Below are 144179 nucleotides of genomic sequence, written 5' to 3'. Positions count from 1 at the left end.
AGAAAGTCATTACAAAAAAAAATCTAAAGAAAATTGTCGAAAAACGTGAAATCGTCGTTTTTAAAGGTCAATCTAACATTCTAACAACGTTTGTGTACATATATAAATAACCCCTTGCATTGTTTGTGTTTTGTGTGTGCACGATTTTATGTGATCTGATTTTTGTTTTCTTCTTTCTTTATTATGCTTGTCCAAAGTACGAAAGCGGAGGAGCCAAGGATATTAATAATAATAAAAAATATAGCTTAGAGATTCTAGACGTAAGAAATAAATTAGGATAAAAATATTAAAATATACAAGAAAAAAAATAATATAAATGCGATAGCAGTATCGTGAATCGGTATTAAAAAAAATGTTGTATGTATCGAATTGTTAAACGCAGATAAGACAACTCGCTAGCGGCATATGTATAGACTCGCCAGGAAAACCGGAAGACCTTCACCAGGCCGTGGGTTTATATCCTTGTCACCGTCAGGGCGGCAATCAGGTACACGAATCTGGGCACGTCGCGATACGAGTTGGGGAAAACGAATAACATCGAATTAGTATTTCGGGGCACGCGGTGTCTTACTTACTAACTTATAGGATTAAAGTGTGTGTTTTGGGATTTAGGCTCGGATATGTGTGATCGATTGTGCTCTTTCTGTTTGTGTTTTTTTTTAATTATTATTTTTATTAAGGTGACGGTGTTTTTTAGAAAATCGCTTTTTTATCACCAATTTATCATCAACAACGACAACAACGAACAAAAGCACAAAAATACGCGAGTAAATTAAAAGATTAGAAAAAAATGGATCTCTAATTTGTTTTTTTTTTTCAATTGAATTATTATAATATATATATATATATATATGTATATGTAATTAGATGATAAGAATCTAGAAAGAATATGAATGAAGATGAATAAAGATGAGAAGAACACACGCGGTTAGATCGTCGTTAATCTTGGCTCGTTTAACGTAATTAGTAACGTCGCTAATCTGGTACGGGTGCTCATCAATCGTCGTACCTCCTGTCGGTGCGACGATCTATAACAACATTCTCTGTTGGCGTAGTTATCCATTTCCTGTCGTCGTTTATAATTTCTGAACGATCGATGTAAAGGATAATTCTCGTTGTAATTTCGAATGGCTTCTACGACGACGACGCGAGTAACGTTTCCGTCTTGAATGATTTTGAAAGAGAAATAACTAACATAAGAAGGAGAAAAGAAAACCACAAGAATACAAAACAAAACAAAAAAAGATAAAAAAGAATAGAAAAAACAGGAGAAAGCTTTTGAAAAAAATCTTGATATCTTCATCTCTTATTGTTAGTCCAGTAATGTATCAGCTTTTTCATAATCTTTGTAAAAGGGGTAGCCGTGTTATACCCCAGAACATTTTCTTTTTCTCTTTTTGTTTTCTTTCATTCATTCCTATTGTTGGTTCTATGGTAACGAGAGTGGATGACAAATTTTTTCCTCGTGATAATCGTAAAATAGCAAAACAATTTCGTTCGTACGCCTACGATAATTTTCGTAAATTAACGAGAGGAGTTACCTTTGTTAATAATTTTTTGTTTGAATTTTATATTTCATTTTTTATTTTTATTATTTTACTTCTTCTCTTTTTTTTCTCACCTTTTCTTTTCTTCGTTTTTCTTTTTTACGAGCAATTTTTCCCCTTTTAATTCCGCAACGCTTTCTTTATCGTTCAACGTTCGCGTGTTTTTGCTTTTTCGTCAAGCCACCAATTTTTTATTAAACGACGACCGTATAAAATCTCTCTCCCCCTCCTCCCTCTATAACATTCTGTAATCTTTTTTCCACAGAGAAAATTTTTGCTTCGCGTTTAACAATACTAACGAAAATGGCCTCGCTATACAATCGTTGAAACAATTAATCGTCGTTCACAGTGTGGAATACGATATCCGTACAATTTAACGTTTTCCTCTTTTCGTAACAAACATCCAACGCTTAAAACCGCGTACTTAATATTTTAACGAATTTGATCCAATTAGGATTACGAGACCCCGTTGATAACGTTTCATTACAATTGAAAACTGTTTATAAATTCAAGAAATTCAATATCCATTTGATTCTTTTAACTTTCCCAACGAGAAAATAAAAAAGTGTTAGGGGAAAAAGAAAAGAAAACATAGGATCGAAAAACCATTCCGTTTGATTGTTTATTTTTTTTTTCGTACAACACGTTGTTTACTTTTTTGTTCCTATTTTTTTTTTCTCTTTTTTTGTTTGTAACAACAACCGAAAACGATTTCTACATACGAAAGCGTTTATTAATTAATAACCGTACGACGAACGGCTCGTCGACGATCAAATGTGCAATCTCGTTAGCGAAATTATATTGTCGCGCACGCATAATGATATTTGCCAACACATTTCCTTTCTATTCACGAAGCATAATGAGTGTGACGCATGGCTAATAACATCTCGGTATAATGCATGCTTGCCACGATTCCTTGCTTCTCATTATCCTAAAGTTACTCTAAATTCTAATTGTTTCTATTGTAACCTTTTATCTCTTTTCATTTTTTTTTCTTTACTTTATTTCTTTATCTCTCATTGTCTTTATCTATCCTTGTTTCATGTATATACTGTACATACATTAAAATGATTCTGACAGCGATATGAAAGATCAATTATGGTTTTCCCCATTCGTAACTTGCAAATGCAATAATTATTCCTATGAAACTATCGGTTATATAAAAGAAAAAAAATATATATCAAACGCGTGATTAACGAACGCAACGATAACGAATCTTTTCTAGATAAACGTAAAAAAGGAACAATTTTTATACTCAAATTGGAAATTATTTTTAATGGATAATAATTAGTTTACTTGTATCGCGTTATTACAATTAAATACGTTAATATCGTTAATTAGATATTTTCTATCGGATAAAAGAAAACAAAATTCCTGAAAGCAAAACCTTGTAATACTTTAAACCATATAATTCCGGCTTTCAAGAAGAACTTTGAATTTCTGGGAATTTGTAAGCTCGTTCGTTTTACCAAAGTTAGATTCTGATCGGTTGGAATTGCACAAACGGAAACAGAACGTTAGGGGGCTTGTGTAAATCGATGCAATTTCGAGGATCATTGGATTCGATTATCGACGATCGGTACTGATTAGTAACGCTTTGACGTCGTGCAGCGTAATCCGACTTCATACGGAAGAAAGAAGAAAATTGACGAGGGAGAAAGGAATACTACCCGCATACTAGTTAACTATACTAAACCTATTCCTCGTCGTGTTAATTTGCAAAGTTAGTTTTGCAAAGAGGATTTATCATTTCTTTGAAAAATTGACAATCAAACTTCATTCACACACACACACACACACACACACACACGAGTTATATATATATATTTTATAATTATATATATTATATTATATATTTAATCAGATTAATCAACGTTCACCGATTAAATAGAAAACTTTCTTATACGCTGTCAGAATGATCATTTTTTTTTATCGTTTTCTCAAACGCTAACACACATTTGTTTAGTTTGCTATTTTTAATGAATTCTTTTGAATCTTCAAACTAACGTCAAATCATTTGTCGCAGTACTGGATGTTGAGCAAGATCGGTGAAATCCGTAGAGACGAATCTTGCCTGGACTACAGTGGCCAGGATGTTATTCTTTATCCTTGTCACGGTAGCAAAGGAAATCAACAATGGATTTATAATCCTCAGGTAAACCTTTTTTCAGTTTTATATTGATTTAAAAAAAAAAAGAAAAATAGATAAAAAAAACCTTAAAATAAAAAGCAATAAAATTAATAGTTTACTTTTCTAATAGGATACGTAACTTAAGATTGATTCCGATCTATTTACGTTTCAGACGAAACAGATAAGGCACGGAAGTAGCGACAAATGTTTAGCAATCACCGAAAGCAAGCAACGATTGCTGATGGAAGAATGTTCTTCGTCCGAATCAAGACAAAGGTGGTCCTTCGAGAATTACGATCCCTCAAAGCTGTGATATCGCGCTTATTCTCGTCGTCGATCAAACATTCCACTTGAAATACAAAAGAAACAAGTTCTACCATTCTTCCCAGGACAGAAATTTTCTATCGGCAAAACTCGTTTCGGAAGATAGGCACATTTCAAATGCTGTGACGAACAATATCACAATTTATGAATCGAAATTAACCGTTTTTATCGATTTTAACACGAACCGTCGTTTGGTACAGTTTTTCCTTTCTTTTTTTTTTTCTTTTCTTCTATTTCGTTTTTATTTCTTATTAGTGATTATAGATATATATTCGTCTTCGAATTTCTTCATTCCTTATATGTTAACTTTTCTTCATTATTTCTTTTTTTTTCTTCTATTTTTAAGACGTCGTATCGCGAATCATGGAGAATCATTTTCGAATGAGAATTGTTTTATTTCCTAAGCGTATTTGATGACGATTCTCGATGATTCTCGATTGAACGAAGAATTAACGTTAAGATGTGTGTACGTATGTGTGTGTGTTTTAAATTACGACGATTACGAACGTTAAAAGGAAAGAAAGAAAGAAAAAAAAAATATATACCTCTACGATATTTTACAAGAACGACGACGACGACGACAACCTCCTCGAAAAAAAAAACAAATTTCGTTTTTGCCTTGAACGACTCCGCGTATACGAATAATGTTGAAGAGTGTGACGGGGACACGTAGAAATGTCGTTAGAATTCTTCTTGTATTTTATTCGACTCTAATGAGAGACGAGTCGTCACGTATGTCGGTATGTTTCATTTATACGTCGATAATCGACGAGTAAATTCATCGATCGTTCATATCGAGGTATAGACGTAAAGATAACAAATAAATTATATGCAAAAATATAACAAACATTCCAATTGCGAAGCATGCGAGAAATACGTGTTTTAACTTTAACAATTGTTTTTTCTTTGTTCTCTTTCTTTTTTTTCCTCGCATAACTTTTCCAATGTTATAAAATATGCACGTGTGCCGCGTGCACGCATATGTGTATGCGAATTGTTAGTTTGTGGTTCTTATTTTCTTCTTTTTTTTTTTTGTTATTCCATTATTATTATTATTATTATAATTATTATTATTATTATTACTATTATTATTTACATTTTAATCTTCCTAAAGATTAGAACGAAAGATATTATTCTCTGCGTGGTGCAATAGTTAGAAGAATAATAAAAATATTACGTATGAATAAGAATAATGAGAAAGGCACGAGCGATTTCTGTACATTTATTGTAAAATAATATTTCTATCTTCGATAATGCCAGCTCGGATTAGTTTGTCATCTAATTTAATTATAAGAAACAATTATTACGTACGCGTAACGACGGCGAACATTTGAAAATGATTTCTTCGACGTTTAGGGTTACACGTACGTTTGATATTACGATAAACAAGGCGTGCCTCCCCCCTTTCCCCCTTTCTCCCTTTTCCCCTTTTTCCTTTCCCTTCGCCTTTATCCGTTTAAACGAGAAAATTATATTGAAATTCCATTTGCGATGCGATTCGCAAATACTTTGCGTGCCAACGAAATCGTGAATACCGTTTACCCCTCCGTCGATTACAATACGTTCTCGAATAGATCATTTTTAAAGTAAACGGTACTACTGTTACAGCCATAATACGAGAAACGATTGTCCGTGATCGATTGTTTTTTTTTGTTTTTGTAAATGAAACGAATCGTCTAAATAAAATCGTGTTTAGTTTTGTTAGATAAATCAACTATTACACGGACCGAATCACATATCCTCGCGATCTCGTTAACATATTCTATCAGTAATTGAGAAAAGAATAGTAGAAAACGATATCATTCCCCGTACATATCGATTATTAACAAAAATAATCTCAAAATGAACGAACATTTAACAAGGAAAATATGAAAAAAAAGAAAAAAAAAAATAGGAGGAAAATGATAAAATAAAGCAAACAGACAGACAACACTTTATACATTTTTTCAACGTTCTTTCAAATATCTTTATAATTATATTACGATGTTCTTGTTCGAGAGATAATAATATTTTAAGATTTCGATCGTGGATAACTTTCGAAAGAAAGCTAATCGTATTTACGATTTCGAAGATTATCGGTCGTAATACTTAGCGATACGAGTATGTATGCGTATATTATACGATTGTATGTATGTGTATGTATATGCGTATAAAAGAAATGATTTAAGGAAACAGGTCAAGCAAATACATTTACATGAATAATAGTATAAAAATAATGTAAGTGAGTATAAAGAAAGAATGAATGATAGAAAGAGAATGAGAATGAGAGAGAGAGACAGAGAGAGAGCGTATGTGTGTGAGTGAGTATGTGAGTGAGTATCGCCCGTGTTCGTCCGATTTTATGGCGAGTGCTTAATTATTATCTAAGTAAATTAGTAATTTCTCAATTGTTAGTCGTGACGAAAAAATTGTTTCATTAGTCTCCTCATCAAGTAGAAAGAAGAAAAAAAAAACGAAAGAGGAAAACACAATTCCTCCCCCCCTCCCGAAAAAACAAATATCAGAAGATTGTTGTTTTCCGTTATTGCGACAGATCATTCGAAGGTTTATCAATTAGCTTGGAAATATGAAAAAAAGAAATAATAAAAATAGGAATGTTTACTTCTTTTCTATGGAAAAAACAAAAAAAAAAAGAAAGAAAAGTAACAACAACAAAAAATAAGGGCCGAAATTGTAAATGGGTGCGTGTAATAATTCGAAAGACATTTATATAGATAGATATAATATATATTATATATTACTATATATATAGATATATAGTATAATATATATAATAGATATATAATATATATTATAAATAGATCATTTTTTACATTTGGTAAGGATGTTGCATATCTCGCGTTAGATGAAGAAGTTAAATGAAGAAAAAAAAGAGAAAAAAAGAAAGAAAGAAAATACGAGAAGATATAGATATGATATTTGAACGTTGCGACGAAGCTCGTCTTCCTTCGATACGATCTACGTCACGCGAATATAAATATTAAATATCGAACGTGCCTTATTTCGTGTATATATAAATATGAATATTGAATTAATATTATTATTATTATTACTATTATTATTATTATTATTATTATCATTATTATTATTATTATTATCATTATTATTATTATTATCATTATTATTATTATTATTATTATTATTATTATTATTATTATTATTATTATTATTATTAATAATAATAATTATTATTATTATTCATCTCTCTACGAAACGTCTATCACATAATTCTCTTGCAAGATACTTGTGTTGAATAAAGTCGACGTGTTGTGTTTTATATTATTACTAACGTATATCGATCAATATTTTCATCGTCATCATCATGATCATCTACATCACTATCATCGTAATAATAATCATCATAATCATTCTTATTGTCATTATCGTCATCATTATTGTCTCAATGTTATCGTGTCAATCATCATCGCACACCAACCCTCGTCGTCTTCTTTGTTCGCTAATACGAGGGATTATTATTAAAAAGACCGATGCATTTAATCGATCATTTTAACATAACAACATATCTACTTGCGTGTAAACGGTGTGCATGAAGAAAGAAAGAAAGAAAGTGAGCGAGAGAGAAAGAGAGAGAGAGAGAGATAGCATGCGACGAAAGAAAAGAAAACAAAAAAAAAATAATAACGATTAAATGTAAATTACGACGATTTTTTTCTTATAGTTAAGAAGTGATCTAATTGTCCTTAAAATGATTAGAATACATGCGTATTCCTCACATTGTCCACAAAATATCGATCATATCGACGATCATTTGTTTAAAAAAAAATATCTAACGAAGAGGAAGAGTTAAAGTGTATATATATACAGATTTGAAGATAAAAAAAAAGAAAAAAGGAAAAATCATTTTCCGAATACAATTTTGGAATTTGTTTGTTCTTATGCTAGTTGCGTTGTAATTCGAACGGAGTCCACCTATCGAGGGAATTTTTGTCGCTTATCGAAGGTGACTGCTACGGAAACGAGGATGAAATCGTTCGTTATTCTCGCGCAGGCGTTTTATCGTCCCAGCGACGTAGTCGTCGTCGTCGTCGTCGCCGTCGACGATGTTCTACCTCGACCGTATATAATCTAAGGTGGTTTAACATTCAATGGATTCTATACATTATTGCAAACTCCCCCATAATACCATTTTTTTCTTATTCTTATTCTTCTTCTTATTCTTTCTACAAAACTATTTCTGAAATACTAAATACTATCGTCTATGTTCAACCAAAAATTATTAACCAACAATTATATGCTAATATAAGTTGTTGTGACTCGTCGCATAAAAATTTAGTTATTGATAAACTCAGGTTTTGTAATAGTATCATACGTATTTGTTATATTATAATACTATCACGTCGTAATACCTATCGATGCTTTTTATTCCTGAAATAATTGTTTAAAGTTAAATAGATTATATGTAAATTTTTCTCGTATGAAAATAACGAAAATGTGATAAGTGAATTCTTGTTTTTAAGCAAACTACATTTATTATCTTATTTGTGATTGACCTAAATTTTGTTATGACAAAATACGATATATCGTTTCTTTGCAATATTATTTCGATCTTTTCAATATCATTAACTCGATTCGTTTATTCAATTTATTCTCGTTCAATTGTTCTCATCTATAGAGAGAAATATTTGTTTCTGATTCCGATTGTATCGTTTTATTTTTAATATTATTGTATAATAGAATGGATCTTTGGGGTTTGGTTTTGTTTTGTTTCAGGAGATAAATATATACGATAAATAATTAGAAGGTTAGGCTTTTGATATTATAATCAATTATTTGATTATGGACGCTCGAGGAATATGTTATACTACTTGTTGCGGACTCGAGCTTGCGTTCTTGCTATTGATTACCAGAGAAGGAGGATAGGAGGTCGAAGTGAGACGACGTGTTTTCTACAATGTACGTGAATGGCTGCGATCCACACCGTTGCGGATTTTGAGCTTGACCCGGATTCGTCAGCATCGAGTTCACGTTTACCTTCACTTTCGTTGACTATCGCGTCATAGTCAAATATCAATCGGCGAAAGATTCATTCGTGGACTAATGCTAATGAATCTTATTTCATTTAATTCTATCGTTATTTTTTAATTAAAAAAAAAAATATAACATCCGTTACAACCTTTTTTTTTATCGCAACGTTTGTACTGCCTGTAAAAAGAAAAACTGCAAAAATATCTGATTGTAAGAAGAAAATATATTTAACAAAAAAAAAAGAACAAGAAAATAGCGCACAGATATTAGCAACCACGTATTACATATTATAATTTGCCCTACCTTTTATTTTCATTTTCCATGTTTAACAAATTTCAGGTATAAAAGATCGCATTGACGGAAAGAAGAAAAAAAAAAGAAATAATAAAATAATTGACACAAGAATATATATTTATCTTTAAATGTCAATGGTGATTTATCAATGCACCGAATTATTTAAATAAATCGTTGTAATGATAATAAATGTTTTGCTCGTTTTTATGATAAATTTCAAAGAATGGGACGATAACCAATCAATCGATAAATGGTAATACAAAAGTGAAGAAATAAATGAAAAGAAGAAATGAAAAAGAAAGATAGGAAAGGAAAAGAAAGGAGAAGAAGAAGAAAAAAAATGATAAAAAGAAAAAATTAGAGTAAAAGGACCTCCAAAAGCGAGGGGATGGATCTCCTTCTCCCTCTGTCCTTCGTCCTACCGATACGCCGACGCGAAACTGTTTGCGTTTATTGCGGCTGCGCGTTTAGGTGCTTTTGAGCTTCGGAAGGGTAGCACTAGAGAAAGATAGAGAAAGACAAGCAGAGGTTGGTTCTTCGTAGTCGAAGCGTACACAGCACCACGAAAACACTCTCTCTTTCTTATTTCTTTGTTCACTCGGTACGGTTTTTATTTGCGTATCCAAAACGAGTACTGACTAACGGAATTCTCAGCGTCGGAAGAAAAAGGTTATCGTTGAAACAAAACTTAACGTTTCAGTTCTTTTTGCGTTATCGCTAAATCTTCTTTGTTAGGAAATATATCAATCGTAGGTATCGTATCTATCTATATATCTTTCTCTCTCTTTCTCGTTTATATTTCTCTCTCGAGATATTTCCATATTCTCCGTCGTTGTTAAAAGAAAATCCTTCGAAACTTCGAATCGAAAATAAGTTTCTTATGTTTTCTGCCTTCGTTCGAACGAGCACTGGAATATAAAAGGTTTAGTCTGGTGAAAGAAGAAGAGCTGCTGCTGCTGCTGCTGCTACTGCTACTATTGGAAGAGTTCATTTGTAGAAGAGCTAGCTCGTGCGTGTATAGGTGGAGCGTGTGTGTATATGCGAGAAAAAGAGAGAGAGAGATAGATAGAGAGAGAGAGAGAGAGAGAGAGAGAGGGGTTATCGAACGCTGCTGAGTTTTAAGCTATTTTTTCTTTTCATCCCTTACCCAAACCAACCCCCTGCCCCGACCCCGCTTCCTCGCCCCCATTTATTTCGATGGACTTTCTTCTTTAATCGTATTCATCTTTATCCAACGATCACTGGTCTTTAACTTTAATTTTAACCGTGCGATAACAAAAGGATGCTTTTCCGTGAGGGTTGAACCGTGGCAGAAAGCGTCGAGGAACATGAACAACACAGTGGAGTGTGCGTGAACCGAGAGACAAAAGAAAGCTGGGTAAAAGTGTTTTTACGGGGCAAAAGTAGCCCGGCGAGCGAGCGGGCTCCGGGACTCGAGCAACAGGTAATTTCCTATACTTTCTTCTTTGGGCCACTACTTTTACTTGACTTCTTGGCGTTCCACTTTTCGAGAGGGTGGTGGTAATAGGGAAGGGGGTTGCTGAATCGAGCGTGTCCTTGGATTTTCCGTTTATAGTGTCCACTCGAGTTTAATCAGACACAATGTTATTCATACGTTTTATCTATCGGATTTGATTATTTATTTTTTAATATAAGTTTCGAGTAATATTCAAAATTTACAAACAATTTTCTTTGATTTATTTTATTACATCGTTAAAAGATTCAGATCTTTCTTATTCGTTCATTTTAGTTGATCCAAATCATTGATTATTTGTCTAATAATTGTTTCTTAATTACAGTTTCTAATAAAAATCTTAAGAAGTATTTTTGTTTTATTTTACAATTAAGAACAGTTCCTCGATTTATTTTTTAATATCGTTAAAAAAAAAGAAAAATCCTCAAAGCGATCTTGATAAATTATAGATAAACCATAATGTATTGTTCGAAAGGGGGATGTCTTAATGTTCTTAACTCACGCTATGATAATTTAAAGCTTTTTACACAAACATGAAAGAAAGTTATATGAAAAAGGGAGGGGGGAAGATTTCTATGGTTAAAATAGGTTAATTCAGTTTGATGAATGATAGATAAGAAAATATATTGCTACAAGGGGAAGTCATTTTACCTCGTAATGAACTTCGGAAAAGAAAAAAAGAAATGAATAAGAAATAGAGATAAGTTTTCTTTTTGTGTTGAAGTGAGGGGCAGAGATATAAGAATTTATTGATGAATTTATTCCTACTAGGGGATTATTTTTCTTCTATTCGTTCTAACTTCGAACGAATATTGTTATTGCCATCGAGTTGGGAATTTCTTTTTTTCAATTTAATTAAATTACATTAAAATTCTATTGTTGTTTTCTGTTTCTTTTTTTTTTTTTTTTAGGAAAGCACAAGCCCGATGCCGGAAGCTTCGGGATCGCGGGTGGTCGACGAGTCGGATTTTTCGACCTTCGAAAATAAAACGGGTCTCGCCGAAGACATGAAGTTCCTGGCAAGCATGCCAGAACTTTGCGATGTCACTTTTCTCGTCGGTGATACCAAAGAGCCTGTTTGCGCCGTCAAGGCTGTCCTCGCTGCTAGAAGTAGGTTAGTATCGCTTATATATGCCAACATTTATTGCATCTTTACGATATATCTATAACATATTATCTTCTTGAGTGATAGCAAAACTAGAAGAAGAAGAAGAAGAAGAAGACAAAAAAAAAAGAAAGAGAAAAAAGTAAACGTCTATTTTTATCTTTTAATTTACAGAGTTTTTCATAAAATGTTATACCAAGCGCCGAGTCCGCAACGAAAAAAAGAACCTCCAACGAGAGAAAACAAGATACGACTATTTTTAAAGAGAAGCTCCGAACCTCTGTTAAATTTACAAAACGCGGCACAGCAGGTAATTAATCGATTTGTTTTCTACGTTGGAATCCTTACGGTCAATCCTTCGTTGAATTCCTCATATACAGAACGTACGTTAATACGTATACAAGGTGTCCTTGAATAAATGGAAAATATCTTTCTGATTAATTCTGGTATATTAAAACAAAAATATTTCATTAGAAATATTTGTATATAAATCTTATTTAATATGCCGAAGTCATCATTCATAACATTCAAATCATTCTGGGACATCCTGTAAATACACGTACAAATATGGAACTTGTGTGTTAGATATTTGAGAAATAATTTAAATAAATATGCAAAACGAGGATGAGATGCTGTTATTTAGAATTCATAGAAATATAATTTTTTCTACGAGAGTAAAGAAACGTTTCGATATACTTTTCAATATTTTAAAACATTTTTTTTTCTCTTGTTTATTCTTTATTAACAATTAATAATAATGGCGTGATAGTAAGCGTGCATTTGTTATGTGTCAAACAGCGATCAGGGTTTACGCAGCAGCTGGCACCTATACAAGAGGTACTTCTTAAAAAATCGCATTTCGATTTTTCAATAGAAATACTTATCGCACAGCACTGACTATCGATTCCATCTTCTTGCAATTAGAGTGATTTTCATTTACAAATAAACCTTTCAATACACACGAGTAGATGAAACTTGTAAAGATCTATTAGTGAATGATTAGTGAATCATGCTCCATCTTCTTTTATTCGTAGTCATTGCTATTGATTTATCGTGAATGTGTGTTACGTATTTTATACATTCGTTAGGAAGGATTCGGTTTTATAGAACCTATTAGTTTCTATTCAAATCGATTCGATACTGCATGCGATATTCCTACATCTTCTCTGATATTTCCGATTTTTGTTTTTATTTTTTTATTTTTCATTGCCATTTATTCGCCATATTCGAAAATTTGCACGCTTCTCTTTATTTCACGAAGCTCTACGAAATATTGATATCGATATAGGTTTATAAGATTTTCAAGTATGTAGTAAAAAAAAAATAATACTCGGATACGGTACAAAATTTTCAACGATTCCACTGTATTTTTCTGTTTGATTTTTATCTTTCTTTGTTTTTGTATCGTGTATATAATTTAGTATAGAAAATTAATCAGGCATAATTCTAATGCACGGTAGATTTTGATTTGGATCAATTATCATCGTTGCATCATTCGTCAATTCATATCTTAATATCAGAACGATCCGAATGATCGAAAAACTTGAATGATTTTCACTTTTACCCATTAAAACTCTTGATCTGCTTAACTTCGTTAGAAGACCAAACAAATAAGTGTAATTTTAATAACATGTTAGAGTCAATTAATATATTACAAATGAATATATATCGTTGAGCCAATGGGTAAAAAAAAAATAACAAAAACAAAACAAAACAAAACAAAAAATAAAGAAAAACAAATGCACCTAAGTTGAAAGAAATAGCTTAAGCATGATTATTAATAATCGCAATAAATATCATTCATTTCAACGTTAATGAAGAAACGTTAAATTCCCGTGCTCGTAGCCGCAATCGAATCAACATCATACTCTCATCATTGAGGAGTTCGAGCCGGATGTTTTTCGTCAACTCATCGAGTATATTCATACCGGTTGCGTCACTCTACAACCAAGAACCTTGTTAGGTAATTAAAAAATATTCTTTCCTTTGATTCAATCAAAAAACAATATTGATAGCTTATCGAAGAAACATCAATTATCCATGTTGCGACATCATAATCATAATATAATAATTGTTTTTTGTTTCTATTTTTTTTTGTTTTTTTTTTTGGAGTAGTATTTTAACATAAGATAAGGAAAGATAATAAATTATTATTATTTGTTTATACTATGAATTATTATTTTCATTCGAGTAGAATTGATCGATCCATAGATCTTTTAAGTTTATTATCGTCGCAGATGTGTACGCGAATTCTAATCGATAGCCGATAAATTACCGTACGGTAAACATTTCGTTGAAAGCAAACACGAGCATGTGTTTGTTCCACCCTGACTATCACGGATAATCAATACTTTATGCGTTACCGAGTCCAACCAATCGACTTTTTTTAATTATGCAGGTGTTATGAATGCCGCTGATTATTATGGATTGGATGAACTTAGAAAAGCTTGTGCTGGATTCGTTCAATGTTGCATAACCGTCGATACTGTGTGTGCGTTATTAGCATCGGCTGAACGTTATATACAATACAAATGCACCAAATCTTTAGTTCAAAAGGTAAACAAAATAATAATCGTTTTTTTCTTTTTGCCTTATCATCGTTATAACAATTTTTTGTTGTCGGTTTCCTTATTTATAAATAGTTGAAACAATTATTTTCGATGAAATTAGTTTCCAAACTATTAGTTCCAGCAGATAAAATAAATCTTCGATAAGATACAGATGAGAATATAAAAAAGTTATACATAATAATAGCGTATCTTTTAATTTAGTAAATTTACTCATTTATTTTCTATTCAAAAGGTATTAGAGTTCGTAGACGAACATGGCAACGAAGTGTTAAATTTAGGATCTTTTACTTTACTGCCTCAACACGTTGTTCGTTTGATCTTAGCAAGAGAAGAATTACGTGCTGACGAATTTACCAAATTTCAAGTGAGTTAAAGAAAGAAACAAAAAATATATTTGATAAAGTGATACGGCATGTAACTTCAATTTATACGGATTTTATTATTACCTTGTATTTTCAGGCAGCCTTGATGTGGAGCAAGAAATATTATGACAGCAATCAAGATATTCCATTGAAGGACATAATCGGAAATTTCCTTGAATATATTCAATTCCACAAGATTCCAACAAACGCTTTGGTAAACGAGGTTCATCCATTAGGGTTGGTACCTGACAGTATCATTATGAATGCTTTAGCATATCAGGTGCGTTTAGTTTATCCCACATATCTATTTATTCATTTATTCATATATTTATATGTATATGTATATAGAAAAAAGAAAAAATAGAAAGAATAAATAGAAAGAAAAAAATAGTAAATCAGAATTTGGGAAGTCACTTGACCCAGAGATTGTTGCAGGCAGACCCAACCAGTGTCGAGCCCGGGAAACTCTCCCCCCCCAAAGTGAGAAAACAAGGCCGTAGTATGTCGGTCCAATCTTCGTTGGAACCATATGGTAGCAATACAACTTTGAGCTCGAGCGGTTCTGACACTGGTTTCGAGCGTAAACAACACTCTGGTAGCAACTAACCTCAGGCCACGGCCGCACTGACAGCGGCCGTTTCGGATGAGCCTCGACGCGAGGATATAATCACCAATGGCGAGAACGAAAGAGGTTTCTACGAGCAACAAAGAAACGGTAATGTTGCTCCGACCGATGATGAGATTGAAGAATGGGAGAGGAAGAAATTCCAACGAGAAGAACAACAACGACAGCAGCAACAGCAACAGCAGGAAGAGGAACAACAAAGACAGAAAGAACAAGAACAACAGCAACGAGAAGAAGATGAACAACAACAGCAACAACAAGAACAACAGCTTCGATTAAAGCAAGAAAAAGAAAAGATAGAACAACAGCAATTCGAGGAGCAAGAAAGACAAATACAACTACAGCAACAGCAACAGCAACAGCAACAACAAGAGCAAAAACAAGATCAAGAACAACAGCAACAACAACAACAACAGCAACAAAATGTCAACCCAGTGGAAGGAGTAGGTGGTGGTCTCTACATACGATTAGTTCTCAGACGAGAAGGCAGGACGGACTTGGTTTGGCTATACAAAACGCACAAGTTTTAAATTGAAATCTTAGATCTGATATTCTCTCCTATCTGATATTCATTCTCAGCCGTTGTTTGTAGTGTAGAGGCATTGTAAATCGAGTTGGATAGAGTTTAAACGAAATGGTTATGGTAATTGCTTTGTCGTGTTTGTTTTTTTTATTATTTAATTTTGTAATATCATCGTTTTGTATATTTTCGTTTTATCGATCGATAAAATGTTCTTTTAATAGTGTTAAGAAATTTTATAAATAGATATATATATATACATACATACATGGAGAATACACACACGACACATATATTACACGCACGCAGCACGTGCGAAAAGGAAAAAATGATTAATAGATACAAATGTTTAACATACGTTGCCGTTTGGATTTGTTGAAATTTTAAATTAGACGGTTTTTCCCCTGAATTAACCGTGTGGTTATATCATACATAAAATACATATTACATAGATATATATCATCGTAATTGTGCACCCAATTAAGAAGGCTTATAATTGGAACGCTTCCTTCGAATTCGATTTTGTGATACATACTCGATTGCTTTAACAAAGCACGATAAGCACAATTACGCGCCTTATCAGAGGAAAACTAATAGAAAAAAAAATTAAAAATATTCATTTGAGCAATGTTAACATCGATTGTTAAATATGCTGTGTGAACATAACATATTTAAATAATATATAGATAGATACCGTATGTATGTGCGTTGTCAAATGTGTATCATGATTACAAAACCTTTGTAGTTTCTCGTTAATTATATCAGCTAATTTCCGTTGAAATCATCGGGACATAGTTTTTTTTTTATTTCCAGAACGAAACGTAGTATTTTAAGAGCAGCAATAGTGTGTTGCTTCCTTCCTTAATTAATTTTTTATTTGATAAATATTTATACATATGGTATATATATAATAAGCTATTTTATTTTACTTATTGCACATTGGATAAAAGAACAAGCATATATTATATCGTTAGTTGACTCATAGTTATCATACATATACACGCATATATATATCCCGTTAATCTTGAATTGAAAATGATCATTCGCGTATTTCATTTAACGCTAAATGATTGATCAATATATATCGTCATGCATATTAGTTAATCATTAGACAAATCATTCACGATGTTATTGTTGAATATTGTACTTGATCTACGACATATCCATCGATTATGATAATGTCAGAGAACTACAAAGACTTATTACTAAATAATATATAAAATATATATATATATATATATACATACATACATATATTACACATACATACATATATATTTGATACAACATTAAAGTTGCAGAATATATTATTATCAATTATCAAATGTGAGAATAGTTAGAGACCGACCGGTCGCAGATGATTTCACACATAAACACACATACGTAATATAATATTATATAATGATTCGACAATTTCATTTGATATCTTTTCATTATTGTTAGATTTATCTTTGATATTATATTAATTAATCCGATAAGAAATCTTATTCTTAAAAAAAAAAAAACTAAATGAAAAATCGCTTATAATAAATAATTTCACAAGTGGAAGTCTAAGATCTGTTTAAAAAAAAGAATAATTTGGAAAATGCTACGTCTAAACTGCCACTTTCGATTAGAAAAAAAAAGAAAAAAAAAGAAAAAAAAGAAAAAAAAGAAAAGAAAAGAAAAGAAAAGTCAAGAGAAGATGATGAAGAAAAAAACAAGGAGAAAACAAAGACATTGAATTAAAATCAACGATCGTAAGTTATATTATTATTCAAACACGTCCCAAACTAATGATTAGATTTTGTTATTTTTTTTCCAGTCAAACGATTTTCGTCTTCCACTGCGCGCACAAAAAGAAAGAAAACAAAAAGAAATAAAGTTTGCAAAATTTGAAAATGAACGAAATATCTCGGTGAGACATACGAATCATCGTTTTGAATGACGTTAAATAACTGATTTGACTATTTCTACGTTTGAGTTTGAGTGTTTATCAAAGTTGTTGTGTGATAAGAGATACAAACTAAATACACGTCGTCGTTGATCGAGATTAACAATTATTAAAGAAGATAAAAAAATTAGCGACGAAATTTGATTGATCTCAAAAAAAGTTGACTTTTAACGACTTTTATCTGTTTCCTGTTTGATGATGGAAAACTCTCGTCGTCTCGAGTTGGTTGCTACCGATTCTAATCTATCTCCCGATTATTATTATCGAGGAAGTATAAAAGTATAATGAAAAATAATTTCATTACTATTAACATCTGTGTAATAGAATCGTTATATTGTATAATATGAATCGACGTTAATATGTGTGCGTAAAAAATGTTCTAATTTTTTTTTTTAACTCATCTATTATCGCGAGAGAAAAAACGTGTTAGTATTTTTATTTATTTATTATAAATTATTTCAATTTTTTTTACGTTTTATTTATTGTAAACTAAATCATCGAATCTTTCATGAGCATACGTCAAGTAAAAAAAGAAAACAAAATATAAGAATATTAATTTTGTCGAGAAAACGAAATTTTTTATCTACGAATATTTTAATATGTTTTTTTTACGAGGCAAATATTATTCTCTTTATCTTGCCCTACTTTTTTTTTCAATTTACTCTTAACTGTAACATATTTATACATATATATCTCATACACCTGTAAATTGACTAATGAAATATTTTCTCGTAGCATTTAATCACTTTGCTGTATTAGCAATAATCTTCCATCTGTTATCCTTTCACATTTTCTGGTTCGTTGACAGTTTATCGAAATTCAACGGTTTCGTGATAACCCATGATAATTATTCAAAGTTACTCATATCAAGTAACACGATGACGTGTTAAATAATTACGAAAGAAATAATACTTACCAAAATCGCTCGTGTGTTAATTAATCGTGAAAATGAAACGCTACTACTGTCACTATCATATTTATTTCTTTCTCTCTCTTTCTCTCTCTCTCTCTCTCTCTCTCTCTCTTTCTATCTTTCTCAAATTTCTCTCTGCATCTTTCTGTTTTCATGGTTCAATGTAATTTATTATTATTCGTCGTCGTGTGCTGCGAGTAGCTCTCGATTGCATAAGTGTCAAGGGTATATTGATGAATGTGAAATGTAAATTTACTCGTCTATATGCTCTCACATCTGTCCGTGCGCATTGATATTTTTATTGTTTTGTACTATCATAAGATATCCGTCAAGATAATGCTAATGATGATAATATTAATAATAACAATAAGAAGAAGAAAAAGAAGAAAAAGAAAAAGAACAGTAATATTAACAATAATAAGAACAAAAAAAGAAAAGAAAGAAAAATAGTAAGAATAATAATGATAACAATAAATAATATCGTTAAGCAGCCTAATCGCACCAATGTTCCACTTCATACGCTCATACGTAACAAATAATTTCATTTTTTTCGGTTAATTATTTTCCCAACGAATCGCATAAACAAAACAAAACGAAAAAGAAAATAATTAAAATATAATTAATGAAGAAAATAGAAGTAAAAAAACCATAATTATTCTTACTATCGTCACATTAATTTGTCTCTATCGTCGTGTTTTTTATCCATTGACTTATTCTTTCTCACGTTCGTACATGTGGAATGTGCGCGCATATAGAATTGTGTTAGCAAGATATGTAAGCGTTTAAAAAAAAAAGAAAAAAGATAAAAAAAACCATCAATATTAAAAAAAAGAAGGAAACGAAAAAAACAAAAAAATGAAAAAAGAAAAGTATGTGTAAAAATAAAGAAGAAAAAAGTAAAAAAAAAAGAGAAAAACGTATGAAGTTCGCCGGCCGATTGGCATAAGTTCTAACTAAAGTTCGATCTGTATAATGTTGTGATATACTGTAGTAAAATCAGACACGTATAAAAAAAATAAAAATGAAGAAAGGCGCGAATGCACCTAAAGTATCTTCTCAACAATCGTTTTCATTCATTTCTTTCTTTTTTTTCTTTGTTTCTTTTTTTCTTTTTTTTTTTAATCGAGCTCTGAAATACGAAACTGATTTATTTCATCCAACTTTAATGTGTTGGCAAATTTAATCATCTTTTAAGTTATCATTCGTTAGATATCTGCTATTTTGCAGAGAACTGAATATTAAAGGAGGGATAAGTGTTATGAATAAAGAGGTTTCTATTGTAGAGAATTATCGGTAAATTTGAATGACTAAGATTTTTTCAGGTACGAAGAAATGCAATAACGTGATGCAACGAATCAGATGCTTCGCCATTTAATGGGATTTATTATTATATCTTAATGAGTAATAAAAGAAGTCCCGATTACAAACGTCAACATTTTGGTGAATTTCTCGGTTATTTCATTGTATTTCATTTTATTTTCAGTTTGTCGTGATTAAATTCCGTTGGATTACTAGCATCAACAATATCGATTGAATTTTTCGTTTATTTCATTGTCTTGTATTTTATTTTTAATTTTATACGATTAAACGAGTAATAAAAGGCTGTATTTATTTTTGTAGATCAATTGACGAAAGGTTTATTTGAAAATTGATTATAAATATCCATACGATAATAATATCTGTTTTACAATTATTTGAAATAATTCGATTATCTAGATGTGTGAAATATTATATTTATCGAAAAGACGATAAATTTTCTTCAAATAAGATAAATAAATAAAACAATTTGTTTTTATTTATATAACAGAGAATTTGTCTACGTTCGATGAAAAAAAATTTTTCTATTACATTTCCATTTTATTTGATATTCTTGCAATAAATTTTTATATCAAACATTAATATGTTTATATTGAATCTTATATTTGACGTTTTACAAATAACAAATAATTAAACTTTCAATAATGATTTAATAAATGAACAAAGTTCTTTCTTGTTTCTAACAAGTTGCACTATTTATACAGATGTTGTTAAAAGAATAATATCAATCCTATATAATAAATGTCATATGTCCCAGATTACGTCTGCACACAGACAATATAATTGCGATACTATATCTTTAAATGGGAGGTCGCTCGATAGCAGTGGCGTAATCAGAGCGGGAACAATAACAGGCAAGATATTTTTTTGATTTATGTAGCTTTCTAACCGTTTATAAAAAATTTACTAATTTATGAATTATATATATTCTTTTCTTTTTGTATATAATATTAGCAAATTATTTATTTCATATTTGTTTTTTTTTTATAGATATATTTATATAAGCTATCAATAATATTTTTATTCTACGCTTCGTATTGGGCTGATTTTGTTCAATTTTTTCGTTCTTGTATACAACTATGACATAAAAGGATACGCTACCAATATACAAACGTAATAAACTAATAAAAACATAAATTAGAAACATAAATATGTACAGGTGGTGTGGCAGACATTATTGCATTTGAAATAACTGAAATATACAATAATATATAATATATACACGAGAAAACATTTATCTTAACTATTTGTTTCCTGCCAGTCTTCTGTCAACCTGCATACGCCCCATCATTTCAACGGTAACCAATAAATGGATTCTCTCGAGTAATGTTATCATTCCTAGAAATTGAACGATAGTGTATTACGATATTATCGATAACGTACGGTAAATAAAACGACCTTTGTATATGCGAGAACGATTAGACGTTTCAATGTATAAGTGTAAGTTTGCTTTTGTTCGTGTACATATGTATTTATGTATATATATATTCTTGTAAGTATATCCTGTGAAACAAGTAATTTGCGTGATCAGACATCAGAATGACGTTACTCGTGAGTGTATTGGCACTGTTATTCTCTGTGGCGGCTGCTTACAAAGATCCTCATTATGTCAACGGCCACGATACTATGGTCCATCTTTTCGAGTGGAAATTTAAGGACATCGCGGATGAGTGCGAAAGATTTTTAGGACCGATGGGTTACGGTGGCATACAGGTAATTAAATATTTCACGATTGTTTTTCTTCATTAAATTGTAAACATATTATGATGATGATTATGAGTCATTCCGTTTGTGTTTACTAATATAGAATAATGAAGGTCAGCTAATCAAAGAAAACGTTTTTATCGTTTAATATTTACTTTTTCGTTACAAAAACGACAATATGTATGAAGAAGAAGAAGAAGAAGAATAAGAAGAAGAAGAAGAAGAAGAAGAAAAATTAAATTACAAGTTAGATCGATCGATCTGTTCATTCGTGTTCATTTCTTATTAATCATGATCTATACAAATTATACGTAAATATAAGAAGATAATGAAATATATATATATATACATAGAGAGAGAGACATGATTAATGAAATAAAAATATAGCAATAGTGTAAAGCTTAAAATATAATCGTGATTGATTCTCTCTTCACCTGAATCAATTGTGGTCTTTAAAAGATTCTTAGGAGACCACGTAGAACAGATGTGAATAGATTTTGAATTTCGTCTTGCTTGAAACACGTATGACGCAATAGGAAATGGTAGTTTTCTACGCATGTAGGTATGATTAATGAAAGAAAAGAATTCGTAGCCATGTAGTAGGATAGGAGAACGAATTAAAAAAAATTAAAAAAAAAAAAGAAATAAAAAAAATATTTAATATCCAATACGTTTAACTAAAGATTGTCGTTCGTTGGACGGTTGATTCATAATGAAAGGAATTCCGCAGGAACGTTACATAAACGAATAACGAAACAATGAAAACGATTACTGATTCGTGGAATCAAGAACTTTGCGTTTCATTTTCCACTTACATTCTTACCACTGATTCTTCTTGGAATTGTCATTTGAAAATTTTTCTTCTTTTTTACTTATACGTGACGATAATTCCCAGTTCAAAGTAACGAGTCTAAATTTCACATTATTTAAGACGAACAAACGAACTGATTGAAATATCTTCAAGTTTTAATTGTTATTATCGTAATCTTAATGAACGTGCTTTAACCGACAGCGTGCTTGCCAAATTACACGAAAAATAATGATTTCCAACAGCAATGCTGTTTAAATAGTTGTTAAATAATAATAATAATAATAATAATAATAATAATAATAATAATAATAATAATAATATTCATGTATTTACGGACTTTAATTTTCTCTTTATAAAATGATTGCAGAAAAATGTAGACAAAATTGATTATTATAAGTGAAATTATGTCACGGTCATATGATCGAGAGCACGATTGTTTCTTGCTCGTAGAAAATTTTTTCCTCGTTTGACGATTCGTAGCTTCTTGATCTAAGTGTCGTACAATTTTTTGTTAGATTGCTAGTTAACTCTCAAAAATCGTTTTTATTCGAAGACTGTCATATGATAATTCAATTGCGATGATCAATGCGAATGCAGTATTACCAATGAAGAATATAAAAATGAAAAAGTAAAACTTTCCTTTAAAATTATATTCGGAAAAGGGCGATTCCTTATTGACCGTAGGTGTACCTAGTTTTTCCTACTGATGTTCAAAAGTAAATGAAACGTGGTGACCAAACTGACAAAAGAAAAGTATAGCGTTCAATAAAATATTTTAATATTTTCCTGAAAATTTTAGTAAATGTAACTTTTATGTTTACGTACATTTATTTCAATGTAAAATTTATATGTGTTATCCTTCGATTACATTTTATTAATTTTGTAATAAGTTAATAAAAGTCTCGCGATTCGATTATTTATTATATATAATAATTTTGAAGGTCTCACCGATTCAAGAGAATGTAATCATAGCATCTCGACCATGGTATGAAAGATATCAACCAATATCGTACATATGGAAAACGAGATCTGGAAATGAACAAGAATTCAAGGACATGGTAAGAAGATGTAACAATGCTAAAGTAAGAATATACGTCGATGTTGTGTTCAATCACATGACTGGGAATCACAAAGATGCTGTTGGAACTGGTGGTTCAAAAGCGGACACTGATAAACTCGAATATCCTGCGGTACCGTACACAGCTAAAGATTTTCATTCACGTTGCGATATAACGGATTACTCAAATCCAAGTAATGTTCGCAATTGTGAATTGTTGGGGCTTCACGATCTTGATCAAAGCAAAGAACACGTAAGGGAAAAAATTGTTGAGTTCTTGAACGCAGCTGTCGATGCTGGAGTAGCTGGATTTAGGTCAGTGCTCGTGTTATTTTCAATTGAGTTATTTCAAATTTAAATTAATAAATAGCGAGATATATTATTTGACTATATTTCTTTATTTAAAACAAAAAAAAGCTAAAAAAAGAAAAGATTATTTTAATTAAAATTGTTTGCATACCAATAGATGTCTACAAAAATTCTTTTATAAAATTAAAATAAATTTTCATTAATATATTAACAAACCGATTGACAAATATGCCTTTGTGAAATGTGGTGTATTTTTTCTGCAGGGTAGATGCAGCAAAGCACATGTGGCCGGAGGATTTACAAGTAATCTATTCGAGAATTAAAAATCTAAGCACGAAACATGGTTTTAAACCTAATTCCCGACCATACATTTTCCAAGAAGTTATAGATAACGGTGGTGAGGCGATTAAGAAGTCAGAATACGAATTCGCAGCAGTTACGGAATTCCAATACGGTCGCGAATTGGGCAATGCTTTATTTGGGAAAAATGATCTGAAGTGGTTTAACAGTTGGGGTGAAGCTTGGGGTCTCATGCCCTCGAGTGATGCTTTGGTATTCATTGACAATCATGATACTCAACGTTCCCTTGGTACACTTACCTACAAATACTCTAAATTGTATAAGGTAATTCAAATTGTAATATCCTAAAATATAAATCATTTGCATTTTATGTAGATTTCATAGAAAGCACATACCACAAATTTTTACGTAAATTCTAATTTTTTTAATGTTTTATGGTCAATTGTTGTAACCAGTAAAGCATAATGAATATTTGAATAATAAACTTTTGCAATAAATAAACAAAGAATTAACGAATTTTGAGAAATATTAAATAACGATCTAATGAATTAAATGTCAATTCGTTTTAGATGGCTGTAGCGTTCATGTTGGCTCATCCTTATGGTACACCACGTGTCATGAGTTCTTATTTTTTTAATAACTTTAACGATAGTCCACCCTCTGATTCCGATGGAAATCTTCTCTCACCTAGTATCAATAAAGACGATACTTGTGGAAACGGTTGGGTTTGTGAACATCGTTGGAGACAGATATATAATATGGTGCGTTTCCGTGTAACAGTTAACGGTACTAAGTTAGATAACTGGTGGGACAACGGTAGCAATCAGATCGCATTCTGCCGTGGCAATCGTGGATTCATCGCGATCAATAACAACAGTTGGGACTTGAAAGAAACTTTCGACAGTTGCTTGCCTCCTGGCAAATATTGCGACGTCATTTCTGGAAATCTCAAGAACGGCAGATGTACGGGTAAAGTGGTTGAAGTTACTGCCGATAGAAAAGCCCACGTTGAGATACTCCCGAACGAAGAGGACGGAGTTATTGCTATTCATGTAAACGTAAGTGTATATTCATATTCAACAGTTGTTAGAATTAATCAATTAAATTAACAAGATTACATTATCGAAACTAACCGAGAATATTATTCCTTTACAGGCAAGAGAAAATTGATGAAAGTTCCATTCCATTCAAAACAGATCCGTTTAAATAATTTTCTTTTTTCAGGATTATTTGCGATCATATTATTTCTATCTTAATCATTAATATATATATTTATATAAATGTGTATAATCTCGTGTGATTTTCATTTTCTCTAATCAGGTCATAAATAGGAAGACCGATCCTGGTTCTACGATATATCTTTCAACAAATTTATTTTAACAGAAACAATGTACTGTTTTTTTTTCTTTCTCTTTTCACCATTAATTTCTACTATACATATTATGACAGTTAAAAATAAAATAATACACGATAGACTCGCAATGAAAGAAATTATAAAAAGAAAAAGAAAAAGATAAAGAAAAATGAGGGAAAAGTATAAGATCGAAGTCGTAAGTAAACAACTTAAAGAGGAAATGTGTGTGTGTATATGTGTGTTCTTGTGTAAAAATGAGTTAAAATATTAGGTTTTTATCACAAAATAGGTAAACCGGTCCTCTTCTTATCGCGCAGCTTCGTTTCTATCGATAGAGAACAATTTTCTGGCAATACTTATTGTTTGTTCAATCAACGATTTCAATTTTATTTAAAACAAAATATTAAAATAAAATTATTAATTTAATTGTCATTGTAAAATGAATATTTTATAATAATCGTTGGAAAATTAACTTTATTTATTAGATTTAATTTTTATTATTTATTAGTAATTTAAATAATAAAAATTATAAAAAATTGAATAATCAATCATTAATTAAATAAGTATTGCTCGACATTTTGATAACAAAAAATACGATATTATTTTTACATATATAATGTACAATATATATGTATAGTAATAACTCTCTTATAGATAGACTAATCCGCCGCACGAAAGTGTTTACTTCGTTTATAACGTTGAATAAAATATACTACGAGTCCATTTGTAAAAGCACAATATAAATAAATGCTTAAGCATTATGTACAATAATTCTTCTTTTCTCATTTAAGTAAAAGCCGCTGATTCGAGTTTTCATTAGCAACTTCAAGATTCGCATTATTCTCGTAAGAATTCATGATTCCAAAATAAAGAATTACTCTAATTTCCATTTAAAGAAAATGATTATGCTATATACGTGATATAAATAAATGAATAACAAAATGTTAATAATCATCAACGGTATATCAACGCATATTCGTATACGATAGTTGCATAAATGGAACCTGTTTTATATTAATTAATAATAAACAAATTATATCGCGAAAGATAAATGTGTAATTAAAAATAAAAAAATACGAAGGTTTTGTTTTTCTTCATTCCTTACATCATAGACACAAATCTTGAATTGCTCTCGAGTACTCGTGCATATACATATATATTTATTACACGTATAACTAGCAGTAAATTTAGGCTAGTGTAAATCTAAAAATACTGCTCGTCGTACCAACCAATCGTCGTAATTTCTATTTTCTTCATACGACGAATCCCATCATGTTCGTCGTTATTATTCTTTCATCGATGTACACAACATATCTATTATATTATATATATACCTACAGTCGTTCGATTTCTAATTATTATTATTATTGTTATTATTATTATTATTATTATTATTATTATTATTATTATTATTATTATTATTATTGTTATTGTTATTGTTATTATTATTATTATCATTATTATTACAATGAATACGATAAGGCAACGATTAATCTCTAAATAAATAAACGCTCGTAACGAACGTCGAAAAAGAAAAAAAAAGAAAATGTACAATTTTCTATACGGTTCCGCCGATCGTACTTTATACGCATATTTTTATTAATATTATTCATTCATATTCATCATTATTAACATTCCTTGTATTTATCTCCCTCTCTCTTTTCTCTATCTTCTTCTATTCTCACCCCCACCCAATTCTTTTTTTCTTCTTTTTTTTCCGTTTTTTTTTTTACCTGCAATAGAACATTAGCAAAAATATAAAATTTAGTATTTTTATCGTTAGAATCGTCGATATAAAAACGTCGTTACAATGTATACATGTAAATATATGAACATATGATACGAACGGAACAATTATCGATGCTAATATAATCTTTCATAATTCATTTCTACAATAATATAATATAAGATTATTCGTTTGTTTAAAAAAGTACGTATTTTATAGTCGGCGAAACTCGCGTATCATTTTATTGCACATGATTCTCGAATAATAGTTACATCAGATTTCTTTTATATTTTATTTTTTCTTTTCACGCGTGTATTAGGTATATGTCTACTTAATACAAATTCACGATTAATTCTTAGCACAGGTGTACGCACTTCTCGTATAATATAACTATAATATTTATTTAATCAAGGTTTCTTGCAAACCTATCGAATTGTTAAATGTATAACGCGATAACAAAATGATAGTAAATGTAAACGACACTTCTTTCTGGAAGACATTTCGAGCGTAGGCACGTGTTTTTCATTTTAAAAAAATCTTCGATTATCTCATAATTAATACGTCCTATATAATATTTCTATACATGTTTTTATTATAATATTAAGCGTTCAAGATTTAATCCTGATCTGTTATATTTTGTGTTACACTTTCTTCTTATTTTCTCTCACGCATAAAAATATATATATCTATATGTATATATATATATATCTGTTCCACGACTGTTATTAGATTTTCTAAATAGTTATTTAGAGAAAAAAAAAGTGACATTTGTTCCATGCTTATGCTCGAAAATATCTCTGAGCAGTATTCTAGGTACTCTTATACTAGGTACAAGTTATCAACATCGACTAAAGTCTCTGTTCTCTCGTTTATTCGTAATTGTGGTTGATGAATACGTTTCAATATCCATATATCTAACACACTTGTCACAGAAAATTCAAATAATTATATATATATATCCTCCCTTGTAAAAGAGAATGAAAAAAAAAGTTTTATCGAAAATTCGAACAAGGATGATACTCACACAAAAAGTTTGTCCAACTATAACGAGCTAAATATGCAGGCTTTAATGAACCAACTTATTGGACGACAAACTTAACTTCGACACTTCGCATTTTAACTACGAAAAATATATATATATATATATCATCATTCACGATTATGGTGATTCTAATGAAAAATGTTTGTCCGTTAAAAATTCGAAAGTAAAGTTTCTCCAGGTGTCACTGTTTGATCGGTTTTTTGAAGACAACCTCGGGTTTACGTATAGGCCGTGGAATACGCCTTTCTATCCTCAAGGCTCTGTTTGGATCTGTAGAGTCAATCGTAATGGCAGGCGCTCCGTCAAGGCCAAAAGAGGGAGCCCCCGCCAGTATTTGTCAGTTACCCGTACTACTCGGACGTCTACCTTGTGCCTGTTGCAATTGTTGTTGCTGCTGTTGTTGTTGTTGTTGTTGCTGCTGCTGAGACTGTTGTTGCTGTTGTTGGTGTTGCTGTTGCTGCTGCTGAGACTGTTGTTGCTGTTGTTGCGACGGTTGTTGCTGTTGCTGAACTACGACAGCAGCCGCAGCTGCCGTGCTTAGCATTGGTAGCGGTGTCTTATGGCAATGTGCACAATGAAGACAGACGGTACACGCCCCAAGCTTCCGTCCAAGCATTGCTCGAAGCTTCAAGGTTGGCCCCAGTTTCATACCTATCGTTCCTCTTAAGTGTTCCTCCGACAGTAGCGGTAACGCCGCTCCGTCTATACGGTGCTCCCGGAAATTCTGAAAATCAATGACAAAATGATATATTAGAATTCGAACGTTTTCCAATTCAATTGCAATTTTTCATGTTTCATTCGACGAGGTTAAATGGAATATAGACGATACGTTCATTTCGTTTAGATACAATAATCGCAAATTTAATCGTTTAATCTAATAGAATGTTAAATCAAATCAAATCTCATTCTCTCTTTAAATGAATTTTTTTTATTTATTCTAAACGTTAGATAATCATATATACATACATATATGCATATAACAAATAAACGATTATTAACGTCATTACGTTTGAATTTATCAAATTGTTCGATTACATAATATAGAAGGAGGAAAAAAACGACGCATCGGATTTGTTTATGAATCTTTCTTTTGCTTTTTTTTTTAATTATCACGCGTGAAGCTATATCTACAAGACAGATTCATACCTAATACCATTGTAATTACATTATAATAAGATTACACTTCGTATACTGTAGTAACGAGACATTAAGAGAAAGAAAAAAATGAAAGAGAAAGAGAGAAAAAGAGAAGAAGAGGTAGGTTGAAGCGTTTCACGGCAGCCAGCAAGCGGAATTCCGCAAAAGGGGGAAGAATTCGTCTCGGAGTGTCTTCTTCTTCTTCTTCTTCGTGGCAAGGTGCATCATCGACGTCGATGTAAAGCAGCGCAACGGCCCATTATTTCTCTGGCATGCAAAAACAACTTTGTGCCTGGCTGGATAAGGATGAATAGATAGAGAAGACACAGAGAAAGATGAAGAGAAGGAAAGAAAGAAAGAGAGAGAGAGAGAGAGAGAGAGAAGATGCGGAAGGTCGAAGAAGGGGGTAAGGACAAGCCAGGCGTTTCATTCACGGCTACGGGGGCCGACGTCGACGTAATTGCAACGGCAACGGCCTCGAGCTAGTCTCCACATATGTAGCATGTACTTGCATACATACTACATACATAGTTAGAGATACGAAGGAATAAACTTACGCGAGTACACGTGCACGTGTATATGCGCATGGATATGGCTAGCTACGATCAGCCGTGTGTTCCTTCGTGGAATACGAAGATAGCTTGGCTCGCTTATGAATGAAATATTCAACGGCGTAATGCGACTCGTGCACGCAACGCACCAGACCGGTCTTCCTCTTGTTCCTTCTCCTCCTCCTCTTCCTCCTTCTCCTCTTTCTCATCTTTTATACTTTCCTTCTTCTTCTTCTTCGTCCACCACTTTTTCCTTGTATCTCGTGTTTGTTTTATATTAGAGATTAGGATAAGGAAAATGAAATAATAATAAGAAGAAGAGTTGACCGTTCTCGTTAATTTCGACCTATCATAGCAATCGAAATTTATGGTTTATTTTGTGGAATATTTTTTGTTGTCCTTTCGAATTTAGTCATTTGTCTTTCTATTACCGTTAATTGACCGAAGTAATAGTTGTTGGTAAAGTACGTAGAAAATTTCATAAAAAATATCTAAACGTTCTCGTAATACTGTTTTATTATAGTCGCTTAAATTTAAAAACAGTCACTCTACGCACAATCGCGGAGCTTAACGACAATGCGTGGAACATTGAATTAGGTACGTTAGGAAGAACGAAAGAACGAAAGAACGAAAGAACGAAAGAACGAACGAACGAACGAACGAACGGCTTATCGGCTCAGCGATTCCGTTCCTTCCGTGAAATTACAACGTACTGAGAGAGATAGATAAAGAAAGAGAAAAAAATAGAGAGAAAGAGAGAGAGAGAGAGAGGAAGAAAGAGAGCTCGTTTCTTCACGCGCGTTTTCCTTAATGCCAAAAGACTATAATCCGAATGTGGTTGTTCGTGACGCGATAGCGTTACAAGTGATTTCCATTTTATGACGCCCCGGTAAAGAGTTTACTCGAGCGTAAGAATTTTATTTTCCTCTTGGTTGACTGAAAAAATTCACTGGACGAAAAAAGAAAAAGAAAACAGAAAATGAAGAAGAAACTGTGATCCTCGATAGCGTGGCGGTTGTTCTTCTATATTTGTTGATAAGATCTTTTGTAAGAAACCGTTCGATAAGAGAAGCTCGTAAGAGTGAGGAAGGGGAAAGAAAGATACTCTCTCGAACGAAAGTCCTGACGTTTTGCTCACATAAGTAAGAAAATAGTTTGCTATCTTCTCTCTTCGTAAATTTTTTCTTTCTCTGGGGCTTTCTTTAACGTACAAGAACAACAACAACAACAACAACAACAAGCTAACACACAGCTGCAGTTGCTGAGAATATATCATCCAGCGTGTAGCACCGCGGGCGACCGCAGACTCCAAAGGCCGAGCTACGAAGACAACCTATATTTTCTCCACCCGGTTCCAAACTCTCTCTTAAGGGCAAACGCGATACGGGACCCGCATCAATTATACCTTCCACAAACACGTTGTTAGTCCTGGAACAACATATCTACGCGCTTGTACCGATCGTGTTACGAGACGAGGTTTTAAATGTGCAAGGGAGGAGGGCTTCAAGCGAATATCGCAAGCTGCTGCTGCTGCTGCTGCTGCTGCTGGCTAGTGGATAGCCGCCCTTTCTTTCTTTCTTCCCGTTCAACTGAATACCAATTTGTACGCTTTCCGATTGTGAAGGGTTGTGAACATTTTGCAATCGAAAACTCTTCTTTTCTCTCTCTCTCTCTCTCTCTCTCTCTCCAAAGAGAGAAACTTTCAAACTATGACGCGTAAAATCGATCGAAACAACCACCGATCGTTCTGGAACTTGAGCGAGAAAAAAAAGTTCAACGGAATGATTTGAAATGGTTCTTCTTTCCTGCTGGAAAATTCATCTCGGCTGAATCGATTCAGAAGTCGGAATATGGTGGTCAGACGACTCTTACTGGAGTTCCAGTGAAACGAAATGAAATTGGCAAGTGCCATTCGAGCATGACCTGGGAATGAATCGCGAGGATCCTCCAAAAGTAACGGCTTGTTTTTTTTTATACGCCGTTTCGAATTCCTCAAGTCAAAGAATCTCGCGGTATTTTAACCTCGGTAAAAGAGACCATCCAATCGGAACATCGTCACGTTAGTTATAAGATCTGTTCGTTTTCTTCGAAGATTAATCGATCGACAAGCTTATCGATAAATCTAAATCAAAATCAAGGAAAAATGATATAACTTTGATTTCACTTGTATACTTACAATTAAATAAAAATATTTTTCATTATATATATTTCTTTTTAACGATAAATCGTACAAATCGTATCTCTTAACGAACACTCTTTACTTTTCTTTAGCACATCCAACGATCAAGATCATATTTATGACGCATAAAAGTGTTTTTTTGTTTTTTTAATTACTCCCAACGGCTTTAAATCATCGTGCAACGTGTAACGTTAAGAACGAGGAAGGAAACGAAATTCCGTTGTGTTTATTGGATCCTAAGGTGCGTGTAATAAAGTTGATTTCTGTGTATATCTCGTTTACAACATGTCACCGAGTATCATCGCACCTGCCGACGAGCCCTACTTATCATAAAAAAATACTTTACAATATAAGTATTCGAATAAATGGTTTAGTTAGTTCCTCGTGTGCTTGATCGAGTCCTTAGAAAACTGTAATCGTTATCAAAAGTATTCTTACACCTCCGAGCAAGAAGAAAAGAACCGTTATCATTCGCGATAACGTTCCAGATAACGAACAAAATAGGTATATGTAATATAAGTATTCTCGTTTTCGAAATATACCTACGTTGTTTCTCTGTGTAAATAAAAAGAAAGAAAAAATAAAAGGAAGGAATACAGATATGATAAGATGCTTGAAAAGAAAAAAAGAAATAAAGAAAGAAGAGAACAAAAATCCAATAACTACGATTATATTTTTATTTCAATCTGATGAACACCACCACCAGTTAGTTATACCTATACATATACTGACGTACATAAATACTTTCTTAAGTTGTGTGTGTGTTGCCAGTAAGATCGATCTTATCTCTAGTTTACCGTGATTCGAGCAATTACTCGGACACGCCGACACAAAACGGAGCATTGCTTATTCGCTCGTTCAACCGCTCATTCTCGGCCCCGATTCCGTCAAATGGAACGAGTTTTGTCGTTGGAATAGCAGCCGCTTGCTGTTGCTACTTGCTGTCACTATTCCCGCTACCGCCACCGTCTGTCAAAATGACCGAGTAACGAGCAAGCAACTCGCGAAAGCGCGCTCCTGACACAAAACCGTATAAGAGTTACAAGTACGATCGACTTTCCTCGTCCAACGGGTTCCCTCGTTTAATTCTCTCTCTCTGTTTCTCTTTTACTTTAGCGAGAAGGCATAGAAAACAAGATGAAAAAGTAACCGCGAATAAGTATTTGTCACGGTGTGTCTCCGCCAAGAGATCTAACCAAACGATCCCCGATAGCCAAGAATTGTCTATGAACTCCTACGACGGGGGCTTATTTTTTGCATTTTAATGAGATAAGAAAACCTTCCAAAGGAAATTCTACTCTACCGGCGCACAACTCTTACATACATGCTTTTGTTTGAATTCAACGAGAGAAAGAGAGACCTTTTTTGTCGATACAAATCTTAAGCAATATTTACCGAGTAGTTATTTGTCATCGTTCTTAATCATTCCTCCTCCTCCTACTCCTCCACCTCCTCCTCCACCTCCTTCTTCTCCTCCTCCTCCTCTTCCTCCTCCTCTTCCTCTTCCTCCTCTTCTTCCTCTTTATTTTCTCCGATCTATATCAGAGAAAACAGGGAGAAATAGAGAGAGAGAGAGTTCTATGTTAGTCTCTCTCTATGATATTATTGCGGCGTAATCTGACGTATTGTTTGCACGGAAAGGCTAACGAACCTCGTAATCTCTCTTCATGTATTTTAGTATTTGATATTTGGTAAGTAAACAAACTTTATTTGTTTTCTTTTCCCACTTTGAATGCAATGATAACGATAAAAATAATCATCGATGTCTTGAAAATAAACCTGTCAACTCATGGGAGGCATAAAATTTTACGAAAAGAACAAAATAACGAGACCTACATTTCATAGAAATTATATTCTCATAAATCTTTGACAAACTAGATTTATTTCAATTACAAAGAACATTGATATTTCTGCTACAATTTTCGAGATGATATAAAAAATAACAATCCCAATATACAGATGTAGAAAAAGAAATAAAAAGAAAAAGTCGAAGATTAAAAATTTTACAATGTTTGAAAGAACTAATTGTAAGATTAAGATAGAATTTGAAAAAATAGAAAGGTCGGGGGCCCATTGAATCGGTTGGTACGGTAATGGTTAAGAGCGAACGAGGACCGGTGACCCGCCACGCCCTGTCGAGGTCGTCGTGCGCCTCTCTCGACCAGCCGACGAGTTGCGTCGGCACCGACGGCAGCAACGTACCCAAGTGCACCAGCCTAACCAGATCAACCTACTACCTCTACCTACCTTCCTACCTTTCTTACTACCAACCAACCAACCAACCAACCAACCAACCAACCAACCAAACAACCAACCAACCAACCAACCAATAAACCAACCAACCTATCTACCTTCCTTCCTACCCTAAGCATGCACCTCGTGCTATTCTCTCGCCTACCACCCGCTTCCGTCTTTCTCTCCGAACCCTTTTCTTCCTTCTTATCGTTATGTGTGCGACCCGTGTCTCGCCTTCTAGTTATTCTGATCCGATCGAATATCGTTATGGGTTTGTTCTGCTATGGTGTTGTATATATGTATACCATACGCTATACTGGAATGCGGCACCACAGCTAGGATATCTTTCCTTCTCCTCTTTCGAAAGGGCTACTTGGGAAACAGACTTTGCGAAGAATTCCATCGATTCTATTCAATATGAATATACTCCAATTATATCATTGTTACTTCCTTTCTATTGGTACATCGTTACAACTTTCCAGTCAAATTACGCGAAGGAAACCTATATGACTGGTTATCGATACATATTATTAGAGGATGAGAGATCAAGATGAGAGACGATACTCGAGTTAATATTTTTATTATATTTTTTTTTTATGAATTCAAAACACTTTCGAACAAACACCTTTCCTCACACCTATCCTCTATATTTACAAAGAGATCGAGTTGGATCTTTTACCGCTATTCTCTGAAGTTAACAACATACGGTTTTTGTTGAATTTTTTTTTTTAACAGGTCATCCAATCATGTATTAACCGTGCTCATCGTTGTTTAACTATTACAACATTTCAACGAAGCTAGGTTTGTTGACTACTTGTATTAATATATACAAAAAATTAATATAAAGATTTAATAAGATAGGTCAAATATACAATTATGTAATATCTCAATGCAATGTTACACGATTATTTATGCGACATTATGTGATTCTAAACGATTATCTAGAATGTAAGTGATCAACTTGAACCACTTCCTAACGATATATTTCCAATCATGCATTCATAATACCAATATTTTAGATCTTGACCGTAGATTTCACACACACACACACACACACACAATTTAAATTCTCCTTATTATTTAAATAAAATATAATGATTAAGTTTATGAATTGATTACATGGGCGTGTACCAAAGATGCTCCTGTTTCCTGTTTAAATTGTCCCCTCGTTATCGTCCCCGATGCTTCTCGTTAAGTAGATCTAGTCTTACGTTTTCATTTTTTTCAATAAAACTAGAGACAACCTTCTTTCCGTTCTTCCGTTCATCTTTTTCCTTTTCATTTCTTTTTACATATTATCCTGCTTTAAATATGCAACACCACGCCCATTTCTCTTCCTTTCTTTCTCTCTCTCTCTTTCTCTTCCTATCCAGATGGTAAGAAGTTCGTACCATAGCACTAACAGCAGCACCACCAACGGCCAGCTCCAGCCATCTTTTTTGCTCTTATTTTCATATTAAAAAGGGAGAAGGAAACTGAAGGAACTGTCGTCCTCGGCATCGTCTCTCTTTCTCTTCCTTTTCATTCGCTTGAATAAGAGCGTCTTAATGAGTCTCGACGAGGAACAGACTGGTTGGGTTCTACCAAGAGATAAGCTAACTCGAGGACACCTCCTCTCTTCGTTACTTTAATTTTCCAAAGCTTTCTTTTCTATCTCCTAAGTACCATCCTATCTCTACTTATTGACCTTTAGATCGGATGATCAGCAATCATATTGATAAAATCTAGAAGATTTTTTTAATCGCGTTCAACGATCAGAGAAGTACGTAGGTACTAGTTTTTGATCAAATAAAAATCTCTTTAAAGTGCGTGCTAATTAAAGTGATAAATTAAAAAAAATAAAACGAAAAAGAAAAAGCAAATGGTAAATGGGGAAAGATTTGGAGACAAAAAGAGGATGCTCCATCTTTTTGGAAAAAAGTGTTTATCGTGTTCGTGACAGGTGGACACGTAGAATATTCTTTGACGCGGTAAAACATTCAGAGTAAAGAGCCCGAGTTCCGATAAGCTCGTAGAACGAACTCGAGATCAAGAAACGAAGAAGAGGCTGCTGGTGGTGCGTCGTCCTTGCGGACAACTCTGTGTTGTCACCGTGTAATTGAGAGACATTCGGAGTGCATTAGCACTGCCGGCCAACAGGGCAGGCAGGCGTATTAATTGCTCATCAGCGATAATGAAGGGTTTGTAAGTCGATATTAGCATAACTAACAGGTTTCCCGGTAATGAAGCCACCGCTCTTGGTCGGGCAGCCGCTTCGATGTTCGTCTTTTATGTCTCTTGGTCTCCACTTGCAAATCCCACGGAACGAACGAGCCGGAACGAGCACGAAACGAGAACGTACACCTATATACAGTATACTTCCTTTTAATGTTCAACCGTGAATCGACAAGAGACGACCTCAACAATTCGTTCTAGGATATTCATACATATATACCTACTACTAATACTAGAATAAACGTCAACCAGGATTGGAGAATTTGTTTTCTATATCGAGAAAGTATAATTCAATTTTACGGTAAATTTTTATTATACAAACTAACGTATATTATTATATTATAGCTACGTTTACGAATTCTCATCTCGGTTTACCAAGTGGGTTGTGAGTAGATCGATGGGAACGAAATTGAAAGAAAAGAAAATTAGAAAACGAATGAATAGTCCTAATGAACTTTCTTCGAGAGATACGTTCACGTTAATTACAGGCGTCCCTTAATGACGCTATGAGAAAGTATTGCTGTTAAAGCAACCGAGGGAGCTGTTGCTAGCATTGCATTAAATATCGTACCTGTACAGGTACGAAGGCGCATAAGCTCGCGTCCCACATAAACACACGCGCAAAGATCGATAAAACGACGTTGTATAAAGCACAGCAGCTATCACGATCTCGTTATCGACTCGACCTTTCCTACCTTTTTCCTGCACTCTAGCCGTCCGATACTTTCTCCGATTGTTCTACCGTGCCACGGCGATCGAGCCTCTCGTCTAACAATTTATTCCGTTCACGTGGGCTGCGAGTCTTATCTGCGATTTCTCGAACCTCTTGAAATCCTGAACGTGTCGCCAGGTAGCCAGAAACGATAACTCCGAATCTATGTATGTCGACGAGTTTTAAGAACAGTTCTTTCTTTCTTTCTTTTTTATTTTGAGCTTGACAAAAAGAGACACGAACCTGAAGACATTAACGGTTTCTGACAACAACGATTAATGAATACGATAAATGGTTTTATTCGTTCCTATGACGTTTTTGTCGTGAGAAATAACTCTCTCTCTCTCTCTTCGCTATGGGATATACTGCTGGAATAATACCTAAGATTATGAATTAGGTGTTAAAAATTATACAAAGCGAAAATAATTTGACGGTCAGATAAATTTCGAAAATATTCTAAGATCAAACGAAAGGGGAATAAGAACTTACGAGGAGGACACGTGGGTGGTTACAGTTTATTATCATGCCCGATACAAATTGCCCACTCGCTTTCTATTATCGGCTAAATCCCTGATAAATGTTCGGCCGCGTGGCCGTGCAATAACTCGCCATTAACGTTCCATCCCCGCCGCTTTTATAAAGCGGCGCGGTGTCCGATAAATCCGGTCCGATTTGCCGCGGTTGCAAATCACGCTTCTTCCGATCTTTCGACGATTCGAAATCGAGACGAGAATTCGATGAGATATACCATATACGCATACGATCTTCAATGCAACAACAACAACTACGATAATACGCTTTTCTATTCGACCATGAACTTTCCAACTCGATTTAAATTCACGAACAATATTACTAACCACGTTCGGACCTTTAATCCCGACCTCGCCTTCTTCGTTACTTCCGGTGAAAATACATCGTTTGTATTTCATATTCGCTTATATTCATGATCCAAAACGATTTTATAATAAAAACAGCTACCTCTCTCTCTCTCTCTCTCTCTCTCTCTTCTACAATCTCTGAATCCGACTTAAACTAATAGGACACGTATCGTCATCGTTTTAAACGTAGAAATATCTATACCTACATGAAAAACATAGAAAAATCTTAAACGATCGAAGTTTCTATACGGAGCAAAGCGGCTGGCTGGCCTATGGAACAGGGAAAGTGGTCTCCGGCTCGGAGATAGGCTCTGACCGAGGCGGTCGCTTGAAAAGGCAACCTTGCAATGACCTCACGTGAACCCGGGTACCAACGGCGAGGCGCATAAGATATATACGTAATGTACGCGCTTACTACTAACACATACGCAAATACGTTGGTATAGTAGTATAGAGACATACTCATGAAAGAGAGAGAGAGAGAGAGAGAGAGAGAGAGAGAGAGGGAAGCTAAGGCCACCGACGGACCTCCGTGCCTTTGAGAGTTATCTGCAGGAAATCTACTCTTGTAGGCATGCTACAAAAGAAGGAGACGCGCGGAGTGGGCCCTGAAGTGAGTGGGGTGAGCCGGGCCCACCGGTGGGTTTCCCTTTTCCTCCCTCCCCACCAGTCTCACTCGTCCACCGGTTGCTCTCGAAGCCGCCACTGGCATCCGCTGTGCAAAGCAAGGAGAGAGGCGAATGGCAGTGCCGCGCATAGAGAACACCGTGCTACCAGCAGGGGATCGTGGCCCCGATACAAGATACTGCCACGTGTTACACGCTGTTCGCCACCAGAAGGACCCTTCTCTTCACCCTCCTTCTCCTCACTAACCCTCTTCTCCAACCCTCTCTTTCTATCTTGTACGCGCACACGCTTTCCCACCCAGCCCTTCTTTTCCGGCTCCTAAAGTACCACACCACTCGCGCGACTCCCTAACATCTCTTCCTTCCTTCCTTGTTTGCACGCAAAACCCATCGTTTGTCCGATTCGTATACCCTCGGACAATGGTACAGCAATATCTTTTAGGTTTATGAGTTCTACGAGAATTCGACTACTACCCTTCTTTTCACTGTTATATCGTTAGGATACATAAATGTATACAGAATGTTATGTATAAAATGGTCGTCGTATTGATGTATAAAATAATTTACCTTATTTGTGAGATATTCAATCGTAATGCATAAAACGATAAAGAATATTTCAGAATTAATAGAATATTATTAACTGTGTGTCATGGCGTTTATTATTATTTTTTATTGAATTTGAATAACTTTTTAAATGATATTATTTACAATAGTAATCATTAGTCGGAGTATGAAAAAGCACTATTTATAGGATATTTCTGAGGTTAAAGTTAAAGTTTATATAGGATCGATGAAAGATTATTGCCATTTTTGAAATCCTTTGGCTTTCTCTTCCCATAGGCGACAAGATACCTATGTCATTATTTTGTCGCGTTAGCATCGAAATTTCCTTGCAGTCAGTTAGATAGAAAACATTCGTTCGAATTCGTCCGACGAACGAATGACTCCTGTCTCTTTTTACCTTTCTTCGATCCTCCAACGTTCCTCCGTTTCCCTCCCTCCCCGGTTCCCCCCCGTTCCTCCGTTATCGCGAAGTCATCGGAATATTCGTACGTATAAAACGCAGCGCGTGCTTCTCAGATGCCTTTTAAGATTATGCAAATGTTGCTGTCCAGTTGCGACCGGCATCGGACCGGCAGAGCATTTTAAAAGGTGCAACGGGCAAATCGAACGTGCGCGCGCCTGGAATTGAGACGTTCCGAGACTCCGAGAATACTACTTCTCTTGGTTGCTTTGAAATTTGTCTTTACCGATAAAAGTATTTTCCTTCTCTCTCTCTCTCTCTCTCTCTCTCTCCCCCTGTCCCTTTTTTTCTTTCTTTCTGTTTTCATTTTTTTTTCCTACTCGATTCCTATGCTTGACATTTTTATTCACCCTACGTATTCAATAAGATATACAAGATATTTCGTTTGGGGTAAGAATTAAAAAAGGTCATTGTTATTTTTAGAACGTTCATTTCCGTGTTTAAAAATATTACCGTAATGCAATGTTAAGTATTAAATATCTAAATACGATAAATTAATGAACGAAAAAGTAACTACCACTTGATTCATTTCCTTTTTTTCTTTTTCTTCTTCCCTTATTTAGAAAGCAATCGTTGAAATGGTCTAGAGCATAATTAATACGAGATACGTTTAGAGACGTTCCGTGTTTCGTTAAACAGCGGATTGAAAGGGAGAATGTTTCAAAGCTTGGATTACGTCGACGTAAAATCGATACGAGCGAAACACCGTCGGACATATTTCGCGCGTTGCAAGATCTTTCCTCTCTCTCTCTCTCTCTCTCTCTTTATCTATCTTTCTCTTCCTCGTTTCTCTTTCAACGATTACTCTTCGAAACTCGTTGAAAACTTCCCATACAGAAACTTTATAAGGACCTAGGTTAAAACGAACGAAACGAGAGGCATCGATCACGTTCCTTTTCATAGAGTGACATTTACTGCCGTGGGTGGTGGGCGCCACGCCATGGAAAATGTCATGGGGCAAACTCCTCGACATCGCGCCGCACCGCACCGCACCGCACCGCATGTCAGCTATATTCTATCGTTATCGTGCTCAACTGAAAATCGACTTAGTTAGATACGTGTTTCGTGTTAATTTATTATCGTATACTCTTCTCGGAGAAAACGATTTTATCTTACGTCAATATGTGTCGATTAAAATCAACCCACATCAATTCAATTTTTCTCATCTTTTTATTAATTCAGTCGTCATTTTAATATCATTTTTCTTTTTTTCGGAATTCTTAACCATGTGGAAAAATTTTTATCTTTAGTTTTTTTTTTTCTCATAATAAGACCCAGTAATCACTTTAAACGGTTATTGAAATATTTAATCTTCGTTGTATCCTCAATCGCATTTTACGAATAACAGAGTTTAGTTGGAAGTAAGGTTAACTTTCGATTAAACGGGTCAACGTTTTATACGGACATTGACAAATCGCTTTTTGATTATACTTATCCAACTACTAATAGAAAGTATACAATATTAATAATCCAACAGACATTTAAGTACACCTGACGAATAACGTTATCTCGAAAAAGAAAATAAGTCATGAATATTAATTTATAAGCTATCAATCTATCAAATTAACAAAAATATACCCATATATATTTACATATATAATTTTAACGTGTTATTTTTGATTTTTTTTTGAGAGAAAAAGAAAAATAAAGAAATATATAGTTTATAAACGTGTGTAAAAGTGTGTGTAAGACAAAAATCCGATCATTTCCTTTCGAGGTTATCGCGAAAGAAAGAGAAAAAGAGCAGTCAGGCGAGTAAGTATCGTGGGCGTATATAGCCAAGATCTTGGATAAAATCCAAAGTAGCATTTGATCTAGAAGGCCGAGAGATCGACGCGTGTAAACGCTCAAGTTCGATCTAGCGTGAACCGCCGATACCGATTGGACAGTTAATATCTCACTTCGGTAGCTTACCTTCCTTTGCACGCGCGCGCGCGTATACGTTCTCGTAGGTATTATATAGGAACACGCCACTGTAAGCCATATACACGTAGAGGATTGGAAAGGTTGAGTTTATGTATTCATTTCTACCGGGCTCTCTCTCCCTCTCTCTCTCTCTCTTTCTCTCTTGCTTGATGTTAGACATATGTGGGAGCGAATCGGTTACGTCATCTGTACTACGAGAGAGTAGCCATCACGTGAACGACTGAACGAATCTTCTATGTCACTACCACGATGTGTCTCTTATTTACTTTCTTTTATACACCTTTTTCCTCTTTTACTTTTTCTTCATTTATATTTCTTATTTGTATGATTTGTCGATAAATCGTCCCGATAATATTTTTTTTTCTGTTTTTAATAATCTTTACATGCACGATATATTGTTTTTCTTTTTCTTTTTTGAATTAGGACTTCCCAAAGTGTTAGTCGCGTAATTCTGTACGGTATTACGTAATTAAATTTCGAGGTTTGTACAAAACATTAGAATATTTGTACTGAATATTTGACTTTGACTTTAGTACATAATATAGTATAATAAAGAATTACTTTTGAATAAATATTCTTTAGCTTCGTGTGAAATTGTTTGCTCAGGTACAGAGATTCGCCAAGTTTGAGAAACCCTGTTGCTCTATTTTATACGGTAAAATAATACAAAATATCAAATATTTTGAATATAAAATTACTATTCGTATGAAAAAGAAAGATACTTTTGAGATGATCAATAAAATACAATGACTTCAATTACTATTTGAAAGTTCATTTAAATATATGCAAAATTTCAAAGCATCGTTATTTTATTCTTAGTCGTGTTTAACATACCGTAACAAATATACTTTATTCGTAGAAATAAATAATGAGATTTATTTGATTTAGATTTCAACTTAATTCTAATTTAATGTTTTGATATATACCTACATACATATGTTTAATAAAAGATTACTTTCTTTTAACAAATATTAACTTGTTATGCAAAGGTATTCAAACGTAGGAATTGATATGTTGGTATTTATTATTATCGTAATTTATATTTCATTAGGTTTATGTTGGTTGTAATAATACTTCGTAACTGATACAGGTTATACTTTCAAATAATATCTAACTAACATAATTCATTTAATAAAAGGAACATTACTTTATACTAGAAAAGCAATACGTTAAATGATAATTATAAAAAAAAAAGATTCGAGAATATCGATACTTGTTAATAAATTCTTTGAAAACCTTCTTTCGATTTTAATCGAACGAAATAACTTAAATGAATATCAGTAAAATAATAATGCACGAAGAAACGAAACATCACTATTATGCACGAAATCAAGAACCGAGATAACGTCTTTCGTATCTAACATAAGTTTGACTTTTAATCGTGATCGCGTTTAAGTTTCTACTTTAAGTTATTCAAGATTTCATCGTGTGATGGGATTTAAGACAAGATCTATCGATTTATCTCGAGATAGATCGATTCTAAGGGACACTTTCGATATTCGTAGACGAAAACGTGTCACGATGATCGTTAGAGAAATTTTTCTTTCCTTCTTTTTTTACTTTATTTTTTTTTTCTCAATACAAGCGATATATCAATCTCTCGGAGTTCTTCTCGTTTTCGAAGCACGAAATCAAAGATAGAAAGAGAAAAGAGAATGCTCTCGGTTGGCGGCATCGATCTCCAACCGTGCGAGAAACCGGCAGGCGAGCGCTAATGAGACAGCTGCCCTTTTCTCGCCAACGAGAATCGCCCATTTCGCGGATAATAAAGCCCGAAGAGCCACCGTTGGCATATTTCGCTAATGGCACCTTTTGGTCGTCATAATTTTCAAGATCGTCTATAATAATCATCGCAAGAATTTTTCTACGATCAAATTTTTACTTTACGAATTGATTAATACGTTTAACATATATCGCATCCTTTTTTATACCGTATTTTAAATTTATTTTAATACCATCAGAATATTCATTTAATTAACGATATATATATATATTTACTGTTATTGTCAACAATTTGTCACCATTTATAATAAATATTTTATAATTTTCGATTAAAATAATACTCTACTTTTTGTATGGATACGATCAGAAACGCATAATTTTTTTTAATAGTATTATTAATTCATTTTAATATCATCAGAATACTTGTTTAATTTAGTTAATTATTTAATTAACAGATATATTATATGCGTTCAGCTTTTTGTATGCATACGATCGGAGACACTGTATCGGAAAAGGAATTATGCAACTATCTCTTTCTCTCCGATAAAATTTTATTTTTATTCCACCTATACAAATTATATTCTATTTCTTTCTTTCTATTTTGTGATTGCATGGAAAAAAAATTAAATAAAAAATAAAACAAATTAAAAGACTAAGAACAAATTTTTCTTATAGTATGCAGTTAATATTCAGTTCACGAACATCATCGCCAATCGCCATCGACAACATGAAAAACCTGATTTCTCCAATGTCGATAGTTTCTGGAATCATCACCTCTTCGTTCACTTCTCTTCTTATCCCCTTGGGGGTTTTATAGAAAAAAAGAAATGATAAAAAAACAAAAAAAAAAACAGAAAATGAAATGAAAAAAGGAAAAGATAAAAAGTTGACGCGTTTCAAAGAAAAAGCGTAATAGAGGGAGAACGGGATGCAATTTTAATTAAATACTTTTTTTCCGAGAGGGCTATTATTCCGATATCATCGTTCGCGAGCGCACGCCCGTTCGTGCCGATCGGCCTCTACGTGACTTTGGATAATTCCGATAAAATCGCACGGCCGTGCTAAAGAAACGCGATAATTCCGAGCAACAGCTGGTTTTGCGAATGGAATGGAATGGAACGAAATGGAATGGAATGGTATGGAATCATACGATGAGACATAAATTTCTCTAAGAATTTCATGACGTAGGTTGAAAACTCGTCAAATATAAACTCGAACGAAATAAAATTCTATCGCAGAGATAGTAGGTGGCGAATAAAAAGAAAAATTTGATAGGGTCGAAGGTTCAGAGATCATTTGGGTTGGTCAGAAGAAAAAAGTAAGAAATAATTGATAAAGAAGAAGATGAAAGAAAGAAAGAAAGAGGAGAAAGAGATTGTGATGAAAAGATGCAAAGAGAATGAATGAGAAGGAAAGAGAGAAAGGAAAAAAGTCAATCGGAGCCCTCCTCCATTACCATACGTTATTGGCTAACTTCGGGCCGGTCAGTGTTTGCTATAACTCCAGATAAATAAACCCCAGGGGCAGATAAATCTACGTGCGCGCCACGGCGTGTATAATGCAAATGCAATCATGTCCACGATCCGGCTTGCTCGGCGCGGACCTTAAAACTTCAACGTTGGTCCCTTAAGAGCCTCCGACTCTTCCCCTTTGCCTATAAAGGGCACGCAACCAAGGGCCCTCTTCACGAATTTACAACTCAGCTCGAAAGCGAGTACGCGACCCCTACACGCGGAAGATCGTGTTTGACTATCCCTCCGCTGATAGTCTTCTTCTTCTTCTTCTTCGGGATAAATATTTCTATCCTCTTTCGTTTATCTTCTTATTATTCTTATTAACTTATCGTTTAAAATAAGAATTGATTTTACTTATTTTACAAGTAAGCCAACACTAAAATAACGAATTATATTTCTTCGAATACTCGTTCTCGATATCAGAATCTTAGGACGATAATAAATCCTGGTGCTTATCGTAACGCACGTATTTTAACGCTCGGAATATAATACTCGAAAGAATTTGAAAAAATTGTAACGTAAGTAGGGGGGCGTAAGTTAGAGCCAATGTCGATATGCGGATGAAAAAGATTGATAATCGAGTCACATTCCTATCTTAAGTTTTATTCGCGTGTCTCCTGTCATGCGATCCGGTTACAAATTCTAATATGGACCAACGGAAATATCCTAAGCAAAATAAGTAAGTGAAGTAAAGTAAAGTAAAGTAAGTAAGCAAGCAAGCAAGCATATAGCCGAGTATTTACATATCAAGAACAACATATGCAAAGATCGCGAGTTCCTGGATAAATAACAGGGCTGCACCCTCTTGTACTCTTGCGAATTCGTTGCTGTCTCGTCACGCTTGTAGAATAAACAATATTAAACTATCGACGCATATATATACTCAAACCACGACACTTGTTTTCATTGATGCAATAAACCCAGATGAGGGAACTATAAAATGTGAGATCACAGCGAGTTACCATGTAAATCTCTTTCTCTCTCTCTCTCTTTCTTTCTCTTTCTCTTTCTCTTTCGATCGATCGAACGAACGAACGAACGAACGAACGAATACACTAGACGATTTATGGCTAATTATCTACACGACAAATGCGAACGATCGACCGTTTATTCTCTCCATTACCTTACCGAACGTTGCACACATTGTGGAATTAATGGAGAGGAAAATAGAATGGTCTATGAGATTATGCGAATTAGTGTTAAAATTCATTCTTCCTTTTCTACACGTATATTTTAATAAAATCGTTATAGATAACTTCGTTCCAGGTTTTTCTTTCTTTTTTATTTCTCTCTTTTCTTTCTCTTGTTTTTTTACATTAACGATTTAGTATACCTAACTACACTATAACTTAACTTGGGAAATCTACATGAGCGTATCGTATCGATCGGATCGCACGATTACAAATCGTACAACGATTCTTCGAGTCATTCGATAGATCCTCTTAATCGTTCACGTCCTGAACAATTTAACAACAAAATCTCTGACGTTAATGTATTGGAGTCATCGTAAAAAGTTACTTTCGTTTATATATATACAGATTTATATCGGTGCACTATACTCCTATCTTTTGGCATATTAATGACGATCTGTCTCGATACCGTTACAACCAGTAACATTATGCTCACTAGTAGTAATGAAGAGAATAATGATCTTGCTAATATACATTATTATAATAGGAACGTAGAATCGATTGCCCTTAAAAGATGATAAAAATTCATTCGATTCTTCCTCAATTTTTATTTTTATTTTTTTTTAAATTTAGTTGCATATCATTTGCGAAGAAACGAAATCGATTGGGTCGTTCAAGATCAAAGATTTTACTCGTGAATGATAAGAAATTTATAATTCAAATTTAAAGAAACACATTTCAACGAATATCTTTACACGATTCTTAAGAATACCAACTTCATATTGTAATTTAAACTGAATGTAATTTTCGCATTAAGGATAAAGCAAAAAACTAATCGATTATTACAATACGTATAAAATTCTATCGAATTATTTGCGCAGTGATTAAGTTAGGAATTCAAAAGCACGTTAGAAATTCTCGAACAAATTCCTCTCGAAGGATAATGAAAGAAATCTTGGTAATATTTTAATACTAAAAGGAATTTTCCAGGATCGTCGAGTCTCTTGTTTGAATATAATTGCACACGGTGATACGATTTACGTTCGGTAATACGCAAGTATCATTCTGAGAATTCCATTGGAAAGAATGTTTTTTACGTATTAGGGAAACTCTGTGGAAAAGTCATTATCGTTCGAAATAAATCAACGTAATACTTTGCTAAGGAGATTTTCTTTCCATCTATTATGTGTTATTATTTTTAACCTATTAAAAAAAAAAAAGAAAAAAAGAGAAAGAAAGAACAAAGGATAAAAACAAAAAGGTTGCGGGTATTAAATTATTTCTATTAAGTTGAAGATACGTTACGTTTAATTTCAATTATCAAGAGAAGAAAAAGAAAAAGAAACAGATAAAGATAAAAAAGCAGAAAAAAAGAAAGAGAAAAAACTTAATGAATTTATTAAAGAGCCCGAAGGATAGTCATTGAATCCTCGAAGGATTCGTTAAAAGGATTAACGTTACACACGACTCGGTAAGAGTCATTAGTGTCGTATGAAAGCATGCTGCAGTTTTCCCAAGAAGCGCGTGTCGCCAGTGGCAGGAAACACAACGGTGCGTCAAACGTTACGCCTAATTATAATCATTAAACGACACCGCAAATTAATGTCCGTCATAGAAGGGAGTTACGGAAGAAGCGAGCTAGAAACTTTACGCGTTTTCCACGGCTGCTGAGTTGACCATTACGATCTCATGAACATGAACATTTACAGCTGCATACGTGAACGCATACAGACGCATATGCATTTAAGTAGTATGCCGAGTCGTTTAAGTTATTAAAAAAATTTTATGAGAAAGAGAGACAGAGAAAGATAGATAGATAGATAGATAGATAGAGAGAGAGAGAGAAAGAAGAGGGGGCTTCGTGGAAGGTGAATGTTTGTTTATTTTTTTTTATACAGTCAGCCAATTTTTGAATTCAGCAATAAACTGTTCATAGAATTATCGGAAGGATATTTCCTGTATTGGGAGACGTTTACAAGAAAAGGAAAAAGGAATAAGGAGGAGGAAGGAGTGCAACATTAAATCGGGATTAGCCGTCGAAGAAAAGGTCGTTTGTATCTTGAGTCCGGAGATCGTATGGCGACAAAGCTGCGCCTTTGGTACTGACATGCTTTACCGACGATGTAAGGCCCGAACAGGCTGGAAGAGAGAGAGAGAGAGAGAGAGAGAGAAAGAGAGAGAGAGAGAGAAGGATGGAGATAGGTGGTTTAAGAGGTATCGAGATTGCGCCGTGTGTGGTCTTTACAGACACTTTGAAACACGACGAAGAACGGGCTTCGATGTTAAAAAGAATCGACGAAAAGTAGTCGATACTTCCGCTTTCTCCTTATCTCTATTCCAAAAATATTTCTAAAGTTACATGCGATAGATACACGATAATAAAAAAGAACTAATAGAAACTAAACTTTCTTTCGAATCAACGCAAGAAATATTACATTTAATTTACGAACAATTTATTTATACATACCTATAGTTTATATGTAAAATAAAATGAAAAATAAAATGTAGAAAATAAAGAAGTTCGAAGAATTGGGTGATACTGCAAATCGTTTTCGATGTAAGTAGATTGCGTATGCGCCGCTAACAACAACAACAATAACAACATTTACATTAAAGTAACGTAACGATGTTACGGACTGTAAAGGCTCCTACGATATATATATATATATATATATATATATATATATAGATGATAAAAAGATAGAAAGAGATAGAAAGATAGCCCCCGGTGCGATTAATGTCGATTAAAAAGGCAAAACGTCCCGCCTCTGATCATTACAGCCGAGAGTAGCGACCCATTGGGCCCGATAGTAATTCTGTTCTCGAAGTAAGGTAGCACACTGGTGGTAACTCTCTCTCTCTCTCTCTCTCTCTCTCACATATTCATTCTTTCTTTCTTTTTTTTTCTTTTTTCCATCGCTATCCTTCGTCTTTTCATTTTATATTCAGGCCCGTTGTTGCTGTCGACTTGCCCCCTTCTCTCTTTTTCATTCTCTCTCTCTCTCTCTCTCTCTCCCTCACTTCGGGAGGCAAGTAATTGCTTCTAGTCGGGCGCTGAGCTTCGCCGGCGGTTCGATAGCCAAACTTATAATTTAATGGTTAATTATATAAGGGGTCCCCCGCGATTCGGCCGAGCCACTGGGCGGACACGATGACGTGCAGGAATGCCAGCACCTTCGATGAAAAGATCCGAGAGTATGAGTACGAGGAGGAGACGTCTCCCTTTTATAAACCCTTTCCTCCTACTCCCCCCCCAACTCCTTCTTCACTTCTTTCCTTCCTTTATTGTAAGAAGCTAGTCAGAGTCTTGTTCATCGATGATTATAGAATCTTCTATCTTCCTCTCTCTCTCTCTCTCTTTCTTTGTCAAACGTTTTATACACGAGAAACATATTGTACAGACTACTCTTACTTGTATCGATATCTCGAAGTATAGGATACAAATGATTCAGTAAAGGAAAATGATTATAATGAGCCAACGAGGACCGATCTCTATCGCTACCGCCGCTAATCTGTTTTCTTTTTTTAAAATGGCATAGAATAACTCGTCGTAACTCGAAGAAACGAAAGAAAGAGAGAGAGAGTATAAGAGATGGAGGTCAGACCGGTCAGTTTGATTATTATCGAATGGAGATTTCTTTTTCGAGACAAGAACCATCCCAAGTCTATTATCGCGATGACAAGAGATTATAATAGTAACGATTAAGCAATCGGAGAAATGTATCACGATCGGAGTCAATCATTTGAATATTTTATACATTGATATTAACTAAAAATCGTTCGAAGGTAGAACATAATTATTACGTAGTATGGCGGCATGTAATACGAAGTCGAAGGATGAATTTAGCTGGTGAATTGTAGATGGTGAAGGCCCCCGTTCGATAAATCCAATCGCTTGGTTGCTTTCTCGCGACCATAATTTGCGATCGGTTATAGCTAATTCGTATGTATAGAAGCGTGCGTCCCCATCGTCTTCGCCTTCGTCTTCGTCTTCGTCTTCGTCGTCTCGAAGTTTTCGTTATGAATATTAATACGCATGTGGATTACGTTAGGTACACACTTGATATATGTAGAGGATACTCTCGCGGCTTGTAATCTACATTCTTCGACAACGAGGGATAAAATTTCTCGTTCGAAATGAGGACAGAAAGAAGAAGAAGAAGAAGAAGAAGAAGAAGAAGAAAAAAAGGAGAAGAAAGATAAAAAAGGATCTAGTAAAAGAAGATAGCAAGGAAGGAAAGAGAGAAAGAAAGAAAGAAAGGAGGTAAAGAAGCACGGATCGATAGATGATAAATCAATCGATCGATCGCGTTTCATTGTCAATTTATGGCAGTTACAAGATTTAATGGATCTTTGAATCGTGCCTTGAGGGATGGGTTTGGTTGGCTTTGACCAAATCGATTATCTTTCGGTGTAAGTAAGTATGTATGTATGGTAACTGTAAAATAGCGAATGGGGAGAAATATAACGAAAAGTTTACGAGGAATAAGAAGAAATCAAGATGATGGTAGAGGTGGGATATATACGAACGAACGCGTTTGCCTCGATACACGGCTATTTCTTTCCCCTTACTCTCTGATTTTCTTTTTGAATTCTTTCTTACTCTCTTTTGTGCGCGCACCAGATCAAGATCATCGTGGTCAAGAGAAATGGTGTCTCTCGACAGAACGAGAGAATTCCGTGACGAACCTGTAAGTCGTTCCGCGTCCTCGCACACCAGGCGTGTCTGTCTCTCCGCTGCTTGCCGACATAGCCCGAAGGTATCATCGATCCTTACAACGGAATATCGTCCGCTTATATGTATACAGATATATCTTTTTCTCTCTTTTTTTCTCTCTCTCTCATCGATCGACACCTATGTCAACGAACAGCCGTGACCGATCGCCTTGGCCTACCGAAAAAAAAAAAAACACTTGCCGTAAGACATTCGTAAACAATCGTTAATTAAAGATACTGAACGAAAAATTTGTCCAATGATATATAATATATTTTAACGATCGATGTATGTTCGATCATTAAAAATGATGATTATAATATAAAATGAATAACGACGTGCATTTAGATAAGAAACTACTTCTACGTAAGAGATTGATCGAACGACGATCAATCGGTGGGTGGGTGGAGGGATTGGGGGGTGCGGGTTTCTCCAAACGTGAATGCAAATGAAACCTTGGGCCATTTGTCGAGAGTAGGCTATTAGAGCTACTTACGCTCTTGCTTTGTTATCCTTCTTCGGTATTCAAGAATACGATCGTAAGAAAGACGACAGCGATCGAGGACTACTACTACTACTACTACTACTACTACTACTACTACTACTACTACTACTACTACTACTACTACTACTGATCGATTGTCCTTCCGACAAAGAAATTACGAGCAAACGCATGCAGAGACTCGTGGTCCTCGTCGAAGAAAATCGAGTTCGCGTACCAGTTCTCTCTCTCTCTCTCTCTCTATCTTTACCAACCAGCAGGAACGCCGACTGTTATTTCTGCGTTATGAATAATGCATTCGCGATTGGGAGCGTTGATAGTGAACCGCGTATTGTAATTACGATCACAGAGCGGGTGCTGTGATAATTGCGAGGAACGCGTCTACAAAGATTCAGCAATTTTCAATTGGCCAACCTATTTCAATCCAACTAATATTTTCCATTCAATTATCACTCCTATATATATATTATATATAGGTACATATATTTCTTTCAATCGAGATAGATCTTATTGGAACAAATTTAATAAGACGCATTTGAGTCCAAGAGGTAAACAAAATATTTCGAGAAGACAGTTGTTGTATTGAAAAAAAAAAGAAAAAAAAAAGAAAAGAAAAAAAATACCCCAAATTTATTTTGCCCTATAGTAAGGAAGAAAAGTAAAATATCCATGTTAAATAAAGAAATAGTAGCAGCCGAAATTTAAAGGCGAATACGCGCGATAAAAGCAACAATGTAGACGCGTAGATAATCGATAAGAATCGATCGATCGATTCCATTGAGCAAGAACGCGTGTATCTTGGCCGTCTCCACTCTTGTCCGAAGGCTGAGTTCGAGAAGCGCGATAAACAATCATTTTTAAAGTCGTAAAAGAAGAAGAGAGGGTGCCGCCTCTTAAGAAGCCCGCAGGGACGACGATGGTAAGAAGATAATGAAGAAAGGCTGCGAAGCTTATCCGAATCAATCGAGGAGAGTAAAAGAGAGAGAGAAAGAGAGAGGGAAAGGGTTGAGGAAAGGAAACGAAGAAAGAAGAAAAAGAAGAAAAAAGAGGAGAAGAGAAGGAGGGGGTGAAGGGGGTAGCTATACTTCTTAAATGGGAAGCCGAAATGTTCTAATTGTCGATACGAAGGACCCCCTATTGGCTTCGCGGTACGTATAATTACAAGAGAATGACTCGGCGCGACTGACTCTCTCCGAGGTTGCTCCGGACGAACTCTTCTGGTTTTCTTATCGGTCCTCGGCCTTTACTCGGACGATCCCTACACTTGGGTTTGCTGCCCAAGTCATTTAATCCCATGACGAGGAGGACATGGGGAGAGAAGAAGAGAAAGAGAAGTTGACCTCGCGCTCCTTGCTATCTATCGAAACCACTCCGCGAATCTTTTTCTTTTGTCTCTTGGTGCTTCGTGGTTACTTAGCAAGGATCGAGTCCGTGCTCAGCGATGCTGCGTGGAAAGATAAATAGATATGAGATCGCCACTCGCAATATATTCTATCCCATATAACGTCATCTCTAACGTGATCGTGTAGCAGCCTGGCTTCTTTCTTCTTTGAACATTCGCCGAGCAAATCTTTCTTCTCTTCCCGAAGATGTGTTACCTTTAAACATGTCGATGAAAACCTCTTGAATTCCCATTTTTAAAATTTACGCGAAATATTCTAGCCTTTGAGAAATTATATTTCATCTATTATTCATGAGGATATACGCCTATTATTGTATTTATATGTATGTATGTATACATATGTTTTATATCGTAGATTTAAACGGGTAAACGTCGATTAAAGGTTTAACGACAAAATAAACGAGGTTTCTTCGCTTCTGCGATTGACGAGTTTGATTCTTTATCATTGTTCAACAATTGCATTTCGTAACACGAACTTTTGATAATAGGCTTATTGTCTTGGAAATTGTTTTAAGAATATATATATATACCATTTTAATACACGAAAAAGCAAAAACGCGAGCACAACACTCATGTTACATACCTTCCTCCCGACCGTTTCAGATCGTAAGAGGGCAGAAGCACGTAACGAAGTAGGAATTCGCTGAGAAGGTGTTTCCTATCGAGCCACCAAGTAAGAGAGAACGATAAAGAGAACGACAAGAGAGAGAGAGAGAAAGAGAGAGAGAATTTATTTACGTTTCTACGACTTTCGACCTTAAAAGCATGCCGGTGAACTCGAGCACGGATATCGTATCGTAGGAAAGGATCTCGAGCAGATTTGCGGTTTACACGCTACCGCCATTGCGAATACGCCTTTTGCTAGGATCTTGCTTGCCGATTATTTTTTATTTTTATTCTTTTACGAAAATTGATGTTGCCTTGAGCGCGCGAATAAACCTTAGGATATACATATATTTAAATTACTTCTCTTACAAAGCGATGAAAAATCGAGAGAAGTATATAACATTTTACCAAATGAAAGAATAAAGCAACTTTTAGCTAAGAGTAAGTATGCGCAAATGTAATTAAATCATGATAACTTTTAGAGTTTCGTATTGGACATTTTCTAGAAACAATGGAATGGCATGTGGGTCTGAGTTTGTTAACGTGTGCTTAGTTGTTAAAATATATCACAGAAATACTAAAGACCAAAAGTCGGGCAATGCTTTTGTTCAGTGTATCAGGGACGTTGTGTTTTATTAAATTCGCTAGAGAAAAAATTTATTTCGTGACCTTGCCCTACGAGTATCTCCGTAAATTAGAAATCAAACTACAGACAGAAAGATTTCTTCAGTTATTATTATTGCCATAAGTATAATTATTTAACTATATCGTTTACTACTATATCACATAATATTCACATAAAAAAAGAAAAAAAAAACAAATTCTAAAATATTTATTTACAATAATCTTACTTAAAAGAGTTACTCGCGAATATTATTAAAACATAAAATTTAATTTTAAATTTGATCATTCGAAAGATTACAATATTTACAACGATGCGATACATTTTATTTTTCTTTCAATCCACGTATTTTAATTGTATCAAAAAATATGATAAACGCATATTTTTAAGTTTAAAAATTATTCTTCTAAATTGAATAGAATTAAAACCAATTAAAAAACAGAGAGAGAGAGAGAGATAAAGAGAGAGAGAAAGAGAGAAAGAATAAAAGGGAAGAGTAAAAGGAAGGAAAACTGACGTGGATAGTAGTAAGAGGTGGAAAGAAGTAACCTAAGAAGGAAAGGTGGATGAAGAGGAGTAAAGAGAATCATGAGCTCCCACAGGGGCTGACCTCTTGACCCTATCAGCCGAGGCCCCACTGCGGTATTGTTTATAGCGTTGAACCGTGCTGCACCGACTACGGAACTCCTATTGTTTCTCGAAGGTCCCATTGTCTGTGGACCTTCTCCGCCTCTCTTTCTCTCATTCGATCTCTTTCTCTACTTCTTCGTGGCCGCCACCGTGCCGCCACCGTCGTAGTCCTCCTCGTCCTCGTCCCCCTCCTCCCTCTCACAACCCTACACCCCTCTTACTTATTTTCCTTCTTGCAATTTACAGAGATATATAAAGGTTTCGCCCTAATTATCGCCGCGTAATTGCTCAATCCGGACCGTCTACGACAAGACACAGATAAGATACCAACTCGATGACTCAAACTCACGCTTGAAAATATCCAGAACACGATAATTATCATGACGAAATAATATATATATATGTTGTTAACTAAAGACAAAAACACAACTCACGGTTTTGTAATTTGTTCTTTTGTTCATTTATATTCCAGATAAAATCGTTCGAGTATTAACACACGTAGAAAAAGAAAAGTTTGCACCTGCGATCGAAGCAAAACGTTCGTTCGTTCGTTCGTTCGATGTATCGGATCGGCTCGATGCAAAGTGCATTGAGTACCGATGGGGTGGGTTAGGGGGAGGATGGAATATGTCGCTAATGCGTCGACGCGTGAAATTGTCTTCGACGTAGAAAGATATAAAAAAAAGAGAAATAAAGTAGAAAAGAAAGAAAGAGAGAGAGAGAGAGAAAGAAATAAGGTAAAACGCGAACGGAAGAAGCGACGACGGTACATGAAGATGTGTTCTAGAGTGTGTTAGTGCACCGGATCGCATCGACGCGACGTAATCACTGTGATCGAAGAAGAAACTTGAAGGAAAAGTGCAAGAGAGAAGGGCTGGCGAAGGGGGAGCCCTAAGGCGACGTTATACCTTCGAGGAGAGTAAAAGGACCCTCCTACTTCGTCTCGGCTTCTTTCTTTCTTCCCTCTCTCCTCTTCCTCTTTCCTCATCGTATATATATATAAGTCCTCTCGATCCTCTTGGATCGACACGACAGCGGCAGATGGTGGATATGCACGAAGTACCAGCGGCGCGAACCGATGGTGCTGGTGGTGGTGGTATCGTATTGGCCGATTCGACGAAGCAAACTCGTCGCGGCCTACCTCTAATGACAATGTAGATGTGGATCAGGGTAATGATGATGGCTGGTCTTTTCTCTCTCTCTCTTTCCCCCTCTCTTTCTCTTTATTGAGCACGTTGCACGATTCGCCATTGCCAGCGCATCCGTGCATAAATCTTAACTCTTTTTCGAAAAACTAAAATCGTGTCGCGTCGTCTATGCTTACACGTTTCTATTGTTTTTCTATTATCAGATAGATTTTCACATATTTTGAGATTAACGTTATGTCATCGTGATGTTTTACAATACATTTTTATATACTATGTACCTCCTCCCATTTAAATGATAATAATCATATAATTCTTTTCTTTTTTTCTTCTTTTTCATTTTGTTTAGACTATTTCTTTTAGTACATTCGTTAAATAAATGGAAGAGTATATAATACAAGTTTAATTATCACATATTATTTAAAGTAGAAGAGAGGAATAGTATCCTGTCTGACAAGACGATCGGTAGTAAGTAAGAAGAAGAAGAAGAAGAAGAAGAAGAAGAAGAAGCCGATCCGATTCCGGTTCGCCACCGCGAGCGAAATTTCGCGTTCCATCGCAGCATCATCGGAGCACGACCTCATGATGCACGGAGCTATTAACCTCGGTACGAGCGAACGCAGTCGCGATAGAAATTGCGCTTTTAGTTTAATTGCGGTGAAAGTTCACCTCGGTGCATACCTACGTTTATATGTGTATATACACGTATGTGTTGTATGGGATTGTATGTGTGTTTGTGTGTAAGTGGCGTAGGTGAAGATGCAAACACATCAAACGATCAACGACAAGTACTCCACCTTCTGGTTGTGTAAGTAAGAAGCTCATTTGGAAAAAGTCAAAGGGTTAAGAAGCACGCGTCAGGGTTGTTCGATAGTTTGTGATCGGTGTGCACGAAATCGCGTTCTTGAAAAAAATGAATTGCGCACGGAAGGAAGGATGCAACGAATAAGGTGAAACGAAGAAGGTGCACGAGTGGATGGTTGACCTGAACGCACGCGCCGGGGGCAAGTAAAGGGCTCTCGCGCTCTGTAATCACTCCTCTTTCCCCTCCCCACCCACCCTCCCCAACCTATGCTCCTTTTTTCTTTTCCTTTTCTTTCTCTCTTCCTTTCTTCCTTTCTTCCTTTCTTCCTTATTTCCTTCCTTATTTCCTCCCTTTCTTGCCCTCCCTTTCTTAACTCTTCTTCGAAACTTGCACACGTGCGTGCACGCACGAGCGTGCATACCGTGCAAGGCTTGGATGCATTACTAATTCTCGACGGGAGCATAGGTTTACGTTGTGTGTCGGTGAAGGTAAAGAAAACTAAGGGACGAAGGGACGAAGGGAAAAAGGAAGGAAGAAGAATCCTTCCGAGAGGCCTCGCGTTACACGCTACGCTCGCGCGAGCACCGAGCACACATCTGCGTAATTGTCCCCGCCGGCAGCGTCCGACCAGAGTCTTCTCTTCTCTTCTCTCCTTTCCTCTCCTTTCCTCTCCTTTCCTCTCCTTTCCTCTCTTTTTTCTCCTTTTTTTTCATTTTATTTGCTTTTCTTTTCTCAGTGTTAACTCTTATTGTACGTTACTGTTACGTTCAAAATTGGATTTTACTTATAAACATATAAGTATTTCATGTGCGTTTGCTCAAACGTATATTTTGACTCTTACCAAACTAATATTCTAAATATTTAATTATTTGATAATTCCCCTTAAAATCAGAATGCAATTTATTTCGTACAAACATTTATTACGTAATCATTCTAACTTCAAAATAGTGTGTGTTTCAATGAAGACGTAAGAACAAATAATATGTCCAAGGAACGCGAGTCTTTGATCTTACTGACTTAAGTATGTAGTATTAATAGGAGGAACGAGGAAAAAACATTAACACGATTCATTCGTGATGCTGCAAAATGATTGAAAAAAATAAGAGGAAAAAGAATAAGGCAAGAAGAAGAAGAAGAAAAAAGTATAAAAAAGGAGTCATGGATATCAAATATGCAAAACGTTTCTAACCACTTGCCCTTAGGGTAAGAAGAGTCGTTGAGAGTTCTCGAAAGAACTGAGAAGATGCGTTCCCTTTTTCCTCATACGAAGTTTGTTCGTACTCTTATCTAAAGAGAACGCGAAGCCGGTCGTTTCCAAAAATAAATCACCGGGCGCCGATCGTTAAGCTTTCGTCTTCCTTTTCCTTCTCTTTTCCTCTTGGCCTCGATCGTAAAGGTCTCGCTGGTTTGCTTCGAGGGATTATGCATGGGGGCCAAGAGAACGCTCGGTAGTTACCCAACCCATCGAATACACGAATACATTGCGCGAATCCGAAACTCGTTTAAACGTACATACGTGAGTACTTACTTGATACATATGTGAGAGACTTATCTACTTATATATATATATATGTATATACATATGTAGGTATCGACACGATCGAAAAATTGGATCGTTCGAAAGTTCGAGAACACACCGGGCTTCTTCAAAGTATTTCCCTCCTCCACTACTACCATCCACTCGTTTCAACCACGTAGAAGAAGGGATAAGAGAGGATAAGAAACGGAGATCGCGATAAGCCTGCAATCTCAATTGGATGCAACATCGACCAACGTCGACTGACTCTCTTTCTCTTACGACGAAAATGCATGAACAGCGTGATCCGAGAAAGGCGAGCAACTTCTTCTTCGTCTTCGTCTTTGTCTTCTTCTTCTTCTTCTTCTTTAACCGGGCAGAAGCGCACGAGCATAACGTACCATGAAGAAACAAAGTGCACGCGAGAAAACGACTTCCTCCTCCTCCTCCTCCTCTTCCCCTTCCTTCTCTTCTTGCTCGAGTATTCTCTTTCGACGATATAGGTACTCGGTGCAAACACGTGTTACGATTTCGACACAACGACGAGTTGCAGTGCTCTCACTCTCTCTCATTCTCTCTCTCTTTCTCTTTCTCTTTCGTTTCTAAATCGCAACTCTTTCCTCTACTTCTTTCTCCTTCCCCTCCTCCTCCACCTGTTCCTTCTTTTCCAACATCGTCAACTTCTAGTCGCTGTTGCTGTCATGCTCGTCGTAGTTGTTTCGCGTGAAATACACGCTCGTACGTATTCCGAGTGCAACATCCAAAGCGTCCTCTTGATTACCTCATTGTGTTCCTACTAATGGTCTCAAAATAGCATTACCTTGTTCCACGCGTAGAGTATACACTCACCTATTGGCCTGACAGGTCTTTCTCTCTATCTTTCTATTTCTGTATCTGTCTTTCTAGTTACTCCTTCGTGCCACTCGCTATTCCAGTACGGACGCATAATAAGTCGCAGGGTAAAAGATACAAAGGAGATACCTATACATTTGTTCGATGGAAGCGTAGGTGAGAAAGAGCGAGAGAGAAAAAATGTTAAGAGCTAGAGCAGGTGAGAAAGAAACACATCGAGCAGCAGTCACCGATTGCTCATCGGTCTGGTTACGTCTCTGGGAAAGTCAGCAACTCTCGAGGTGGTAATAAATCTTTGGCACGCTCGGTGTTGAAGAAGAAAGAAAGCGAAAGAAAGAAAGAAAGATAGAAAGAAAGAGAACGAGTATCGTTCGTTTTATGACAATGTATTACTACCAAGTCTCGAACACACACGAATCGAGATTAAGTGTCTTTCCTCACATCTTGTATCGGATCCTCGAGAGACAATTGAGAGTCTCTTTATCGAGAGAACGAACCGGTGTACTCTCGAATGAGATGATGAAAGGTGCAGATCGGGCCGAGGACCAAGCCGAGTAATCGAGCACACCGTTGTGATATAAATATGGATAGGCTACATTGTTAGCCGGTCTATCTAGAGATTATTCTTTGAAGCGTTTAGCCTCGGGACCTGCTTCTCTCCTTCCAGCGAATCTAGGAAAGGTTATAATCGCTTAACCCCAGACGCAACCCGGAGAGTTCGGTGCCAAGAAGGCTCGAGGTACCTACTTTTCTTCTTCATCTTCTTCTTCTTCTTCTTCATCTTCTTTATCTTTTTATTTTTCTTCTTTAGTGGGTAGGTACCGTTCATCGAGGTCGAGTCAAGCGAGGAGAACCGGAACGGTAACGCTGCGCTAGGTGACGTTATTAATTGTTTAATGGAGAGCAGCCAACAGGACTAAGAGAAGAAAAAGAGAAAGAGTACAAGAGAGAGAGAGAGAGAGAGAGAGAGAGAGAGATTGCTCGTCCAACCTCTGGACGATCTTCGTGGTCCGCTCACGGAGAGGGAGCGGTCCCTCGTGGATTAATTATCATTACCCTCGTGTACGTGGAACAAGATTGTACTCCAAGCTAGCCTCGCCTTCGATGCGATTGGCTACTGCGCCTGGTGTCACGACCTACTTTTGTTCCTCCTCGCGTATTACACCGAACAAGAGAAAGAGAGAGAGAAGAAAGAAAGGAGATTAAGGCGGTGCACGAACGAGAGATAGAAAGAAAGAAAAGAGAGAGAGAGAGAGAGTCTACAAGCATGCCTTTTTACCGAACGATAGTTACCCCGCTGCGCGAGAATCCTTTAATCATACCTGGAACTGCAAAACGAGCGTGCCGAGGCTAATATGTGCCGGTTCTTCTTATAAGGCACGTCGAGACGTCGCGTATCGTTGACCCCGTATATTTCAACATTTTTCTGCATGTAACTAATTATCGACGAGTGGTGGTGGTTCCTTTTTCAGCCGTTAACAATTTTATTCTATTCGGTATCAAATTTCTCTTGGATTATATCGTTGTATTGGGATCTAAACAGGAATGCCGAAAGAATTTCTATTTCATCGAGAAAAGATAGAGAATATAGAGAGAAACTGGATAATGGTAAAAGAACGAGAAAGCGACGACCGGGCGATTAGCTTAGACACCCCCCTTTTAACCGAGCTTACCTAACGCAAGTCGGCAAGTTCGCCTTTAGCATCGACGTCTTCTTGTCTCGGACGGATCAGAGTTACTCTTCGAGACTCGTCCTGGCATCCTTCTGGTCTAACTCGGTGGCTTACCGCCTACCTTGTGTCTTACCACATCTCTTTTTCTCTCTCTCTCTCTTTCTGTTTCTGTTTGACTCATTCTCTTACCATCTATCGGTCTCGTTCTCTGTCTTTCTCCCTTTTATTCGAGCCGAGCAGCTAACGATGCCCATTAGAGCATGAGAGGAGTCCGAGTCTCTTTCCTGACTAATCGCAATGCCCCACGACTCCATAGCTCATGCAGATCGGCTATTCGTCTTGCGGTATCCTCCAGTTTGTCAGCCGAATCGATTCGATAAAGATACCAGCTGTCTATGACTATGTCTGCCTTTGGAAGAGTTGCCCTTTTCGAAGCCGCCAACTCGTCCTCCTCCTCCTGAACGCGACAGGGAAAAGGGATTCTCTCGTTGGTAGGTACTCCTCTCTCCCTCTCTCTCTGTCTTCTTCTGTACTATTGCTTCGTATACTCTGACTTCGCCAAGAGAGGAACATAAGAACCCCTTTAAAGGTATCGAACGTTCGTTTACCACATTTCCAACGCGTCACAGCCAACGTCGTCCTTTTCTCCTTCTCCTCTTCTTTCTGATTCTCCCTCCTCCTCCTCCTCCTCCTACTTCTTCTTCTTCTTCGTCTCTCTTCGCAGATCGATCAGCTTCTAACGAGACGATGATGGAAGTCGTAGTCCAGCAGCAGGCCGATGCCCGAGAAAGCCTCTCTCTCTTTCTTTCTTTCTTTTTGTCTATTTTTCTTTCTATCTATCATCTCTTTCTCTCTCTCTCTCTTCCTTTTGGACGAAGAAATGCTGCAAATCCGTCGTCCAAGTTCTCCGCGAACGAACAGGAAGAGGTAACGCCAGTCGATTGTGCTTGGCACCATTTAAATAATGGCGAAATCGTCATCGAAAGAACATTCTCTTCTCTTCTCTTCTCTCTTCTTCTCTTCTCTCTTTTTCTTTTCTTTTCTTTTCTTATTTGCTTTCTTTCTCTTATTTGCTTGTTGGTCGACTGGCAGAAAGAAGTCGCTGACTAACGACGACGATTTGATGGACATTATGGGGTTTCGCGTATGGCATAACGAGATGTTCTTATGTTGTTTCCTTATACGTGCGTCGATAATAGACGAGAATCCTTCATAAACGGTGAATTTAAATTGCTAATCGAGGATGCAGAAACGTGTTACGATGTTAGACGCGCGATGAAGTAACGATGATTCCATCCAAACGTCCGATTTCAGACGGACGGTGGTCTTTTAGAAAACTAAAGCTTTTAATTGGAGACCAGACGCTTTCACTTAAACTATTCGTCGTAGATAGAGAGAACTTGTCTATCACTGTCAGACAATATTTCATTCAATTAACTGTTAACAATTATTATCTAAATCTTTAATTATCCATTCCTATTTTATTTAATTATTAGTTGGATCATGGTGATTAAGAATTAATGGTTCTTTTGTTTTTTTTAATGTCGTGATCGGTGAAGATCTTCCTCGTTTTCTTGTTATATTCATTGAAACAGTTTTCATAAAAAAAAAAAACGCGAGATATAAAAATTTATAATTCCATGGAATAAGTTTATTATTGGTTTTCACTTTTTTTGGTTATTGTTGTTTTAATAAAAAACATTTTATGGTATATTTACCGATTAGATCGACGATGATTCACAACGTGTCTACGAATAAAAGGATAATAATAATAAGTCTATCGAAGAAAAACTAAACTGTGTTTACTGGTGTAAACTATCTCGATCACTCGAGTTGAAACTTTTCCGAGAATAAACGACATCGATAAAGAGCCAATCGAAGGAGAAAAATCTAAGGAGAAGATTGTGCTTGCAATAAACGCGAGCGTGCAAGATCTTTTCTTCCCGAAGGAGGAAGAGGAGAACAACGTTTCGTGCCGAGAGAAGATCTCTTTCAGTGTTGGCAAAAGAAGAAGAAGAAGAAGGAAAAAAAGAAGAAGAAGGAAAAAGAAGAAGGAGAAGAAGAAGCAGAGCGATGACGTAAGTTCTAGCAACCTAGATCTGTCAACGAGGAAGGATCACGGATGACCTCGCACACCAACAAATAACGAAAATGGAAAGAGAACGAAGTTTGAAGTTACTATATCTCTCACTATTTCCAACAAACGAATAAATTGATCTATAATAATAATTTAGAAATGAATCATATTTCAACATTTATCGCGTGTATAAAATAAGATTTACTTTCTTATTTTTATTCATTGAATTTGCCAGAAAAATTTGTATAGAATTAAAAATTTCTAAATATCAAATTATATAATTATTGTCTTTGAATATTTCTGAAAACATTGACACAACGTAATAATAATATTTGACACGTAAATAATTGAAATACAATAAGTAGTTTATCATTAACAATAAAAATCGTCTCACGATTTCCGACGAAACGAATAGATCGATCCAATCAAGAAATGAATCATATTTCTATATTTATCGTATAAAATAATAATATTATCTTTTTTCCATTTGTATGTATTGGTCTCGTTCGAAAAATTCGTACAAAATTAAAACAAAAAATATTTTAAAATATAAAAACTTAGCCTTAGAATATTTTTCAAATATCCAATCGTCAAAGCAGTTCCATAATATGACTCGCAACATATTTCTTTCAACGGCGTATAAAACTTCGTTTAGAGATATTTTCTTTTTTCGTTAGCTGTTATTTAAAACTCTGGTTTTGTCGAACTGTCGAAGCGAATCGAATTAAAGAACGAAGCACGATTTTCTCTCCCTCAGAATCGATATTCGATAGGTCGCGGAGCAGGAGAAGATTGCGCAATTAAATAGTTTCGTAATAGCTAGGATGGCAAATACAGAAGAAGAGAGTGTCTTTTACTCTATCGCAGTGACTTTTGAAAAGACGTGGTGCGAAACATCTTGAGGAAAGAGATGAAGAGAAATATATAAAGAGAAATAGAAATAGAAAGAGAAAGAGAAAGAGAGAAAGAGAGAAAGAAAAAGAAAAAGAGAGAAAAGAGAAAGACCACCGGTGCAGTTGATCGTCGCACGTCGTTTCACGATTCCAGGCCTCATCTTCGCGCAATCATCTCCTCAAAGCGGTACGTGCGCCGCGCCAGCTTTCGTAATCATCCTTAAATGATAACGAGATACGTGTGTAGAACCGGCCCGAGTGTAGTGTAACTTGTTCCGTGGAAAATAGCAAAAAGGATGCGTGTGCCGCCGCGTCATACCGATATAAGAGACAAGGAAAGAGATATTATAGAATATGATATTTGTCTCTTCTTTTGGATAAGACAGACGGAGTAAAGAGAAATATTCCAAGAAGGTTTGGTGCACCATTACCTTGACGATGGGTAAACATCGTCCTTTTAAGGATTCATTATATTTATGTTAGGAGGTATGTTCCGTATACCTCGACACGCACTTGCTAGAACGCAAACAACATTTTCTTATAATTTCTTTATCCGTGTTGAAGGAATATAATGTTTAACTATTCGATCAAATTATTTCACGGTTTTTCGCATAGCGTCTTGATTTTGTAGAACCGTTCGAGAATAATCCGTTTGTGTAAATTCGCGATGACGCGTGAGTAATCGTATCGTACATTAGAATATTGAATAAAATAGATATATATTATGTGTATGCTGGGTAATATTGTAAAAGCTTTCGCGGTGATATTCATAGCGGTTGGCACGTTGATCGTGCGTAAAATCAAACCAGTCTCGAGGTGAACCTGTTGCCGTACGAAACGTCAGGGATAGGAGAAAGAATAAGATAAATAAAATAAGAGAGAGAGAGATGAACGATAAACCCGAAAGTGGAGGTGGAATCTTGCCCGCGGTGTAATTAAGCATTGACCTATAACGAGCTATAATTAGTCATAGCCTAACGAGCACCGTATAGGATCGATATATCGAATCGCCGCAATTACGAAGACACCCACGCTGACCTTTCATTTCTAATACCGAACGACTCTAACATGGGATTTAATAAACCACGATTTAATCCGATCTTTCATGAATAAGGAATTGATTCGCATCTAGATGTACCTATCGTACTGAATAAAGACGATCTCGAAGTAAGAAGAGTCGTAAGGTTCCCTGATCGAGGACGTCCGATCGATCTATCGAATAAACTTCGAGATAAGTAAATAAAAGCGTGAGTAGTAAGACAAAACAGCGAATGAAGGAAGGACGGAAGGAAGGACGGAAGGACAGAAGGAAGGAAGGAAGGAAGGAAGGCTCGTTTCAAGAATTATCTGAATCTAACGATAAAGTCAATTCGATTACTCCAGAACATTTAGAATAAACGTGTTCAAACCGGAAGAAAGATAGAGATATATATATATCTAGACGATTGAACGACAACGAGGACGTTTCTAAAGAAGGATAACGAGAATTACTACTAAAGACGCTAAGACGGAGACGATCAAACGGATTGTAGAAAATCTTCCTCGTGGTTGTTGTGTTCGATAAAATCGTCGTTAACGTGTCCCTTCATATATGGCAGGATAGCTGGCTGGCTGGCTGGCTGGCTGGCTGGCTGGCTAGCTCGCAGTTGCTCCTTTCTTTCCTTTTCGTCACGTCACAATGTCCATGAGAGATAGTACGTATTTATATAGCGTATACAAGCGACTCCAATTGGCCTCTTCTCGACGTTAGCTTATCCACGATACAACTCGGATATATCGATGTCCGGCAAGGATCTCTACTTCGAGTACGTAGCAAATGCGACCTACGTATAAACGTACTTAAGTACGTCCCGATCGCGTTCCACGATAGTAAGAACACGAAAAGGATAAGGAAAAAACGTCAGAAACTATGACGATTAGAGAACGATACCATCGCTGAAAAGGGATCCCTACACGTTCCGTTAATAGGTACGACAAGATAACGAGCGGGATGGGGAGATGATCGTTCGATGTTTTTCCAACTACCTTCGACCCTTTCGCTAACACCAATGCCATCAAGACTACCATCACGACAACTATATAGAATACTTATACTACACACCTATGCAACTTGACACAACATATATACCTACATATGTTTGTATCTATACATACATATATACATTCGATGGAGATAGAGATCAAGTTATTTTTGAAAAAAAAAAAAAAAAGAAAGAAAAACTTGACTTCTTTATATCGTGTACCCCTCTTTCATACCTTTATAAAGGTAATATAAATACATATTGTATATATATAGGCTTCCTTAATGAATCCTCTCGCTTCGACTCGATCCTCGTTGTAGTCGTCGTCGTCGTCGTCGATCAAGCCCGCCACCACGACTGCTGATTATTTCGATTGCGAAAGAAAGTTATTTCAAAAGGTGGAACGTAAAATAAAGCGATCGGCTATCTCGAATCGCCGCGATAAATCCGTCCGTCCAATCTATCCATCTGTCTGCCGAGATAGATGTAGCCGAGGCACGCGTGTACCTATGTTAGTACTTACCTATCTAAGAACATGGGTATAGAAGTTCCGTACGAGGGAGAAAGCGTTAACCTAAGCACGTGGCCCGCGTCGGACTAATTAACGTTCCGGTGATTAGGCGGCACGCCGTTTACCACACGTGTCCGTGTCCGTTACATGTCGATCGTTCGAATCATGGGGAATCCGCGCAAACCATCTCTCTCTCTCTCTCTCTCTCTCTCTCTCTCTCTCTCTCTCTCTTTCTCTTTCATTTTTCACGCAAAGTTGTTCTTTCGACGCAGTTCCGAACGATAACACGTCGACTTTCTAACTTGTGATTTGCATGCGGGCCTGAGGCAACTCGAATCGGCTTATCGACTACTCGATAAAGACATATATATGTATGTATATGCACATATATACCAGATTAAATATTGAACGACTCTACGTGCCTTTGCAACATATTTTTTTCTTTTCTTTTTTTATTTTATTTTATTTTATTTTATTTTATTTTATCCGCGAAACATGCGGAACTCGCTTCGATCGAGCTTTACAAGCGACACGATGTAAGTAGTATTTACACGGAACAACTTCGGAATGTTTGGAACGAGATGAAATACGAATTGTATGTATTATAAAATAGTGATACGAATGAATTTATATTGGAATGTTATTTTTCTATTATTTTTTTTTGTTTAATAAGATTATATTTGTATTGTCTTAAAATATAAATAGAAAATATATATATTATATATATTGTTCAAATAAAACGATTCTTTCAATATTTACGAACAAAGAAATCTTTGCGAGAATCGAACGATTCAATTTGGCAAATTAATACGAAAATTCATGGTGACTCTAATTGGACACGATAATTACCGGCATAAAATTGTTATCGCGATACTAATTAGTCAAAGTGTAGTTAGAACGCCGATGATAAACGATTCGAGTATTTTCATAATGCGTATCGGTTTCGATCGCTCACTCAAGGTAATTACCGGGATGCGAGATCGTGCGATCAGTACGGAGACAAATATTGGGAAATCAAGAATCATCCGATATACCTAACACTATCGATGAAGAATCCTACCGAATAAGAGATCGAAATCTCGTCGAATTTCAAATTAAACTCGTGAAATCTCATAAATTATTATAACGATTACAATCAATCAGAAAAGAAAACAGAGAAAAAAAAACAAATAAGAGAGATCAAATTATTCCTAATATATTATCGATCGCAAAAATAAGAAATAAAAAATAAAGATTATACAAAACAACAACACCTTTCGCCGAATATCAAATGAAATACAATTCAAACGAATATTCGGTCGATCAAAATTACTATGTGGCAACGAAAAATTAACGTAAAGAGGAAAAAAAAAAAAAGAAAGAACCTTTGTTCTTAGAACGATTCCAGTTTTAACGGTAAACTTGTGACACATCATCGAGTCGCATAAACCTAAGCTGAAAATATTTAATTTAAAATCTTATTTTAAAACGATATTTTTTTTCTTAATATAAATATTCTTTTAAAAAAAAAATGAAAATAATTTATTAATATATCAAAGAAAAAAAGCGCGAGATAATATAGAGGCCTCCTAACGTCATCAGTTACAAATTAAAATGATAAAAATAATAAAAAACGAATAGACGTTCAATAAACAAACCGATGAAATTTAATAAAATTAAAATACAAAAAGAAAAATAAAGAAAAAAAAAAACAGAAAAACAACAACCTTTTTCTCTTCTCTTTCTCTCTTTCACTCTTGAATAAAACGATTCCGGTTCTCGTTCGCATTAGCATCGTTCGACATGGCAGACAAGACTCTCGCCTGCCATAAAACAGAGTACCGATATACTCGATGGATATTATCGCCTATTAATGATTAATTGACCGCTGCTGGCAGGCGCCTACGTGTGCACCAACTGAAAGAGAGGTGCTACACACCGCGTTAACTCCGCACCGAATGAGAGGTCATGTTCGGGGTTAGATCATGCTTTTGCGCGGCGAATCGTTAGAAAGTCTTCCTCTATATTGAACTAATGAGAGAGAAAGAGATAGAAAAAGAGAAAGATATCTAGTCTGCGTAGTAGTAAGTCGCTCGGAAAAGATCCATCCATCGACGGTGGATTGGTGGATGGTAGGTTGGTTGGTTGGTTGGGTTCGTCTAGATTACGAAGGAATCGGCTGCTTCATCCAGTTCAACTCGATCTCTTTTCTTCGAGCTCGTGAAAAGGATTTAGCTTACTCTCTCTCTCTCTCTCTTTTTCTCTCTTTCTTTCTTTCTTCGTCGTTAATTCCTTGGAAAAGTCTTACGTAAGTATAGATATCTCTCGTTGTAACCGACGTTATATCTGGTGCAATGTATAGATTAAACGTTCTTTATCCCTAACATGTCGTTCACCAAACAGGGAAAACACGGTATAATCTTTCAAATTCCTCCTACATTTCAAGTAAGATTCTCTAAAGTTCTCAACAACCTCGTCATTCCTTTTTTTTCTTCTTTTTCTTCTTCTATTTCTTTTTATTTCCCGAGTGAAAATCTCGTTTCGTGGAATTTATCGAAAGCTTCTCGAACGATGAACTCTCTCTATGACCTTTTCTCGTAAACGCGTAACTCGGAAGACTTGAAACCTATGTTACTAATCATCCGGGCGAAGAGATGGGAGAGGGGTTTCGGTAGAGATGGAATTTCTATCGTTGGGAAACAAACGGTGCAATCGTATAACTTGTATTTTATTTCTTTCTTTCTTTCTCTTTTTTTCTTTAATGGTATAGTTAACTCTAACAGTCAGTACGATTTTATTTGAAGGAACGTTTTCTCCTATCCAAGGACGTTATACTCGAGTAAATCTCGATGAAACAGATATAAAAAGAAGAAAAAGAAGAGGAAGGAAAAGAGAAGAAGAAGAAGAAGAAGGGGTAAAAATAAGAAGAGTAAGAAGAGTAAGAAGAAGAATAAGAAGAAGAAGAAGGAAGGTACGGGGTTCGATGTCGCTAAGGATTTTTCCACGATAATGTTCGAACGACGTGACGAGGGACTACGGAGGGTCGTTAAAGGCCCGTTAAAATTAGAAAGACGTTACGTATCCCTCGATCTTTTCCCTCTTGCTGCTGCTCGAGAGCTTCAGGACATTATCTACTTTACCTCTTCTTATCCTTCTCTCCTTTCCTCTCTTTTACGGGTTTCCAGTGTGACCTCTTCGACCAGTACCTACCCCGACAGAAAAAGCAAAAGAAGAAGAAGAAAAAGAAGGAAGAAGAGGAAGAGGAAGGAAGGTTTGCAAAAAGACAGGAGACAAAGTCAAAGAACAGTGATCTTTGAATAGACAAGGACGAGAAGAAAAAGACCGATAAAAGAAGGCCAAGCTAAAGAGAGAGACAAGAGGATCGAAGAAGCTTGCAAGATAGAAGGCCACGCGTGCGTGGGATGTCAGAGGACACACGAGAAGACACGAGACAGCTATCCTATCCTATCCTCTCCTGTAGTAAGCTTTGCCATCACGGAAGACCTATGTATGTTCTCCTCCAGAGACCGATCCACATTCACGACTTTCTAACGATCTGAGAGAACGTGCCACAACGATAGATATAACTATATATATATAAATGTATATAGTTAGATACTATAATAGTATACAAAAGAGATGTACACCTACATTTGTATACGTCTTTATATAGATACGATTTGCTTTTCAAATCACACCACCTTATTACTCTTTTTTTTCCCTTTTACGAAGATAAAGATAAAGATAAAGAATAAAAGAGAGAGAGAGAGAGAGAGAGAGAGAATGGAGCAGACGTGAGGTCATTTTACAGTGAATTACACCTACGCGTTTATCGTTCTCTTTTCTTCGTTTGGATTTAACTTTAAAAGAGGAAACTTTTACTTTTCGTCCGTTCGTTCGTTCGTTCATTCGTTCGTTTCTAATTGCGTCATGCAATCGTCTTAGGAATAAAACCAATGGAAAGATAGTAAAAGAAAGAAAGAAAGGAAGAAAGATAGAGAATGAGAAGGCGCGCACGCCAACGAAGCTAGCATAGAGTCGCTAGATCACCGAGAAAATGAGAAGGTATCCGGTAACCCGATGTCGGATCGATAGATTAGTTTCTCTTAAGCGGCTGTTATTAGTCTGCTAAGATTCATTCCTGTAGATAAGTATCCGCGCACATCTCGCTACTGCTCGTTCTTCTTCGAATGGAGTTAGGAAAGGTTGCCGATGATTATTAACGATCACGGCAATGTCGACGACCGAGTTCTTAACTTCCTCGTCCCTCTTATTTGCAAGGTCAAACTTATAAGGAATTCCTTTTTAAATTCTATTTTTATAATTATCATCAATCGAAATAAATCTATCCACCGATTTACGAAGGGGTTACGTTGTTTATGACAAGTAATTATAGTTTTTATAACACTTTTATAATTTACTTAAAATTAGGATTAGACTTTATTATGTTGATAGAAATGAAAAAAAAAAAGAATAAAAAAGAAAAGAAGTGACATGAAAAGTTATAAATTATATATAGAAAAGGAAAATGAAAATTTTAGATAGTTTATGTTATAGAGAAAGAGTAATTTCATTTCACGAATGAAACAATAATTAGAATTATAAGAAATAATAAAAATTCTATTAGAAAAATGTATAACAGCTAGAACTTATACGAATATGAGTACAATTACGTACGTAATAGATATCGAAATAGAAAATATGGAAAAGATAATAATGATACAAATAAAAGATCAAACTTTTAATTAAATAAATAACTAAATAAATTATAATTTGCTTCCGATTTATATGGTATTCTGAGGAGAAAGATCTTCCGTGTAAATCGGGAGGGGGGGATAAGCATATACATATGCATGAAAACTCGCTCACAGAGTGTAATAACACCAAAATTGAAAAACAAATTTTTAATCTGGTTGAAATCAAATTCCATTTTCTTTTTGTTACATTCGATGTAATCCTAAAGATCGTTACGCGATTGCAAAATGTTTAAGAAAAATGCGAATATCGTATGTGCCGCGTTAGAGACTGGAAATTGACGATTGTAACAAAAAAAAAGAAACCAATGATAACAAAAAGTAAGAGAAAAAAAAATTGTGACGAAACGAGCGTAAATTTTCTCTTGCGAAGGAATCAATTTCAGTTTCCCATCTCTCTCTCTCTCTCTCTCTCTCTCTCTCTCTCTCTCACACACACACACACACACAAACTCTTCTCTCTTTCTTTCTTTCTCTCTTCTAACGTGAAATACGGTTGCGATACTCGTAGATCTTCATTGCTCAGTAAATAAATCGTAAGGCATAATCGTTAAGCACCATTTGGCGCGTCATATCGCGCTGCGATATTAATTACCTCGGTTGCCAGCTCACGGTGAGTATTTCACGCCACGCGAGTATCGTTCGCGAAAGAGAAAAGGGCGAAGAACTATCTGCACGCGCACGTTGCAACCGTTTCTTCGATGTCTTAAAGAAGAACAAGAAGAATAAGAAGAATAAGAATAAGAAAAAGAAGAAGGAGAAGAAGAAGAAGAACCGATAAGGATCGATGCTATAATTCGAGTAAATCTACGTAAAGGATCGTGCTCTCACCGTCGTCGATTCGTTCCGCGGTATCCTTTTATGGAGATAAGGATCGGTGCCATAATTTCGAGAAGATCCGTCTCACTTTCTCTCTTTCTCTCTCTCTCTCTCTCTCTCTCACTCTTTCTCTTTCTCTATCTCTTTCTCTTTCGCGGTACCTTATTTGCCGAGGAAAAAAATTAAACTCCAGGAACTCCAGGAACTCCAGGAGTTTACTTCTTTCTGTCTCGAAAAATAAAAAGTAGAAGAAGAAGAAGAAGAAGAAAAAGAGAATTCTTAAAGGCATAAAGTACCAGTATTATAATCACATTAGGGCCCTTGTCATTGTCTGAATCGGTTCAAGGGAAAATGATCGAAATACTCGAGGACCCTCTCTCTATCCTCCTCCAATTCTCTTCTCTCTCTCTCTCTCTGTTCATCTTCGATTACGTTTCCAGTGAGCGTGTCATGAATATGCATGCCAAGTGCACTCGCGCAAAAATTCACGGCCTTGACAGTCTGACGTTTTGAAGAGCGTAACCGTAAACGAGACCTAACGATAGGCCGAGGATAATCGAATCTGACAGGATGCAAGAGAGATCGTCAGTATTTATCTCTCTCTCTCCCTCTCTTTCTATCTCTCTTTTTTTCATCTTTTATATTTTTTTGTAAGACTTGTAAAGAATCTTCTTCTACTCTAGGGTCGGTGCGTCCTTGTTAAATTATTTCTGAAAGATGGCGCATTTCGTTTATTCGCGATATCGAATATCGAATGATCCCTTTTATAAGATCAGATTCGAGCACTAAGTATTATCGCGAAAAGAAATCGTACTTTCGATTTAAACTGTTCTTTGCTAAAGAAGATAGAGAAAGAAAGAAAGAGAGAAAGGAAGAGAAAAGGAAAAGCGATTGCACTCAACGCTGGATGAATTTCACCGGTGGGTAAGAGAGTAGCGGAGCAAAGGGAGGTAAGGGAGAAAGTGTGGAGACGATGAGATAGGAAGAGGGGGAGAGGGAGGGAGAGGGAGAGGGTCGATCTACTAGCTTCGAGGGGTCATTATAGTTCTCCTTAGCTGGCACGCGGCCTCCTCTTCCCGACTGTCCGGATTGACTGATGTCGGGTCATTCGCCAGCCTTCTACAGATCTCACAGTTGCCTCACCTGACGACGTAGGAGTTAAATAGAAGAACGAAAACAGCTTCGGAGAATATTGCGCGATGCTTCGTTACGAGAGCGACTTTCAAAAGCAATTAAAACTATTCCCGGCATGCCGGGAGAGAGAAAGAAACAACAACGAAAAAAAGAAAAGAAAGAAATAGAAAGAGAATAAGTAATCTAGCATAACTTTGATCGTCGAACTCTTCTGCTCTTACTTATTCTTATTCTTATTATTCTTTTTTTTCTTCTTCTTCTCGCAAATTCTTTAATCCGTATCAAGACTCGTTAGATTGAAGGATGTTAGAAAAGGTGAAACTTACCTGAGCGTACTCCGCACAAGTGTCGATCGAGGAGACGTAATTGACGACGTCTTCAATGGTCCAACGATTAACCGCTTGTCCATCTCCGCACGGCATGTGCCCGCACAAAGAAGGACATCTGATGGGTGGCGGCGTGCTCGGACCAGGTGGGATTGCTTTCGGTTTCGGAGATATACTCCCTGATCTTCTCGTCTCTGTTTTTTGCCTTTTACGAGGTGCAAATCCTCCTGGCGTAGAGAGATCCAAAGGACTCGTCACTCCCGCGTCACGTTTATTTGCACCTGTGAGAATTTACAACGATGATAAGAGATTTTTCTTTTTTTTTTTTTTTTTATTAGAACAATGCGATAACAGATAGGATTATTATTTTTTTTTTTTCATTTGTTTCGAAAACGAAAAATTCTATATATAATTACGCGTATTATTTTATTATCACGAGACAAATAAATTTCTTAATTTTTTTTTTAATTACAATATTCGTACTCACCTTTGAGATAAGTTTCAAGTTCAGCTGCGTTCTGAGCCGCGTTAGCCGTTCGCACCATGTGCAAGAGTGCTTGCGTCGATGACATATCGAGCATTGGTGGGAACACTGGGTTCCCGAAGATGCTGTCCTGTTTCTGTTCCTTGGGATCCTTGTTAGAGAGTGGTGAGGTGGTTTGAACGGTGGTTGGTTGTGGCGCGCCAAGCGGGGCCATTAGACCGACGAACGGCGTGGCTGCGGTCTTGAATGCAGGAAACCTGGGATCTAAACCAGGAGGATAGCCGTTCCTTAGAGTACTGAAGTAACTGAGAACAACAAAAATATAAGATTACTGATAAATATTTCACGATCAAAGCTATGCCTCTCACCTTTTTTTCCTCTTATAAATATTCTAATTAGAAATAACGACAAAAAAAAAAGAATTACTCAACTTCGCATAAACATTATTTACTATCTCGTAACACATTTCTAATAAAATGAAGCTATTAATTAATATTTAACAAGTTTCGAGGTAAAAGAAAAATAAATTATTTAGGATATCTCACATATACATCTGAAGAAGAAGAAGAAGAAGAAGAAGAAGAAGAAGAAGAATTTTTAATGCAATCGACAAAATAACACGTGGACTTATTGATTAGGTGTAGATATTAATTAAGTACCATTTAAAAATAAAATACGCTAGTCCAATCATCTTGCTTATTAATAATTTTGGTTATTAATTCTCAAATGTGTTTCATAACTATTCACGTGTCGATACTTAAACGTTGTAAAATATCGGCGTTTGTATTTTATATTTAAAACAAAAGTTATAAATAAAATATAACGTATTAACGCGATGAATATTATTAATTTCTATAATTTAATATTCACCTAGTCATCATTTTCTTCCACGAAATATAATATTAATAGGAATCGCAAAACTAAATTAAAATACATTGGACATTATCGATAAATAAACTTACTCGTTAGGGTTGGCGTTGTTGTACTTGGCGGCTAGGCTTCTCATAAAATCGCTGCAATTTCGTCCCATCATCTGCTCCATGTGCTTGAGATGATGCGGCGGTTGTGGTGGCCCTTCGGGTCCACCGAGGGAAGTTGCATTTGGCGGCGTGCCTGGATGACTCGACGAAGACGGCGTTACGCTTCTAGACGAGGTCGAATTATTGTCGGGCGTGAGTCGTTCAGTTTTAACCTGAAATTGTACGATGGGAACAGTTGAAATCAAAGAAGAGGAGGGAAGTTGTCGGAGTTATCTCGTTTTCATGCGTCCTCGATCGGAAAACTCGTACTACGTTTAACTATTTCACTCGCGGTCTCTCTCTTATCTTAGAGAGAGAGAGAGAAAGATAGTAATACGAACTAGCAGGAAATATCTCGGTCGCATTAATTCCCCGAGAACAGATTGCATCCGAGATATGGTAATGAAGGCAACGCGTGGCGCAAGAATTGACTCCTTCGCAGCTAGAACGCTACTGGTGCGGGATAACCACGTGACACCAAGAAGAACGAGACTCGATTGGCGGTAAAATGGGTTCTCCCTAAAGAGTTCGAGAAGCCACCACTGTTTTAAACAACCCACCGTAAATCTCTTTCTCACCTTGCGAAACATCGGCTTCTTTTATTATAAGTAAAACTCGAACAAAAAATAGAACGAGAGAGAGAGGGAGAGAGAAAGAGATAATAAAAAGTATAATTATAAGGAAAAAAGTCGATTACTATTCTTTTTCAAAATAATCATCGAATTTTTCCCAAGTTCTACGTTCAATGTCGTATTTTTATCTGTTTTTTTTCTGTCTATATCGCTATATAGCGTTAATGTTCAAACGTTTACAAAAGTGTCAAACGTAAACTTACGTGTATGTATGTGTGTGCGTTTGTGTCGACGAAAAAATGACACTGCATTTTTAGACGAGGTTGACATCGTCCATATGTATACGAGAATCGGTCGATCGGTCAGAAATTTCGAACGGGACTCTTTAAGTACAGGTGTACAGTGACTACCGGTCAAAGGATAAGAGAGAGTTCTCTTTATTTCTTTATTTTTCTCTTTCTTTTTCTCTCTTTTTCTCTCTCTCTCTCTTACTTTTTCTATGCTCCTACGTCACAACGTAAAGAAAATCTCTCGAAACTCTCATACGTGTTCAACGAGCGCTGCTATGCGAGGACCGATCAAACACTCGAAACGGTTCCGCCGCTGATTTTTATTTCGAAAATTCGTACGGTCCTGGGCCCCAACTCCTTCTTCCTTTTTTTTGTATTTACTCAAACGCCTCGAACTCTCCACAAAGAAATTTGAAAGAGAATGAAAATAAAATACCGACACACGCTATGCGTAATCTCCGTACATATCGATAATTCTATTTACGCGTCTCAAAAACCTATCGACTAAAAAAATGTTAATTTTGAAAATGAACAGAAAAGAAAAAAAAGAAAGAACAAGAAAAAATTGGTAAATATAATTAACGCAATGAGGAGAATTATTCGTGTAATTTTTTTTGTGTTGTTCTTTCTTTCCTCCACGCGAACCATACGAATTTTTATATTTAATACGAGTTAATACGAGTTATGACGCAAGTATCATATTTAGTTTTCGTCATTAAAGGTTAACGCGTATCGTTCAAGCGAATGTATTATAATTCATGAGAAAGAAAAAAAAGAAAAGAAATTAAAAAACCGCTTGCAAAACTGATCGATCAATTGACGAGAAAAAAAAGTAAATAAAAAACTTACTTGAGCGGTATCGAGACCATTCTGATTTTGACGTCTTCTACCTCTTGGAGGCCTGCTAGTAGCCGAACCCGAAAGGTGGGCGTCCTGGGGGCTTCCGCCCCTGCCGTCGACCGCTGTGTTCGCGGCCAGGGTGGTCTCCTCGTTCTCTTCTGTGTGCGTTCCTAAATCCGCTGCTTCTCCACGATCGCCACCACGAGATCCGGTACCCGTGGACGCGTTCTCACCAGACGCTTCACCTGAAACGCAATTTCCAATACACACACGCGTTAATTGGTCGAACGTTAACCCTTTAGCTTACAAAGACGTCTCAGAGGCGTCACAAGGTTATCGGACCAAAAACGAATAAGACGCCTCAGAGGCGTCGCAAGGTTTTGGGATCAAAAACGAATAAGACGCCTCAGAGGCGTCGCAAGGTTTTGGGACCAAAAATGAATAAGACGCCTCAGAGGCGTCGTAAGTCTACCGGGCGAAAAAAACAAAACATTTCAGAATATTGTTTGGGCGGCCGTTCCAAATATGAATGTAAGAATATTTTTCGTAACTCTAGTTTTACACTTTCTTACTCTGATATTCTTACTCTCTACCTTGATTCTTTTCCCTCTTCATACTTATACTCTGTTATTGTGTAATAAAGGACGATATTTCTTATATCTCTACCCAACCGAAAAATAACTTTACTTATTCGAACTACGTATATATTTAGCAACGATCGTTTTCGAATATTCATATCTTTATGTTTCTTGCTTACATTTTTTCCAATCCTACATGAATATAATAGGTCACAGAGAAATTCCAGAGACGCGACGTTCAGTTTCTTCAGTTATTAATAATGGATTATTCAATTTGCAACAATAAGTCTTTTTTTGTTTAATAACCAACTAACCGTAATTATTTATCAAACATCTTGCGAAGTTAATTGTACCGCGCACGTGTATATACAAATCATAGGAAGTTTGAGATTAGTATAGTTTCGAACGCTGAGCCAAGCTTGTGTTTATGTCCCTGCGCGCGACCGACTGGTGTCGCTTTAAGCCCGCACAGTTGGAAATTCGATCGTAAGGGAAATGGTTAAAATCTATTTTTATTCGATAAATTGATATTACGAACAAAATAATTACAAAACTAAATTAATTAATGATAATATATAGAGTCATTAATGATATCTATATATAGATATATATCTACACATTTTATTGTTTCGCTAAAATCTTTGATTATATCTGACTAGACATTTGTTTCAAATGTAATTTTTTTAGAAAATAATATATATTTTTTCTTTTTTGTCGTTGTGTTTCGACCAACGATTGATTACCATTAAAAGATTTAATCTATTCTGAAAGAAACACAAAACAGCTATCGCATATGAGAAGAAAAGTTTGATTACACACTTTTTGGAATTTTAGTTAAAAAATCAGATATCCGTGGTGTCTAATCGTAAAGTTTTTTTAACCTTGTGTCGCGTTAAAGTGTCTTTCGACATTGATCTAAGTATTTCAATGAAATACGTTATATGAAAAGAGAGAGAGAAGGAAGGGAGTAGGTAAATAATGTAGGATGATAGTCGTGAAAGGAGACAGCAACGTTTATACCGATGACTTTACCGGCGCTAGGTTTTCTCTAAAACGACAAAAAAAAAAAAAGAAAAAGAAGAAGATAGGAAGAAGAGAGATTTACGTTCAATAATGGACCCGTCTCGGCACCATTATCTTCTTCCTCGATCGCAGAAGCATATCTACACGGTGAACGAGGAGAAGCTGAGAAAAGGTGTGAGCAGGTGGGGGGAGGAGGAGGAGGAGGAGGAGGAGGAAGAGGAGGAGGAGGAAGCAACGAGTACAACGACTACTCAACAGGGTCACTGTCCCATCCTGGCTACCAAAAATATCCAATAAATTCTTGTCATCGTTAAACGCCTGGAATTTTATGGAGGCAGTAACTCGTCCGCACCGCCGAATTTGCTGTCCGATAAAATCGAGCGTACTGCCGATGCCGACGTCGCTCTGTTGTTGCTACTCTTCTTCTTCTTCTTCATCTATTTTTCTTCTTCTTCTACTTCTGCTTCTGCTTTTGCTTCTGCTTCTACTTCTTCTTCTTCTTCTTCTTCTTCTTCTTCTTCTTCTTCTTCTTCTTCTTCATCTTCATCTTCTCTACTTTGCCGCGTTCGCACGGATACGCCAGGGATCTCGTATCTTTCCATTACTCTTCTTTCATTTCTTCCCGGTCTCCTCGTCCCAACTTCAATTCAAACTTAACTTACCATCACTCGAGAATGTCATTCTCATTTCAAAAAGGATAATGCATTTTCTTCGAAGTGTCCATTATTCGGCTTCTTTTTTTCCCTTTTTTTTTTTTGCATTTTAAACAAGCAGATTATCTTATCGGAAGATTAATTATTCATTATGCATAGGTATATTTTTATATAATAGTATGTATAACTTAAGCTGAGACATTAACAAATTTATATTTGAATAAAATTATCGAAATAAATTATTTGATAAATCAGAAGCACGATGTCATAAGAAATAACAGGTATGGGTCATCGTCCGATCGTAAAACACACGACGCGTTTAATTAAGATGCTGCGATCCAATCGGCAAATTATTCGAGAAAACTATTTTGACACGTGATTAGAATCATTCTACGATACAAATCTTTACGCACGAATCGTTTACGTTTTCATATCGAATATTTACTTTTATGGCATTAGGGTGACACCTTTCGAACTATTAATTTTGTACGCTACTCGTCATTCTCCTAACATGTTTTTCTACGGTAGTCATTAAAGAATGACTTAATAATCGTTTCTATACTGGAAATACTTATGACTATTTATAAGAATTCTATTAAACGATAAACATCGTAAGTAAAAGCATCGCATTTTTTTTCTTTTTTTTTTTTTAATATAACACGTCGGATTTTACATAATTATTACCAGAATTTTAATTTACCTTAAAACTATGATCTCTCTCCTTTCGAATTACTTATTACAAAAAGATTGTATAATATTGACTATAAATCATGTTGCAATTGAATTTATTGTATCGGGTCGTCTCAAGAATTTTTTGCTTTCTCTCAGCAAGTTTTACATGCACAATACTTTTCATTTGGTTATATATATAAATATAATAATTTTTCTAAACAGTTCGATATTGCCATTAAGTTGAATTAAAAACTTTCGCGCCTTGACGAAAGAAAATCTAATGAAATTTTTGTTTTAAATAAAAATTAAAAAACAGATTGTCTCTACGTTAAACCGAAAACTGTTCAACCGGTCCAGGTATTTATCGGAAATAATTTTCTAAGATTAACAATTGGTTGAAAATTTGAAAAGGAAGAAAATATATTTCTGGAATATCTTCTCGCGTACTCTTCCGGGAGAATCGTTTAGTAATCTACAACAACAGGAGAAAAGTTTTACGAGCGCGGTAGCATGTCGGAGGCACGTACGACAAATATCGTAACTGGAATGCAAAACTTTGCTAGTCGTCGTCAAAGAGTAAAGCCCCATTGTTTGAAAACCGTTGGTCGTTCAGTTGTTATTCCTTTGACTGTTCTTTTTTTTTCCTCTACTACTTCTTCTTCAACGATGAGCTTCAAAACCGAACGATAAAACGTTCGGGCTATCTATATTTCTAGTCGCGTTCCTCAAACTCAGTATTTTCCATGGTCTATCACACGGGCAACGTCAAAGGAAAATATTGTCAGCAATAATTTCCGTTTGAATAGTTCGTGTTTACGGACTTTGTTCGTTTGTTTTCTAAAAGTGATGTCGTCGTTCTAAAGGTTTTTTCTTACCATCTACTCACGTATACACTAAAAAGTCCTAGAAAATGTTAACGAGTTTTATACTACCTTTTTTTATGTTCAAATAGAATTTATCCAAATGATTATTTATTAACATTAAATATATATCAAATAATAATTTAAGATATTATTAAATCGACCAACTTTGTCAATATTCTTTACGAAATAATACCAACGATTAGGACAATTTTAAAAGAAACAAAACCACGAGAGATGGATCTTTGGAGAAAGAAAGAAAGAAAGAAAGACAGAAAGAAAGAAAGAAAGAAAGAAAGATACTCGTTCCTCGAGTATTCTCATCCAACGACGTGCGTTTCGGTTCGTTCGTTTTAGCACGTCGTTACGATATTTTACACTTCGACACGGTGTTCTGTCCACACCGTGAAACAAGAAAAAGAGAAGACAAAGAATGAAAAGAAAAGAAAAGAAAAGAAACGAAAAAAAAAGAATACGAAGAGGTACATACGTACATGTGTATACGTCCTACGATACCTTAGCAAATTCTTATTCTTTTCTTTTCTTTCGATTACGGATTGTCAATCAAACTTGAATATTGGCAAGCATCGTATATCAAGGGAAGAACAAAGTCAAACAGAGGCGTTAAAAGGCAAACGACGAATTCTCTGGCAATAATTATCTTTTTGAATGTGTACGCGTGCCTGTCCTGTCCTTCTCATTCGTTCATTTCATTTAATTTTTTTTTCTTCTTCTTCTTCTTCAAGAATATAACAGCTGTTACACGAGAGTCAGAAAAATGACGGTGCTTGGTAGACCATATGAGAAATAGCGTATCGTTGTGTTACTAAAGTCTTGTAACGAAATGGGTAAGAAGAGAAAGATAAAGATAGAAAGAAAGAAAAAGATTGAGAAAGAGAGAGAGAAGTAAAAGAGAAGACACCGAAGCGAAACACTCATAAGCCGATACAGTCGCCTGAGCATAAATTATCTCGCGACTTTGCTTGCTAAAACGAATTGACCTTAGAGGTTAGGAATAGAGTGGCGCGCGACAGGAATAAAGATGGCACCGCGTCTCTGGGTCGACGTTAATTATCTCGCCGCATTTAAAAGCCGCTTTCGTCGAATTCCAGCGCGAATCTTCTTCCGTGTCTCTCTGGTTCGTACCATTTCAAGAAGAAGAAGAAGAAGAAGGGGGTAAAAAAAGAAACAAAACGAAACAAAACAAAACAAAATATAAAAGAGAGGGAAATAAGAAGTAAGGATGAGTTGGGGAGTAGTAGTAGGTACCTATCAGAAAAATTGCAATCAAGTATCTGTCAAAGTTATGAATGACGCGTCGTCGTCGTCGTCGGTCTGTCAAAATGCATGCTGATGAACGTTAACTCAACGGTTCCTTCGTGACCGTGCATGTGAAATATTTTCGAAAGACACTTCCGGATATATTCGAAAGCCGATGACCTGGCTATTATTTTTCTTTTTGTTTTTTTTTATTATGCCCATCCTGTTGCGCAGTGAAAAATTATTGTCTAACCGGTATGAGAAAGACAATCATTTACGAATTAAATACCTAGTATTCGATATTCCTTTCTTTAAAACTTCTTAACAAGACAATGATCAATCTCACGAGTTTTGATCGATACGGTAGGTACCTCTTAGGGCCTACGAAAAGCGGATGCGGGTGTGCATACGTGTTACCTACTTCCTTCAAGTACTATGCCGCCGGCCTCCACAAGGCTGCTTCTGTTGCTTTTGCCTTTTCTTTCTCTGGGATACACAAATACACGCGTGCGCAAGCACACTCGTACTCATGCATCCGCATCCGGGGTTGCTTGCCTCGCGGTTCTTAATGAACGATAAAGTGAGTTCTACGCGTCGCATGATGCAATCGCCGTGTAAACCGTCATTATAGGTTCCCGGAGTAAGGAAGAGCTATTATTTTCTTTTACGCGCTTCCATCTTCTTTCTTTCTTACTCTTTTACTCTTTCATTTTACTCTTTTATCCATCCACCCATCCATCCTTCTCCTTTTCCTCTTTCGAGGAATCCTCTACGAGATCCGTTTCTGAATGAACCAACCACCACACGATCCGAGCTGGAAACTGGACGATTCTGAATATGGATACTCCCGCTCACATCTCGAACCATTACCTGTCCAGTAACTGGATTCGCGTGTGTCTTTCTTCTTCTACTAACTCCGCAAAAGGGTTTATCGAGGTGTTCATTCAATGAACGAGACTCGCTCACGTCTATTCCAACGTTTCTTCTTCTCGCTTGACTACGAGAAATAGTTAGCTTCGTGGAAAATTTCAACTGGCACGTCAATACGGTGCGTGTTCATTTATATATAGAATTATTTATAATTGTAATCACGAATATTATAAAAAGTGTGTCGAGGAAAAATAATATGACATTGTACAGTTACGATTGATAAAGAATTGTTGACACAGGACATTTACAAATCATTTCTTCTTCTTATTTATATCCTTCTATACATTAAATGATCTTTTCGATAGAAAATCAAATAAATAATATTAGCTTCTCGATCTTCGTCTCAACTCTTTTCCTGCGTTCCTTGTTTTAATTACTTCAATTTTACCGGAAGGTTTTGTCGACAACACGGACAAATGGACAATGATAATCGTCGGTGTACGCCGTAACGACCTTCGAAGGCCACGAAGTGGAGAAAGAACGTAGAGAGAAAGAAAATGGAAAGCAGAATGAAGAATTCAACGTCGTTGTAACGTTAACACGATCAACGCAAAACATAGGATACAACAGATGGTAGAAACGGCAACGGCAACAACAACGACAGGGACAACTCGAGACGAAGATGTCGCCATCGTCGTCGTTTTTGGATTCGTTGTTGGTAGTAAATCCTCTTGAGCTAGGGTAGAGAAAAGAACAGAATGTGACGGTGAACGGGTGGACAGAGGGACGGAAGGAAGATGAAAAAGTAGTTTGGTAAGAGGGGATAGAGAAGTCTTGAGCGTGCCCATTAAAGTGGGTTATGCCCATTTCAAGTGGAAAATCATAAGCACCGCAAATACGCCGTTATTACTATAGACGCGCCACACGAGCTCGCCACTTTGTAATCATGACTAATGCATAATGCAGTAGCCGCTCTGCTCCTTCGCCGCGTATTCTACGTACCTACGTACTACGTACATATGCGGATACGTTTATGTAAATATGTTCTCTCTCTCTACGAGTCTACCTGCGGGACCTCTTCTTCTTCTTCTTATTCTTCTTTTCTTCAACTATCACTACTACTACAACCACTATTACTACTACTACTACTACTACTACTACTACTACTACTACTACTACGAGAATACAACTGGTGTGTTCTATGGTAGATCGTTTCGTTGATTGTACCCCCCCCCTTTCTCTCTCTTTCTCTCTTTCTCTCTTCTTCTTTCTTTTTTTCTCTGTCATCGCATACCCAATGCTCGTAGATGACGTTTTCATGAAAATACTTCTCTGAAAATGTACTTCCTTTTTTTGTTTCGGCCTTTGCTAATACTTTTAGATTTGCGCATAAAAATTGTACAAGAGTATTTTATCGTAGATAGAACATTTCTAGAAAGAAGATGAGAAAAATGTAAGTAGACGTACGAGAGCCAGACTCGGCCTTGGTCGTGCGGAGAATGCTCGAATCAGCTGTTTTCAAGCGATGGGAGGTCTCCCGCGGTACACAATGGCTGTCACGTGACGCGAAAGCGTTTATTAGCCGACACGAGTCTGGAGAAAAGGTTTAAGAGACGAAGATAGATATACGTTCGTGGATGGATGGACGGACAGCTAGATGGATATAGTACTGGATAGAAATAAGAGTGTAGGGTGACTGAGCGAGTAAATGATAGAAAGAAAAATAAAGAGAGAGAGAGAGAAGATAAGGTGGCGATTTATAGCCAACCAGAGTTTAGATCAAACGACGTTAAACAGCTAACTTCGATCCTTACACACCACTACCACCACCACTACTGCTACGAATAATCAATCCCATGACGTATGGTCGATTGCTTCTTATTAGGAGGCCGAACATGTCCGACTTTACGTAGGAACGCGCCAACGCATTCCTGCAACTAATTAGCTCCCATTGTAAGTGTTGAGTTGCTCGAGGCGTCAACAGTGTCACGCATTGCTCCTCTTCGTTTACTATCTCTTTATCTCTCTCTCTTTCTTTCTTTCTTTTTCTTTTTCTTTCTCTCTCTTGCTTACTCGTCCCTCTTCTACCCTTGTCCTCGAGTTCGACCTCCGTTTCCGGAGGCGAACCGCACACTGACCGTACTCGTTATGGTCGCAAACTGACGATGTTGACCGTCGTTGATCAAACGACGGCACGTCACAAGATCATCCGTTAAGGAGTTGTCGATCTATCTTATTGAAAAGGTCATGGAATGAAATAGCAGGAGTTACTCTCGCAACGATTACTCTCTTTGAAATATATTTACACTTATCTGATATTAAATTAGTTGCTTTTTTTGATTTTTTTAATTATGCACGTTCGATGCTTCTCTTTTTTTGTGTGTACGTTTTTATTATTACATATTATTATTATACGAAAAATGTTTTTGCATTTACGAGTACGCAGATCGAAAGTTTAGATACGCGGGTGCAGATTTTTTTTGTTAACCAATTCGAACCTCGGTCACCTTCGGGAAATTTTACGGCCCCCTTGTGTCAGACCATTTCCGAGAATTGATGTAAATTATTATATACGCGAACGCGTTTACCTACGTAAACGAACTTTTTTTATATCATCAATTTAATATGGGTCAGCGTGCCAAACAGTATTTCCAAGAATCGATGTGGGTCAAGAATGAACGTAAATATGTAGGAACACGAAATTTTTCAAAGGTATCTCTCTGTATCTCTCTCTTTCTCGACGAGTATGAGAAGGAATTTTGTTTTTTTTCTTTTCTTCTTTTTTCCCCCTCTAAATATCAAATCAGTGTATCAACTGTAAATTTATCGTATCAAGTGTTACGAATTATATTCCTTCTTTTATTTCTTTTTTTAGATTACTTATGTTGTCATGTACGATTAATTACCAAAAAAAAAATTTACAAGTCCGATAATTATCAATGAGAAAAAAAGTATTTAAAAATATTTATCAAATAAATGGAAATTAATTTAAAATACAATAATTAAAATAAAGAATTAAACATGTGTTTTTCTTTTTTATTTTTAGACGGTTGACATTATGAGTCATTTTTATTAAAAAAAAAACAAAAAAGATAAACATTCCAAATTTATTATTATCACTCGTTAGTTGATAAGAAAAATTCTGTGTGTGTGCGTGTGCATGTGCGCGATAGAAACTAAAAATAAATGTTAAACGCTAAAATGTAGAATAGCCACGCATTATATGTATTTACTTTAGAAATAAAGTCAGAAAGAAAGAGAGAGAGAGAGAGAGAGAGAGAGAGAGAGAGAGGATTGGCAAACACATGCATATACTTCCAAGGTGCAAGGAAACAAGTAAGAAAGAGCTTAAGAAAGGAACGAAAAGAGAGACACACAAAAGATAGAAAGAGAGAAAGAGAGAAAAGAACGTGCGTTCCTGCGTGACGTAGCTTTCGCAGGCCATCACGCATATGTTACCCTCTACGAGGAAGTCATAGGAGCCTCCGGTACAATACAATCCGCGAGGTCATTCCACCGAGTCCCCTTCGGTCACCTCCACGTTCGACGAGTCTCTTTTGGAGCTGCAGGATGAACTTTGCACTCGGCTCGAACCTGTGCTTCTTTCTTCGGCACGGTTCACCGCACAACGGAGATAAGAAAAAAAAGATCTTGCTTATACCAGTTGTATTTCGTATATATACAAACGTAAATACAACGTTGATTATTATCTTTCCATTTATTCTTCTAAGTAAAACGCATTAGCGATATAGTCAAACCGAAAGTGTTACTCGAAATAGAGTAAATTCGAATAGACTTGTTAAATGAACTGATTAACAACAAACGCGGTGAAATTCTTTTTTTCTTTTCTTTCTGTATTATTTTTTTGGTTTCTACACAACAGCTGTTCTACGAAGAAAAATCGAATAATATTATAAAAATGATTATTTATTAATGAACGCGTATTTTAAAAAGCGTGTTAACTTTGTCACGATACGTCAATCGAGAGAATACTGTTGATTTTCTTGAATGCGTATTGCACGTGAATAAATATGTATGTTGCCTTTGATGTTACCTAACATGATAATAAAATAAAATTATGTTATAATGACAACATCCTGCTTGTTATTTCATGTTTTCAACGATATCGTATCGAGTATATATATTATACTCGAGTACACGAGTACAGAAAGATAAAACAATCACGTGGGTGGGATTTAATGTATTACGTATTACGATTATTGAGATTTACATTAAATTTTATGTCTAAAATTAATCGTTTACTGTACACATCGGAAAAGGAAACAGAAATAAATGAATACGATTTTGATTGGATCGATTAGATAAGACGAAGAAGAAGAAAAAGAAGTAAAAATAGAAAAAGTTGAAGAAGCATGTAGATATTTACACGTACGCTCACATGAAAAGATTTAATCTAGGAATTAATCGTTAATTTAATTCTTATTATGTAATGTATATTTAAGTAGTATATCACGTGGGAGATGACAGAATTGCGTAAGTAAGTTAAAACATGCTTATTACCACGTGTATAAGGGTAATGCTTGTTTTTACGCTTGTTTACTTACTTACGGTAGCTATTCAACACGTACAACATTTCCGTAAACATTTAACGTGTACTTTAATATTTTACTTCTACTAAAATAAATAATTAACAATTATGACAAAGTAGATACGCGAATTAAAAGTATTTCAAATAAAATAATGTTAATAAAAAGTGTACAATAAATAAAGAAATAAGAAAGTCTGACTCAACTATAAATAATACGAGAAGTATTTATTCTTACGCTTGTTTACTTACTCGCTTAAGTAATTCTCAACACGTACAATATGTCAGTAAACATTGGACAATAAATTTTAAATATTTCGACTAAAATAAATATATAAATTAATAAAAAAAAAAATAATTAAATAAAAATTGAATACAATTGTAGATCAAAATAAAGGGAAAACATTATATTATTTCGTTAAAGGATTAATAAAGAATTTCTTTGAATTTTCGCGCAACTACGTTCGTGGTCGAACGTTTATCTTCTACGCACTGTACCTATTATTCATTGCGAGTGCATCGGGAAACGGTTGTGTGACCTTTGTTGATTCTCGATGGTCACGGACTTCGTCGCTTCGAGAGGTGCACTCCTCTAGCGCGTGTGCGCAAGCAGCATACTTCTAAGCAACGATACGCCTTTGCTTTAACACTAGCCGACGAGTTGTCTCTCTCTTTCTCTCTCTCTCTCTCTCTCTCTCTCTCTCTCTCTTTCTCTGTTGGTATCGTCGAGGCGATTCGCAGTTTCAACTTAATTGACGACGATGTAATAGCTACCAACGGCGCGGAGACCGGGATAAATATTATTATGCGGAAAGTGCTCACGACGTTTGCTTTTTGCTCGCTCGGATTAGCGCGCGCGCGCGCGCGCATATTCGCGGGCGAGTACCTGCCTACCTCTATCTACCTGCCTATTCCATCTTTCCTACTCTTTATTTTTATTTTTATTTTTCTTCTTCTACTCCTTCTTTTTCTCGGAAAGCTTCTTTGAATAATCGCTACCGTATCGTCGAAGGGTAATTAGAAACGGTCGATCAGAAAAGGTACTATACCAGTGTGTGTACGGTAGTATTAGTGTCTCGTGATTTATTCGATCAAGATGAGATATATTCAACTTGTCGTTTTTCTTCCTACTATTTTTTTTTTTTTTTTCAAACTTCATCGATTCCACCGTTTTACCATAGCTGTTTAAATATATATAACGTAAATTGGTTTGATCTTTATTTCATCCTAGTCTCCCTGGGTATATTGAAACGTCGTTCAACTCGTCTATTTACTATTAAGGAAAAAAGCAAAAAAAAAAAAAGCAACTAATTACAGCTAAGTAAGACACACGGATGATTTATTCCGACATCAATTAGGGATAGAATATTGATACGGGACTTGTCGTGTCAAGTATTGTAAATGATTCAAATATAATCCATTGAAAACTTATCCTATACCTACCTATCATTTCAAAACTTAATTTTGGCTCTTGTTTCTGACGTACGATTCGTTCTGTCACTTTTTATTCGTATATTATTAGACTGTTCGAAAATTTAGTTACGATTTATCGAAATAGGAAAAACATCGTAATAGTGAATTTTTACTGGAATGATTAATCAATTTTTCTGACAAATCGAGTTCTTCATGATTTTGTTTTTAAATTTTATCGACGTTTAAATGACACGGAAATGTTAGTAGACTCGTAGGTAAATACGATTTTTTTACGATTTAATCGTCGCAATCGTTTCGTTTCGTCGTCGAAGAAGAAATAGGTGAAGGAGAAGGAGGAGGAAAGGAAGAGAAGTATATAACATCCTGTACGTATCTCCTGAGTCGGGCATACCGAAAAGCGTGACCGATCGAGGCCGATTAACCTTTCCGTTCGGCGATATCGTACCTCGGCTAATTAATCGCGAGCATGTCGACGGATACGCTCAGGTTTGCGAATATATCGCGTTAGCGAACCGTATGGGACGAAGACGAGGACGATGAGGGCGACGAGGACGAAGACGAAGACGACGACGCGCTCTTCGAACGATCGGCCACCCACGACAGGAGTCTCTATCTATCCTTCTCACTCCCACTGTATCTTCGACAAACGTAAATTAACGGCTTATCGTATCGGCAAAAAGGGTCGTTAGGCTCTAGCAACGAAACTGTGCTACATTACTTTTATTGCATTTTGCTGGGCTTATGGTTATCGTATCAAACATGTAAAAAAAAAAAGAGGACGAAGGATAAAAATAAAGAATATAAAAATAATGATATATATTTTTTTTATTTTTTTTTCATATATATAATAATTAATCGGGACAAGTAATAATTTCGTTAGAATTTTTCCCACGTTTTGAATTAAACGTTATTGTTATTATACAAAATTATGATTTATCGATACAAAAAAAAAAAGGGATTTCGTGTGTCCGTAATTGTTGTATCGTTGTGTCCGTATTGTATTATAAAAGACGATAAATTTTTCGTCTTCTACACCCGGTAGAAAAAGTACCTGGAACCTAAATCTTAAAGCTCTTGTGTCCCGATGACCCCCGGACGGGTCTAAAGGTCGATGAAAGAAGAATGTTGGGCCAAGATACACCTCTTCCCCGATGAAGAATCCCCCTCGTCTAAGCTTTCGTGCCCCCCCCCCCCCATGTCCGTGCTCGTCTACTTAACGACGACGATAGGAACGACCGAAATCTTCGTTTCACCGAATACTTTTTGTGTACATGAGAAAGAGGTTCCGGGTAGAAAAAAGAAGAGAGAAAAAAGAGAGAGAGAGAGAAGGAAAGGTTAAATGTTAGAGGCCGGTCAATAAATCCAAGAATGTCTGCCGTCCGGTGGATACCTGCCGGTTGTCTAGATTTTTTCTATCTTTTCTAAACACAAAGAGGCAAAGATCGTAAATGAATTTTTTGACATGGCTGACGTCCAACGAGGAATCCTACTGCGAACACTCACCGGGTAGAAACAAACTCCATTTCGTATCGTTGAACAAACGTTACTAACTAAACTAACTCTCGACGAAAATCGTGTCGTACGTATAAGGAGGTAGGGGGGGTGGAATGAGGAAAAAAAGAAAATAAATAAAAAGATAAGTATCGATTGTATCGCAAGAGAAAGAGAGAGTTAGAGATAGGAAATGGTGGTCCTTCTAAAACACTTGGCAGTAAGTAAGTATAAGTAAGGTACCATCGAACGATTCGATAACGAAATCAATTTCATTCTTAATCGTTGGAACGCGAGCGAGCTCATTATAGATCGTAGGAGACGCGGTGGGTTCATCAGATAGGTTAGTATTATGTGTATACCTCGAAGAAACGTCACGTTCCGATATCAAGAACCGATAGCACACACTGGAATGCGACGCGACCCATCGCTCGGGTTCTAAACTCTTTCTCTCCTCTTGTAAGTTAAACTCAAGAAACTTTTAATCAACGACATTCTAATCAAACGATCGAGAAACCGTCAACCATACGATACTTTCCGATCGATCTTTCTCCTCTATAGCCAATTAGCAGCAGAAGGAAACAAACCATCCGATATATTTCACGACGTACGGAGTGTCCAAAGGTTTTTTCTTAGTCAACGGACGAAATTTCTAATCCGATTATTATCTAACCGATTAAATTCAAAATTTGTCCTAGTTTTTAGGACGAGTAACAACCATTCGAAGAAAAATAATCCGAAATCCTAGGATGCTCGGTTTGGTTGATAGAATTTTAATGCAACGAATTCTCATTAGAAAAATGGATTCCTCAAATAACTAGTGTTACTCGTATATATGTATATTTATACATTGAGAAACTTTTGATATCCATACTCGAACCGAAATACAACATTTTTCGTGTAATTAAGGGTTGGATACGAGTGTTCGTAAAAAAATAGTTAATTAATTGCGATGACAAAAAATCAAACGACGAAAGTAAAAAAGAGAACCTTACAAGAAGAGGAACAAAACGACGTAGTTTGGAATAAACCTTCTCGATATGGTCACGTGCTCTTCTCTCGATGCAAATGAGAGACCTGCATGGAAGTACACCACGGTTGTATTAGACTGCTATAGGCGAACGAAAGCTTCGGAGCAATTAAATTCTCATTGGAAATCAGACACGTGTTACTGAGATGTCTGACGCGCCGGTCACGGAGATTGCGACCTCGAGATCTACGATATCGCGCATTACGCGACAAATCGTCGGCCTTCGTATCGCGTGAACCACCGTAAATGCGTTAGGGGGAGAGAGAGAGAGAGAGAGAGAGAGAGAGAGAGAAATAAAGATTATACGATTCCCCGTGGGTCGGTATCGATCGATCGGATAAAATCATCACCGATGTTCACCGGATAACCGTAGATGATCGTTAACGATTCTTTATTCGTACCTCAGAAGACTTGTTTTACCAATTGAAAATTAATTGTAAAACGTCAATCGATCAGGTCATCGAGATTTATTATCCATATTCTAAGAATACTCGAAAACAACGTTACGTCGTAAATTCGATCAAAATTCAACCTCTCCTTAGAAACAAAAAAAAAAGAATAAACGTACTTTTAAATAATACTTTAACGTGATTCTCACGATATCAAATAATCCTATGACGTTACGAGTCAATTCCATGGTAAAAAAGTAAGTGAATGAGAGAGAGAGAGAGAGAGAGAGAAAAACCTCCCTACCCATCAATCGAATTTATTTTCTCAACACCCAAGGCTTACTATAAGAACGTACAGTGAACACGAACGAGAGAGGAGTCTTGGTGCTCACGGAAGCTTTATTTCGTCGTATCATCGTAGCTCTCGTACCGAGTACCTTGTCATTTAAAGGGGAATTATCGTGACATCGCGCCGACGTGGACGATTAATCTTGACGGTGCGAAGGTGGCATTTCGTGGTGCACCTCTCTTCCCCCTCTCCTTCTCCTCCCTACTGTAACCTCGACCACCCTCACCATATCCCCACCATCCTTCCTTCTCTCTTACTTCCTCGTTCTTCGAGATGCATCACGCACACAAACACACGTATACACGTGTAGATGATACAGGTAGGTACTTGTGCGTGAAAGAGAGAGAGAGAAATAGAAATAAATAAATAAAGAATGAAAGAAAGAAAGAGAATACACGTGTACAAGTATACATATATATACCAATATACGTATAGTTACATATATAAGTGCAATGCGCAGGAGTGCAAGATGCACGAAGGCGGCACAGACGGAGACTGCCGATCGAAGAAGGAGAAGGAAGGTTTTCTCGCGCTTATCTCGTCACGACGATCTGCCGACAGATACACCGCGCAGCTTGACACGTAACAATGCATGCATGAATTAATAGCAGCCACTGCCGTGCTCGTACTTCTCCCTCGCTTACAGGGAGATTTACATCTTTATCGCGGTTGAGAGGTGTCGTTTTCGACCCTTTACTCCCGAAACAAATAGAAAAAAAGAAAGAAAAAAGGAGGACGGTGGAGAAAAAGTTTTATCTTAATGGAGAGAAGAGGGGGAGTTGTATCTTTTATCTACTTCTAATAATCACTAATTTATTCGTTTATCCCCTATTAACGATATCACTTTCGTTGTTTTATTCTAGAGTATTTATTTCGAGCTAGTGCGATTCGATGTTTTATATGTCTCGTCCAATTAATCGAGAAAAAATGAATAATAAGAAAATTCTTTCGCGAGATCTTCTGATCGATCTCTCACGCACTAAGATGATCCTTCTTCTTTTCTCATGGCTCGTCAAACGTTTCTACCGTAACTTTCTCGGAATCAAAGTCGAGTAAAGTTAGCCGCGGTCATGGAGAGACGCCATTCCCGCGGGTTATTAGATATAATTGCGAACCTAGGAGAAGCTGAGTAGTATACTACGCGGAACGAAGACGTAAAGTTGTAGAGAAACACTGAGAAATAATAGATAAAGACAGAAATGGTAGTAGTAGTGCGGTGCGGTGAGAGAAAGAAAAAAAAAGGAAAAAAAAATAGAAGAAGCAGAGTACCGTGACTCGTGACGAGAATCGGTTGGTAGAAGGTGGAGAAAGAGGTGGAACAGGTGGGAGGAGGGGATGATAGAAGCTTAAGCACGGTGAAAACGCGAAAGGTTAGCGCTTCTATAAATTCTGACGAGAGAGGAACGTGCCCACACGATCGATCGATCGATCTATCTATCTATCTATCTATCTATCTATCTATCGATTTATTCTATCGATCCCTCGATTCGTCGTACACCGTTGGTATCGCAAAGTAAAGAGTTCTATGACGGAAAGCAGCGTATAAATGCGATATTAACGACATATGCACGTTTTTCTTGATCGATATTAAACGTCTGATCGATTAGCATATGTAAGAACATACGTAGGACGAATTCTAAACAAATTTGAACAGAATTATAACTCCGATTCTAAAATTTCCAAGAAATACTGAACGTTCTTACGACCGTAAGAACCTTTATTATCGATTTATCGAAATAACACGATTTATGATTCAATGATTTTCTATTGGATCGTGGCAAACATGAGATCGTATATGAAAGTCGATACGATTCCGGTCACGCCTCGCTAATTATGTTCGACGTTCACATTTTATGTTCCGCTTTTATTGCATGACTACACGTTTTAAAGTAAACCCCTCCTTTAGATGTTCATATTCTTTTCATGATTCCTAAACAAAGATTTTTGGTATACCTGTCCTTCAATCGATCAGTTTTTAAAAAATGTCTAATTTCTTATTTCCAATGAACGAAAAAATTAATAAAAAATATTTATATATATAGTATATATGTAGAAAACCTTTAAATCAAACAGGAAAGGTTAACACTTCCATAAATCTTTCGACGATGATGTTTCTTTAGGCGTATTATTGCGAACAACACGGTTTTTCCCTTGAGACCACTTCTTCTCGAGTTCGAGGAATTATCGAAAGGGTGAGAATTCCTTTCGGGTTTCCTCGAAAACGCCTACTGCGAAACAAGAAACCGGAACCGTTTATTAGCTTGATACATCCCGTGTTAAACGATAAAGTTTACTCGATGCGTTCTCTCTTTCCTTTCTCTCTAACTTTTGAGCCTATCGAAACTCGATATTTAAATATACCTTAAAATGCGATTCCCACATAAGCGACAAGTAATCGAGCGTTACTTTTTCTCACTCTTTCTCTCTTTCTCTCACTTTCTTTCTCACTCTATATCTTTCTTTCTTTCTCCTGAGTCACAGTTTATCGGACGTCTTGATATCCCGTATATAAGTTTCTGCTTACCTGAAACAGAAAACAAATAAATTACGCGTTAGTTAGACATCTCGATTATGTCATAGAAATTTTGCAAAAAAGATCTTAATCCATATCCTTTTATACAAAGAAATTCGTCATTAATGTGAACGATAAGATTTTGAATCGTAAAAATATGTTGAGAAATTCTTGGAAAGATTGGACAAAGTATAAGAAATCTTTTCTTTTTCTTTTCTTTTTCTAAAGATTTCTAATTCAAAAAAGGAAGATCCGAAGGCAGACGACCGCCGTAAAAGGTAAAAAGGTAAGAAGAGATTTTGACGTTTGTGCACTTTGGTCACGTGGGCAGGACACAATGCGCAGGGTGCGGCCTCACCTCTGACACGACGAGGTCCCGACCTATAGTCGTGTAAACCGGCCTCGAGGTATATCATTGTACGCCAGCTTATACCCACCGTGTGTGCCCAACCCACGTGCAACGCCAACACGTACGGCCCGAGAGAGTCTTTCTAAGTCCGCTCTGACCCTCTTTGGAATTTTCATCGCTCTGGGAATACGAGCGGAAGGGTCAGCCGGTTCGCCCTGCTTGCCTCAGTCCGCCTAACTCGTGCCTAACTAAGCTTGAATTTACCTACTTTAAAACCTCTCTTACAAACAGATTCAAGCTGACAACTATAGGTATCCATCCGTCTTTTCTAAACGTATACGACGATAACGTCTTTTATTTCCATAATCCTATGAATTAAATTCAATAGAATTTATACTTGAGAGAAATACCGTTTCGATGGTTTCTTCTTCTTCTTTGCCATTTCGAACTTTCTCGGTTACAAAAGAAATCCAACCGAGTAGATTCAACGTGCGTACACGTATGTATATATGCGTATGTATGTATGTATGCGTTATCTTGAAAAGGACTAACACGGATGACATGACAATAGAAGAAAAGTTAAACATTCCCTGGATGTCTCTTTCATATAATTTCCACCGTCACCACCGACACTTTCCATAAACGTCCAATAAAATTGAAAGTGGACGGTCGAGTGAAACGAAAGAGGCTTCCTATGTGTGTACGTGTTTACATCATATGTGTGTGTATGCACGTTGCACACGTATATCTTTAGACGCCCACGGTATCTCATATCTTACGGATGAAGACATTTACGACGAACCTCGCGACGCACACATCTTCCCAAGAGTTGTCCTTCCAAGCGTGCATGCACAATAAGCACGCTCACTCGATGTCATTCTCTCTTCTAACCCATCCTTTTTTATCCACTCTCGCATCTCTCCATTACGAGGATACGCTATCATCGCGAAGTAAATGTCACATTAGAGACAAAACTTTGGTGCAGGAGCTTAATATAAGTAACCGTTAGATACAACTCTACCTTTTCTTTTTCGCTCTATTTCTATAAGAAATATTAGATGTGTATAATGTTAAAGAGGAAAAAGAAAAAGAAGAAATAAAAGAAGGAGAAAAATTACAAACCATACAAATTAATAGATGCATCCAATGACTAAACAGATAATTGAGTGATTAAATACGAACGATATCTCTAATGCATCCGTAACTATTATAAAATATATAAAAGAATAATTAAAATATCTTATGTTAATCGTTTGTTAAAAGTTATCTACTTTTATTGTGTAACAACTTGAGCTAGACGGGGTTAGTGAGGGGGGAAACAAAATTACAATAAAACAGCGCAAATACGTGTCTCACATCAGAGTTACGTAATCGTTATCGAGTAAGACGAAAAAAGATCGATCGAAAACAACGTATCGAATCTTAAAGTAAGTTTTTGTTCTATCTTATATTGATAGATAAATTGTATCTTTATCTCTTAAACGATCCGAGATCGAAATTATTAGAAAACAATCATTCGTTTCGTTTAGATTTTTCTTTGATTGCGTGCGACTCTTAGCATAACCAAACGTTGTTTCTTTCAGATTGGCGTTCGCTTGCTTGCTTGCTTACTCATTCGCTTGCTTGCTTGCTTGCTTGCTTGTTGCACAACGAAAGCGTGGAATCGTCCTCACCTTCGGTGACACGTCACCTCTGACTTTTGCGACGTGCTGCACTATGCAAGAAGCGACATAAGCACGTACCGAGGCACGTTCGTACGTCGGCCGAGCTAATCTCCACCGTCCTCTCTATCTTCAGCCAGGTATCTTCTTTCTCTCTCCCACACACATTCTCTCCTCTAACCCTTCTAGAAAATTTACCATCCGTGAAATATCCCTGTGAAAGAGTAGCTTCGTTTCTCTCTCTCTCTCTCTCTTTCAGAATTCGTCCGACTTACTCAGTCTAATCCTAAAACATGGAAGAAATATTTTAGATCTTATAAATTACACTACTTACATAATGAATTTAAAAGAAAAAAAGAAAATAATAATCGAGTCTCGCGTTAAAAAATAAAACGCAATCGAATCTGGCGATACATCCGTATACGAAATAAAGTCATAAGAAGTTAGAACGTATTATTATGCCATATGATTTTTTCCTCTATCATTTTTGTCTATATTTATATATATATGTAGAAAAATTAGCAACTCGTTCCAGTATCCAGAATTATCTTGTACATTCGTAATGTATCGAAATGTTATAAAAATAAAAAGATATAATGTAATATTTGAAATGATAGAAATACGCTATAGATAAGCATCATTACGAGCAATCATTAAAATCTTAATCGATATAGGTACACGCTAACCGACTTCTCCTTTCCGATAGATTTATACGAAACAACATACGGTAGTTTAAAACGCTTCGTTTCGTTACGCTAAGGCAAATGAAATATCCAAGAGAAGCGTGCTGGTTGTTGTTGCGTAGAGAACGTGTTTTAAACCTTAACGACGTTCGCTCTTGTAATTTGTCATTAGGAGATCCCTCGACTTCGTTATCGATCCTTCTGTTTAAAACCCAATGACTTCCGGTATACTCGATACGGCCTTCACGTTTCCGAACGAGAATCATTCGGTTTATTAGCAAGATCTAGACTGAGTTTTACTACCTGCCGGTTTATTCTTAGGAATTCCAACCGTAATTAGGAACGGGTTTACTTAATAATACGATACGATACCTAATATACGATCTCGTGGTCTACGCAAAACCGATATTCTTACTTATATACATTAATAATTTCTTAATAATTCCACTTCGAAGATCTTACACATTAAAACTCGTTTCGTGACGTTGAACACGACCTTTGTTTGGCTTCGAATATCGGCTTTCAGATCGAGTCAAAATCGCAAAGCGGATCATTCCTGTTACAGAATTCAAGAGAAACGAAGATAGATAGATAGAGAGACAGAGAGACAGAAAAAGAGAGAGAGACAGAGAGAGATGAGAAGAAATCAAATCTAAGAGTTGAGTAAAATAGTTGAGAGCCCCTGTCTCGCATAGAACACGAGGCGGACCGGTTCAGGTCACGAAGGTTTCTCCGAGGTCATGTCCTCTGCCAAGCTTCGAACTCGGTCCTCTCCTTCTCCCTTCTTCTCCTTCTCTTCTTTACCCACCTCCTTATCCTCCGTCTCGCGTGACACGCACACTCGGTGCGTGTGCCTTAAGAAGACGCGTCTATCTCTCTTTCTCTCTCTCTCTCTCTCTCTCTCTCTCTTTCTTTCTTTCTTCCTCTCTTTCTTTCTCTTTCTCGTTTCGAAGGGAAGATTGAAAAACGACGCGATGCTGAGGGCGAGGCACTGGACCAAACCGCAAAGGAAAAAATCAAATAAAAAAGAAGAAGAAGAAGAAGGAGGAGGAGGAGGAGGGGGAGGAAGGTGGTACGTGTACTCGTCTGTTACACGGATATCGTCGATCGATGTCCCTTTCCCTTCTCTCTCCCCGAGCCTTCCTTCACCCTCTTCACAAGAGCTCTTCTTTCTCTTCCTTTCTCTCTCTCTCTCTTTCTCTCTTTCTCTTTTAGTGAGATTCCAGGACGGCGATAAGGCGGTGCGACTCCCGTCGTGTCTTCCATAACGTGACACGCGGCCACGTCGCGAGACGCCTTGTAAGGTGATATTAAGGGATTAGTGTCGCTCTCGAACCTGCCTTCGGGGTTGCTACGACCGGTTCCTACGACGCGCATTCGCCGATATTAGAAGCGACTACTAGAACGGATCGTGAAAACTGTGAGAGACGGGAGAGAGAGGGAGGGAAAGAGAGAGAAAGAGAGAGAGAGAGAGAGAAAGAGAGTGTGTGTGTGTGTACGATGCGATGCTTGATTTTTCGATCGTTCTATCCAGTGAAAAACGATGATGATGGTGCATTCGTGCTGCTCCTGCTGCTTCTGTTTCATTCCGCTGCTGTTCCTATTGCAAATGTCTTCTGTTGTTGCTGCTGCTGCTGTTGCATCAAGTAATTCGAAATCGGTAACGATCTTTTTGATTTTTACAAGAAAGTCGTTCGCTACTAACAGCACGTGTTTATCGCATTGTTCGCAGTCAACGTAGGACACTTACAAGATATCCTTTCGCGAGAGAGACGTAGGCACGTACTTATTTCTTATGTGTATATGTCTATAACAGAAGCTGAGATACTGCTCTCCGAGGACGATAAATTATCTCGTAAACTGGACGAACTGCACTCTGGACCACAATTTATATCACGCATAAGAAAGAGAGAAGAGAGAGAGAGAGAGAGAGAGAGAGAAAAAATAACAGAAAGAATGAAAGAATGAAAGAAAGAAAGAGTAAGACGATGTAACAGTTTCTACTTCTGATTTACAATCATGTTACTTCAGGGTTCTACTTGTTTCAATATAATCGATAAGAATTCCACGTCTATTTATTTCCAACGAATTTTTTCATAAATACAAAAAATTTCCTCTATCAAATTTGCGCACGAAGGAAGTTAAGTTCGAAACGACGACGACGACGACGATGAAAAAAGAAAAGAAAAGAAAGAAAAAGAGTAAAAAAAGTGTTTGCAAAGAAAGAAGGAAATCGTGGTATACGATCGAGCGTCCTCTCTCTGCTATGTACGAGACGTAATTAATGGATCGTTCGCACCTCGCCCACGTTCTCTCTCTTTCTCTATCTCTATCTCTTTCTCATTCTCTTTCTCTTTCTCTTTCTCTTTCTCATTCTCGCCTTCTTATCTCGTTCGAAGGCGCGCGACGCTTCCCCGTAAGAAGTAGCAGCGAGCTTTCGATAATTAATCACTTCGCAGAAATCAACGGGTGCCGTGGCCCATTAACGAACGGATCCTCCTCGATCTCGTTCCTCACGGAAACGTTTCCCGTTTTTCTTTCTCTTCTTGTCGCGTGGTACCAATACCTAAGTAAATAACTATCTATGTATACGTACACCAGATACTTCGTATCTAGTACTTATGTACAACCCACGATAGTTGAACGAACAAACAAACAAACAAAACAAAACAAAAAAATAAAACGAAACTAAAATAAATACCAAAAATAAGTAAGTAAAGAATCGCGAAGAAGTATTATCGCGAAGTAAGACGATAAGGACTCTGAAGTCACTGACTGTTCCCGTTGTGTTCACGTTGCTTTTGTATGTAGTACGTTCTGTGTAGTACCAACGTTGTGTAAAATGAATGGATCGTTCTCACCTCGCCCACGCTCCCTGTTTCTCTTTCGCTCGCTCGCTCGCTTGAAGGCAGCCTTCGATCGGGCACGATCTCCTAGGAGGAAGAACGCGCTCGATAATTAATTACTTTGAGCGATCGCGGCCCGTAGATCCCAACCGCGTGCAACCTCTTCCTCCCCCTCCTCCTCCTCCTCTTCCTACTTCTCCACCTCTTCCAACCTCCTCTCCTCTTCTACTTTACGCTTCTTTCCCTCTCTGTTTTTCTTTTTCAATCTTTCGTACCAGCCATTCTCTTCTCCTCTTTCTCTTCATTCGGAGTAGTAGGCCAATTTGTCAGGAGAGTCACGCGTTTTCTTCGAACCCACCGACAATAAGCAAAAAAGGGGGAGGTCAAACGGGAGGTAGGACACCCCCCTGTGTGCGTGCCTTATTATTATTCCGCAAAGAAACAACAAGGTATACCTACATCCTTTCTCTCCTCCCTTTCCTTTTCTTTCCTTTCCTTTCCTTTCCTTTCTTTTACTTCTATCGCCATAGATTCTCCTTGTAACCCCGCAGAGAGACACGCGGAGATTTTCGCAATACTAATCGTTACTTGTCCTCCCCCCGTTCCCTCCTCCCACTGATCTATCCCTGTCTGTTCATTTTCAACGCGACCATTTCTTTCTTGATATAGTTCATTATGTAGAGACCCCCAATAAGAAGGATAGAAAACTATATACAAAAAAATACATACATCTATATATACAGATACAACATCAAACGAATCGATCCATATCCGTTCTACCATCCTAACCGTCGAGCTCTATTTGTAAAGAGACACTTCAGATGGTCGAGACGAGTTCTTGCCACGACGACTTATTAGCATTCAACTTAGGAGTCACACGTTAGTTCGCTAGTTTTATTTTTATCCTTCCTACCACCAAGCAAGCACGCGTCCGCTACTATAATACTTACTCATAGATATCATTTTTTTGTCTGTGTTCCTTTTTATCCACCCATTTATCATTTCTATTCGATATTTAAGAAACAAAAACAAAGTCATTCCGTGAAACGTGTTAAAACCTAAATCCCACGGTCGTACACGCCGTTCTTTCTCTCTCTCTCTCTCTCTCGTATAGTTTCGAACCAATTAACTCGAGAATGCATTTTCTAGAACAATTCCCCATGAGAAAGAGGAGGGAAAACGTCGTCATTCGACGGGATCGTCGATCTTACGGAGATTTTCGGAGGCATCACGTACCGGATGGCCCCCCACACATCGGTGCTGCACCTGCCAGGTCATTAGGGTATAAACGGCAGGTAGAAAGGTGGAGGATCTGGAACTCTCTTTTTCTTTTTCTCTTTTGCTTTCAAAGGAGAGCGACACGACGCCAGTCACTCTCTTTCTTTCGAAAGAAAGAAAGAAAGAGAGAAAGAGAGAGAGGAAAAAAGAGATAGGAGATTGTTGGGCGAGGCTGCCAATTGGAAGAGAGTATAAGGGGAGACGAGGATGAAACGAAAGGATGAAGAAGAAGAAGGGTATACTAAGAGAGGACCAAGAAGGAGGGACCCGTCACGAACTGCGGGCTAATTGTCCAAGAGATTGCTCCTGCAGCCTGCTGTGCAGCGTACTCGCGTTGCTGCTGTTGCTGTCTGTCCTGCATGTTGTTTCCTCGACCTTAAAGCAACTTCGGTCGCGTTCTTAAGATCTTGATTCCTCGGAAGAGATCGGCCGTCGTCTCTCTTTAATCTTACCTCCGCGAAACTCCTGCCCGACAACAACAGCTAACTTTGTAAATCCTTAGTCTCTCTCTCACTACACGAGATAAAATGTTTTTTAAATTCCGTTAAAATAATTTAAACCAGTAGTATAAATCCTCGAATAACAACCTACCATGGGGGGTTCCCGTGTAATATTATTATCTATTTTGTGTAACAAATTGTTTCGCGAGTTACAGGTTTTTAATTTTGATCATCGGTTTTATTAATTGTCAAATATTAAAATATAATAATGATAATAATAATAATAATGTATTCATATGGTTTTACATAAGAGTTGGTTTAACATTTCCTAACAATTTAAAATTATTTTATTGATATATTCTTTCCTATAAATCATATAACGATGTTGGAAATATCTACCCTATCATAATTTTTGAATACATATTTGCTAACATTTAAAACAAAAAATTACGATATCATACATAAAAATGTTTTAAATCGTTCGATTATTGAATCCAACTAAAATTAATGACTAAATAGTTAAATCATTCTCCTAAAAATAAAAAAATAAATTGTAGCTGTAAGATATTTAGAATCAGACAATTTGATTTTATAAGAAGGAGAGAGATGGTAACCGCTCGAACGTGGCACGTCGAGAAACACGATAAATCTTGGCGACGCAACTGACTCCGGGCGTTCTCGCCTAGGAAAGTAAGATAGAAGAGAAGAGAAGAGAAGAGAAGAGAAGAAACGAAAAGAGAAGTCAGAAGAGAGTCTCAGGTATAGAAATGTTGCTGATGGTGGGAGGGTGACAGAAATGCTCAGAGAAAAAGAGGGACGTATGGTGTCGTGCGGTAGGAAGCAGCGAAAAGTTTGCTGCTCGTACGAACGAACGAACGAATGGAACGTTCGCTTTGAAATCGAAAGACGACGATCGATCGGCACGACGTTGCTCTTAGGATACGGCAAAACTCTTTTTGCTTCTCTTTCTCATTCTATATATATATATATATGTATGTATGTATGTATGTATGTATGTATGTATGTATGTATGTACGTCTCTCTATCTCACTTGAATGTTTCTCATCGTCTTCGAATAAAACACAAATACACATACTAAGAAGGATAGAGACAGAAGAGTTACGTTCGGTTCTAGGAGACCGGACGAAGATATCAGGCTCGTATCGTTACTGCTTTTACCCGGAAGCCAATACGCGAGAAGTCCTCCTATTCGTGCCTTCCGACGTGTGAAATATGCTCCTGCTTCGAGAGAAACCTAAGTAATAGATATTGTTTAACTTTTCCGATAGGGCAAAGTCATCGAAGATATATCGACTTTAGTTCGCTACATATTTTCTTTAACAAGTTTCAATTTATCTGGGTGAACGGATAAACAGATATAAGTATCACTTGTTAGTCACAGGAGTATTCGTAAAATCCCCTATTGGCAATGTATACCGATCAATAGTTTCTTGTAATATCATATTTTCAAATTGTTATGCACGGATACATATTTTAGGTATATTAAATGTACAATTTTATATAACTGATAAGAAAATTGGTCTCATGAAATATGCCTAATCGTTTTAAAAACATTATAAGATGCAAAGGAAGACTAATTAAATACTACTTGAAAAAATAATCATTGTTCTTGTCCATTATACTGTTGTCAGATCAATTTTTCATCATATAAATACAATTATATTTCTCTAACAATAATTTGCAATCAAATTAATATAAATTTCAAAGTTCAATAATCCTAAAATAAGTTTTTATGTAATAAAAATTTAAAAACCTAGCATTGTGAACAAATAACAATAATTTCTAACGTACAGTAAAGAAGCGTAATACGAATGTTCCTTATGACCAACTTTTGATTGAAAAAGTTTCTCAACAATATTTTGTACGATCTATCCAATCGAAAAGTAAAATATGTATCCCGAAGTAAAATAGAATGGAAATGCGCGACACAGTATATTGTCTCGAGCGTATAAATCAGCCAAGTGAAACGTTTCACGGTGGATATAGACAAGTAAAGCCGGACGTCTCTCCCTCTCTCTCTCTCTCTCTCTCTCTAACTTCCATCTTATGAAGATTTACGAGGGAGGTGTACAGATATACCCAAAGTCTAATCGAGTGCTTCACTGAAATGATCTCCGCAAGGTTATTATCGTAGTATCGCTAGAAGGAGAAATCGAAGGATATAAAACCTTTCGGAACCGACGAAGAATCCACGGAAGCGAATAAGAATAAGAATAAGAATAAAAAGAAGAATGAAGAAACGAAGAAGGAAGAAGACATAGAGTTAGTTGGTCGATAGCTCCAACCACTTGAACGACGTCGAAACTCTTTGCCACTGGTTCTGGTGCTGCTGTTGCTGTTGCTGATGCTGCTACCGTCGAGCTCAAACACGAACGAGATTCTCTTTCTCTTTTTCCGACGAAGCATCGCGTGTATGCTCACATATGCACACATGTTCTCTTCGAAGAGAAGAGAGAGAGAGAGAGAGAGAGAGAGAACCTAGAGAAATAAAACAGAGGAAGGAAAAAGAAATACAGAGAGTCTGGTTGGTTGGTTGGTTGGCGTTAAGAAGAGCCACGGTTCTCGTTGGATGCTACGCGTCGAGTTCGTCCCAATGATGGAGGCTCACGGCCAGTCAGCCAGTACTAATTAACCGAGGAATGCTGTATCTAGATTGAAATCTGGGTGACCCGACGCCCTGGGGCCGCCACCTTGACTCAACCTCGAAGCGCACCGGCAAGCTGGACTATAAGCTGAGTTTTAGCTCACTCGGCTAACGTCTACTACTATGTACTCTTATAAAGAAACTCAGAGAGAGAGAGAGAGAGAGAGAGAGAGAACTATGTGTACATACACATATACATAGAAACATAGAAAGAACTCGCAGTTTTTTACGGTGTTAGACTAACACGAGCACGTACACAGACTCAAACTGATCATGGACGTTAGACTATCTACGGATTTCTTCTCGGTGCCACGCCATTTCTTCTCAGGTAAGACGTATTACCAACGAGTGCGAGCTTTTTCTTACTCGGTTACCGATCGTCCTCCTCACGTTATTCGTAGTCGGAACGCGATTAACTCTCTTCCAGAAAGTATTTTGCAACGTTCTTTACGAACTTAACAACAAATTTCTGAAGTCCCAGTTATACATACTCTGGCAGTAATTCGTGCCAAGCCTAAAGAATAATTTTAAATACGTGAGCAAATACGACTGGCTTTTATAACGGATAGGGGATCAGGATTGGGATCGAGAATCCGCGTGAAATTCTTGTCGTTCCTAATGAGACTCGTGGTGGCCGATCTTAGGTATACGTACTATCATATATACATATAAGTATGTATAAGCTATGTAAAACTAAACGCGGGAAATATAATTTGCCTCGCTCGGAGAAGTAAGAGAGAACGCGTAGAAAAACGATTAGCCAAAGCTAACGAACCTTGGTGGGACTGAAGTTCTTCAATAGATATAACGTAGAATGGTGAGCAAGCAATATACAGAGAACGAGCAATCCTTAAAGGTCACAATTTTAATCGCGATCTATACCTAATGTGCAACCTTTACGATAATATCTCAACATTGGATATCTCTTGTTAAAAAGGAAAAGAAAAAGAAAAAGAAAAAAAAAACAACAAAACAAAAGGAAAGAAAAATCAATGCGGTATACAAAAATTATTCCTGACTTCCCTTGACCCGTTTGCGACTTCTACCGTGACCGTAAAAATATCTTACAAAAGTTAACTCACTTCGTGAATCGTTTAAGGAAATAAGAGAAACTCATTGCCTTCTCGCGCAAACATATTCAAACTTATTTGCGGGGAGATAGGGAGGAGTCGCCAATAAATCGACAAGGCTTGGCCGTTTTTTCGTCGACGTTTGAACAGACCGGATCGACGTACTTTGGATTTCGTATTAATTTCTTTTTCTCTCTTCTCATTCCCTCGTCCAACCTCTCTCTCTCTCTCTCATTCGAAATAAGCTGATATAACGAAAGAATTTTATTACGAAATGAGCGTAGAGCAAGGATGCAGAGGTCGAGTTCCGAGGTGAAGCGGTGTACCGCTTCTTTTTTTCCTGTTCATGCGTCGACGAGCACGGGTTCAAAAGATCAATGGGCAGATCGAGGAATTTAAGTATCGTCAGGAGTCACGACGTTAGCTTAGAGAGTTACACGACTTCTCGCCTATCTTTTTCTCTTTTTCTCTCTCTCTTTCTCTCTTTCTTTCTTTCATTCATTTTTTCTTCCTTTCCTTCTTTCTCTTTTACTGTTTTTTTTCTATCGACGAGTCGCACGCGGGTTTCCGTTTCTATATACGCTCTTATAGAAACCGATTCATCATTTCGATTCCACGCCTCGATAAAAAGGTCGGAAATTGTACATGAGGCCTGGCTGGCTCACCGTGTCTCGATAACGACGTGATAGACTGCCTAACATGAATCCGATCGGTAATGATCGGCTGCCAGGTTAGCAGCTAGAAATCCATTATCGTTGCCGGTTTAGATTTAACCGAGATCTTTACAATGCCGCTAAACTCGACCGAGAAACGTGACTTTTCTCTCGAATAAATAACGCCCTCGGGCGATTCGTGAACCAGGCGACATCCTGCGTGTTTTAGAGCGTGACGTAACTAACATAACACCAAACGGGGCAGGGGGGGAGGTCAGGGGGAACTACCACTACGATCGATATCTCCGATTATAAACTCGTACCACGAGATACAATACGATGTTAAAAGAATTCTTTTCATATATATGTATGTATACTCTATTATGCACCATTTGATTAATTAACAAATCTGATTATAACGAAATTAGGTAAATCGATCTAACCGATCATAATATTTTACACGCGTAAATATTATTTGGAAAAAAAATCGAAGTAGAGATTGTTCGACGATGGAAAGACATTGGATTCGACGCGTAAAATCTCCCATAAAGTTGATATTCGCTGCACCGTGTACTCGGAAGCGTAGCGGGTTAAGTTGTCACCGTAGCCATGGCATTGGCTCGTAAGAGGAGAGACGGGACGGCGGTGAGGGAGGTATTAAACGTGGAATCATCCTGAAATATGGCCAGATAAAAACAGCAGGCTACGACCTGCGGGACGTGCCTGTAGTCAGGTCGGGTTACGCATTGACTTTATAAACGACTGATCCCTTCCCTGTCTTTTTTCTTTTTCTTTTTCTTTTTCTTCTTTCTTTAGTTCCCTTCCTTTGTTATCTACATAAAAATGCTGGGTGTATTTGGACGAGGGATGATTTTTATACATAAAAATAAGTCAAATTTTTTTGAGTCTAGAAAATCGCGTGTTCGAAAATTTTAGCGAATAGAAGTACATCGAATTATTTTTGATATTAGATGTATAATAATAAATAAAAACATATCTGTATTACCATTTTGTCTTGATCGAGACGATTTGGAAATCGTTGGAAGTCTGTAATACTCGGCTGGTATTGCATAATCTTCACAGTTGGGCTGTTAGAGACAGATTAAATGAAGGAGAAATAAATCTCACGGGTAAAATCGATATGTAAACATTACAGAGGACAACGAATACGTAACCGTAGGATAAAGGAAATAATTCGATTGCGCATGTACTGCAAGAGAATACTTATACACCCTGTGTTATAAGAAAATTGATTTTACATTGATAAGAAAATAAAAAAAATGATAATTAATTTAAAATTAATTACAATCAATGACAATCAAATAAACAAATAAACATTTACGTTTTGAAATATCAACAAATCGTCATATCATGATGTTTCATTGAAAAAAAAAGAAAACTAACTAAAGCAGGTGCGCAAGGTAGTGGTGGTATCGATAAAAAAAGAAGAAGAAGAAAAAAGGGAGTAAAAAAAATCTCGCAAAGAATTGTCGAGAAAGTAATAAAGGAATATATCGACTAAATCGCTCCATTTTCTTGGTTCTGGTAAGGTTCGATGGTGGCCGGTTTTCCATACTGGAAAGGTGGAATACGGCTTCGCGAGGAATATACCTGCTGCTGCTGCTGCTGCCATAAGCCAGGCAAACGAAACGAGCGTGTAAACGTCGCGTATTTCACGCCAATGAAAACCGCACGGATCATTACGGGCAGCGATCGGCCCGGTGAGACGAGGAAATTCTCTTCTCTTGCGGTCGTTCCGCATATACTTTTCTATACGTTTGCGTGAGTATGTTCGTACATATGTGTGTATGTGTATGTGTATGTATGTAACGTTACTAAGAATCACGACTCGAAGAAGAAAAAAAGGAGAAGGAAGGAAAAAAGGGTAAAAGTAAGAGATAGAAAGAGGAGGTTTCGCATTTACGCCCACCGAATCGGAGGCAGCACTTGAGAAAAAGATGACTGGAAAAAGAAAGAGATAAAGAGAGAGAGAGAGAGAGAGAGAGAGAGAGAGAGGTATACCGAACTGGTATACCTTTACGATACCGTCCTTCGCAATAAACGTCACGTATCTTTGACTAAAGAGTGGTAGAGTCCTTGGTGGCGCCCTTCGTGCTTATTCGCGACGTTCTTCCATTATTAACGAGGCGACTGACTCTTTTGCTTACCTTTTAGTCGACTTCCGGGACAATAAAACATTTGTTAGAATAACTTCAAAAATCGATGCTGCAATATTACAATAAAAACGAAATTCCATACACGTGAGTGTAAACGGGAGTAAATAAATATATTAGAAATTAGATCGACGCGTCGTATAATTTTTCTTGAAAATTTTTTGTTTTATTCTTAATTCAAATTTATTGAAAACTCGTGAGAGCAAAGTAACTGGAGGTAAAAAAAAGAATTTTCAAATAAAACGGGAGTTCGCATTTAAAGAGAATAACATAGACACGATATCTAGATGAAGAAATAAAAATAATAAAAAGAATAAGAATAAGAAGAAGAAGAAGAAGATAAGAAAGAAGAGAGAGAAAAGAAGAGAAGAGATCGGCCAAAGAGGTTTGGTGTCTCCAGATTAAGAGCGAGCTTGCGTTCCAAGGCGCTCGTAACGTCGCTCTAAGAGCCCGTACCTGTCCACGGCCGGGTAATACCTGAAAACATGTCTCTATCAGGAAGGAGAATCTCCTCCTCCTCTTTCTCCTCGCCCTCCCCTTCCTCCTCTTTCACCATCTTCCCATCGTGGGTAACGCCTTCGCATAAAACCGACGTTTTATCCCGTCTCCAAGCGCCGCGACGTGTTTACGGCGTTTCTATAGTCAACGGTGCAATAACGAGGGGGGTGGGAGAGGGGGGCGACAAGGTAGGGTGAAGGAAATATTTTCACAGGGCGGCATCTAAATTAAGCGAGAAAAGGGAGGGAAATAAATGAGAAAAGAGAAAGAAAGAAAGAGAGAGAGAGAGAGAAAGAAATAAAGAGGTGGCGCCGACGGACAACAGCTTTTTCTGATCTTTTCCGGTTTCTCATTGGTGAGCGTACAAAGATGCACCAATGCCAATCCGTTGAAACGAAGATGGTGAATCCTACCAATCTTTCTCTCTGTCTAATATCTTTTTCAATCTTTCACTACTACTTTCACTAACTACCAACCAAAGAGTCAGTCCATTCGTTCATTCTACAGCTCGTGCCTACGACTCAACTTCTCGTAGGCATCTTTTCGTTTTATTTCTTCTGTTCTTCCTCTTTTTTCTAACTTTTCTTTTTCTCCTTCTCCTGCTTATGCATTTGCGTGATCACATCTCAAGCAATTCTATGCGGAACAACTTATCCAATAGACGTGCTTGTCTAATTAGATATAAATTAATATACCAGCGAGAATTTTTTGCTCGCGAAAAATAGAAGAGAGAGAGAGAGAGAAGAATAAATTTATCGTAATCGAGAGATCAAGAAAATCGTATGCTTTGGAAAAGATTGTCATAGATTATCGGAGTGATCGTATCATTTTAACCTACACTCGCACGCGATGTTCTAAGAATTTTTCCTAACAATTGTGAGACACCTTTCTTAATGGAAGATTCAAAAAAATAAAAAAAGAAAACGTTTAATTAACATTTCACTCCTCACTCACACCACGCTATTTTCGAGATAAGAAAATTTCTCAATATTGAAATAGATTATTATTGACGGATAAGAGGAAGTAACGTTTTTTTAATTAAATTCAACGATTATCTCTTCGTCGCCTAATCGTACAAGTGACACTCATACTATTAACATAATTTCAATAAGAAATAAAAATATATAGTTCGATTGAGTTGGATACAAATCGTATGTATAATCCTTCTCCTTCTTCTCTTCTTCTTTTCTTTTTTCTTGGCTGTTAAAATTATATTTCTGACAAGGGGCTTAGCAAAGAAGAAGAAAAAGAAGGGCAACGTTTCGTATTCCGAACAACGTTTCTCGTCTGGATCGTCATACCGACACGCCGGCGCTCATGCGGCAGTCACGCTTATGTTAGCAACGTACTTGGTAGGCAGACACCTACGTCCAACCAATGTCTCTAACGATATACTCGAAAGTCACGAGTTCCCTCGATATTCGTTCTTTAGCATCGATTGACTATGTAGCAGAAGATATTCTCTTCTTTAACAAAGTATGTTCCGTTCGTACATTTGTATAGAAAAATAAACAACAAACAAACAAAGTCGATTAAATTCGTGCGTTATGTGAAAGATAAAAGAAATCGGCTATTTTTGTCGTAGTAAGAAACGAAAAATATTGTACAATGTAAATACACGAGAAGAAGGAATTCATCACGTTCGTGCGTTTGCGTAAGGAAAAAAGAAATCGGCTATTTTTGTCATAGTAAAAAACGAAAAATATTGTAAAGCCAAAATATATATATATGTTAAAAAAAGGAATGTATTACGTTCCTGGATTTTTCTAGAGAACACAAATAAATTGATTATGTTCGTGTGCTTGTGTAAGGAAAAAGAAATCGATTAATTTTGTCGTAATAAAAAACGAAAAATACTGTAAAATCAATATATATAAGAAGATATGTATTCCGTGCCTGCATTTTTCTAGAGAACAAAAAAACATTTGAGTATGTTCGTGCGTTTACGTAGAAAGAAAAAAAAATTCGATAAAGAGTAAGTACCTAGCTTGTATACTTAAATATAAGAACAAATTTTCATTTTATCGTCTAATCTATGCCATGCGACAATAAATAATCGAATAACGACATTGCTTCTCGGTTCTCACACGAAGAGGATCTTTAAAATAAATCGAAAAGTATCGTTAAAATGTGACAGATATTGCGTAAATTGATAGCCGTTTTATGACAAGTTCTTTCTATCGACGTGACGCGAATGACAGTGCACAAATCAAGTGAATATTATTATCGTTTAATATCCGGGATATTCTTTATTTTCATCGACGAAATCCCATTTGGCTAAAGTGATACTCGTTAAAAAAAAAGAAAGAAAATAAAAAAATAAAAAAACCGATTGAAGGAAGAAATCATCGAAAAGGAAAGAAGAACGACCGGCACCGAAGAAGCTACCAACCAACCAATCAACCAACCAGCCAACCAACCAACGACATCGACAACATCCCTACAAGGAGTGATAAAGATCTCAGAAAATTCACGTCTCGGTTCGAGAGCTTAAGAGAAACTTTTACGACTAGATTATTCACGCCTGTGGATATCAACGGTGACAGTTGGAATCGTAATAAAAAAAAAAATTTATCTACGCGAGAAAGATATAATTTGCATTTTCATGGGGTAACGTGTGCCTCGGTTCAGGATCGTAACGATCTTAACAAACATCTCACATCGGGATACTAGGAGGAAGAGCTATTCGCTAAAACTATCAGTGTCTTCCGCTCTTTCCTAGCTATTGATTGGATCGTTAATTATTCTTCGAAAATATATCCTTCTTCTCGATCGAATGATCGTTCGTTCGTTCGATTTTATCTCCGACTTAAACTACTTAGATCTGATACTCATTCGAACGGAATTTTTATAGAATTTTTCTTGGAAATATAATTAAAGATATGTCAGAAAAAGGAAAAATAAATGAAAAGAAATAAATTCGTGTAAGGGTTGGTTAGTTGGTTGTTGGGAGGAACGACCTGTACCATAAATGATACACAGTAGACTCATGCATATTCAAAACTTGAACGAGTATATATACATACGTCGGTAAATTCTTTTTAATGAACTGCACCATATATGGTAGGATAGGTCTCAAATGGGTTAATTACATCTCGCCGATAATATTTCTCTTCATCTATTTCCTTCGATGGACTAAGGAGTCCAATTTCTATCCGAGGTTGATACACATACAGTAACGATCTAATGATTTTTATTATGCCTCGATTGAAAAGCTACAAAAGAAAGAAATAAAGAGACGGACAGACAGACAGACAGGCAGGCAGGCAGACAGACAGAATGATTTCTTTAAAAGGTAAATCGTACGAGATGCACCTGCTTCCTTCTTTAGCTCTTAGACTTATCGAAATGCATCTCGACTTTCTATGAGGAGGATAAGAAACGTTATCGTTTTATCGTTTTATCGTTTTATCGTTCATCTTTCTCTCTTTCTCTCTCTCTCTTTCTCTCTGTTTTTCTCTTTCTCATTTCTTTTCTTAGGATAGCTCGTTATCGACGTTTCTATCGTCTCCACGATTCTTTCTCCCTCTCCCTCTCTTTCTCTCTTTCTATTACTTACTTTCTTTCAGTTCTAATAATAATAATAACAATCCTTGATTTCTTTCGATCATCTCCCCAGAGTAAGAAGAGTTGTTTTCCCAAAGATAAGCGAAAAAAGAAATAAAGAAAGGTAGTAAGAGTACGGAGAGTGTGCATTCAACGATTCGCACGGGCAATTAAGTGACGTGACGCAGCGTGATTCGAGGTATGAAAACGTCGCAGGACGATTAAGGACTCCCCCTGTCACCTGTTGGAACGACAGGGGCGCCAGGATTCGTAAGCACGTGCGCGGCCGACTTCCCCTAGTCTTATTCAACTTCACTCTTTTAATACCTAATTTCTTTCGACACGAGAAACGTTTCAACTTCCTCGATCTCTCGATCGATCTTCCCTCTTTCTTTCTATATATATACCTATATATACCTTATTCTGAATGAAAATGGACGGACTTGTCAATTGTACACGTACTCAACATCGAGTGATATTAGCTCGAGAAGAAAGCTCTCAAGCAAGGTTGTTGAAAGGAGACAAATAAAAATTGAAAGAAGAGTTCGTTAAGAGTGGAGTCACCCGCTGTTCGAGAGACTAATAGGCACGCCATTATGACGGAAGCAGGAGCCGCCTCAAAATTGCACCAAGGAGATTCCTAATCGCGTTTCCTCAAGACAAAGGCCACTGGAAACACCACCAGCAGCAGCAGCAACAGCAGCAGCAGTAGCAACACCACCAACAACAGCACCAGCAGCAACAGCAATAGAAAGAGAAGAAATAAGAAATGTAGTCGTGGAATAAGAAGAGAGAATGAGAAATAGAAAGAGAGAAAGAGATAGAAAGAGAAAGAGAACTGAGAAAAAGTGGCAGACCGCGTTGAGAAAGCCGCATCCGAAGGTGGGAACAAAAGGCACCTCTACTTCTTCTTCTTCTTCTTCTTCTTCTTCTTCTTCTTCTTCTACTTCTTCTTCATTCTCTTCTCGTTCCCTTTCTTCTCCGTCTTCTTCGTCCTCTTGTTCCTTCTCATTCGTTCGTGGAGGCATTTGGCTTAGCGCATCCACGATCCAACGCGCCCCGCCATCCACCCGTTGTGACTTCTTGCACGTATGAAAAACCACAAACCACCGACGTTATTTCGCGGCTGCGAACACGAAGAAGGGTCTCCCTTCGTCCCATTCTCCGGTAGGTACTTCTTCGACTCAACGTTACTAAGCGGCAAGTATTCTACTACTAAAGCCCAAAAATCGTCTCAGCTTTGCTAACGTATTCATCATACTCCTTTATTCTCTAGTTTCTTATTTTTTTATTTTGTTTCGTTTTATTTTTTCTCAAATCGTGTTTTACCAATTTCCAATTTATTCTAAACTTAATCGTGATCGAAATGAGATTCTTTCGTCTCCCGATGAAATATCAATTTTGAGTTTAAAATTTCGTCAAGGATCTATAACTTACGTTCAATGGAATCCATAGAATATTGTTATGATATAGACAACGATAAAGACAACGTGTTTGTTAGATATCCTTCTACGATGTAAAGTATCCACTCGACAAGTGGAACAAGACAAGAAACAACGTTAGCTAGTCGGGAGACTACTACGAAATCTCTCTCTCTCTCTCTTTCTTTGGTAGTTTTAAACGTGGAACTTAAGTGCGGAAGATCGATAGCCGGAGCCAACAACGCAGTCCGATGCTTTGTGGCCCATAAATAAGTCAATCGCGAATGGCGAGCTGCAAACACCGAAGACAACTGTCCGGTTGCAAGAAGACACGCGTTTGTATTTTGAACGACAGCCAATATTTAACTCGTGTGACTATCTGAAAGAGAAGACACGACCCTGGGAGAAGAAGAAGGAGCAAGACAAACAGATGGAGGAGGAGGAGAATGAAAAAGAAAGAAAAACTCAGCTAATAAAAATTTGAATAAAATTAACATTCCTTTTCTTTTTTTCCTTCTTCTTCTTCTTCTTCTTCCTCTTCTTTTTTTCCTCGTCATTTTCGTTGTATTTAAGAAAATAAGTTTTTCAATAATTTTTAAGAGACAGGGATACAAAAACGTTCCGAATAACGTTCACGCGAACGATAGATAAAGAAGTTGCCAAGATGAGAAAACACCTTGTCGTAATCTTTCTGGCTCGATGCCGAGAACGTTTCTTATCGCTACGAGATATCGACCTCGTCGACTTTTATCGATAACTCTTCTCAAGTCCATAAAGTTGTACACCATTTCGTTTCGTTCGAACAATTCCTCTCTCTATAGAAATTTTCACGATAGTTTCGCGAAGAAGCCTTTAACCAAAAGGACAAAAATCGTGACAAAAATTACGTTCGCTAGATTATAAGATGGAGGATTGTCGAATGAATTTTTGTAGTTTTTTTTCTTTCTATTATATTATTCAACTGACTCTTAGACGAACGTTAATCCCATTAGCACTCGTGTTAAGAATGGCATTTGTTGCACGTCCACGATACACCGTTCACCGATTACCTCGCCATTCTACCGCGACGAATTCTTTCAGTTAATCGCCGACGATCGTCTATGACGCCAAATCACGTCGACTTACGTGACACCGAGTTGAGATTTTCTCCGAGTTTTCCGTTCCGACAGGTGAAACCATCGAAACTTCTCTCTTCGGTCGGTCATCGTATCCGATACCTGGATTTTATCTATCTTCGTTGAAAGTTAAGATAAAAAGAAAGAAAGAAAGAGAAGGAGAGAAATCGTACGAGTTAACATAAAAGATCAACTCTTCGAAAATGGGAACGGGGGGAATGTTCGAATTAAGAAACGGCAGGATCGACGATTAGGGTAGCTATATTTCGAATAGCGATGGGAGCTTTATTGCGAAAGAAATCTACGGGTTCCCTCTTAATTAGAAGATACCGACGAATAACGGAGCTCGATCGGACGAGATAAGAAGGCTTGGAAGTCGCGGAAGCTAAGTGGAGGCCCATTCGCTACCGCTCGCCTCGGAGGGTTCCTAATTGTCAAGATCGAGCTCCATAATTACACCCTCGGTGATTCGCTCCTGTCTCCTTCTGGCTCGCACCCCGGTACCATCAGCAGCACCAGCACCAGCACTACAGCACCGGCTTAAACCCGGCCCCCTTTTGCCTTTTAGGAATTCTTCTTAGATATAAAATGAAATCATACGAAATTGGACGTGTTCATTTCGAACGATAATAGTTCGACTCTCTCTCTCTCTCTCTCTCTCTCTCAAATAAATAAATAAATAAAAATTAAATATAAATTCGCGAATAATTTTTAAACATTTTATCATTGATTCTCTAACGAGTTTAAAATTTGTTAATTATTGCAATTGAAAGTAGTAAGTAAGTAACAATCGCGAAGAATTTCAACGACGTAGCAAAGTAGCCTACCGGTGGAATATTCTCGCGTTCTTTAATAACACGCAAGTAAGTAGACGAGAGGATTGGCATCCTGTTACAAGTATACGCGCTCGATATAATATTGTTGACGTGTCTACAAAGGCTTCACGAGAGTGGCCTTTCAATGGCGCCAAGAGAGACGGCTTACCTCGAGTTGAAACAGATTTACGAGTCCTTATCGCTGCCATCGGTGATTATGGAGTGTTCGAAACGAGGGGATCGCTAAACGTAACGAGATTCTTGCCGGTAGACAAAGAAGAACAACAATATAGAGCAAGAGAGAAATAATAAAGATGGAAAAGAATGTCAGAAAGAAAAAATAAATAAATAATAGTAGTATTTTTTTTCTCTCGTTTCGGTTTTTGAAAAACTTACCAGTGTAACACCAGGCCGGCCAGACGACAGGACTCTCAGTGTCCAACTCCCTCATTCTCTCAGCAACCCTCGGACATCTCCACTCCTTTCGACGAGATTCTATGTCAAGAATGTTCACAGCGATATCCGAGCCCTTTCGGCCCTTCCTCCTCCGTTTCGTTATGCCTTCCAGCGAAAATACGCGAGGCAAAGCAATATAATTAACGAAGAAGAAGAAGAGCAACACTCGTTAAATCGCACTGGCTCGCTCTCTCGCCAGTGTCACCTCGGCGCACACCTGTTCTCGTTGGATGTCAGAATCCGATCGTTCGAGCGTGTCGTTCTAGTTGCATCGTTCGCGTTTTTTTCTTTTCTTTTCTTTTCCTTATCAAAAATTGCTGACCCCGAAGAAATGTAATAAAATTAAACGGGACACACTCGCGAATAATAAATCGAAACGAAATAATATTGGAAATATAGAAACACGGAGTATGAGAATGAGAAAGTGAGGGGAAGGGGAGAGAGAGAGAGAGGGAGAGAGACAGAAACAGACAGACAGACAGACAGACAGAAACGTTTGTTCGGATGATATCGTTGAACAACGTTAAGCCGTCAACGAAAACGCTTAAAGTTCTCTGCTCGAGGACACGCAAGGGTTCCGAGAGAGCAGCGGTGAGGCAGATAACGCCGGCGATAAGCCGTCGGCGTCAGCCGTGAAGCCGATAAGGCACGGAATTCGCGTCATCGAATAATATCCCACCAACTAAGACTTTGTCTTTATTCTTCTTCTTCTTATTCTTCTTCACACTTCTATCTTTGCACACTTTAGTTTATCATCGACAAATTTCTTCGATTCGCCTTCTTCTTCTTTTTCTTCTTCCTCTTCTCCTTCTCTCTCTCTCTCACTCTCTCTCTCTCTCTCTCCCTCTCTCTCTCTCTCTCCCTCCCTTTCTTTCTCTCTTTATCTGTCTGTCTGGCTTTGACTCTCTTTTCCTTTCTCTTCTTGTTACAATAATATATTATTTCAAATATTCGAAGCAAAACTCGAACAAGACATTACGTGCGTATCTCGTTTTATACGTTTTGCTCGATTCGGGATTCGAAACAGCAACACGCGCACACTAAAATGTCACGGAAAATGTCAGTCGAAAAACACCGGGTGTGATATATATGATTTTCGTGGACAGAAAAGAGAGAGAGACGAATAATAGAAAAAAATAAAATAAAATAAAATAAAGTAAAATAAAATAAGAAAAATCCACCGCGATGATGGTTCGACACCTTTTTCCTTCACTCGTGCCACCGCTCATCTATCTTCTGCTACCGACTTGTGACTGACTCACTCTGACTCTCTTCACCGTTTCTTCCGGCTCTTCTTGTTCGTTCGTTCTCTCTCTCTCTCTCTCCCTGTCTCTCTCTCTGTCTCTTTCTTGTAAGACTACCTTTCACGAGGATCACTCATCATCCTTCTGACACCAAGAGTGACACAAGCGGATCTCGAATTCCGCATGTGTCTACCAATCACGGACTTTCCTTCCTTCAGAAAAGACCGACTTTTCGCGAGACCGGCTACTATCTGTGACACCCGTAGATACGAGAGAAAAAGATATATGTAATAAAGAAGAGAGGGAGGAAAAAGGAAAAGAGAAAGGAAGAAAGGAAGAAAAGAGAAAAAGAGAGAGAGATCACGACACTCTCTTATGGAAAGGTGCTGACCCGGTGGTGATATCTCGCGTGACCGTCCTCCGTCGAGGATCGATGATCCTTTCCTCGTATCCCGGGCGATCGTTGATGTACCGCGGGTTGACACGACACTACCACACGGCACTGCTGCTGCTGCTGCTGCGTAAGACGGCGAAGGGGGGAGGCGGGCGGGCGGTAGTAGAGGAGGCGAGGAAATGTAGAGAGAAAGAGAAAGAGAGAATCAGAAGATGCTGAGAGAAAGAAAGAGAAAGAAAGAGTAGGGTGAGAAGGTGGGAAGGAAGGAGGGCTTGAGGACAGCTCAACGAACGAAGACGACAGGTAGGGATGGACTGAAAGAGAAAGAAAGAAAGAAAGAAAGAGAGAGAAAGAGAGAGAGAGAGGGAAAGGAAAGAGGGGAGAAGAAAGAGGGAAGAGAAGCTGAGAAGAGCGCACCGGACACACTACTCTGCCTCGGTAGGCACAGGACGTAGGTAAGCGGAGTGGCACTTAGGTTGGTGCACCTGCCGCGAGAGTCCGCGTCGTAATGGGAGCGGGGCAACGGGCGGCAGGTAGGCAGGCCCACCGCTCGTCAACCTGCGGAGAAGGGGAATCAGTCACATGGCGAGGTGCACCGCGTTGCCTGCGAACGAAGAACCGAGAAGAGGTGGTAGTGAACGGAGAGTGGAGGTGGTGCCATGCTCGCTGCTCCTGTTGCTCCTCTCCTCTCCTCTCCTCTCTTCTCCTCTCCGCTCCTCTCCTCTCCTTTCTCCTTACTCTCCTCCCCTATATTCCGCTCTGCTACGTTCTGTTCCATTCCTCCTGTTGTTGTTGCTCCTGCTCCTGCACTAGCTCCTGCTCCTGCTGCTGCTGCTGACGCTGCCGCCGTTGCCGTTGCTGACGCGGATTCAACCTCGAGACAAGTTTAATTCCAACATCGGTGATCCTTTTCTCTCATTATCCTTGCCTTTTCTTTTCTTTTCTCTTATTATTTTTTGCCCCAAAAAATTACGATAAATTCATTCCTTCTGATTATCCACGAATCCTTCAGGCTTCAGGCTTTTCTAATTTTTTTTTCGTTTTTATTTAAACCATCGATTATGTTCCCTTCGACGATCAATCCTGCCCCGAAGCATCCATATTTGGATTACCATCGGGAAAGGTAGAATCAAATAATTGTCTCGTTATGTTCCTCAACATTTTCGAATATTATCCTGTTTTGTACGGATGTTCATTCCAATCTGCAGAAGTATAATTTCGAATTTGTTACATACGCGAAATACGTCAATGTGCAGTATGCGTTTTGAAATATTTTGTCGAAACGATTAATTTATGATTTTATCGTACGAGTAGATATAAATATATTGAAAAATATAATACATCAACGTATATATTTCATTTCTATCTTCTTAAGCGTTAATTTCTATATTTTCCGACTGTCATTCGCCACCGGTTTTTATCTTATCAACACAGGAAACTTAGCGATCGAAAAGGGAAAAAGAGAAGAAATGCTCGCTGACCGTAATCTCTCTGGCACGCCTATCATTACCCACGCAGGACGATGATCATCACGGTACCGGATTCCCGTTTCTTTTTTCTTTTCTTTTCTTTTTTCTTTTTCTTATTTCATTTCTCAAATTGATGGTCTCTACGTGCGACGCATTCCTCCACTCAACTACGACTAGCGACGAATCTTGCAATCAGCTGCTATACAACAGTCTTAGAAAAGGGATGAACGATTTCTGAAGTACGATAGGGATCAGAAGTCCTTTTCTATCAAGAAGAAAAGAAAAATATACGCGAGTATTGGCACCATTGTAAGCTATATATATATATATATATATATATATATATATATACGTATCATGGATGAGGGAGCTTGTTAAGTTAACCATCACATTGTTTCACGAGGGCGTGGTGAACCGTATGTTGCAGCAACGAGAGTGCGTGCCAAAGGTGCAACAACGAGTAGCCTCTTTCTCTTGTAAGAAGATCGAGATGTAGCACTGAACTCGATATGTAGCTTTCAATAGATGTATATCACCTCACTAAGATTCTATGTAACATTTGAAGTTCAATAGTTAAATAAATTCACTTACAACTCTCTATTATTCGAATAATTTAACCAACGTCCACCACCCATTTCTCCAAGATCAATTTCAAAAATAATTTTCTTATCAATATGATATGTATATATATATAAAATACATTTCCATTCGCATTTTGTTAAAATTTTATACAATGTCGATACGTGTATTTATATTTACAAAAAAAATAAATGATAATAATTAAAGATAGAATATTTGTAATTGTTCCTATGTTAAGCTCGTAACTTTTCAACCCATCCAAGTATTTATAGAAAAATAAACAAACAAAAATATATATATATATATTAATAATAATCGTTTTATTAAAAAAATATTGTAAACTCGATTGAAAATTTTTCCTCGCGATAAACACTTTTCAAGGATATTAGCTCATTAATATAGATATAGGATAGAATCCTATCGATGTATTAAATACGGTGGCTACTCGAGAGGACCTCGTTTAGATATCCGCTACGGGGTTTCAAGATTATTCGAAGCTTAGAAGATGATTTTTCCTGTAAGTTACTTTCTGAACGAAACGACTCGATGGATCGAACGGCGTTAGTATCGATAGCCATATCTGCGACGATCGTTCGTTCGTTCGTTGGTTCGTTCGTTGCTTCCGTGGCGAGCGATTATAGCACCGGTCGACCAGTTTCATTCTTGGAAAAATTATCGACGATTAAACTATTTGCCAGACCGGTCTTCTCTCCTCTTCTTTCATCGATACGAAACTTCCGTGAAGAAGCAGCTCTTGTAATTTGAACGAGCAAAATATCATAAAATTTTTTTATTAAATTCAAAACAAAATATAGAGATACATACATACACACATACATATATATACATATGTATATTATATGGATATAATTAACTTATAACGGAGTGTGATAAAAGTTTGAAAACGCGATCGTAAAAATGAGTATTCGAAATCTCGAACGTAAGCAAGGTTTTCTCGATATATACGCGGAAGGTAGCAGCCGGTTATCAGGTAGGGCTCATCTTATCGGTCGAGAAGAGTCGACCGATAAATCATCGAGGTCCTTGCCGGGGCACCTTTAATTATCGGGCGTGCACGAGAAGGGGGAAAAAAATATGAAGACGTAATACGTTATCCGGTTGGTTGTTCTCGTGCCTACCGGTAGGTTGGTAGGTAGAGAAGCTGGTCCATAGTTGATGCCAAGAGGCGTTGCACATAAATAATGAACACGTATTCATGAACGCCACCGGATACCAACGTCTCCGAGGATGAGACCTAACTAGCAGGACTTTTCTCCTCGAGAATTATTCGTGCCCTTGGAAAATTTGTATTATTCTTCGAAGAAGTACGACGATTCATTCATTCATTCATTCCATCGATCTTTCGAGAGTTTTGCCAGACGAAATTCCAATGATCCTATCATAATATTATTTTCTACTCCATCGAACGTTCAACGATAACGACGCTCGGGTCGTTCGCGCTCAACTTGTACGAAATTTTCAGCTGTTAAACGAAAAACAAAATTTATATTGTTTTTTTTACTGGGGGGGAGAGAGAGAGAGAGAGAGAGAGTTTTAACAAAAAGGACAAGGAAAAACGACAAACTCCAAAGACGATTTTGATAGATTTTAATTGAGACGTCCTGGAATACCTACTTAAAAAACTTTTTCTCTTCTTCTTCCTCACACCATCTTTATCTTTCTCTCTTTCTCTCTTTTCTCGAACACATATTCTTTTCTTTATCTCTCGTCGTCACCTCGTTCCACCACTCGAATTTTTCTGACCGAGACCAAGGGACGTTTTATTGGCCGGTTTGATTTACGAGGAGCTTCGGTAATTTGTTGCGCCGTATTTAATTTGCCTTAAGAGCGTCGTCCTAAGTAAAAAAGAGAGAAAGAGAGAAAGGGAGAAAGAGAGAGAGAAAGAGAGAGAGAAAGAGAAAGGAAGTTCTCGGATGGACTCGAGAACGTGTGTACCCGTAAAAAGACCCGTATAAAAACGATAACGGGGTAGTGGCTCGTTTTTTGAGAAATTTTTATTATGATGTATGCGAGGAACGCGCGCGCGCGCTCGCGCGTGCAACTTGCGACATATCGATTTAACGAGCTGACGAAAAGAAACGAGATGAGAAAAAGTTACGAACCTATCGGGAGTATAAAACTACGTAATCATCATTCGTATAGTGTCGAGAAACCAACGGTTCTCGATCGTTTCCAAATACGAACGAATGGTTTTATAAACGTTACATTATCCTAACGATTTTCGTTCGATCGATTCCCCCTCCCCCTCCCTCCCCCCGATTGATTTAAACGACGTTTCGGCTCGGTGTTCTTCCTCTCTCTCAAATTTATTTCATGGATGACAAAAGCGTAAACGTTATTACCCTTCGATAATTTATATCCAAATATCGTTTTGGATTTTGGCACAACACGTCGACGAATCTCGCGAGATTCACAGAGAGATTTATTAACTGGATATATTAATGATCGGAATCGGAAAATAATCGGATTCTAAGAAGATCGAATATCGTTTTCGAAAACGTTCTCTATCAAGTTGATGCCAAAGGAAAAAGAAGGTAATTCAGGAATTTAACGATTTCATACCACCGTCACCACTGTTTCATGCTCGAACGAATCATTCGTTGGAAAATTCGACGTTCGAGAACATTTCACATCGGTTGCAACTTTTTTCCTTCCTCCACTTCCACTTCCACCTTTAACTTCGCAATTACAGAAAAAGAGAAGAACGATTGTTTCTCGTCTACCTTTCGTCGATTCTACTTTTTTCCTTAAAAATAAAATCCTATCGAATTGAATTCTTTCCTTCTTTTTTACCTTAACGAAAACAACGAACAACGACTTGCTTAATCGACGCTCATAATCGACATCGGAAACATGAACGATCGTCAAATTGAAAACTTACCGCGAACATTGTGATCGCCGACACGTTAACCAAGCATCGACAGAAATTTATGCTTCTCTACGAGCTGTAATCTCCGCTATAAATTATAGTGTTTTTCGCACGAAACTCCTTTCCTATTTACCTACCTACCTACCTTCCCTCTTCTAAGTTCTTAAGGCAGAGGTATCTACTTACTAAGGATATCGAAAGAGATTGAGAGAGAGAGAGAGAGAGAGAGAGAGAGAAAGGGAGAAAGAAAGATAAAGACGAACGATCGAATGAAATAGCTCACGAATTATGGCTATCGCGAGCACCCGAGCGTGATATTCGTTGAAACGATTCGTCGAACTCCTACGAATTTTAACTTTTTTTTTTTTCAAAAGAGCAGAAGATTTCGTCAGAGGTCAAATATCCTTATATGAAAGGAAAAAAGATAATGAAAAAGAGACATAAAAGAGAGAGAAAGAGAAAAAGAGAATCCTTTGAACTTGTCTAACATAAGAAAGAAAAATTTCGTAACACGCCAATAATCTTGTTATGATTCACGCACGCGATTTGCTACGAGTTCGTATTAAATAATTTTCGTACCAACGTATGTATGCTCGTGAAGAAGGAGAGGAAACGCCGCGAGGCGTTTCAAACGTACGAGAAAGATATATAATTACGCACACTGAAATCTGTTTTGAATGAGGAAAAGAGATAAGAAAGAGTCCGTTCGACTGGTATTCGGATTCTTTTTGTATTTTTTGTTTTGTTTTATTCTCTCTTTTCTTTTTCATCGAGTTTAATTTAAAGCAAAAAATTAAAGCGGCAGTTCACCGAATATATGTTATATGTATATCTTGAAATAGAAGTGTTGCGACTTCGTCCATGGATGCGGAAAAAGAAATGAAATAAAAAGCCTCTCTCTTCTGGAAGAACTCTTCTTATTATCTCGATTCATCGTATCGGTGGGTGGCGTTGTCAATCTTTATCAAACAGCTGGTATAGGAGAGAAAAAACGTGAGATATTTTTAGGGTCATCGCATAACCGATTACAAGTATTATATTATTTCTTTCTTTTTTGCAGCTTCATAATATAATTTATTACGCGAGAGAAGAGAGTTTTTTTTTGTTAATGCATTTACAATGAATTTTGAAAATAAAGATAATTCAGAAATAAAACGATAATGAGAAAGTATTTATTAAATAATCATTCAAGTCAGTCGGTAGAAAATATTTTTATCTTTTGGATTGAACCCTTTGATTATTCAAAAATCGTACGCACGATAAAAAAAAAAGTCTCATTGTAAGAATTCATGATGGAAATGCATGAACGGAGAAAAAGAACGCCTTGACTATCTCGAAACGTGATAAGTAAAATAAGACGCATATATAGTATATACTTTAGAACAATCTTGCTAGGAGAGGAGGTTAGATCGAGCACGACTACGACTTAAATCTACGCAAGAAAGATGCCGATGAATCAGCGGAGATAAAGGTCAGAAGGATAAACGCACACTCGAAAAGGTCAAGGGAAGAGCAGCGTGCATAGTGTCGAATAGGATTCGCTGTATAATAAAAATAAACATTGTTAGATCCGTCAGTTGGTCTATGACAAGATGATTCTTATCGAAAAGGAAATCGATTGATCCTTTCACACGCGATACTGATATTGTGTCAGATAAAATACAGTTTTTTACATATTTACATATTGTAAAAGAGAGTCGCTTTAATTATTACGTATTACGATAAAAAAATTCATTGACCGATCGTGCGCGCGCGCACGCGCGCGTGTGTATCTGTGTGTGCGCGCGCGCGTGTTGAGTTCAAGATTACACGAAATTATTTTTATTTCTTTCTCTATCTTCGTTCTTATCTTATTACTTTTTGTATTTTCTATAAGTTGTTTTATATTCCTAATGTTATAGTTTATTTTCTTATTAAATGACAGGTTAAAATGTTTTGAGTTTAACATAGAAACAATTCTCCCAATACTTTTCCACCCATTCACGAATATTTTATTTATTATTATTTTTTTTTAATATTAGCGTTATTTATTTAAATATAAGATACGAAAAAATGTCCAATAACGTTATTCGCTGACCAATTAAATATGTGTATCCATATATTAAATTGATAAAAATGATTGCCAACGTTGCCAAGTATAAAATGTAAATCTTGGGAAAAGTGTTGGAAATTAAAAGTAGAACTTATCCGTGTGGAAAATTTGAGAATCGAAAAAGAAAAAGAGGGTGCGAGTTGGGCTCGCTTTAAAGTCTTATCCCCGTGACGAAGCGCGTACTCAAAGAAACTGGGAAAGAAAAAAGAGCGGTAGAGAGGGGAGGTGGGAGGGGGGCGGGTGGGGGGCGTGGAACAGCACCAAAGTGCAATTTCATCATTTTTGCCTCATAAAATCCGAGCAATGAGCGACGTAAAAATGAATAACCGGAGGAACATTCACCCGCGGAACTAACACAACTAAACGTTGAACAACGTTTTACCCTCTGTCTTTCTTTCTCTCAATTTCTCCCATCTTTTTCTACGACTCTTTTCCTTTCAAGAAGAGAAGAAGAAGCGAGCAAGCAAGCAAGCAAACGTGGCCAAAGGGACGTTGTTCCTTCTTCTTCTTCTTCTTTCGATCTCTCTCTCTCTCTCTCTCTCTCTCTGTCTCTCTCTTTCTCTTTATCTATCTTTTTCTTTTTCTCTCGTAGCGGAACGCGTTCGGACCGTACGATTTTTATCTTCCGCTTGGAATAGATTATCTTTATTTACGAGCAATCTGTGGTACGGGCAAATTGTTTGGGAACGAGAGAAGGGCCGCCTATTTAAATGCCATAAACTATTGAATATACGCCAAGGAGAGAGAGAGAGAGAGAGAATCCTTTTTCGAAGGAAAACAAGAACTTTTACCACAAACAACCATGACACCTTTTCTTTTTGTCGTTGTTGTTGTATCATACGTACGAATATTGAAAGTAAGTTAAAACGAATGACAGACTTTCTTCGTTCGTTGAACGATACGTAAATATCTTTATATTATATACCTACCAATACCTATACATATAATCAGGAAGGAAGCTTTCACGGAAGGTGCATGGTGAAGAAAGTTAATACAATTAAGGAAACGAGAAAGGGGCGGATCAGGATAAAGTGGGAGTCGAGAGGGTAGATACGGACACGTTGGAGGAGACCGTCGAAGATCAATAATGGCAGTGAATCCGATGCAGAAGCAGAAAAACAAGTAGAAGAGAAGGAAGAAGAAGAAGAAAAAGAAGAAGAGGAAGAAGAAGTGAAGGAAGAAGAGGAAAAGAAGGAAAGGTAAGAAGAAGAAGAAGAAGAAGAGGAGCAAGAAGAGGTGCAGCCTCGGGTGCCGGGCGGGGCTCAGATGTTTATCCCGGTCGACCTCTTCCCCCTGCCCCCCTCGTCTTGCCCCCCTACCCGAGCAGCACGGCGTTGCCCCCTTCACCTCCGCTTCACGATGAAGCAAAAAGGAGAAGGAGAAGGAGAAGGAGAAGAAGAAGGAGAAAGAGCGCGCCCTCGGCGATCCGTAGCCACCGCCACCGCCACCGCCACCGCTGGACGACCGAGAGAATATCAGAGAAAGAGAGAGAGAAACGAGATAAAGAGAGAGAGAGAGAGAGAGAGAGAGAGAGAGAGAAACATTGCTTCTACGTTATGCGTGCTCTTCTTGCTCGTATCTTCGTTCTCAGTGGCGTCGCAATACTCTCAACCCGACTTACTAATGTTACTGATAATATATTTTATGATTATATTCATTAAAAACTATCGAAATTTGTTTATATTTATGTTATTTCGAATGAATTTAGTTTCTTTCGATTTAGGATTGATTTATTGACAGGGATAAATTTGCGTCGCTATTTCGATTCTCCCCCCCTTCAAAGTTCATAATATTTTTATATGAAAGAGATGAAGATGAAAATGGAATGAAAAAAAAGGAGAAAAAGAAGAAGGGAGAAAGAGAAAGAGAAAGAGAAAGAGAAAGAGAGAGAGAGAGAGAGAGAGAGAGAGAGTGAGAGAAAAGGTTGAGAGATCGTCGCCTCGTGACGAAGCCTCGGACACGATGTGTACTTGCAAAAAAGCAACGTTAATCAGACACCTCGTATCGCCTCTATTCAGCTCCCGGTGAGCCGAGTGATCTAGCTCGCAGCAGGTTCTCCGTTGTAAAAAATCGATGAATGAACCTTAGTTGGAGAGAGAAAGAGAAGGAAAGAGAAAGAAGTCGATAGTCGGACTGACTCCGTCTTACTTGCTCGCTCATTCGCTCGGTAAGGTCAACGGCGTCGTGCAAAAGCCAGCACCTCGAATAGAAAAGAAGAGAAGAGAAGACAAGAAAAGAGGAGAGAAGAGAAGAGAAGAGAATTCTTCTTAAGCGTGAAATGCAAAAATGTTCAAACGGAAAATACGAACTATCGCGTCTTCTGTAAAGTTGGCGTAATCACGAAGCAAGCGTAATCTCATCGAAGGCTTCTTCTTCCTCGAATCCCTCTCTAATCGACCTTGCTCCGTGACCCGAAGAACCCCTTGCTCGACCTCTCTCGGAGATCGGAATCGTAGAAGAAGAAGAAGAAGAAGAAGAAGGATAAGAAAAAAGAGAAGAGAAGCCGTAGCGAGGCGGATCGTTTCATCGAGCACGTATCTCACTGATGACGCACTTCCGGCCGAGCTCACCCTCACGGTGGCCTGCCGTGATAATTCCGGAGGATCGGAGGAGCCAAGATCCATCCACCGTGACTCCGTGGCCCCGTGACGACCCTACCGAGATGTTTGCTCTTGTTGCGGTGCCATGCGGAGGAACGAATAGCTTGGTGCGGTGCGGTGCAGTGCAGTGCGGTGCGGTGTGGTGCTGCTCAGTGTGCCGGTTCCGACTAATGTAAGAAGAAGAAGAAAAAGATGGAGCAAGAGAAGGAGGAGGAGGAGGAAGAGGAGAAGGTAGATAAAGAAAAAGACGAGGATGGAGAAAGGGTTAAAAGATAGAGAGAGAGAGAAAGAGAGAGCAAAGGAAAAATAGAAGAGAAAAAAAAATAACTAAGGAGAGTGAGAGGGAGATAGAAAAAGGATGGAAGAGTTCCAACGCCTAGCCTCCGAAGGAGCTGCTTCGAGAGAAGCGCGATGGTAGTAGCGGTTCGCTCATCATTGTAATTACTTCGCAAGGATGTAGCAGTATATTGGATCATTATCGAGCGCTCCATATCTACCACCTAGCCCGTAAGTATAGACTAGAAACCCAGCCCCTATCTCGTAGGTTGTTGTTGTTGCTGCTACTTCTGCTGCTGCTGCAGTTGCTGTTGCTGTTGCTGTTACTGTTTCTGTTGCTGTTGCTCAGGTATGTACCTTCTACGTTGACGTCTTCCAAAACATTTTCTTTATTCTATTTTTATTTGAACTCCGAGCAATGACCAGGTGAAAATCAAAGAAATGACTTCGTCGACTTCTCCGATGCGATGAAAGATCGATAACGAGAGATGCGACACGCTCGCTAGTAACTACAGAAAATACACGCTCCGTTGATCATCGACGATCGATTGATCGTTCGATCTATCGATCCGTCCATTCGTTCGTACGTTAGTTCGACCGAATCGTTTCTTTTAAAGCAAATAAAAGATAGAAGGATCGTAATGATCATTGTTGAATAAATCAAAAATAATCGATGGACAAAGTACTTTTTCTTTGAACGTAACGTTATGCCTGAAAACGATTTCACGTCAAAGAGAGAGAAAGAGAGAGAAATAACGTCTCTTCGGAATGCTGCAGAAATTCGATCGCGAACGAGTCTTGTCCGATCACGCGATGTGACCACGAAAAGAGAAAAAAAAGAAAGAAAGAGGATTCTCTTCTGTCTGCTCGAACGATATTCATCGATATATTTCGATAGTTCTTCTGGAAGTATACAAGAAACAAATTCTTCGTCTCTCTTTACAAATTTTGCCAGATATTTATGTTTTTTCTCACAATTAAATTCGATATAAGATTATTACATAATTCCTCGAAGATTACTATCATAGACGAAATTATTTAGAGAAAATTCGAGTAGTTTAGTAAAGTTATAGGCCAGGACCTAGAACTTTCGCGAAAGAAAAGGACTCAGAGGACGCACTACGGAAGCTGCTGAAGCAACGGGAGCGTATCGAAAGATCCAGCGTTGATAATCCTTCGGGGTAGGTCGGTACAACGTGCTCACCAAGTCTTGCCTATCGAGGTGAGCTGAGAGTCGAGAAAGGTGGGTGAGAGAGATGAAGAGAGAGAGAGAGAGAGAAGAACGGAAAGAGGAGCATCTCTTCCCTCCTCTGTTGAACCTCTCTCTCTTTTTCTTTCTTTCTCTCCATCTATCTCTCTCTCTCTCTCTCTCTCTCTCTCTCTCTCTCTCTCTTTCTCTTTCTCTTCCTCTTCCTTAGCAAGGTACGTGGCGATGCTCAGGTGTAAAACCGTTGATTGCCACGGTAGTATTTTCTCTTTGCACGGCAGAGATGGTAGCGGTGGGCGTGCCGGGCACGACCGTAGGGAGACGGCCAAGGCCTCCTTATCGTGCTACCGCGATTATGTTTATTATACTTCGGCGCGCACGCGTGTGCGTACGTGCGAGTACTTACGTCGGCAAGCGAAATGCGTCTCTCCTCTCTTTTCTTTTCTTTTCTTTTTCTTTTCTTTTCTTTTCTTTTCTTTTCTTCTCCTATCCTTTCCTCTGTTATCCTTTCCTTTCCTTTTCTCTCTGTAGCCACCTTTCTTCTTTCTTCTTTCCTCCTCCTACTCCTACTTTTCTTTTTCCTCACTTCCTCCTTTACACTCTTATTCGTAATCTCCCTGTCGCGAACGTGACGGTGCAGCACATTATATGAGGCTACGCGATAAGCAAGAAATAAAGATATAGTACTTTTATTTCATTATTTTCATAATATTCCTGTTTTTAAATGTTCTTCGTTTTAATTTTTTTTTTTTTATTTTTTTCGTTTTTATTTTTTAACGTTCTATCATTTTTCTCGTACTTTTCTTTAGGTACATACTTTTTTAGATTATTTTTGTCTTTTCTCCGAGAATTTTTGTAAATTTCGTTACTAAAGTTTCGTGTCTATCATCGTTACTCGATACTATTTAGTTGTTTTTTCATTTGCGTTTCTCAAAGATATTGAAATTGATAATTGAAAGAACGATCGAGATGGCGAGTATCAGTTAGCTTGCTAAGCTTGCTTTGCTAAACTGGTTTACGATACGGGCGTATATCTCGTTAATGGAAGTTCGCGCAAAGTCGCGTACTTAGACGAGAACGCTAAATCGAGTGGAAGGATCGAGAAATCGATTGGATTTATATAGGTAAACCTACGCACGAGGGTGAGAGAGAGAGAGAGAGAGAAAGGCTTAAGTGGTAGAAGGAAGAAAAATAGATAAACAAAAAAAAAGAAAAAATGGTTCAATCGGTGTTACCCACTAAGTTGATATTCATCAATAGTCGATCTTAAACGCACGGTTTATCGGCAAAGTAAAAAAAGTCGTATGCAACTTTTCGATTACATCTTTTCATCGGAAGCTTGAAAATTCAATTATCGGAACTTACAACTGTGTTAGAATAGAAACACTCGAACAACGATTATTTATCGAGATTGATTTTGAATCATTGTTTTTGTATTATAGCTTAACAAGATTCAGCCAATAAACATAATATAATATCATAACGTATAATCTTTCTCTCTCTCTCTCTCTCTCTCTCTTCCCCCCTCTTTTTCATTCGTACTCGATTCTCCATCGACATCATCGTCTTCGTCGTCGTTGTCAGCGTTAGAATTCCATCGAGATGGAGCCTTGACATTTCGTGGCCTGGAATCAACCGGCATAATTGATCGGCCTCTGCGGCTCCCATTCGACGACGAAGGAACGAACGAAGAAGGAACGAACGACCATGCTATTCCATTCCGTCTGCTTCTCTTCTACGATTACGACGAACTCTTCGCGTACGACCTCGCCAAGAGAGAGACGATGGAACGCGACCACCACTACACCTCGTGAACTGAATTCCATCGTTTCGTAGAACGAAATTGAACGAGGCACCCGTTTTCTATCATCATTTTTCCAACCAGGGCACCCCATTGATAATTCTCTACCGTCTTTCATTCGAAAAAAAGAAAACGAACGATGTAAACAGAGATTGAACAAATTTAATAAGAAATAATAGAATAGAAAAAAACACACAGCAAGTTTTTGTAATATTCCGAAAGAAAAACGAATATAAAGGAATTAACTTATTGACAAGATCAAAAAACACAAGCTAACGAAGCTAATAGGAATTTTTGTTGGTTTCTTATCTCGACCGGGGAGGTACACGGATTTTCGACCGTAAACCAATTAAACGGTTGTACTCAAATACGTGTTTGGTATATTACCCTTATATCCTTCGCACGACATCCAATCCGAAAAAAAAGAAATATCCTGGAGGAGGAGGAGGAGAAGGAGGGCTCCTTACCGCGGCGGTCCTTCTTAAAAAAAATCTCGACGATTCCGTTGGAAATACGAGCGGCGCGATTCCATTAAAACAGCTCTCGCGTACCGACCAACCAACCAACCAACCGACCGACCAACCAACCCATCCGGCGGAGGAAGGAGAGCTTCCGAAGGCGAGCGATTAATTCGAGTGAGGTTGGTTCTGGAGTCGGCGTTGGACTCTATTTAATTACACGCGCGTGTAGTATCCGTCGTTCCAACGTTTTACCCCCCGTCACTCTCGGTCGGCTATCGTGCATCAAGAAGAGGGGCGCTTCGTTATATTAAAGACGGTAATAAAGGTGTATATGTGTATATACACGCATATCAGAATATATATGAATGGGTATGCACGCACGTCATTGCCCCACGGATCTTTTCTCCAGAGTCTCCTTACGATTCGTTCCGCTAAAAGAGAGTAAGTAAGAGAGAAAGAGATAGAAAGAAAGATGGTGCCATCGAATAAATGTTCAGCACCTACGACAAACAAATGCCACGAGCTTTGAGATTTTATATCGTTGTCGATGCGAAGACGAAGACGACGACGACGACGAGGATGTGTGGCTAAAGTTAAATTCGTAAGAACTAAAGGGAATGAGTCTAACGCGTATATACATATACATATACCTATGCATGTGTTCGCGGTAACGCTTGCGTGTAGGTACTAAAAATTTTATTGCGTCGCGTTTATCGAAAGGAAAAGACAGAGAGAAAGATAGACAGAAACAGAGAGAGAGAGAGAGAGAGAGAGAGAAAAAGAGAGTAAAAAAAGATAGAAAGAGAAACAAGAACCGTGGCGCAAAGGCTTGTTTAACAAAGTAATGACTACGATTATTCTACTTTACATTTGCCTCTCTTCGAGCAACGTTCGCGATACCTTTTCCAAAGGAAGAAGCTGTTGCCCCCTGGCAATTTACGAGAGATAATCGTCGCTCGAGCGGAGTTACGACTACCGCGTCGTCCTCGTCGTCGACGGCGGCGGCTGCTCGGTTACATTGAAAGCTTCATTTTTCTTTCCTTTCTTTCTTATTTTCTTTTTAAATTTTTATTCTTCCTCATTGAAGCCCATTTTCTTCATTCTTGTCCGAATAAACTTACGAGCGTACAACGACGATCACTTCGTCTATTACTTTTTTGTTGATCACAAGTTTTCTCGTAGAATTATAATCGTATATCCTCTTCCTTCGGCGTTACTTTCTCATCCCCCTTTCCATTACTGCCGATCGATTTTTCTTAAACCGATTAATGTACTCGTTTTCGAAGGGTGGCTCGATTTCGTTTTCGTTCTTTTCGGTATCTCGATGAAGAAAAAGAAAAAAAAGAAAAAAAATTGTAAAAAGAAGATGGGGTGGGGGGAGAGAGAGAGAGAAAGAAATGGCGTCAAATCGGTATAAATATCGTCGAAGGAAGGTTCGCGTGCTTCGACACCGTCGGACAGCATCGAACCGATAAAATACAACATCGTTCACCCCGCTCTCGACTTCTTTCTTGATTCTTTTGCGACTTCTCTCTTTCTCTCCCTCTCTCCCTCCCTCTTTCTATCTATCTATCTCTTTTTCTCTTTCTTTCTCATTGGTTAGGGTGCGCGCGAGCGCGAAGGAAAAATAGCGCTGCGTCGTTCGTGCCGTGGCTCGTTCAATTTACATAAACACGTACTCATTGATTGCCGTACCAGATTGTCGAGCGTTATTACTTCTACGACCGGTTAACTCCGACGTAGGACCGAGAATAATCGTTAAGCCCTAATCGCTTGCTACGCACCGACCCCGACCTCTCTTTCTTTCTTTCTTTCTATCTATCTATCTCTTTCTCTCTCTCTCTCTCTCTCTCTCTCTCTCTCTCTCTCTCTCTCTCTATGTCCCTGTGTACATCTTTCTCTTATTATTCTTTGATGTGGAAATTACTCTTGACTCTCTCTCTTCTCTAGCTATTCTTTTTTATCCGTTTATAACTTGTTGGAAGTGTCTTTACCCCTTCAGCCCCCATGCGTGCCAGTCGCGATTCGTTGTCTAGATAATGACACTTGATAATCCGCTTTTAAGATACGCCTTAGAGAAAAGAGAGAGAGAGTGAGAGAGGGTGTATGGTAAAGAGAAAGAATAATCATATGGTGGACGTGTATTATATCGAATCGTCGTAAAAAACTATCTCAATTAAATTCGTTAAATAATAATATATAATACAATTTTTCTACTTATTACTCACCGGAATGATAGAAAAGGATCCACCAGCAGTCCCGTCGCGATGATGATAGCCGTTCTTTTCAGGACCTGAAACGAGATATGTTACCTATGTCAAGATTTGAAATAAAAAAAGATGTTCTTACATAAGAACATCACGATGATTTGAATATTTTCGTTTTAAAATTGAAATCAATAGATAAACGTGAAATACGTTTGAAGTAATCTATTATCCGTGGACGAGGATCAAAAACTCATATCGATCTTTCGACGAACGTAAATGAAGGAGGAGGAAGAGGATGAGAAGGAAGAAAAAGAGAATAAGAATAAGAGAATAGAGAAAAGGTTTGTAGTCGGAGGGAGTTAGAGTTAGCTAAGCTAGCCAGCCAGCTAGCTAGCTAGCTCGCTAGCAAGCAAGAGATGCGCAGATGGAATGGTTGTATCGATCGATCGATCGACGAATGCCTTCATGCTCTAGCAGTGCAACCGGAGGTGGTACTCGAGAGCACCACCCACGAAGTTAACTACTTAGTATGCACGATCAGCCAGAAGGTACCTACCTACCTATCTGACAAGGTTAACTAATACAGCTTCCTCGGTCGCGCGCGGTCTCTTGATTAGAAATACGTCGATAAATCAGGGGAAGGGAGACGAGAAACAGCCACGTAGATAAGCATAGAAGAGAAAGGAGAACCTCTCCTCCTCCTCTTCCTCCTCCCTCCTCACTCTGTCTCTCTTTCTGTCTCTCTCTTTCTCTTTCTCTTTCCGTTTTAATCTTTTGCTTTCTCTCAGTCGTTCCTGTAAGTATAAACGTGTTGTTAGAATCGAAGATGGAAAGAAGAGAAAAACCCGCGCGAGAGTTCTTCTTCTCCTCTTCGAATGAAAAAGAAGGAAAGAATGAAAGGAAGGAGGAAAGAAATGAAAGAGTGGGGGGAGGATAAAAAAGGATAAAAGAAAGAGATAGAAGGGAAACGGGGAATGTTGTTGCTGCTCTCGAGAAAGGAGACAGAATCGAGTCCTCCAGTAATTGATCGACTTCTACGCGTGTATATAGGCGCTCTCGAGAACGTTCAGCCTGAGCGGACTTTTGCCGAGTCGTAACGAGATAATTAAATCAATATAGTAGAAGCGCCCGGCAGAAGAGTTTAATTGGACGGCACGCTTCGCGATCTTCTCTTCTCTTCTCTCTCTCTCTTTCGCTCTCTCTTTCTTTCTTTCTTTATCTCTCTTTCTCTTTCTTTCTCTTTCGTTCCTCGCGAAAGCTTCGCGCGTCAAAATGCGAAGCAACGAGAGAGATCTTCGCAACGGGGAGTCCTGGCTACCGGAAATTTTCTTTCCTTCCTTTAATCTCTTTCTTACACCATCATATCCCCGCCACGTTTCTTTCCTTTACCTTTCCTTTCGACTTGTACCTTTATTTTAAACAAGAATAAGAAGAAGAAAAAAAAGAAACAAGGGGAAAATTGTGTTTACCTCTTCGAATCTCCATTATCTCGAAAACCTAACTATAAACTCTACCGTAAGATAAACCATTTTAACATACATATTATAGAAAGATAAGATTTGAACCGTGTATATGATGGTTATAAACGCGGAATCAAAAATGAAATAAATCATGTTTCGGAATGTTTAGGAAAAAATATTGATATTGATGGAAATCACGAATGAAACCAGTTTTACCAACGCAAATGGGATGATAGCTCTCCAGTTTGCTCTACCACCTCGAGCATCATCCTCGGCGCTCGATCGCTAGAAATTTGTGGTTTCTCTTTATCGAATCGTTTCCATTCCATCGACACGTCTCTCGGTAGCAATAACACGAACCCATCGCTATCTACAACTACTCTATCCTTTTCTCTCTCTCTCTTTCTCTCTCTCTCTCTCTCTCTCTCTCTCTCTTTCATCAGAAAGCGCATAGAGGAGACGAAGGCAGAAGAGATTCCGGTCGATCTTTACCCCTAGCCTGCAGAAAGATTACTGTTTTATGCCACGATGAAACTATCTCTCTGGACTCTCTCTCTCTCTCTCCCTCTCTCTCTCTCTCTCTATCTCTTTCTCTCTCTTTATTTTTCTTTCTCTTTCTCTCCGTATCCTCGAAGGTGCGGCCAAGCACGTTCGCGATAAAAGGAAAAACGATCAGGATGGGAAGTGAAAAAAAAAGAAAGGAAAAAAAAAGGAAAGAAAACAAAAAATTAAAAAAGAAAAAAGGCAGAAAGATTTCCCTGAGGCTTCGTAAACTCGAGTTCCTCTACTCTCGTCTCGGCTTCGAGCTAGATCATTTTATCGGTCAGGCAGTAACGTAGAAATCAAGAAGCGAGACGACGACGTACAATATTTTACCGAGTTTCGTGACTATTTTTCTTTATTTTTATTCTTTTCTTATCACGATTAAATTTTTTCCTATTTTATTTGAACCACGAAGGTAGTAAACCCCCGTTTTTTCTTTTTATCTACTTTACATCTGGAACATGTGTCTTCTATTATCGTTCTTGCTGTAACAGTAATAACGTTTGTAACTCTTTATTCGATTTTTTACCATTTTGTAATTTTTTAGAATTAAAGCAGCAAAAAATCATGATCGCTATCCTCTGTTCTTTCATCATGCGAGGAATGGGGGTGGGGTTGGAGGGGGAGGGATTAGCTTAGAAAAAGAGATCGAGTTGATGGAAAGATAATCATAGGTGGTATATATCCTTGGGATGGAGTCAACGAAGGCGAGTCGAACAGCGAACACGTGGCGTGGGTGTTCGCGCGCGCAAACACACGGGGATGGAGCGAAGAGAATGAACCAGCACGCGTTGTGGGCGGACCACGAGAAGAAGGTAGTGGAGGTTAAAGAGGCGGTGTTGGTAGGGAGAGCAGCTCGATAAAAGGAGTAAGCACGAACGGCCACGGCGATTAGACTTTCTCGTTAAAATATCTTTCTTTGACATTTGTTTATATTCATTTCAAATGTTGAAAAAGAAATAAAAAAAAAGATATAAGAAAGCCTTCCCTTTTTCTCTCTTTTCTATGGTTTAGTAAAAGAAGATGATTAGATTGGAATGGTGGATCGATCGATCGATCGTTCATTCGGTCGGTGGGCCCAATCACTTTCTCCGGTTACCCTTTAAAGAGTCTTATTTGCATAAGACTGGCACCGGTCGCGTCTGATTGGCCGTAATTAGCGATGCGTAGCCCGCGCCCACGCTGGGTCACCGACGGAGTATTGAAGGTGAAGAGGAGGATAAGAAGGAAGACGTACGACCACAAAAGATAATGAGAGAGAGAGAGAGAGAGAGAGAGAGGAGTATATGTGATCAACGCGTAACATACGCTACCTAGACATTTACGCACCCACGCATCTAAAAGACGCGCGTGCCGCTCCACCTTGAATTTCGTAAGATCCTACAACCGAAACGATTTATTTTTCTCAATACTTAAATACAATCCGTGAATTTATGGTAAAAACAGCCGTACCGATAGAAAATAACGATCGTTCGATAAACATTTCGGATAAAAACTAAACGGGTTAAAATAAATAATTTATGTAAATGACGATGATAAGCGATTAACGTGACAGCTAATAATAATATAATACAAATAAAATCATACGAATGATTTAACGCTAACTACGTTGACCCTTAGAAAATGATATCAAGAAAGTATCCGATATAATCGAGTGAACACAATCGTCGAACCCGTACCATTTGAAGATAAGTGCATCTCTATGTATGTTACATACGTATGTACAATGTATCACGCACACGTACGTACAAGTATATACGTATGAGGAATCGTTCCGCAAGGATTAATGCGATTGGAAACTTTAACCTTGGCCTCTGATGTTCATTCCAATTTTCTAGGCTCCTATCTCGCGCTCTTAAAGATCAGAGATATAACGAGCGATAAAAGCTCTCGCACTAAGCGCTCATAAGTTATTATTAACGACGAACGATCTAATATCACGATCGAAACGATCGTCCCAAACGATCATCTCGTATCTCTCTCTCTCTCCTCTCTCTCTCTCTCTCTCTCTCTCTCTCTTTCTCACTTATTCTATCTTTCTATCTTTTTCTTTAGCATGTGTGTACGTTCGTTCGTTCGCTCGGTCGAGCAAAATCACGTTCATCGATAAAGAGCCGGTTTATTGCGTTCGTCCAGGAGACCATTCGCTGTCATCGACACGACGACGACGAGAAGATCGTCGTGACCGTACGCGTAACGCGCGGCCCGATAATACGTGTCCAAAGTAAAAAAACCTTCTCTTCCGAGTCGGCACGCACACACCGCGCCTGCCTATCTTATTCGAGAGTAACTTAACGTTTAATTTACGAGCACTATTTCTCTCGACCGTTTAAACGTTCCACAGTTTCTTACTTCGATTTTTCAGTACGACAATTAAAACTTGTAATAATAAAACGAGGAAAAGAGACGATACCTATATACAAGATGACGATGCAACAGGAATAACAGCAACTACGAGTATTCATCGGGGAAATTATATATAATACTTATCAACTAAATCGAGAAAATATTATAAAAGAATTGTAGTTTCGAATGGGAAAAAGAGGAGGAGGAGGAGAAGAAAGAGGAAGAGGAAGAGGAAGAAGACAGAGAGGATCGTATTAAGAGTTATATTAACGGTTTCCGGCTAGAAATATTTTCGCGTCATCTGTTCGACGCCGATCATAAATCCTGACGTTGCGCGTTACGCGGAACTTATTAAAATCGCGAATATCGAATTGTCTGCTCGTCTACCTGCCTTCCTTTTCTTCTCTCTCTTTCTTTCTTACTCTATCATATCAATTATCTCGAATATGTCCGTTTCATTATCTCCATCGTGACGAGAGAACAAAATCGTTTTATCCAATATGAACGAGAGAGAAGAAAAAGGAAAGAAAGAGAGTGAGAGAGAAAGAGAAAGAGAGAGAAAGAAAGGGAGACAGATGTAAAGAGAGCGTAGATCCACGCACACGAGTTGACACTGATTGTGAATCTACACATGAACGCGCACTAATATCACTTAAGTCAGTAGATACGCGCAAGTGCACTTACTTACTTCTCATGTATACGGCATTAAAGTGGCAACAGTACGGATATACCACCGGACGATGCACTGCGTGGCACGACGGATGTTCAACTGTGTCAAGGTTTTACGATAAACAGACTCCCGCCCTCTCTCTATCTCTATCTCTTTCTCTTTCTCTTTCTCTTTTTCTTTCTCTTTCTTTCTCTATCTCTAATTTCTTTAAATTTTGCAGACAAGAGAAAAGAACAAAATATAAATTTTTGGAGAAATCAAATAATTTCGCGTCGATTGTCCACCGTCTTCTTTATATCCTCTGTTTATTTTGTTCTCATACTTTGACACTATCAGAGAGGAGAGTCGGTGTGTGCTCGCGAGTAGTCTCGAGTTCAGCTATGAAGTAGAGTCGAGATCTCGGGACACTAGGTGCGCGCTTGGTAGGGGTCCGCGTAAGGTCTCGAGAATCGTGTTAGGAGGGGATAAGGTCGAAGGTCAGGGCTATACGGTCCGACCCGTGACCTCTGACCCTCTCGATCTTTCCGACCCGAGCCACATGAACCCGCACTCTCTCCCTTCACTCCTCGTTTCTCTTCTACCACTCGTGCACTTAAGTTCTTCCCTCTTTCTTTATTTCTTTCTTTCTTTCTTTCTTTCTTTATTTCTTTCTTCCCTTATTTCTTCTTCCATCTTTCTCCGAGCGTTCTTTTTCCTCTCACAAATGTCAGTCGTCTCGGCAGCCAACCAACACGATATGAGCTTCTTCCATACTCCTATATCTCCGTTTCTCTCTCATATACGCGCAAAATGCAAACGCACGCTCTTTTGAAATATTCATCTTCTCTTCTCACAAATCGCACGCTCGCGTCGTTGTCTCCTCGCCTTCTTTCTTTGTGCCCGTATGACATTCTACTTGGAAATCTTCATACGACATAATCGGAAACTTAGTTGAAATTTGATGTAAATTTTCAAAATGTCTTTTTCTTATCTATGTTAAAAGGTTATCAGTTTAAAGGTCGTACTGGTGTGTTTTCAGTAACTCGATGAATTCATTCCGGTTTAGAAACGATACTACGATAAGAGTCATAATTAAGATAACAACATGCAAACCCGACTACGTTCCGAACTAATTAGTATTTCTGGTTATTATTATTAATATTATTATTATAGTTCGTACGTAAGTTTAAAGAGACCGATTTATCAATACGCTCGTAATACACAGTGTAATAAGTCTATCATAATAATCTAAGTTTACAGAATCCGTTTCCGGTGAACAAATTGAATAAGAATGAATTTCTACAAAATTTACATCACTCATACTTTTTGATCTCCGCGAAGTAACGACGATAACGTCATGAATATGAAACATTGGTCGCAATTACGAAGAAAAGTAAATCTATAAAATAAAAAAAAAAAACAATAAACACGAGAGAATTTATTTTTGTCTCCTCTATTTCAGAATAAAATTCGACCAAGAGAGAACTATCTTTCCTTGTCATCGTCGTCGTGGTTTTGGTCTTGGTCGTAGTCGTGGTCGTGGTCGTGGTCGTCTTAGTCTCAAGGATAATTAAACCAACGGCAGATCCAATAAAGAAAGATTTTATCTTTATCACTGATAGAAGTTAAACTTTATAATCTAAGGACAATTAATTTGCTCGATGTAAAGTATTCACCTTATTAAATGAAGTAATTAATTCTCGTTAAGCGTTCGGTCCTCCTCATCCCCTCCCCTCTTTTTCTTCTCATTTTTCTCGTTTTCTTTTCATTTCTTTTTCTTTTTTTTATTTCTCTTCTTTTTTTTTCAAGACAAACGACACGGAACATGTGTTCGAGGAAGATATTTTTCATTCAACGATCAGAGAGAGATCACGGCCGTGTCGAGCTCACTAAAGGAACATAAGAACGCTTCTGTGTCGATGAGAATACTCGTAGAAGGGTTCGTGTGAGTGTATTATACGTGAAAGTGAGCCCCATTTAATATGAATGTGTGCGGAAGACCCGCGATTGGACCTCTGAACTCTGACCCCTCCGCGCATCAAGACCATTGCTGCGAGCAGCAGAACGGTCGGTTGCTACAAACCGTTTGAAAAATTTCACGCTCTACTCGCGAACGTAACCGATTACATACACCGAACTACCTATTACCTCTTTCTCTTCTACTTCCGTCATCTTTTTTCAAATAAGCACGGTATATATCTGTATATATATGTATGTATATATCTCTACAAACACCTTCTACTTTAAACTTTACCTTTGCATTATTCAATATCTTATAATTCTTAACTCGAAGGTCGATTTAAATCGCTATGCCTCATTTTGTTTTGACTACGTGACGGATCAAGTTTCCTGTCTGTGATTCATCACAATTAGCTATTGATAAATACGTTAACGAGATACGATAATGTCATGAGGATTGATGATAAAGCGTTTTATATATTTTCACTGATTAATTCTTTTACATGGGTTATTAATCGTATGTGAAGATTCGATAAAGGCCAACAAAGTTCAATTGTATTTTGCACATTGAGATTCTCGTTTTATCAATTCTTTGTATTCTATAAATTAGAAGAATATAAAAAAAATGAATAACAAAGAAGAAATATATAATTATTTATATATATATATCATTTATAAAATTTATAATTATCTAAATTTAATTAACTATTAATTACGATTTTTAATTAAAATCAATAGAAATGAAGTGATTCAGGTCAGTGATAGATCGGCCTTGATACAAAGCAATATATTCAATAATAATACAAAACGCTTTAATCGAATGAAAATTACTTCAAAATTTCAATGAAAACACGTATAACATTATAAACCCAATAAGATCAAAGATTTCTTGTAAAATTTAATCTCACGGATTAAATACTTATTTACAGAAGCTGCAACGCGCAGGTATGTCTCGTAAATCCGTGTTGGGAGACATTCGTTTAAGTTCGAGTTAATAACTCTCCATAAATATCAAGTAAAAGGGAGATCGGTCAAAAAAGCAGCTTCGGTATAACTAAAGTCACTATCTTTTATGGAGAAGTATAGCAAGAAGGATGCACGCACCGTCTAGACTCCCTGTGATTTCGTTGATTTTTCTAAAATGAAGAAGAAACGAAAAAACAAAAACAGAGAAAGAAAGAAAGAAAGAACGAAGCGACAAGGCAAAGAGAAACATTTCGATAAACTGTCCCGAGACATCGATATTTATCGCGTTCACGATCGACCGTACGAGTTTTAAGCGAGCTGAGAGTGGCGTTAATCATACGCGTGTGGCTATTGGTTGCCGACTCTACGAATTGATGATTCCTAATTAAGGTACCGCGGCGCAATTAAGGAGACGCGCACCTTTAATTGCGGCTATCAATAAAAAGGGGGAAGTAGTCGCGGTGGAAGATAGTAGGATAGGAGTGAACCCGAAGGAAAGGGAAAGGGGAGGGGTATGAAGGAGACAGCAGAGACCAAAGCACGGTGTCGACCGATAAATGTTTCGTGCTACCGTATGTAGTAGCTGCTGCTACGTGTGCTGTGCTGTGCTATGCTGTGCTGTGCTCCGCTGTGCTGCGCTCAGCTATGCTGTGCAGTGCCGTGTTGTCCTGTTGCGAATATAACCAACCAACCAACCAACGAACCCATTGCCCACTCCTCCTCGAGTCGAAATCTCGCATCTTCTTCGCCCGCCTTTCTCGTGATCCTTCGCTGTTGCCGTTCGTCCGGAATTTCTCAATTCGATTTCCGTCCGGTCGCTCATTAATTGCGACCAGTTCCTTAACCGGTGAAACGAAGTCACCGTACTCTTCTTCTACTTCTTCTTCTTCTTCTTCTTCTTCTTCTTTCCTTTCCTTTCCTCCTCGTCTTTCTCTTTCAAGTCGCACCTATTTAATTGGTTTGCGTACCCGAAGACTCGAAAGATTCCTCGAAATTCCACGATCAATTCGAACTATTATCTCCTCGTATGATTTTTAACCTGCTGCTGCTGCTGCTCGTTCGCTCGTTCCCTTTCACATTTCTTTTTATCTGTTTTTTTTTCTCTTATTTTATTCGAAAATACGCTAAATAACCGCATACTTGTCCGATCGAAATTATTTAACCGGCTGTATCTGTACGTATTTTGTGAGGATATTAAAAAAAGATTAGCCACGAACGGATTTAAACTACTGTTTGATAAATATCCTAAACTCTTGCGACGATAAATAATTCGAAATTGACGATCGATCAGGAATAACACGAGAAAGAGAGAGAGAGAGAGAGAGAGAGAGAGAGAGATGAGTTGGGTGGAATCGAAAATCGATTAAAGACATCGAATCTGATCTCTCTCGGTGGATTTGGCAAAGTCGGCGATTCTAGAAAAAGAGAATTCGAAGGAAAGGGGATATAAGGTCGGTTTCTTTTTTGACGAAAGGAACCGAGAAGTAGAGGAAGAGAAAGAGAAACGGAGAGAGAGAGAGAGAGAGAGAGAGAGAGATCGGCCGAAATCGGACTGCCACTGGTGGAAGGAATAAATTCCATTGGCGACAAAAGGAGAACGCCCTTATGCCGAAGCTAATAGCGTCCCTACCGGTCTTCGTTCGGATGCAGCCCAAGAAAACGAGAGAGAAAGAAAAAGAGAAAGAGAGAGAGAAAGAAAAAAGAGAGAGAGAGAGAAAGAGAGAGGTGCAGGCACAACGAAAACTTTATTCCCTTTTTTCTTCTGCTCACTCTTGTTGGTCGACGAAGGAGAGGAAATAATGACCAAGAGAAAGAAAGGGAAGAAAGGAAGGAAGGAAGGAAGGAAGGAAGGAAAGAGGAAAGAAAGAGCAAGATGGCAACGTCGTTTGCGGAGGAACCACCACTCCCTCTCCTTCCCCACAACTCTCCTTCTTCTTCTTCTTCTTCTTTCACTCGCGTGGCCTTCAATCTGTCAGAAGGCGAAGCTTACGCAGGTGGTACGATCTCGTTGTTGTCTTTGAAAGATAGAAAGAGAGAAGAAGAGGAGAACTTTCGAAGTAGTATACCTCCTAAGGATGTAAATGAAAAATGTAAATTGGCATCGACTGAGCCGATTCCCGAGTTCTACGGTTTCAACTTTTCGGTTCCCCTTCGCGTAGAGGGAAAGAAAGAAAGAAAGGGAGAGGGAAAGAGGAGAAGAAGATCCGGAGTACAGGCGGAAAAAGATCTAAAACGTTTACGCCGACCGCGAGTCGAACGCGAGCGAGGAACGAGAAGAAGCGAGCGGAGAAGTTGGAGGAGAAGGAGGAAGAGGAAGAAGTGGTGGAGGAGGAGAAAGAGGAGGAGGAGGAAAGAGGGAAAAAGAAAAAGGGGAGAGAAGGGGTTGAGATGCTGCAGGAGCCTTTCGCTAGACTGAAGAGACAATGCCATTGTTTTTAGACTTCAAAGGGACCTGACCGCTCGCGAACTGAGCCTTTGCTCTTGCCGTCGCTCCTAAATTCTTCTACGTCAAGCAAACCCAGACCCCGTAATCGCGAATTCCTCTTCTTTTCTCTCCCCCCCTCTCTCTCTTTCTCTTCCTTCCTTCCGTCGATCCTTCCTTTCTTCCTTCCTTCTTTCTTTCTACCCTCTGCATTATGTACGAACCCTTAACCCTTGACGAGGAGAATTTCCAAATAATCCTGGACCGTTCGTTCGACTTTACTCGATCGTGCATCGATCGGATGGACAAAGTGAAAAAATTTTTAGAAAAAAGTCGAGAAAATAAAAATAAGAAATTAGTGAAAAGGGCGATAGGGTTTCTTCTTCTTCTTCTTCGTAGTGTAGAACTTGCAGAAGCCGGCGGGCAAGCACGGTAATTGCCGCGCTTGGCGGCCTTCGCTCCAATAAGCTCCACCATATGCTTCGATGCAAGCATACATACATACATACATACATACGGTTACTTACGTATGAGAAAGAGAGAGAGAGAGAAAGATCGAGCTGCCTTACGGAAGAAAGGGATAAAGGGAAGAATAAGAAAAGAAGGGAGTTGGGATCGTTTGGAAGGCGAGAGAGGGTAAAGGTACGCCGCGTAGGAGCTCCTCGCACGTATGTAAATGCGTATTGTCTTACTACGCCGATAAAAAGACCTCCGCCGCGCCGGCTGCATTACCGTGGTCAGCAGTATATTAGCCCTTTGATTTATGCCGGATCGCCATATAAGTTTTACAATGTCCCGTCGTGCAGCTCATACACGCGTGTAGGGTATACGTGACTCCT

General features: G+C 37.5%; 5 protein-coding genes and 1 long non-coding RNA gene across 17 annotated transcripts in view; 5 read left to right on the top strand and 1 right to left on the bottom strand.

Annotated features, from left to right (window-relative positions):
* LOC122519127 (putative polypeptide N-acetylgalactosaminyltransferase 9) overlaps positions 1 to 5872 on the top strand; it is a 193740-nt gene extending 187868 nt beyond the window's left edge. For 4 of the 5 annotated variants that reach the window (XM_043638388.1, XM_043638386.1, XM_043638389.1 and 1 more), the window contains 2 exons: positions 3574 to 3702; positions 3851 to 5872. In XM_043638388.1, coding sequence (XP_043494323.1) covers positions 3574 to 3702; positions 3851 to 3991 — 270 coding nt within the window. In that variant the 3' untranslated portion in view covers positions 3992 to 5872. Of the gene's footprint in view, positions 1 to 382; positions 488 to 3573; positions 3703 to 3850 lie in introns of all 5 variants that reach the window. The other variant, XM_043638390.1, reaches the window with a different exon arrangement.
* Positions 5873 to 9690: 3818 nt separating this feature from the next.
* Positions 9691 to 15544, top strand: LOC122519126 (serine-enriched protein). Of its 8 annotated transcripts, none has more exons than XM_043638382.1 (10): positions 9691 to 9810; positions 10564 to 10726; positions 11668 to 11870; positions 12036 to 12171; positions 12660 to 12698; positions 13707 to 13824; positions 14260 to 14417; positions 14664 to 14795; positions 14891 to 15073; positions 15229 to 15544. In XM_043638382.1, the coding sequence occupies exons 3-10, from the start codon at positions 11683 to 11685 to the stop codon at positions 15397 to 15399; spliced, it is 1125 nt and encodes a 374-aa protein (XP_043494317.1). In that variant the 5' UTR covers positions 9691 to 9810; positions 10564 to 10726; positions 11668 to 11682; the 3' UTR covers positions 15400 to 15544. The 8 variants fall into 8 exon arrangements, with proteins under 8 accessions (XP_043494317.1, XP_043494314.1, XP_043494316.1 ...); XM_043638379.1 differs by lacking the exon at positions 9691 to 9810 and adding an exon at positions 9817 to 9951; XM_043638381.1 differs by lacking the exon at positions 9691 to 9810 and adding an exon at positions 9817 to 10031 and having other exon boundaries at positions 10580 to 10726.
* LOC122519377 (UPF0746 protein DDB_G0281095-like) lies at positions 15400 to 16719 on the top strand (the record flags this gene model as incomplete). Its single annotated transcript, XM_043638781.1, has 1 exon — positions 15400 to 16719. A coding segment is annotated over one exon (549 nt), but the record flags the coding sequence as incomplete, so codon positions are not given.
* Positions 16720 to 21102: 4383 nt separating this feature from the next.
* LOC122519109 (alpha-amylase-like) lies at positions 21103 to 25680 on the top strand. Its single transcript, XM_043638356.1, has 6 exons — positions 21103 to 21541; positions 21633 to 21814; positions 23558 to 23988; positions 24246 to 24606; positions 24852 to 25340; positions 25438 to 25680. Exons 1-6 carry the CDS (start codon positions 21508 to 21510, stop codon positions 25450 to 25452), a joined length of 1512 nt encoding a protein of 503 aa, XP_043494291.1. The 5' UTR covers positions 21103 to 21507; the 3' UTR covers positions 25453 to 25680.
* Positions 25681 to 27573: 1893 nt separating this feature from the next.
* Positions 27574 to 117404, bottom strand: LOC122519110. Its single transcript, XM_043638357.1, has 7 exons — positions 116976 to 117404; positions 115716 to 116092; positions 76448 to 76683; positions 74680 to 74909; positions 73721 to 74022; positions 73234 to 73514; positions 27574 to 29128 (listed from the first exon to the last, which is right to left on the bottom strand). The coding sequence occupies exons 2-7, from the start codon at positions 115768 to 115770 to the stop codon at positions 28742 to 28744; spliced, it is 1491 nt and encodes a 496-aa protein (XP_043494292.1). The 5' UTR covers positions 115771 to 116092; positions 116976 to 117404; the 3' UTR covers positions 27574 to 28741.
* Positions 76730 to 77105, top strand: LOC122519124. Its single transcript, XR_006304256.1, has 2 exons — positions 76730 to 76815; positions 76906 to 77105. It is a non-coding gene; the product is annotated as an uncharacterized LOC122519124 (long non-coding RNA).
* Positions 117405 to 144179: the final 26775 nt, after the last annotated feature.

Source organism: Polistes fuscatus, unplaced genomic scaffold (genome assembly GCF_010416935.1).
Source record: "Polistes fuscatus isolate 324 unplaced genomic scaffold, CU_Pfus_HIC Scaffold3, whole genome shotgun sequence".
Classification (NCBI taxonomy): Eukaryota; Metazoa; Arthropoda; class Insecta; order Hymenoptera; family Vespidae; genus Polistes; species Polistes fuscatus.
The sequence above is the reverse complement of the archived record's forward strand: the minus strand, read 5'-3'. Positions and strand labels throughout refer to the sequence as shown.

Excerpts from the sequence above, each read along its gene's own strand:
- LOC122519126 (XM_043638382.1), top strand. The coding sequence starts at position 11,683 with ATGCCGGAAGCTTCGGGATCGCGGGTGGTCGACGAGTCGGATTTTTCG. Across the intron at positions 11,871-12,035 it reads GTCCTCGCTGCTAGAAGTAG|AGTTTTTCATAAAATGTTAT; the intron begins GTTAGTATCGCT and ends TTTAATTTACAG. Across the intron at positions 14,796-14,890 it reads ACGAATTTACCAAATTTCAA|GCAGCCTTGATGTGGAGCAA; the intron begins GTGAGTTAAAGA and ends TTGTATTTTCAG.
- LOC122519109 (XM_043638356.1), top strand. The coding sequence starts at position 21,508 with ATGCGAGAACGATTAGACGTTTCAATGTATAAGT. Across the intron at positions 21,542-21,632 it reads AGACGTTTCAATGTATAAGT|ACATCAGAATGACGTTACTC; the intron begins GTAAGTTTGCTT and ends TTGCGTGATCAG. Across the intron at positions 21,815-23,557 it reads TGGGTTACGGTGGCATACAG|GTCTCACCGATTCAAGAGAA; the intron begins GTAATTAAATAT and ends ATAATTTTGAAG.
- LOC122519110 (XM_043638357.1), bottom strand. The coding sequence starts at position 115,770 with ATGAGGGAGTTGGACACTGAGAGTCCTGTCGTCTGGCCGGCCTGGTGT. Across the intron at positions 74,023-74,679 it reads AACAACGCCAACCCTAACGA|TTACTTCAGTACTCTAAGGA; the intron begins GTAAGTTTATTT and ends TGTTGTTCTCAG. Across the intron at positions 29,129-73,233 it reads CTTGTGCGGAGTACGCTCAG|AATTTCCGGGAGCACCGTAT; the intron begins GTAAGTTTCACC and ends ATTGATTTTCAG.